Genomic DNA, 113,861 nt, shown 5'->3' on the forward strand with positions numbered 1-113,861 from the left:
GTCATGAAAAACATCAAGTTCAATGTCAAATGTCATTACAAAGTTAGAGTATAGTATGTCATTAAATAACATAATACTACAGTAAAAAAAAAAAAATTATAATAAAATTATACCAGAAAAATATCAGAAAAGGTCATGATACAAGGTCTCAATGCAATATGTCATAAACAATAGTCATAGTATAGTGTGTCAAAGAAAAATGAAATTAGAAATTGTGTCAAAAAAGTGTAATACAAAATCAGAGCCCAGCAATACAGTATTTGGTATGGCTTGTTTGATGATTATTGTGACATACAATATGATGACTTTCTTTTATGACCTCTTCATCACATACCATACAATGGCTTCTTTGACATTTTAGTGACAATCAATTATATCAAACCTTAAACATCCTATTATTGTATTGCCTGACTCTACACTTAGTGATCATGGTGCAGAGGTACATGGGCATCAGGAGGCAACACACATCATACAGAGTTGTCATAGCACTGCTCACATTTCAGCATCCTCATGTCATATCTGGGCTTTGGCTTTTCTCCAACAGCATTTTCATGTTGCAGTGGAAAGAGTGAAGAGTGGTCGCCACTATTCCAGCCTCTCGGACACAAATTCATACCCGCCAACAAACTGCAGATTCATCAGTGTGCATATTGTGGCAGAGCCTCTCATGGCCAGATTAAAATTAAGTGGCTTCAACTCTCTTCATAATGCAAGAAAGTGCTATAAATGATGAGCAACTCCAAATGTTTTATGGCACAAGCTGTACACAGACTGACAACGGCAGCCTCATGCCAGCAAAAGCAAGAACCGCACCAACGTGTGTGGCATGCAGACACGTTGGGGCACGACATGCAGACTAATGGCATCTTTAATTCATCGGGAGTATTTTATAGATAACGTGGCAAGTGGGTTAGTGGATATAGCATGTACATCAGGGAGGAATCCAGCCAAGAAATGTGTATATTTTCTAAACACTTTTCACTTTTTTATCTCCAAATCGCCCTTGTGTTTTTCCTCACGATGCAATGTGGGGGTGGAAAAAGTCTTCCACCATTTCAGTGTCAATACGTTATTCCACCTCCCCGCTGTGCTCCTCTAATGTGGATGTTCCCACAACATCTGGGCACTAAAATCTCGGCTTGCGATGGAAGATTTATCTCAGCGTGTCTCTGCGAACAGTTTTATACGACAACTCTTACTGCGAGCATGCAGAGTGGCACCCCGAATAGTTAACACGAATATTTGTATATCAATATTCAAACCGGATGTACTACTTCCTGCATGCATTTATTGTACTGACATAATGATTTGCAGGCCAAGTCAAAATAGCATTGGTGTATAGATGGTTCCATATTGTTATGCAAAGCACAAGCTATTTGAAATATCCCATTAGGAGAATTGTTTCATGATCTGAACTGCCAAAAATAGATACAATGCAACAGACGCCTAATCCTCTTGAGAGGATTGTGACTTTAAATTCAACTGGTGGTCTGGTAAAAAAAAAACATCACTTTTCTTGGATCCAGTCTCTGCTGTTCCACTTATGCTGATTGTCTCAGCTCTGCTATAAATCCTTGCGTGAGGTTCAGGAAGATTGGTGGGTTCTGTGTCCAATCGATGTCCATGGATGTTCCTTTCACAGGAAGTAGTCCAGCGCAACAGGAACCTTGGAGTAAAGGGAAGTTGATTTTGGGGTTAACAGATGTTTTTTCGGCCATTATTCATCCCTTCAGGGCCTCGTCTGGGTCGCTACTTTCTATAATGCCAAAGAAACCCAAAAGGAAATGAAAAGAGCACAAAAAAGATCAGATTATGGTTGTGTCAAAAAGCCAAACAATAATACCATGTTTCAGTGTTATTTCTCAATAAGACATAAGAGGAGATACTCAGTTCAAAGGTTAATCTCTATGGATAACCGCCTTCATCCAACACAGCGGCTGTGTGTGTCACTCTGTGAGCTTTGCTTCACCTTTTGCTGCCCGTAATGGAAACCAGCAGGGGTCCAGCCTGGATCAGTAACAGCGGCAGTGTTGTTCTATCACGCTGTCACCCCCGGCCATGATGAACTGAAGCAGGAGCAGTCCAGGGGGTGGCAGGAGAGAAGGGGCAGCGAAACCCAGGGAGCCATGTATACATCCACCTTCCACATCAAAGGGGCTTCTGATCAAGATGGAGTGCTTGCAGAATAAACCTACACAGCCCAGTGGGGTGTCCGTGTGTGTGCTTGTGTGCGTGTGTGTGGCGTGTGTGCGTGTGTGGTGTGTGTGTGTGTGTGTGTGTGTGTGTGTGTGTGTGTGTGTGTGCGTGTGTGTGCGTGGGTGTGTGTGTGTGTGTGTGTGTGTGTGTGCGTGGATGTGTGTGTGTGTGTGTGTGTGTGTGTGTGTGCGTGGGTGTGTGTGTTTGTGTGCGTGTGTGTGTGTCCTGTATGGTATATCTTTACAGTGTAATTTCCTGCAAATCAAATGACAGCTGGGTTGTAAATAATAAAATTAAAAATAAAAATCCTTCTGACAGCTAATAGAGCAGAGCCTTAATGAGAGTCCGTGAGAGCGGCCACTGACCAGACTGCATGTTTGGTGTGGAGCTCCTCCCACCGCCTTGCAGAGGACTCCTGCTCCGCCTCAGCTCTCCACCTCTGCACAGAGCAACCGCAGCAGCAGCAGCAGCAGCAGCAGCAGCAGCAGCAGCAGCACCGAGAGAGAGAGAGCGAGAGAGCCGGAGCCAGCCTGCAGCAGCACACGGTCTCCTGGGGCATTAACCTGTCGCTCGTGGGATACCTGAAGACAGCCGGATATCGGCTTCCGGGGGAATTAGAAGAGCGCGCGCGAGCTGCTGTGTTGCTGGCTCTTCTCGTGAAGGGGGCAGAGCACTTGTGTTGCCGGGGGGGGAAGAAGATAAAGTCCAAGCAGGTAAGCAGCCCGGTCAATAGGCACGAGATAACCTTGGCACGGTTATGTTATAGATTTTCCTTTGATACACCTATTTCGTTGGTACGCGATGTAGCTTGAGCCAAGTTGTTGACATTTCGTATTTATGTATCGTATTACGGCGAATAATTCAACAACCCCAAAAAAAAACAGCCATTTTTTTCCACCACATCACTCACTGCACGAGGGAGAATATAAATGATATATTTTTTCTGCTACAATGACCTGCCGTCAACTGGATTTAGCTACAGGGGAAGTGTTTGCCGGAATTTAAATGTATCAAATCAAATAAATCAAATAGAAAAAAGGGAGGCTCAGACCGAGGCACGTGGGGTGTGTTGTCTATGACGAACGTGGATTCGCGAAACATGCGAGGAAAACAGCCAAACCTCAATGTGGAAGTTTTGAGATATTTGCCCAAAGTTTTGGCGGAAATCTCTTCCGAGTATGGAGAAAACAGGTTGTGTGTGTCCCCCCCCCCCCCCCCCCAAATAAATGAATGGGCTGTGTGAGTGAGGCAGGCGTGACAAATGTCACTCGTGAAAGCATTTGTTTAAAGTGAGTGAGACGCTGACGTGACCTGGTTATCGGACCGTAATATGGACTTTAGGTTGTCTAATTATTCTGATGATGAGGAACTGTTATTCTGCATCTCATTCATTGACGTCTCTGGGCTTCTTCTTTTTTTTGGGGGTGGGGGCAAGGCACATCCGGTCAGTAGACAGCTGCCGATAGGATAACGCAGCAAAATAATGATACAGTAACCCTAGAATAATAACCATCAGAGGACCTGACGTTAGACTCCATTAAGGCTGTTCCATCGCATGCTTGTGCTGGTGTGTCTAGGGGGGTCAAATGTGTCTGCAGCTGGTGCCAGCCTGCTTGCAGCTGCAGAAGGATCCAGATAAAGTCCAGTTTTACCAGCTGTTGAGTGGCGATAAGCCCCCTAACCTTTACCTTAATTGCTCCTCTTGATCACCCTGTCTCTGGGCTATTTAAACTGTTGCCACCCAGTCTAGCATTGCACCCTGACTGCATTCCTCTGTGCATCACAGCCTGTTGTCTCTAAGTAAATGCCTAGTATTGTGTTTTCATGGGAAACTGACTTATGAATATAAGATCAAAGTCCCTGAGGACAGGGCAGTAATTTAATGTGTTTTTGAGACATCTAGTGGCCATGCAACTGTGTGATGTACAGGGGTCATGGGTGCACATGGCTTTTGTTTTCAAGGCTATTAGTGTCAGACCTCAAACACTATAAATTCCACACCAGACCACAGCTAACCAGAATAATTTTTCCTTGCACATTTTTGTAACATGCTCTTGAGAGAGTTTTTAAATTTTTGTCTTCTAGTGGTTATGCCCTGTGCATGTGTTTTTACAAGGGGGAAGTGAGAAATATTGGACCTTGAGCTTGAGAAGGTGTGTGGAATGTAGACAGCAGGGTCTATCTCTGTTCAAACAAGCAGGGATGAACGTGTAAAGAATAACTTGAACTGAGGTGCAGTTTGAGGTGGAATTGAAATGAAAGTCCACTTCTGTTGTGTTTCTTTGATTGCCCACAGGGAAAATAGAACAACATAGATTAAATTGTCCCTGTCAGTTTCGTCTTAACTTACTAAACGCAAACGCAGTGCTCTGTCCGTCTATTCGTCAGTATCGCCTGATCGTCCCACGAAACCCCCGATTAGCAGCCAGGCTGTTCTCTACGGCAGTAGGACGTGTAGCCTAATGATCAGTCATCGCTTCGTATGACGCATGCACAATGCCATAAGATGTAAGGCAAGGCTCTGTTTCCCCTGTTAAACAAACAGCGAGCTTGTGGTTGCTTTCCTGCCCAAACTGAGTCACACAAAACAAAGAAAAATGTAAACACGCATTATCTTTACCAACAGGAAATCTCTTAATTTGACTCTTCACATTCATAGATGGCAAGGTTGTAAAACTCAAGCCATGATTTACCAGGAGTCTTAAGAAGTGTTCTGTCAATAAACAATTGTAGAAATCCAGAATCACTTGGGCTTAAAAAATGCCAAAAATAACAGTAACATGCCCTTTTCATTGTTTTAGAGGAGTGAGTGTTCATCCTCTTGCTTCCTCTTATTTATTTTCCGGATAATGAGTCTTGGTGGTGGGCTAATGTCGTTGTGTATCGTTGCAGCACCTGGTTGAGAGGCAATTAAAGCTGTGTAAAGAACATACAGAGGGGCACCCAGATGCAAGGCAACACATGATCTCTCTGAAATGGTGTTGATCTGCTCACTGTCAACCCTGTTTAACAGGACACGCAGAAGTGAGAGAGAAAGGAGGTGTGTGTGTGGGTCAGTTTGTTTGTGCCAGAAGGAGAACACACATGTTGAGTGGGAGGTGTGTGTGTCTGTGGAAGGGGGATGGGGGGGTTGTCGCGGGGTGTGAGATTCACTCTGGTGAGACTTTAGACATTCCTGACATTCCGACCTTCGGGATGCTTGAGGCTCCTCCGTCTTCTTCTAGCATGTCGGGGGCTGCAGAGGATTCTGAAGGGCTTTTATGTCGCTGGGCTCACACCGGCAGTCCCTTTGGTTGAACAGAAACCACATACCCTCTAATTTAGGAGACCATGGGAACAAGTAGCACAGCACACATCAGGTCTTCTTAAGTTACATCAGCAGATGACACTTAAATCCTAACGGGGGTTTCTTGAGCCCTGAGACACTTGTCAGCCTGAACTTCCTCGCCACTGTCTTTAGCATTTCAAGAAATTTCAACTTACTTTCTCTCTTTTTTATGAAAAAAAGCAGGCTTCTTGATTCAGAAAATTATACATCTCAAGTTAAAAAATGAAAGCAACATTCTTTAGATTTACTGATCAAACCTTTTCTGTCCGATTCTAATACCTCAACTAAGTTTGTCACGTGCCGAACTGTTACCCAGCTTTTGTTTTTTTAATTAAAATGTTTAATTTTGGGGGCGAAAAACACTGAATCTAATCTCACATTAGCAAATAAACTGTATTTATTTATTAGGTTGGTCATGTCACAGCCCACTCGTGTGGCGGGTTAACGTGTATTATTAAACAGTTATTATGTAATACAAGCTGTTTAACTGGGTGACAAAGACATGCAGGATTCTGATTCTGATATAATCTAAGGGAAACAAATTGATGTACATCATGACTTAATTCTTTTAACAATGTACGTCATTCTTCTCTCTCCTCTTCTTTTGATGTTGCTACTTTCTGTGGTCCAGCCATGATGGTTCATCCGGCTTCTGCCACATCACTCAACAGCAACTTCTGACCAAACCTGATTTAGCAAACCAAAGATGTCCGCGTGCAGCGACTTTGCAGAACACGTGTGGAAACCTGGCTCTTGCAAGAACTGCTTCCACCCACGTAGTGCACACCACAAGACTGTCGGCCTGGGTGGCAGTGTGCCAGCCGCTTGTTTGAAGAGCTTCCTGGGAGGCGATGAAGAATCTGGAGTAATAGCGCCTTCACCCTACAGCAAGCCAACCATCGCTGTCAAACCCACTATGATGAGCCTTGACACCAACGAGTCAATGACTGACGTCAACATGAACATAGAGCAGGTGACTATCTTAAATGTCTCATTCCTGTAACATACCTTTGAGTTTATTACTGCCCAGAATGATGTACCTGTTCATTAATGTGTGCTCATGTTTATGTGTGACAGGAGAACACAAAGAGCCCAGTTGAGCGTATGGGCTTGAAGAAACTCTTGGACCTGTCGTCTCTTTACATTGACAGTAACGGCTGCAACAAGACCCACAGAGAGGCCGCTATTCAAAGCCCTGAAACCAAGATGGACTACAACAACTGCTTCTCTCTGGCTTCATTATCCCCCAACATCCTGCCTAAAGACTCCATGATCATCAGCAATATCTTTGTCACCCAGGAGGAGGGTAGAGGTTCTCAGAGTTTAAAGAAGAACGCCAATGGAGAGATCTGTAGGGAGCAGAATACAACAACCTCAAGAACCAAAAGCACTTATAATGGAATTAGTGTGACTGCCAGGACAAATTCACAGGAGTCCCACCTGGCATCTGTGGAGATACCTTTTTCTGTGGATATTGTCACTTCCAGTCCAACTACAGTTCATAGCAATGGTATCAGCAGTGGGAATACTGCTGCTGTTACAACTAAGACATCCAGCACTTCTATTACTTTCACAGCCTTGAGTGTGGACACCATTAGCCACAACCCTCCCCCATCTCTCCACTCTCCTCCCGTCCTGTCTGAACAGACCAGTCTATCGGACTCCTCTTGTTCTTACCGAAGTAGTACAGATTCACTTCCTGGGGCAGAGTGGTCCGGAGGAAGACAAGTTAAGTCAGGGAGCCCCCAAAGCCCAACGGCCATGGGTAGCTTCCAGTCAGCTCCCAGCTCTCCGAATGAACAAGAAGACTCAGAACCCATTTATGCACAGAGCACCAAGAAAAAGCGCAGGCCAGAAGGAAATGGGGTGCAATCCCATCTTGTGTCCCCAAACCACATTAAGAACTCATTCAAGGGCTCTGAGCTGTCAGCTGAGAGTCAACGGGCCACCATCACAGTGATGGCCGCTCACACAGAGGAAAACAGGACTTTCTTCCTGAGAAGTCCAGATTCAGCCATCAGCACCCAATGCCACTTCAGCCCGACAGCACGTAAAGACCCCAGCAGCCCGGCTTTCCGCTGGCCCAGCCCCAGCCACAGCCCTAGCCACAGCCACAGCGCACCCTCTTTGGTCCCAGAAGCCAGCCTTACCCCAACTCTCCACCCCAAGCCTCAGTCCAGCCCACCCATTCCCCCGAAAAGGACCACCCGTTCCCCGAAACTGGGCGCCTCCAGCCTTTCACCGTCCATCTGTTCTCCCGTCCCTCTTCCAGATCTCCCGCGACTGGGCACCTCCAGCCTCTCACCGTCCGTCTCTTCTCCCGTCCCTCTACCTGAACTCCCCATGCTCTTTCTCGTCTCTGCTAGAGAGGGCCACTTCAAGGTCCATGCAGAGAACCACAGCGCAGCAGTGTCTGAACGCTGGCCCAAGCCCCACCACCACAATTCTGGCTGGAACTGTCGCATAGAGGAAGAAGAGGAGGAGGACGAGAGAGAGCCAAAAGAGGGACAGAAGAAGAAGTTTGCTGCCAACCCAGGGACAACCTCTCGGGTGGCATGCTTGGTAAATGGTGCTGCTGTCTGGAAGAAAGCCAGGGACTCAAAGGCCCACAGCAGCCCCCCTCCAATGACAGAGCCAGGCACGGCCCCCCCAGCTGCCCTCAACAATGGTGCCTGTCAGGGGGAGACTGAGAGCACCGGTGCAGAGGAGGAGGGCAAGCATAACGGGAGCATGCCGTCCAAGCAACCGTTGCATGGCGGCTCATCAGAGCTGCTGACAGCAGGAAAGGGAGCTGCCAACAATGAGCCCAATCCACCACCTCCCCCGCCCAAGAAACTGCACAGGTAAGAATAACAGAGAACTTTTTGTCTGGCTTTTATGAATTCAATTATTAACCCTTTTAAAGAGGTTCGACCACGACCTACTGTATTCGGGTAGGACTATGTTCCCATCCCAGAAAAAATATATGATTATTTGATTAATTTAAATGTCAGACGGTATGACAACATTAGAAGTTACCGGAGGTTTGAGTCCTTAACCTTGTTGACTCCGTTTGACCAATACATGCAAATCATCAAGGTATTTAGTGTACAATATGAAGCAATGAAAAGTAAGCACTTCTTGATAATTACGCTTTTGGGAATTTCTGACCACTCTTTGATGAGTATTTAATCTAGATAAAGGATTTAGATGATGAAGTCTTTTATTAATCTCACCATCGTCATCAGTCAGTTTTTTTTTTCTCTAGATTCAGCAGCAATCTTTTATGCCATTTATACTTCTCAAAACGTCATTAAGAGCAGCTGAAAAGATTCTGCAGTGCAAAACGCATGTAATTTCCTACGAATTACCTATTTATAATTTCTCATAAAATTCTTAATGCTATTAAATGGCCAAGCACAGTAAATACACTGGCAATCTCAAGAAAGGGTTGATCTTAAATACTGTTTATATAATACGTCAGCTATGTAAAAGAAAAAGTCTAATAGGGGTTTAATTACACATTGGTATACTAAGCCCTTGCTGTAAGATGAATGCTATGCATTTCTCAAACTTGAACTGCCCATTATAGCACATATCTGCGTGCCTATCCTTCAGTCTTACTTTAAACTTGCATGAGAACTAATGGGACTGTAATTAAGCCATGGCACTAAATTCTATAATTTAGCACTTTCAACATGCACTTAGTCTAAATGCATAACTCCACATATCTCTCTGATGGGAATGTATATGTATATAGTGCTGCTGATGGAATATAAGCTACTGTACACATGCGTCTCACTGCAGTCGTCTGTGGGAATCTCCCTGTGCCTTCCCCTTTCATAGCATCATTATTCAGCCTTGAATCAGCCTCCATTCTTGCAGCTCCTGATCATTCAAACTGTTCCGGCACATTCCTCAATGCATGCCTTGTTCTATTCAGGGTAGTAATGTGACTTTTTCAATTCTAATTAACACACAAAATGGGTCTGTTAAATAGTCCCCCGCTCTGTCACATTGCTGTAAATTTGTTTTGGCTGCAGCACAATGACTGTAAAAAAAAAAAGAAAGAAAAAGAAGCAAGCCTTGATATAATAAAGCTGTCATTTGCAGGCGTTCAGATGCATCTTTAGGCACAAAGATAATATCGCATGTGTACTTTCAATTCTTTGATGTTCACATCCTGGTTATTTTTAATGCTTAGTAACAATATTTAATTACATCACTTACAGGAATTGCAGAATCATACATTTTCGCCTTTATTCAAGAGCTGCACCATTGTGACCTACTCGACTCAGGGCTCCAAGCCGACATAGTCATTTATTAGCAGTAACATGTGCACTTGTGCTTTAGTCTGCATGAGGCTAAGAATACACTCTGCTGTCTGAGTCAGCTACACCAAAGCAGAAACAGAGAAGGGGCCTTGTGTTGTTTCAGTTATTAGAGCATCAAATGATCGCCTCAAAATAAAATTGTCTGGGATGACACGATGAGGTGTAACACACGACTGTGACTTCCTCAGGACAAACAGATGTTCTGCCATCTTGAGCGGCTCGAGTCAGCAAAAGCTGAGTGGGAGTGTTTTACTGTCCAAAACACAGATTGCCGATCACATTTCAAGGGCCCTTATGTTTGTGGTAATTCTAGTAAGGACCTATATCTCTTGTTATGGCATTGCAGACATTCTGCACTGATAAAAATACACCTTGTTGTGACACATGTGGGAACACACCTCGAGCCAGACAGCGACAGTTGTGACTTTCCAAGTTTATCGGCAAGGTTTTGTGTATTTAAATCAACAAGTGTGTTATTATAAGAAGTTATTATTGGGACTTGAGAGAATCTTGTGTGTGTCGTGAAGGGAAAATGTAATGGTACCCCGTGAAGCAGCATTTTGATGCGCTGAATCATTTAAAAGCCACAGATGGTTGGAAAAATCTGCCTCCCAGAGCCTTTGATCACAGTGGAAAGCACCAAATGGCCAATCTTTTATTCCTCGTAACCGATCAACCTACATACGACGTGGTGGGTCAGCCTAAGAGGGGTTTGTGCGTGTACCTAAGTTGTGCACGTGTGTCCTTACTCTTTAAGGGAGAAGGCTTGTCCACTCCACTGATCATTGAAGGTTGCCAAAGGGAGGGGCATCAGTGAACAGATTGTTGCCCCTGGCAACTCCCAAACTGTCCCTGTCTGGAAGTCGGTTGCCATCAATAGAAATAGAATTCATAGATCGGCCACGTGGATTCAAGTCCGCTGGGTTTGACTTGGGTTTGAATTGCCTTTCGCTCTCTTAACTATGGTTCCAAGAAGTGCTGCCCCTCCCTCCACAGAGCCGCTCTGATCCCTTCTGTGCCGCAGAACAGATAGCATCTTGTTGCCGCCTGAAGTGAACCGCTAGGTCAATGAGTGAATGCTATATATGATATTTGGGTGTTTAAATTTTGCACATCTAATGGGCGCTGTGGCTTTTCCTGCCGAGAGGGACTTTAAATACACATATGACTCGTGGGGAGCCAGGGTTGTGTTACTACACATGGTGGGGCTTTAGAGAGCCACCAGTCTGATCCAGGGGCTTTTCATGGCAGCCAGCCCCACAAGGACCGTTGCCTGTCCAGCATGAGGTAGGCACCTGATGGCGTTGTTTTCCTCATACGTGTTCTCAGTAGGTATTGACGACGCAGCTATCATTAGACCTGTGAAGAGAAGTGGGTACGTTTTTGGTCGCGCAGTAAAATTGACTCTTGAGTTGTGAGGCTTATTTTCACACCTATCAGGTGCTCGGTAGTCAAAATTCAGAGGTTGCTTTGAGAGGCACAGTGGTAGATGGCATGTGGTCAACTTTTTGTTCATTTCACACCCTGACTTTTGCTCTCCTCATCTCTTCAAATACTTTTCTGCCCAAATGATGTTATTCTTTGAGTCCATGCTGTTAAGACTACAAATGGTTGTAAGATGAAGACGGTTGAAGTTAAAAGGATGCAGGCGGTTGAAATTAAAATGATGCAGAAGTGTGTTACTTTGTGTGATGCGGGGTAAAAAAATGAAAGTGGCTTGTCCTGAATAAGGGAAAGAGATAACTGGCAGGGACAAAGATAACAAGGCTGGAGCAGTTTGCAAAAAAAAAAAACGGATTGTTGTGAACCATTAATGAATCTGTGTTTCAAAGACATGGTTTATATGGCTATATAGCCATGGTAACTATCCGACAATCATGGGACAGAAACACTGCATGTCATTCTTCGCTGCAATGTGTAACATACAAGAGGTTGCAAATGAACACAAAAACAAATGCGCGATATAATGCAATATAGCAGCAATGCAATAAACGACACCTTTTGTCAGTTTGTAGAAAACAAAAGGAACACCGAAGAATGTTTTCCAGTACGACAGCACCACAAATACAGTTCCTCTCCGTCTTGTCAGAATCTACACATGGTGGGCTTCTTAAAGGTTGTGTATGTTGCATGTCTGTAAGGGGATTGGATTACAGGTGTTAATGGTGCCGCCTACACCTGTACACTTTTATACCTGATCCACCTCATTTGAACAAAACCCAGAATTTTTTTTAAACATTAATGTGTTAGCTGTTTTATGAGTTAGTTTTTTTTTCTCGTCATTATTGATGCTGTATAACCATCTTAGATTTGGACTTTCACTAAAATATTATTGTCTTGACATTAAATAGACCTGGAGAATGTGTGGATGTAACGACATACAACACGTTGTCATCATTTTATATAATTACAACAGAGAAAAGATGTGACACAAGTCGCGTGAACGTGATCCACAACAACACTGATGTTTAGTTTGGGTCTCATTTTACACCGTCGCACCGCTATCTGTGGCTAGTTAGCTGTAACCCCAATCCGATCCCTTTTTAAAGAACTCCACACAATCCCTTCACACAGCTTTTATTAATACCACACACACACACATACACGTCAGGGTACCATGTGTGTCATCAGATCCAGTGCGTTCGTAACCCAGATTTAGAGTGTAAACAATCAAGCTCCAGTACGTGTTGTTGTTGTTGCCGGGCTGATTGCAGAATGTGTGACTGGTTCACTGGGAAGATCACCACCGCTCGCGTATGCTTTGTTTTTGCAAAGGAAGTGATGCAATCTATCCTGAGGAAATGAGCAATTAAGATCTTTATTAATAGACATTTAGAAACTGGGCCTTCCCAGGAGAGAGATCCTGATGAATGGCGCTTTTTTTTTTTTTTTTTATGTCGTGACTGCAGGATTTTAGAAAATCCTTTTTCATTTTGATACTGTCTCCATCAGGTTACAGATAAGTGATTTTAGAGCTAAAATGAGTCAATTAGTCCGTCAACAGAAAATGAATTGCAAATATTATGCTAATCGATTCATTAATTCCTTGTCTGACATTACAATAAAGAGAATATATTTGTGTTTTAAACATTTGGGTTATTTGAAGATTTCATCTTGTGCTGGCATATTTCCCTCTTTTCAAAATAATCATATTATATAAAGAAAATAACTGACTAAATGCCTGTCTATTCTTACACGCAGTCCTAATCCGACCCAAGGTCTCTTTTGCGTGCCCTTGCTCAGAGGGCTCATTCATCCGTGCCCATCCTCCCACAGGACATAAGCAATGGCATTCTTTCATCAAGGAAAATCTCTTGTTTTGGATACAAATCCGAGAGATCTGGAAGGAGACTTGCACAGGCGCACACATGCACATGGTTCCAGCGCCCATTACCATTTCCCCTCCTGCCTCAGCGTTTCCACTGCCTTTCGTCACCGTTCTTTTGTCTGTAAAATGATAACGGATTCTTTAACTATAACTGTCCACATACCCAACCCTGTGTCTCTTCCCTGTGCTCCTCTCACCCGCTCTCCTCCTCAGCTGTTTGTTCTGCTGATTTTATGGTGGAATTGAAGTTGTGGGTCCAGCAGATAAATGGATAGAGGAGTATTTTTTGCGATGGAAGAGAGGAAAGGGGGAGATGAAGGGATGGGATGAGAGCCGTTTTTTTCCTGAGCCATTAGTGCGTATAATGAGACAAGCGAATGGCTGTCACTCAGCCTAATTGGTCACCTTGATTAGGAAGTCTGCTCATGCACAGATTTCATTGGTATTATAAGTGGCTATCATGCTCGTCAGGCGAACTGAACGAGAAGAATGCAAAGCTCCTTTCAAGCGCGTGAAAAGAAATCACGCAAGGTTGTGAAAAACTTTTGAAAGTAGAAATAACGCAATCTTTCTACCTAACGCACCCTTACTCAATTCAGTACACTTAGAGGATTCGCTGCTACAGCTTTTTAAATGTTTTTGAGGTCCACTGTGCATTTATCTATAGTCTGTAGTAGAGCGATGACAGGAAACAAAGGGAGAGAGGGATGGGAAATGTGCAATAAAGGTGGCCATCAGGGCACCCTACAGCTTTACCTGGTCTTGTATCGGGGCTATAAACACAGTACACTTTCCAATTTTAACCACCATTAAAACTGTGATTATGTTTTATTACTGCCAGTGTGTTTTCAAAGAGAACGCGCATGCAGCATAACCTGCAGCACAACAACCCGACGCTGACAGGACTCGCAATGAAAACTCAAGCGCTTACAATTTGGTTGGGTGTGTTGGGCTAGTAGTGGCTAATGTAGCTAGCCTTAATCGGAGATTCTAACTACACCCGGATTTTATTTTTATTTTTTAAATGTGTTGATGTCACCTCAAATGACAACACTTGAGACAATTTAACAGCAATCAGAAAGCTGTATACAACCTTGTGTGCTCTCCAAGACCTGTAAACAGACTTTGATGTGTAAAATTGTTGGAGTTTTCCTAGTTTAAAGCAACCGATTCAGGGGAATCTGGGAAAATCAAATGCGCCATTATCCTGCAATTACCACTTGTGGCCACAGTGGTCAATTTTGGAGACTTTGTTGACTGCTGATACAGTACTTGATGCAGTTTACTGTGTTCAAGAAAGGGAACCATTATCAGAAACAAGCCAAACTACTGAGTCTGTCAGACTAATATTGTTTTTAGTAAGGCTTGTTTGTTGCATTTATAAATCAACACAAAACCAAGAAGTGTGCCTCTTAAATTAGGAAGTGAAACAACTCCGGATGGTACGTGTTCGTCATTTAAAAAGAGGCAGTGTGCTCTTCTACGTGTGTGCATGAGTAATGCATAATGCAGAATGGATAACATCAAGGGGAAGTGGAGTGGTTCCACATTTATGAACAGACGCACAAAAAGAAAATGTCATATTTCAGCGGAAAACCTTCTGACTGAACCACCAGTGGACGCTACACTTGGCGAGGCTTCTGTTTGGCAATGATGTCAGCAATGCAGACATGCATTCAAACCAGATTTTTTTTGTAGAATTTGTAATCTTCTTTGGCCCATCGTATTCATTTAACTCATTTCTTCTGTTTTCTCCATCAGAGTTAGTAGTAAGATGAGTGGCAGCAACATGGAGCTGGATCGCTGCAGCCAACAAGGGTCAGCGGGGAGCCCTACTTCCTCTCTTCGGGGCTTGGGCTCCAGCCTCTCCACTGCTTCCACTGACAACCTGACTGGAGACACTGGTAAGTGACACACACACACAGTATTAAATTTTTTTTTTTCAAAAGGTCCCTTTGCTCCAATAGAAACATACACTTGGAGTCCAAGGACCATACATGTGTGAGTGATACAGTATCTGATAAAGCAAAAGATTGTGGTTCATTGAGCAAGTTAGGTGCTTCTTCTACAGCTTTTACAGACGTGTGCTTTGGTTTGTTTGCCTGCGTGTCAGCTGCTTGCAGTTCAGATGCTGTTTCCTGATGTTCGACTATGAAAAATGCTCTTTCTCAAAGTGAAACCTTTGCAACAACAATGAAAAGAGGAAAAGGAGCATTGCAAGGTTTAAAACCAGCAGCCGTCTGTCAGCTTATCTCTTCTCTTCCTCTTTTGTGAAGTACCGTTTTGTTTTGACCCTGGGGGTTGGTTTTTCATGGCGTGAGTTCAATATTTCTACAACCATCAAACCTGAGAAGTGGCTCAGAATCAAGAGTCCTTGATTTTGAAATTCTTGTCAACCTTCACATATCCTCTGTGGCACAGGCACTTGTAATTGTTGTAACTTCCTGGGCAACGTTGTTTGAAGAGATAATTATGGACTCTGATAACGAGGGAAAAAGGGCTTGGCTGCATCCTACAGAGTACTTTTTTTTTTCTTTTTTTTTTTCTTTACAGTCTTTCCCCTCTGTGAAAGCAGTTATTGAAAACTGCACCACACAATTATCTCAGTATCTGTCTCCTCTAGTGTAAGGTGGAGTTCTTACTTTAAGTCTTTAATTGACAAATGGAACATAATTGGATGGAAGATGTTTTGAGTGTCGGCTTGAACCCTGGATTGTGGAGATTTCCAGCTGTTTTGAGGCAACGAGGTATGTGTTTGTGCTAAGGCTAAGCAGTAGGCAGTGACAGAAGCGGTGTCGTAAATACATCACATTTTACAGCCATCGCCCAGGAAAATGAGCATCTGAGTACTGTGAGGTTACAGGAATTTTCACTCACAAGCTCACTAAGAAGTCGAGGATATATTGTGTCAATGAATGGTCATTGGTCGGTATGTGTTTATGTGTGCCTATTTTCCATATCAACATATGTTAGTTAAGACAATTTAGACTGGTTTAGGAATTACACTCATTTGTCTTACTCATATCAACGTCGCTCTCATCTGTTTAAATATGAAGCTACAGCTGGTTAGCTTAGCTTAGCATAAAGGCTAAGAAGAGGGTGAAACGGTTAGCCTGGCTCTGTCCAAAGGTAGCAACGTCTGCCTAACAGCACCTTGACGATTACTAATCAACACCAAAGTTTGTTTTGATCAAACTGGACACAAAAGGTGGTATTTGGGCCAGCGGTTTCTGTGTATTGGTTGTAGCTTCATATTTGGCGTTCAACTCTGAGTAAGAAAGCTTGTAAGCACATTTCCCAAAATTTTGAACTATTCCTTTCGCAATTGATGTATCCTCGAGTTTAAGAAGTTCAAAACGCAAACATCACATTTCATTGTATTCGCATTCTTTTTCCACCTTTCCTTAAATAAGCAGTACAGTGTACTTAATGAGCGAACACTTACTTTAATTTTAAGCAGACCTGCTGATGTAATACATGTTTCTCTTCTCAGGTTATCGGGATGCTACACGGCTCTCTTGTTCCTCTCCATTTTCCAGAAGTCCAGTGGCCTCAGCTCCAGGGTCTCCGCACCAGCCCTCCTTTAACAGCTTCAGTAACCAGCCACCTCCACTCCCAGAGAAGAAAATGGTCAACCGCACCGTGTCGGCCCCCGACAGCGCGACCGGAAGACCCTTTGTCCGAGCCTACCCGCGACTCCCATTCACGGGCTCGGAGAGCAACGTGTGTCGCCCTGCCGATGTCAGCTGCCGCTCCAGTTTACCGTCCAGCCCCGTCGAGCCACGGCCCATGTTCTCCTCCAGCGAGTCTCTGGAGCGTTGCCATGCCCCGCTCAGCCGACCCTCGAGGTCCCGGACACTGGATGAGCCACTGAAGACTCCAGGGCGTCTGGGCGTCCACTGCCGAAGCAGCGTCACCTGCTCCTCTTCCCCCCAACTCAGCGTGCCCTTCTCGTCCTCAGAACCGGGTTCGACACACAATGTGGGCTCTAGCCTGCAGCTCCAGACCCTTCTGAGTAACATAGACAGTAGGGAAGGAGTGTACTCCAAACTGGGGGGCCTGTACGCTGAGTCTCTGCGGCGCTTGGCTCTGAAATGTGAGGATCACTTCACTCGCTCCCAGAGGAACCCACTTAGGTTTGAGGAGAGCAACTGGTCTCTGTTCAGGCTCACCTCCAACAAGCCAAGCTGCAACTCTGGAGATGCTGTGTACTACTCTGCTGCCTGCGCCTCAGACCCCAGCAACTCCTACGCTGTAAAGGTGAATACTCAGCCGGATTTTAGTATTTTATATTTAGTATTTTATATAGGGCATTTGTGAAATATGTGTTTGGTATAACCATGTTCACTTCCAGAACACCTTAATGTTCTAATCTTTAATATGTTGTCGCTGATTCATTTGGCATAACCTTTGGTTACTGGGGGTAACGGCTAATGCAGATTTATACTACAAGTCCCAGAATTCTGAGGGGAGTGAACACTCTTTGAGCTGCTACGGGAAATGCAACAAAAGAGCAACTTTATCTATTTACAGTTGATCCAAATTAACTTATTTAATTTTAAGTAAGATATTGGGCAAAAGTGAGTAGTATTCTATACAACAGCAGGGCAGAGGAACATAATAATAATAATAATAATAATAATCACCTTGCTGATCAACTTTCTAAAAAAAGCCAAGATATCTTTACTTTAGCAAGATCTTAAGTATTGAGTAAGAGAATGATGTCCATATTTTCACATCACCAGTTAGCAGTTACAGTTTTTTGTTGTTGTTTTTTTTACTGGGAATAAATGGTATTATGGAGTTACTGATAATTGAACCTGATCATTAATGACTTTGAACAGAGTAGAAAGTCGTTAAGTATAGGATTGGAAACAAGAGGAGGGTCTGATTTGGCTGTTGGTTGCTGGGAAGGGTTCAGGATCAGAGATCAAAAGAGCAACTCTCAGCCCACTTAAGATCATCTTTACTGTTGTTTAAAGAATAATTTTTAAATTGACCTTTTCAAGCAGAGATTTGATAGTTTGAGGATAGAAGGAGGAGATTGAAATTGGGCGGTGTTTGTTCGTTGACAGCAGATGGGACGTCCCCACCGCAGCACAAACCTTCAGGGCAGTGTAAACAACTAGAAAGAAGGGTGTGGATTCACACTAGTTAACCTTTGTCCCAAAGTCATTAGTGTTGTACAAAGCAGCAGCTGTTAGTACAGTATGTGTTGTGCCACAGTATGGGTGCCTACATTCTTGCTTAATATCTCTAGGCCCAATTAATCTTTACATTCCAGGCAGGATTTACAGAAGAACCTGTTGTCAAGGCCGGCACACAAAGAAATCCAATACACACCATGTAGAACGAGCGCATCCAGCACAAAGACAAATAATCGTGTTGGAAACTGAAATCAGCATTGATTGGGTTCATTCTGAAGTGTAGTGACAGTGTTTGTGTACCTTAAATAATTGTTAGTCGATGTGCTTACCGGTGTGTTGCTGACAGAAAATCCATGAAAATCCATGAAAGTGGGTTTTTGTCCAGTTAATCTCTAAGAAGAGCTTATATTTATAAATCTGACCCCAACACACAAAGAGATTTTTTTTTCTGTTTCAGAATTCAGATTTTAGTGTGTGTCTTATCCCACACACTGCAGGGCCGTGGTAGTTTACTGGAACACACAAGTTTAGTTTTTTTCTCAGCTTTTTAGGGTTTAAAGCTGCACCGTAGACATGCATTTCACTTGAATGAGAGCAGGGACTGCATTGACGTTGACCTTGGAACCTCACTAACAAGAATTCCTTTCTTATGTTTCTTGGCTCAACTCCCTTCCCGTCTCTGTGTGAGGAATTATTCTCTCTACCCCTCCCCCCACCCCCACCCTTGCTTCTCCTTTGCTTAATCCTTTCCTCCCACTGATCTTTGTGTTTATACCTCTCCAGATCTGCAAGAGTCCAGCCATGGAGGCCCAACAGGGCCATCTCTACGGTCTGTCGGTGCAGCAGAGCATGCCTCCCCACTTCAACTTCCAGCAGGACTGTGGCCACTTCCTCGCATGCGTCCCCCAGAGCATGTTGCCTTCTGACGAAGTCTCTCTGCCCAACACCCCTGCTTCATCGCTGCCTCAGCCCTCCGTGTCTGCGCCCGTTCAACAGGTAGAGCGAGAGCGAGTGGTGGTCATCACCTCTGAGATCCCTCGGCAGACGGCCGCTGACTTTGTCCGGGAGTGGGCCGCGTTCCATAAAGCTCAGCCAGAGGTCTACGAGCGCCGCGTGTGTTTCCTCCTCCTGCAGCTCTGCCACGGCCTGGAGCACTTGAAGGAGCACGGGGTCACGCATCGCGACCTCTGCCTCGAAAACCTGCTGTTGGTGCCTCATCTGCGCAGGTCCTCCAAGTTCCCCCAGCAAACCCCCACTGACAATGGCACCAGTAACGGTGCGAGCGGCGGAGACAGTCAGCGTCACCTTCCCCGGCTTCTCATCAGCAACTTTGCAAAGGCCAAGCGTCGCTCCCCCGAAGACGCGGCCTCAACCAGCGTGGACCCTCGCATCAAACGTGACCACGCCAGGTTGGCGCCTGAGATCCTCTCGGCAGCGCAGTATCGTAAATTCGACGAGTTCCAGACGGGCATCTTGATCTATGAGCTCCTCCACCAAGCCAACCCGTTCGAGGTGAGTCCAGCTCTGAAGGAACAAGACTACCGCTGCGAAGAGTTGCCTCCAATCCCTTCCGTCTCCCTTTACTCTGCCGGCCTCCAGAGGCTGGCCCAGCTCCTGCTTCAACCGGACCCCATCAAACGCATTCACATCCAGGAGGCCAAGCGCATACTGCAGAGCCTGCTCTGGGGCCCCAGGAAGGACCTGATGGAGCAGCAGCGGGAGCGTCACGGACACGGGGCCGGCTTTGTCGACGGAGCCCGACACGAGGGCCTCCTGAACTGGCTGGACGTGAAGAGGGCCCTGCTGATGATGAAGTTCGCAGAGCGTTCACTGGAACCCGAGAGGAACGCCGAGCTCGAGGACTGGTTGTGCTGTCAGTACTTTTCCTCGGCTCACCCTCTGTCTCTCTGCCACACCGCTGAGCTGCTCTACGCGCTGAAGTGACAGCTTCCTTTTTAGGGTTAAACATTCGCATAGGTGGAGCTGAAGTTCTGAGCGAACGAGTGAACGAGAGAGACCAATAATTTCAGTTAATGTCGAGACACTATGGATGGGAGATACTGTGAACCTAGACCCACCTGTTTTGCGCTGTTGCTGCTTGCATGAGAGCCGTGCACCAACCTAACCGTCCACTCTCGGCCTTTCACACAGTATCCTGCTACAGACTGTCGACTGGGCAAATAAATGACCTGTAAAAATGCAGCTGTTTCTAGATGTTCTTGTGACCGTCTCACACACTTGTGAAACGAGTAATTTACCAACTGGAAACGCGTTGTGCCAGTGATGCACACCTCTGTAAAAGAAGGAAGAATATGAACAGTATTCATACTCCTATAACACACTTACCAAAGTTTCATGTATGACACACTATTGTGTGTGTTTATTAAAAATCAATTAGGACATTTTACCCACTGAGAACAGGCTAATTACTTCATAAGCATATTCTGTTAGCTTTGGAAATAATACAGCGTCGCATCCACGTTAATGTGCAGCTAACTTTTCATTTCACTAGCAGATTTACACTTTTGCACCTTTTTCCGGCATGTTTATTCATGAGCTCATAGTGCCGTACTGTATACTTTGTAAACAACGCAAATTCCAATTTTCTTGAACCAGTCCACAGGTATTACGTAATAATGCCGATTCCTCAGCAAATACTGGTGTATTAGTTGCACAATCCCACTCACAGTTCTTGTGCAACACCATTGCATAATAAAGACGTATGGACTATATGAATTAATCATAAGCCATACTGTCTAACAACTCAATATTAAATGGATTGACAAAACAAGTGGCAACGTGAGAGATTGCTTCTACTGAATGGATGCCCAGTTTTTCCTTATGCTTATTTTTTAGTATATATTTAAATGTTTTTACATTTGTAACAGTGCCTTTTGTTCTTTGTATTTGTTACAGTGACACAGAAGCCAAATGTAAATATTACTGATCATTCGTCCTTTGTGAAACTGGCCTTTCACCGAATGTTCTAGAAACACCTTTGTACAGTAATTTGTATGATATCCGAAGAAAAATGAGCCCAAGCAGGTCTTAAAAAGCCATGAATATGAGCAGGAGTTAAAAAATATTTATGATACAATCTGCTATCCTGTAGTAGCCACTGGAATTTCTCTGTTTATTTTCATATGTGGATTACCAAGTTGTTGTTTTTTCTTGTTTTTTCTTGTTTTTTCAGCGCAGCAGCAGCTGAGCCTGTTTGTTTTGCTTCCCGTAAGCTTCAAATTTATGAGGATTTTGTCTCTAACAAAGGAATTCTTAAAGTCAAGAATTCAACAGCCGTCACCAGGTCTTAGTCCATGACTGACTAATGTTTCTAATGTTGCAGAGGGGGAAAAAAAACATGGTCAGATCTCACCACTATACATTATTCATTTCTTTTATGTTGTGTGTGTGCCTCACCTATTTGCAACTATCAATAAACTGTGCATATATTTTCTCACAGTATTAGCTGGTGTTTGGGTCTTTTTTGGATGGATCACCTTTTTATTTATTAGGCCATAAAGGGCTATATAGTTATGTTTGCATTACCAGCTGCCCACTAAACTAATGAATCGAAGTAAAAGAAAAAAGAAAGTATTTTATTTGCTAAACTAAACATTCAACAGGAAATGAGGGCTCGATTGGATTAAATTACATACAAAATAACGTATTGTTTATGTTTCTTATCACATAATTATTTTACAATTTAGAATTAGCTTTTGCGCCACGGTACTTTATGGACGGCAGCGCCGCGTTCATTGTGATTTCAGACTGAAACGGGCACAAAAGTAACGACAGAGAAGAAACTCGTCCGCTGAAAGCCGTTGACGGGGTGACACACAGTGCCTTGCACGGAGCAACACAACAGGTGGTACGTGGAGTTGCATCTCAATTTGAGTTTGGAGCCTCGGGCCCAAACTAGACCCCAGACTTCCAATCCCTCCCCATGAAGCTTTCTGCTTCACAGCACTCCTTCAAAACCACTGGCTGCTCCCTTGTCATAGGTGGAACTATGTTGCTATGGTGCTTTGACCAATGGAATGGCATTTCCAGGAACGCAGTCAGTCTCTGTCTCTGCCTCCGTCTTCCCCCCCCCTCCACACACACACACACACACACACACACACACACACACACACACACAGTAAAGCAGCCTGTTGAGCAAGAATCAATCCAAATAACCCCCTGGTAACAACAGCAAGGCTCCCTCCTTTGTTTGTCCAGTGAACACTGGTCAGGAGGTTGCATACTTTATTTGAGCAAACATGCATCCCTGCACACTGTCTTCACCACCGGACCTGAGAAGACAAATAAACACAACATACCCAAAACGTCCCACAACTAGAGAATGAATATGGTGTAAACGCTTCTGCCGTGGAGCATACAGAGTTAAAGATCAAAGCTAACTTCTAAGTTATTAGTGCCATACCTGCTTGCCATTGCTCCTTTTTCCCAGGGATGTATGGCCAATCATAGACGAAGACATATAATGTAAAGACATCTTAAGTACACAAACGTAATGATAGTGCCCCCACCCCACCAAAAAACTCACTATTTTGAATTCAGACATAATTAATAGTCATTATAATGACTATTACATCTATCCTACAATGTATATTGCCGTCTCCTGCTAGTGCATCTATCCAAATAAGTGCACCGTAAATAACTGTAATGGCGCTAAAACTGGAAGAACACATTTAACCTCTACTTATCTATTCACCCCGCTTACAGTTTGAATATTGTGAGCCGGCTCAGCTGGCCTGAGGAAAGCTACCTCGAAAAGTTAGCAGTCAGGCCATTTCCATTCGCATAATTAAAAGCCCAACCGTCGGCAGTAGCCTGCAGTGCTACTGCTCCGTCAGTTTAACATAACTAGCTGTTAGTGGGCTCACTTAACACTGGGGACATTTTCCAGATGAAGGTCGATGGAGATGTCGGGAAGCCGGCATTGTCCCCCGTGTGTTTCCTAGCTGTGCTGGTGCCATGTTTGACCTCATAGCCTGTTGGTTCCTGCTCAATGCTGTTTGCAACAATGTGCCCTCTCAGGTGAAGCACTTACTACTGCCGCGCCCCCTGACTTCTACTGTATGTTTAGACCATGGGTTCGTCCCTATACCACAAAATAAAGCTCAAAAGCTAAAGCCTTAGGCCTTTTTCACAAAAGATATTTTTTGACATGACACAATAATGACATGAATAATGGCTAAATGTCATTTAGCTGCTACAGTGTCTGTATTGTCCACGCTGGCTCACTGCTGCACTTAAACATCACAGAGTGCTTCAGGGATGACGCATTTATGCAGACCAACCCTTAAAGTTAGCATTGCGCTAATTCCCTTGACAAAAGGCCAATGGGATTTTTCCATTGGGGTTTTCTTACACAATTTGCTCAGTACCATAATCTTCACAATTGAGCACCACTTTTATTTACGGATGTTTTTCATATTGTAGAGTAAAACATTTAAATCTGTTAAACTTGTGTTAACCACAAACTTTATTTCAGCCATCTAACCAAAGAACCTAACTTTGAGATTAGGGAATCAATGCAAACTCATGTCTGGATTTTAAGACTTATTCCTGCAGCATTCTGTTGTTAATGTTATTCAATTCAGTTTATTTTGTATAGCCCAATATCACAAATTATTATGAGTTATGATTGACACCTCTTCTTTACCTACAAGTTAAAGCCTCTGATGTCAAACGGGCTGGTTAGCAAAACAAAGAGTAAACATCACAGCGTTGCTTTCCAATTAAAGATAAAAGTGATGTGTTTCCCAGCAGCCCATGGGACTATTTTCCCAATACAAGCAGACAATGTAAATTCACAACTGCGTGGTTTTTCAGATTTTGGTAATCCCTTGTATTAATGACCACATTGATTTACAGAGGTGCCAAGGGGCACCACAGGGTCTTATTTTACCAATCCAGGGTTTGCACTGCAGGGCTCGATAGTCGCCAATCAGGAACAGACGACTTGATGGTTTGCACTTCTTGACCTCTGTATGCCCTTCTTTCAATCTCTCTTCTGTTTTTACTTTGTTTATTAATCAGTCCATGTATACACTTCCCCTTACCATGTTGCAACAATGAGTCCATTAATCTTTAATAAAACAGAAGTACTAGTAGTAGAAGTAAGTCATTCTTGATTCAATATACCCATGGTGGAAGAACGCCCCGCTTCACTTAGGCTGTTATTTTAGTGTTTGAAGGGTGCTGGCATGTCTCACAGTTCATTTGTTATTTCAATGCATCTCTGCAAAAAGTTCCTAAATTCTTAACGGACACTAATAGTTTTAAACATTTTAAATTACAGGGCAATTTGTAATTTTTGAAAGTGTTTAAAATAAAAATGTTAACGTATGTACCATGTTAAAATATTTACATTAAGCAGCCACTTGGCCCACAAGTCTAACTACAACACAGAGGTCATGGTGCAGTAATTCAGTATTTGGACAGTGGAACAGGCCCAAAGTATTGTTGGTAGTATTGTGACATCTAGTGGATCGATTCAATACTACATTCACATTCAGGTTATTTTCTCCCAACAAGTAAAGTGATCCTAATTAAGTTTTGATTGAATAATGTGGTGTGGTTTCTAAAATTCCTGCCATAGTACAAAACCCATGAAGGAATGTATTTCTCAGAAGTGTTCTACATTAAAAACTGGTTGTGATACAATTAGTGCCTTTAATCATCATGAAACATAGAATTCTTTGCCAGCGTTTGCAAATAATACCAGAGTTTTATGACAGCTTCAATGTCAGCTTGAATTATACTTTAAAAAAAAGGATTGTTGGTGTGGCTACAAATGCACACCCAGAAAGGTCATGACCTGCTAAACTTTATTTTATTTTTTTTTACATCAAAACAAAGAACAGTATTAAAAACATTTCAACACTGTTATGACATCCACCCACTGTCTCAAGTGTGTGAAAAAGATGCAATCAAGCACTTTTGGCTTAACATCATGCTGAGAATTAACATGAGTCAAACTAAGTTTGTTTGGCCATGAAAAATAATTTGATAGTAGTTTACATTACTATCAAAAAGTTGAATTGATCATGCCAAAGCAAACATAGGTGATAAGAAGATTCACAGAACTTCAAGCTTGTGACGTTCAATCATTCATTTGATAATGTGGTCAAGAAACAGTTTCAGTATGCAGCCTGTAATGCAGTGGAGCACCCGGTCCTCAGGCAGGACACCGGTGAGATCAGCCCAGGTAGAGGGAGGAAGGGAGGAGAGTTGTTGAGGGTTCTTGGAAGTAGGGGGTTGGGAAAGGGTTCAGGTTTCAGAAACAGGGAAAGATGGGACTTGGGAGGGCTGATTTCGAGGCTTTGTTTTCATTTCTTCTTGGATTTTTCCTCCAAGGGTAGGCCAATATCCTTCCCACGCAGTTTCAGCCCTGTTCATGAGAGAAGATGAGAAAGTTATGTATTGCAACACCAGATTCTATGAGTGTCGGCGTAGCCCTCTAGGAGCAAGCAATGTAGTCTATGCCCCACGGACACACCAAGGTCCACAAGCACACATTAAACAAACAAAAAAGCACACAAAACGTGCAATCGCCACGCGTAATACGGCTGGGAGGCACCGACTGCCACGGTTTACAGTGAACTGTACCCGAGGGGATGGCGGTGTGGGTCACGCTTGCTGGCATTATAAAGTCTCTCAGATCTGGTGCCTAGTAGTTCCTGAAACAGTGCCTTAGCGGCAGGCAAATGATGCGAGAGAGGACAAGATTGCCGCTGGGACAGAGGAGGCCGAGAATGTGGAGCCGTGTATCATTCATCCTCATCAGCCTCTACTAAACCCAAAGGGGAGGGGGAGAGCCAGGTAAAGAACCCGCGATGGCGGGGATGAGCCAGCAGACACATGCCCGTCACAGCGCTCCTCATCAGGGGGCGTATGTGAAGTAGAAGATGGAGATGCTCATTTGTCTGGAAGGTATCATGGCGGTCAGACCAGCTGCCGTCACCTTCAACAGACTGATTCTTCAGTTGTTGAATGCTTAATGCTGGAAAAAAAATGGAAGCAGTACTATGGCCGCACAGCTGCCGCATGTTGTAAATGCGAACATTTAAGAGGGTGACCATATATTACAGAGAGCATATGTTATACAACTGGCATTTGAGACATGATTATCAATTGTATCGAAGCATATTCTTACCGATCACTCTTTCTATCTTGCCCATGACCTGGTTGTTGGGAATCGCTTTCCCACACTCGTAGTCTGCAATGACCTGAGGCTTCTCATTAATTTTCTGAGGAAAAGATTTGCAATAAATAATTTAGAATTTTGTTATAACACAAGCCAGAAAACCTAGTCAAGCATGCACAACACTTCCTGTTGCTGGATATATAACTGCAATTGTTTACACAATAGCATAAAACTGACACCAACATGTTTTAAATGACTGCCATTGTTGTACCTGTCCTCGCTAAGATACTGTATTCATGAGAGGCAGCGTCTCACAGATCTCACAGCCAGGCATCTGGCTGTTTACTTCCTACGTTGTTGGCATTACACACTTGATGGTGTTATGCTGAATGTGGTTAAGTTATCACAATATAAGAGTACGCATTTATCTGTTATTGATTAGCTTCATCTTAATTTCCTGCTTTTAGGTTTATTATACTCTATGTTTATCCCTTTGTGCAAGCAAACTTCAGATTCATACATAAAAAAGGTAAACAAGGTTGTTCAAATCCTGACCAAAGCATCTTTTCAAGCAGTTATGCCAACTAATAAATGTTGCACGTCAATACAGGATAACTGTATACTCACAGTGGCCAGGTCTTTCTGGGTCAGACCTCTTTCCTGTCTGCCTTGCTGAATGTACTTTCCCACCTCATGGGGAACCCTGTCGTGGTGTAGCTCCTCTGTCTCACGGTCCAGTTTGGATGTGTTCTTTGTCACGAGATGCTGTTTGTTCTGCCCTGCAGACCCTGTGTGAGGAGCAGCGGATCAAAGTAATGTAGGGACATCTTCCAGGGTGGGAGACGTGGAATATCATCGCAATCACAGCACATGCACAAGCAGAGGTTCTTCCTCCAGAGTTACTAATTGGGCAATTACAAATGTGTACAGAAAGTATGAATTTACATTTTTTGGATGTCTCAACGTCGTCCCCACGTCTCTGAGCAGAGGCGATTGCCTAGAGAAAAGATGGACATGATCAAAATCTTAAATTTCAAAACATACTCCAGATTCATTGACCGTAGGTTGCATTATGACCAGGCTGTATTCAGCTTTTGGCTTATTATTATGAATCATGAAACTAACTGTTATTTAATAAGTAACGAATCTGCGTCTCTGGGTATGACGCATGAATCAAACCGAAGATTGCCTTGAACACAACAACGACAACTTTACAACCAATGAGGTTGTTGCTCGTCTTTCCCAGGACTAACCGGAATCAAATAGGTTAATACCATATACAGATGTTACATTAGAACAACTATTAAAGTAAAGTGGGGTGTATGATGATTTATCTGTAACCTTTCTGGGTATTTACAGCCGAATATTAGCTTAGGTGTTCAACTGACGTTAAGAACCAGACATAACCTAAGCTATAACGTTATATATACACATAGGGCATGGCGTCATATCACATATAAGAGCATACATGTGTTTCTGGTGTGGTGGTAGTTATGAGCAACGTTAGGTACAGCCACGGATATTTCCAGGTTAGCTTGCTAACGCTAGCTAGCTACTTAGCTAGTGGCTATTTTGGTCACCGTCAACTATAAAAACAGTAACGTTAACATCGCTAACTAACTTGGCGTCATCCCCCGACTTGGGTAACGTTCATCAGGCCTGTGTGAAGTTTAGTTTAGCCGAAGAGACTCTTAAGTGAATGATAATAATGTGTATAACGCTACATGTGCACTGTTGTTATTGTTCCGAGCTAAAAGTAAACCACGACGCATGAGGGACGTGTGTCGAGTGAGCCCCATAACACCACGTGTAGAAGGTAGCTCTTTAACAAATGCACTCTGCACGAGCCGTTTACTCGGGTGTTCCCTGTGACCTGAAACCAGGATAGTTCAGAGGATGCACCGTTGAGGGTTTGCTCGGAAACAAGTTGCAAACACACAGACAAAGTGGGGCGCTCGTGCTAACCTGCTTGGATTTGGCCTGAGAAGCAGTCGGCCCCTTCTTCCTCAAGACAGTCACGGTGTCCCAGTCACTTTCTGCCATGTTGCGACTCGTTACACAAAATATGTTATATAGATACACAAAAATAAGTACAACTCGGTGTGTTCAAAAGTATCCTTTTTTTTAGAGTAGGTAGTGGTGCTACAGCTAGTGGTGCTACAGCTAATCGGACGCTCCTTCCAGAACGATCCTACACGCGATCTGCTAAAGCTTTATTTACAACAGACAGACGAACAGTAACACAATGGAGGAGATTCAGCAGCGACCTGCTCTGGTGGAGCGTGCTCACCTGCGTCCGCATAACAGGTTTCCTGCTTTTTTAAATATACATGACATGACAAGACGAGAAACAATGCCTCGTATCCCACGGTTAGAACCGATTATGTACACGAACTTACAAAGTTAATGCTTAAATAATATAACTAATAGTAGCACATTGTCATTAGGAATTAGTTTACACATTCAGAATAATGTATTGATAAGTGCACTAATTGTATGTTATGCTTGTGATGTTATGTGTGTAAGCTAAATGAAAAAATAACAGTTTAGGGAATTTCACTAACTTTACACAAAAGGTATAGCATGGAGATCAAAATCGACACACTGATCCGATAGGATTATCCATGTTTTTTAAATTTTTATTTTAAAATCTTGTGTGTTCAACTCACGCAGGGGGTAGAACAATGTTAAGTATTACACTGCACGTACAACTTTGAAATTAACCAATAAAAATCATCAATTTGGTGGAAGTGAGCTATACAATATTGTGCACCGACTGCAAAATGAGTTGATCCACAGTCGAGCAGATCACCAGTTACACGACATTTCAGAGGCAGCGTCGCTGTTTCGTCTTGTGCGGATGGGGGACCAGCCGAACTCTGACTGAGCGGCGTCCGCCTGGAGCAGACGTCCTAAGCGGTAGCCATGTTTGAAACTCTGTTTCCCTCCTGCCCATGCGCGAGACTTGGGATTCATCTGGAAATAGATGAAGCAGAGATGAGTGAAGGGCAATGGATATTATTTCTGTACTATATGCTCTGCTTTGCTAGTACACGTCCATGTAGGTCATTTTCATCCCAGATTCAATCTCTCAAACATTTAATAAGACGTCCTAAAATAAGTGTGCTCCTGTGTCATGACCCACAAACAATGCTTATTACCAGCTATGCAAAGTGGGCAACTGCCATCTATTGTTTGTCTGGCAATTGCTTTGTGGTAATTTGATTAAAACTTTAAAGTTAGTTTGATAATATACACAACTGGATGCCAATAACTGAAATGGCAAGCACCCTAAGGTGGCTACTGTATTTGTTGCCCATGAATGCTGAGGACCCTTCCTTATGTTTGAAGGATCTATATAAATCATATTTTAATACCATTCCCATTACTGTTGATATTATGCTTGCATTGTGCATATCCTTAATTTGTGTTTATGACCCATTTTGATTATTATTATGGCATAACATTCTAGAACATTCACGGTGCTGATTAAAAAAAATATATTGGGCATATATATATATATATATATATATATATATATATATGCCCAATATATTTTTATATCGCAGAGGATTACTGCCATTCTTTTCTTTGTACATTACCCAGATGCCATCTGAAACTATTCAGTTTCTCACCTGAACAAAAACAGATGTGTTCATATGAAGAGTCTCCACTCGCTCCGACAAGTGATTCAACCATTCCAGGTGGTCGGCGATGGACTGAGTCAGATCGCTGTTGCTCTGTTTTAGAACAAAATAAATGTCAAAATAGGAGAGCGCGCTCAAGGGAAACTGGTTTTGATGAAACAGTTATTATTATTGCATGCCGGACCTAACCCCGGACAAGTTGTCTTTCAGTTCAACAGCCCTGAGGCGAACATGCTCCAGTTTGTCGATCTGCTCTTTCAGTCGGTCGTCGAGCTCCTGCATCATCATCAGGCCTTCATCGGACCTGAAGCCCCCCTTGGTCGCCATCCTGCATGGTTCACAGAAAAAAAACACCTGTTATTCTAGTACACTGAAACAAACTGGCTCGTGGGGCCTTTTGGAATCAGAAATTAAAACGTCTTTTTGAACAAAATCCTGGTACTTTGAGCTCAACTTATTAGTTTTACTTGCAAGATGATTCAAGGATTTCGTCACTGACTTTTAGGTGCAACCACCAGAGGGAGACACCGCTTTGTCAACACGTACATCCTCTTTTCAGACGTCCTACATGGAACCCTTCTGTACTGCAGTGCAACAACCCTGCTGCAGTCTTTTCAGACACATTTTACAATGATCAGCATTTAAAAAGCTCCCCGGTGTCTGAACCACGTCACCGATCATGAGAAATGAAAAAGGCAAATTGTGTTTTTGCCAGGATCCCAATAACACTCGCAACTGGATCAGAACATCGACGTTGGACAAATCTGGATTACATGTTCAACTTGGAAACACTCTCTCTCACACACAGTGTTTTCAGGACATTACATTGACTTGCATTCATTTCAAGGCGACTTCCAGCCTAATCCTACCATAACCAAACCTTTAAAACAAGTCTTCACCCCGAAATGTAAAATATTACATTGTTCTCACCGTGTACTCAAGAGTTATGTCCCCATAACACGGGTAAAACAAGACCAACCCACTTTCAGCTGAAATCTGATTTAAAGAGACATTGCAGACTAGGTCAATAATAATTTAGCCACACGTTAAAAAAAACCAAATCTTTTCTGCTTCGCGGTGTGGCAACATCAGATGTGGCACATCGCCTACAGTCAACTTTCATCCCCGCTAGAAGCAAAGCACCGGGTCCTTTTAAGGTTAGGCCCTCACAATTATTTTTTTACGTTAACAAAAACAGAACGTGTCGACATTTAAATGTTCAGACGGCGTCGTGAACGTCACTTTGCAAACGACACCGAAGCCACGACAGTGAATGTTAAACATCAAAGAGTATCGTGCAACACACACGCGAGACAACCAACGTCCCTGCTGTTGTCAGACTAGCAGTCCCCGGGGGGGGGGCTGCAGAAAAACTTTCTTTTTTTTTAAACTTCAAAAAAACAAAAACAGAATTGACGTTACCTTATTTATCTGACGTAGAAACACCCAAAATGCTCGGAGGTAAAACGCCGTGTGTCGGGAGGCGAAGCACGAGACTTCCTCCCTCCGCAGCTTCAGACGGGAAACTGTCTTCGTCCAGACAAGCCTCTTTGTCCTGCAGCAATCCAAGGAATTTGACATTTATGACGTCACACAGATCATTATTTTTGAAAAAATGTTTTTTTACAGGTGCGTTATTATTGTGGCATTATGGTCATTGCTATTAATGAGATAGTGACTGAGCGTTGGAGCGCAGATATAAATGGTAATAATAACCTAACTTTATTATAAGCTCACTCAAGTGTTGAGACAATCTAGCACCCATTCTTAACATACACAATGTGTTGCTAATATTTAGTTTCTACATTAAGAGCAGTACTTTCCCAACCTTTTAAAATCCTAACCCACTCAAAATGGTAGTGTCCATCCCACATTACAGGCCATTAGTGTACACGAGTTACACACATTTAAAATAAAAAAACAAAACAATTTGAATGCCAAACCAAATTTTTTAAAATAATTTTGAAGTATAAAAGCCACTTGAGGTGTAACGAAAGTTCAACTGGTCTGCTTCATATGCTAAAACCACATAGCCGAAAATTATTTCCCCAAAATGTCTGCTTTCACAAGAATTTGATGCATGGTTTTAATATGACAAAGTGAGAATACAGAATCAACAGTACATTTATGAAATCACAACTGCTTTATTTCTTTTCTTTCAATAAGCTTCTTTTTTTTTAACAAGGGAGAGTAATGACCAAATATCTGAAAGGATACAGATCAGGTAGGATAAATAGAATGCTGGATCAGCTGTAAAAGCACTGGTCCTTTTGACAAAATGAAATATGCATCTTAAAAGTAAAAAAAAAGTCAGGACAACATTTTGGTGCAGGTACAGTGATGAGAAGCATCAGGATCTTTTGCGGGAAGGGATGAGGCAAAAAAAAAAACAACAAAAAAAACACTCCAAGCCCGATAAACCTAACAAGTGAAAGCCGTCCGTTCTGAGAACAGTGACCTTTTCAACGTTAAATCCTTTATAGTGCCACAATATCTAAAATGAAATGTGGGTTTAAGCCTCCCCTCGCTGACGAGGCTCGACTGTACAGTAAAATATGCATATACATATAAACCAGTGAAACACTGTCAAAGATAAATCGCAACATTTTTGTAGTGTCATGGAGCGTTATGATAAGCGGTAACATTTAACCAGTTTGGTTTGGCATTGTGAGTTTCAAAATGAGTGTCCAATACAAAAACCTAAACAAATGATGATTCCAACAGCTTCACATTTTCAAATAGAACAAACACTTTAAAAGTCCTTCGTAGTCCTCTGGAACTGCAGCGCTCACAAATAAAGCTTAAGCAAACTGTATGTTAATTCAACAAGCGATGCTATACGCCCCGTCATTTGTGATCCGTTAGCTTCAAACAGGGGGAAAAAAAGTTTTTTGGACCCTGATTGTGATTATAGTTAGGCTGCACTTATTGCTCGAGCCAACTCAGAGACCAGATGCTGAATAATCAAATGGGGATGAATCCGTTCCTTCACAAGTCTCCATAGTACTGTTAAATGGGATTTTAACGGAATTAGAGAAAAGTCTTTTAAGAGCTTTTAAAGAAGAAAGCTAAACGCCCCAGACTGAGGGATGTAAAATTCATCACATGTTCATTAACAGATTCGATTAATTACAACCCAAACACAGCAATAAGAAAGCAAACATTTCAATCAGCTATTTTTTGGGGGGAGTGGGGGTCCTTTCCAGCAATTGCTAATGCAGCCCCCTCCCTCCACACAAAAACTTCACAATGAGCCAAAAAAAATAAAATAATAATAATTGTTGCCAGCTTAGTTGAGCAAAATCCACACAGTCGATGGCAGCACTGTGAATGCTGAGTTCAGGTACAGTCTTTGTGAAATGTTGCTCTGTTGTCCCGCAAGTTTACACACGTTCGGCACGTCACATGCACACGCTGAATCAATGCCGGTGAAGTTTCATGGAAGCAACATGATTTTGGTAAAAATGTCCACCTTTTAATTTTAAATTTACATACAGAAGAGTGAGCAAAAGAATGTAAAAGAAAAGAACTGAGTTTCACCACAGTTCATGGGCTGGCTTAAGGACCCCAGAAGATGCATCTCTAGGGCGATGCACTCGACTTTTGCCATGTTGACATGCAATGATGGCCACAAATTGGAGGATTTCTTTTCCCATGGGTTAATAAAATAAGTCATTTAACAATAGCATAAATGGGTGATCTTTACAATTACCAGCAAAAATGCTAATGTAAAATGACAAAAACAGCATTTCAAATTGTTTAAAAAAAAAGAAAAAAGACTTTGCTTCTCATAGTTGTATCAAGAGTCTGCCTGGTCTTAACGGCTCTAGTCCATAAAGAGGGAGTAAATAGTTTGGCAAAATGGTATGAAAAATGAACCATCTGTCTGAGTTGGCCATTTTCCTTTCTCCACTTTGGAGAGAAACACAAAAAAAAAAGAAAAAAAGAAATATCTTTTCTCTTTACCAATCTCTTAAAAGTGACTAATAATAAATTAAAGAGGACCTTGAAGAGATCTGTTTAAAAGACTGTGTTTGTCTATGTATATATTTATATATATATTTATATATCTCTATACGCGGTGTGAAATAATAGTGTCCAGTTCTGAGAGTTCATTATGATGTCTGCATGTATGCCCGTTGCCACGGGATAAGGTGGGTCTTGGAAGGCTCAGACATTGGTCAAGGGGCTTGTGTTGGCAGGCTGAGTGGTGTTGAGGATTTTAAAGTCCATTGTTATGCCTCGCCTCCTCTACTTTGACAGCCTGGGGTTTGATGGCTCCCGAGCGTGCTGGTTTGGCTTGCCCCGTGGAGGGTAGGGGCTCCTGGAGTTTGCTGGTCATGCCCCCAGATGGTGTCTTGCCCTCACCCACTGCCTTGCGCAATTCTCGCATGGTTTTATTCTGCGCAAAGAAAAGGCAGAGTTACCGAAACCGACAGCAGCACATTGAAAAAACACATTTATGCACCAACACTGATAGCTCGAGGCTGATACTCCGCTATTGGGTAAAAAAAAAAATGTTTAGATACCAAACAGTGACAATTTTATTCATCTGCATACTTTGAGAATTTCAGCAGTTACTTTTCCAATTCATAGTTTGTCTGGAAAAGCATTGTTTTACAGGGTTTTACAGTGTCATGAAGCAGCTATCCATCCCATACTTCTACCTCATTTCCCTTAAATGTGAATGCACTATGAACACCATCAACTCTTCAGAGATGATGATTTAGTCTCATCTGACCCCATTTTTAAGCCACTCTAACATAAACACAATAACCACAACTACTTTTCACTCATAAGATGTTACTGCCTCAGACTATTCAATAATGTGTACACATTTATTCATATTTGATTATATACACAGGATTACAAGTTATTACTGTTACCACATGGATTAAAAATGCTACAATTATTATTTTAGATAACTATTTGTGAAACATTTTAATAGTACAGTTTACTCTAAAAACACATGCATATTATTATTAACAGTACAGATTTACACTATGGTAGATAAGTCTTACAGCACTACAAATGCATCCTATAAAAGTTACAATATGTTAACTATAAATCTCTGCCTAAAAGGCAAAGGCGCACACTAACAAAATACAACACAAGTAATGCAAATAGAGAAAAAGAAAATTGATGAAATTAAATTACCTATATTTATAGTGGGTGGCTCACCTTCATGCCATCCTCTGGCCCTTTATTAGGGGGCTCGGGGACCGAGGGAGGGGTGGAGTGGGAAAGGTCACGGCCAGGATTGGGGTAAGGGGGGGGGCGGATGAGGACAGGCTTGTTGAGCTGCATGACTGGTCTCTGAATGGGGTTGGGGAAAGGGCCAGTGGGGGGTGGGCGCATGTGCATCACCATGCTGCCCTGAACAGTTGGGACCTATTGGTGCCGGGTAAGGAGGGGGGGTAGATAAGGAGGGGGGAAGATAAGGAGTGGGAAATAAATGAAAACACAAATAATTAGCATGCCAGTATTGAATTTGTTTGTGAATTCTTTGTTTTGTTTCTTCAAACGCATCTCATCAGTTCTTTTAAAAATGTAAGTGTATATATAATATAAAATAACATAATATATACTGTAATCCAACGGCAAATTATGGCAGGTGAGGAAAATGAGGGTGGTTTAATCAATCATGTTATTCAATTTGAATTCTTAAAAGTAACCCTGTGCAAACATTGAGATGCAGGATATACACAAACATTTAAAAGAAAAAAGAAAATACCTGCTGAGCATAATGTGGAGGCAATGGGCCTACAGGCCCCCCAGGACCAGAGGGCTTCCCAATGGGACTGGCAGACCCAGGCCTGATGAGGGGAGGGGGGAAGAAAGTTAAAGAAAGCGTTATTTCCAGGAATTTTCATAAATGTGCCTTTGTGATACACCATCTGTCACTTGTTGATGGAGCAAAGCTTCATGTTTGACAGTTGTCTTTCATTATGTCTTCACCTGTAGGGTCCAGACATGCCTTGGGAATGATTGGGCTTCTCAGCAAACTGATAGCCTTTCATTTCCATCTGTGAGCCCTGAGAATAGAGCAATGAGAAAGACATAGAGAAAGACATATTGTCAATGCACATAAACAATATTGCCTTGTTATCGAAAAGAGATATGAAGAATTATACAGATTTGTCTACACGTTTTTGTGTGATAAAATGGAGTCTGACATCCATTTTTGCACTAAACAAACAAGTATATTTGTTGAGCATCATAAGATCATTAAGTCACACCTCTCGACTGCCAGTCATGACCGCAGGCTGGGAACCAGGTGGCATCATTCGGCGGGGGCCACCAACTGACAGGTTCTGACCCTGCTGCAGCTGGATCGACTGTGGGAGGATGAGATGCTGCTGAGCAGAGCCATAGCGCAGCTGAGAGCCAGGTAGGGGCATGGTCACCTAGTGAAAACAAGGATTCACATGTAAACGTTGTTCTCCAATGATGGTCCGATCATGCCACGAAGACTTATACTTGGGGAGCTGACAGGTTATTTAGTAGCATCAAGAGGAATACAGTATCTTCAGCAGTTATGAAACTGAGCTTCAGCAATCCACTAACCTGGATGAGCTGAGAGTCCATTAGCTGGGAAGAACCCATACCAGGCCCTTGGTTCATCTGGCCGTCATAGACTAGCTGCTGGCTGCCATTCATGGGCTGATAGTGGGAGCCTGACTGTGTCTTGACCATGTCTGAGGGCTGCATGCCAGGGAAAGCTGAGTAGGGCCCCTTGAGAGGGGCTCCGCCTGACAGCACCATGGGGCTGGGCTGAGACAGGTTGGGGTGCATGTAAACCTGGGACCTGAAAAGGAACAAGACACAGCAGGGCAGCAGAATGAGTGAAAGGAAAACAAGAAACCTAAATGGTGGTGCTACATACATGAAACAGATAATATGACTAAAGTGAAGCAAATTAATGGGACCAGTGGAAATTCCATGATAGATTGAGGTGGCAGTACCTGAAGGAGGAAATAGAGTTGAACATCTCTTGGGACTGAGAGACGGGTAGACCTCCCCGAAGCCCCAACTGAGCCTGAGCCTGAAGAGACGTGTGTAAAGAGATGGGAATCTGCTGGGCTGCAGCTGCCTGAATAGATGATAGATCAAATGCAACATGATAACGATTCTGCTAAAACACAAACAAGACTGTCTGTGTGTGTGTGTGTCTGTCTCGCTACCTGTTGGTAGGTCTGCTGCTGGCTCATGCTGGGAGGTACAAGGCGGGTCTGGCTAGGAAAAACATGAGCATCCAGATACAACGGGGGAATATGACTACCTAGAAAAGAGAACAGGCTTTCGGTTTAGTTCCACTCAAAGATTAAAGCCCTCATCAAATAGAGAACATTAAATGCTGTTTTACCTTGCATGGACATGGAAGGTGCTACTGATGCCACAGGCATTGGAGGCATTGAAACCCCTCCAAAAGAACTGTAGCTAACACCACTGGAGGAGCCAATGCTGCATGGGGGCTGAATACCGGAAGCAACGCCGCCGGGAGAGCCCTGTTCGGGTAGAGACTGGGAGTTCTCCCACGCTTTGCGTGCGGATTCCATCTGAAGAAAAATAAACATTAACGGATTTCAGTTTTGCCCTAATGTTTCCAATTTTACAATGAATGGTTTGCATAAATAGACTAACATTTTCCTTAGTTGTTATATGTATGAACATATATTGTTTGGTGTAAATTGGATTGTAATTCAAATACCTTGAGAGTGAGGTCAGCACTGGGGAAGGACATGGGGTTGAGGTTCATGCCAGGCTGCAGGTGGTTGGAACGCAGCATGGGGATACCCTGGTTGAGAGCAGTCTGTTTAAAGACAAACAGCTGTTTAGGATAAATCAGTTGCAAGTCAGTATCTCTTGTTTTCAAAGCAAAAAAGGCCACTGTTCCATAATCAAAACAAACTTTGAAGCATTGTATTGCCACTTCCTGTGGCTATTGTCACATACATACATCTTTAATGCATTTGGATTACCACTGGTTATTGCATTTAAAAAGACACCAAAAAAAGTACAGATATAGTCACTCACATTGGTAATAAGTGCATCCTGAAGCTTGTGTACAGGATTGGACAGGGGAACTGGGGTGGAGCCCGGCTGTAGGCTGAAATCAGAGTCCTTGGCACTGACACCAAACTCAATAGGAGGCACAGGCAGCGCAGTGTCCACATGGAGGTCCACGCCATTGACTGGCGTTATCGGGCCACCTTCCAGCCGATCAACACCTTCTGATCCCTTGCGGTGCTTTAGGGAGCGTTCATTTCCAATGGGCCCTGGCTTGTGCTGTTCTTTACTCTGCTCTGGACCAGCATCAGAGTCCTGGCCAAGAACAAGACAAAGCAGTAATTGGTTGACATTTCGCAATGTTGTAGCCAACTTGGCAAAACAAACAAAACCAGGATTCAGAAATATATTTTAACGGCAGCTAACAAAGCCGATACAGAATGTATGCAGTGTAAGTTCCAATGAGCAACTGCATTGTACTACCTCAGAGTTGGGCTCGCTCCCAGTGTAAGACACCTGCTTAGTCCACGAGTCTCCCCCTGAGGACTGTACTGAAAGAGCTAAAGAGATACATGAATGACATTAGTAAAGAATGAGATACATCTTTCGGGTTTAGCACAATTTCCATTTCCCAAAATGTCTACTATCTATGAAATTAATAAATATAGTTGTGCCTTGAAAAACAAAACATTTCATTCCTATCATTTCAATAGTTGAGGAGACATATTATGTGCTCTAAATGTGGTTACTGCTTGATAGCACTGACAAAAGCATCAAAAACAAAGCATCGGTCTTCTACCGGAGCTGTTGGTCTCCCAGATTTCGGTTCCCAGGTTGTTGGAAGACAGCGCCTCCTCAGGTTGTTCAATGCTCATGCTTCCCTGCTTTTTTGCAAAGCGTGGTGGTATCTTGGATGCAATTGTCCTGTTCTTCACTGGAACCTTACAAAGATTTAAAAAAATTTGTAAAAAAACTTTAGAAACTACCCTTTATGTTTATCCCAGGCATGATTACAGAGCATATGTAAACTTACAGCAGATCCCTGCTCCTTCCTCCTCCTATCATCCTCCTGTGGGCGTCTTTGCTTTTTGGACAAGGCATCCTGGTATCCATCTGGATTTGAAACTGGTCCCCCTGAATCCCCCTCAACTACAAAACAGACAGGTGGTGAATGCAAACATATCTGCAGATAGGTGGGAACTGCAGGTGTGAACATTATCTGTACGTTTAAAAATGTGTGAGTCAGCAATGCAACATGCATCATCAGTTTGTTTTTTAGCTAAAATTAGAGCAGTATCCATCTTAGAAAATAGAAATGTAGCAGCACCAATTTAAAAAAAATTATATATATATATATATATATATATATATATATATATATATACAGTTCATATACATATACATATATACAGTTCTACCTTCAGAATTGTTCAATTAATTTCTATCAACATGAAGCAATTCAACAAAATTGGACTCACTTGGGTAGCCGCTGAGCTCATATTGGGACAGAGGTTCAGTTATGTCCGTCCTGATAGATCCTTGTTTCAGTTCCTTATCAAATTTCTTCCCTGAGGGTTCATTGGGCTCCCGCTCCTCTGGTTGCTCTATGCTGTAGACTGGGCCCGACTCATCTGGGTTTCTGCTGAAAAACAGGAAAAGGAGACAAAAGGGGTTGTAATTGGGGATTCTGACATACAAATAACAGTGGAAAAATAACCCAATAAAATCTGAGAAAGTCGTGGTCAAATGAGTCAAATATTTCAGTTCGCAAATGAAGGTCAGCAAAAGCTACAGGGGCAGCTGATGCAACAAGAAAAAGAAACGAGATGACTTGAGAATCTAGTTTTGGTAGCCGATCCTCACGTCAAGCACAGATGACTTTCCCAAATTCATCTAGCCGATGAAACTGAGCTACAGCCTCATCTGGGACAGACGGATGGTGAGAAGTGCTTTTCCCTCAGGCTTTGCTTAATAGCAGGAACAAACTACAAGCTATGAATCACATTTTTAGAAGAAGATTGTCAAAAACCGGTGTTCAGTCCCATCACTGAGTGTCAGTCAGAGTATATTCAGGTAAAAAAAATATAGGAGACACCCTGTGTTGTTGGTTTCCAAGTAACTATAACTACCAGACCGTAGGCAAGCAACTAGAGCATAAATATAATTCACCAGCACATATTGCGGATGCTTCATTCTCAATAATACATATGGGGACAGTATAAAGACAATGACTTAAACTGTAAGTTTTTCCATTATTAACCTCACCTTTTACAAGAAGTCCCTCCATTCTGCCAACTGTCACTCCTGTTGGAGGAGGAGGCGGGATTATCAGGAGTACGTCCCATCTTGCTCACTTCTAGCAGTGATGGCTCTCCTTTCCTGTTCTGCCGTTCCACCAATGGTCTCTGGCTAGAGAAGCTTCTCTTGCAAAGTTCCCTCTTCTCGCCAGAGCCTGGCTCACTATGGCCAGGGTCTGAGGGAACATCACCATGTCCTTGTGGAGCTGCGGCTCCACTTCCACCTCGCTTCTCCCTCCAGTCAAAGTCGCTGTTCTCTGATCCAGTCTCCCATTCCTCTGCCTGACCAGGCTGGCTTGGGCGTCCACCAGGGTAGTGGCCACTGGGCCAGTTGTCTTCCCCACTGCCTTTAGGGCGACCAGGCCAGGGGTTAGCCAAGTCTCCATTTATGTACTCATCACTTGTCCACTGGTTTGAGCCAGGTTCAGGTTGTTGTAGACGACGGAAGCGTGGAGGCTTGTCTTGACGGGGTGGACGCCGTCTTCGTAACATCTGCCTATCGGGGTTGTCATTGTCAAAGTAGTATTCTCCTTCCTCTGTGCCATTTTCCATGAAGGAGCCAGTGAATTTAGGTGGGTACTTAAGAGTCTCACGTTCAACAGGAGGGGGTCTGCGGGAGTAAGTCGTCTCAGCTCCAGGAACATAACCATTTTCTTGCATGGAGCCACCAGTGCTACTAAACTGGGGCCCACGGCCTCTCCATGTAGAAATGTCCCTGGGACCTCCAAAGCCTCGACTGTAACTTCCAGGGGTGTTCAGCCTGGGAGGGAGCATGCGACCTCCGAAACCCCGGCTGGCCTTGGTCTTTTCTCTGGAATCTGCGGCTGTCTGGTCATCGGTGTACACCTTGTTGGATCTCCAAGAGTCTCTATCAGCCTTACGGACTTCTCCAGACTCTGTGTAACCGTCTCCATTTTCAGATCCCTTCTCTCGGCGCCTCTTGGGCAGTTCCTCATACTCAGAGGTTTCACTTAAGGTCTCACTGACATTGCGCCTGCGAGGCTTGCCCCTCTGGAACTCCTCCACCTTGACAAGGTCCCTAGATGCTCTGCCTCTGCCGGTCCGCTGAGCACCACTGCTGTTGTTATTGTTGTTATAAGCCCCCCTGAGATTGTCTCCAACTCGGCCACCACGGGTTCCACCTCTTGAGCTAAATTCCCTAAATCCTCGACTGCGGCCTCTACCTGTTCCCCTGACTGCACCAAAGGCCTGTTCTTCATCAATGAAGATCCAGTTATTGCGCCGTGGTGCTTGAGGCTCCTGAATTTCCTGGCTTTCTCTAGGTGACTGGTTCTTGCCAATGTCCCATGCGCTCTCTTTGGGAGAGTCATCACTATGGGTGCTCAGAGGCCTGTCGATTTTGGTGGGAGCTGGTGACTGCCGCTGCCTCTCTTCATGCTGTTTCTCAACAATGGGTGATGCTGAACGCCGGTTGCTGGCAGGCTGGCTATCTTTCTTCAAGTCGTAAACATTAGTCAGGACTTCTTTCTCCAAGCGGTAAGGGACAGGCTTCTCCTCGGGCTCAGGTTTAGGCTTCTCATTCTCTTTATCTTCGACTTTGAGAGCCTTGAGTACTGGTTTCTTGATGGGACCAGTTCTGCGAGTCAAGGTGCGCCCAGTGCTCTCAGATGGCTGGCTAATATTACTACTGGAACTGGAAGTAGGCTCGGACCACTGGCTTTGGACATTGTTGAGTCCTCCATCTTGTTTCTGGCCTCCATCTCTTTTCCAATTGTCCTTTGAGCCATCTGAGGTCTCATCGTGAGTTTCACTGCCGTCTTTCTGATTCTTGTCTCTACAGTCTTGTTTTGGGTAATCACTATCTGCATGAATCAACGAGTGGTTCTGCGCAGTGGTCAGCAAGCCTTGGTCATGGTGTTGGTGTTCTCTGTCTGGGCCTCGACTCTGGTAAGTATGATGGGGGATATCATCTCGGGGGTGGCTCAAGCACTCAGTGGCCCTCTCTTCATAGGAGTCCTGTTGGGTGCAGGCCATATCATTTCTGTGGACAAAAGATGAAGAATGAAAAAATGGAGGCCTATGTCACAGTTTTACGTGGTAATAATGTTTTGTGAGGCCAGTTCCAATGAAAGCATGCCCTAATCTCAGAACTGCAAAATTCACACAATCTAATATCTTAAACACAATATCTGACCTGTCATCGGGCTGACCACTGTCTGAGCTTTCATGCGGTCTCTGGTAAGGTGGAGTGAAGCTGCGCAAGGGGTAGCCATCTTGGTTCCACATAGGGTAAGGCTCAGTGGAAGGGGCTCTCCTCTCCTGGTGCAGGTTTGAATGGCATCCCTCATCGGAACCAGGGCTGTTCAGGTGGTCTTGATGCATCATGGGTTTCATCATTCCTGCTGAAAACAACCAATGTTTTAATTTCATAGCTTTTCCATGATAAAAAATAAAATCAGAGGAAAGGGTGATTACAGATGTGAATGTATCTGCTCCTTTTAGTGAATTGTTGCTCACCTGAAGAGTGGACAGCACTGGGGTAGTAGTCAACAGGAGATCGTCCTTGGGTCATACGGGGATCCATGAAAGGAGGCATCATCATCCAGCGGGGATCGAACCCGAGGACATGTGGGGGATAGTAGCCCCGCTGGCTGTGGCTTGAGCCAGATGGGGCAGGGTGACCCGACTGCTGCCAGTGCTGCATCTTGTAGACTTGTTCCTGTAAAATGTATGTAACAAATACACTTCTAAGAGGTTGTGCGACATTTCTTTTAAATGCCTTCTAACATTCAGCTAAAGCGAGACTTTAGAGTAATCCGTCAAAAAAACATATCTTAAAATATCAGTCTTCTTTGTATAGAGCCCCGACTGTTTATGATAATGTGAACCAATCCTTTTACTCCACATTCACAATTGAACACACAAGAATCTTTCAGCAAAGAATCAATAACTTACACTATAAACAAAACAATGAAAGATTAATATCATGAAAATTAAGACTACACATCTGTGTTTCACTCCTCATGCATGACGGTCGTCATCATAGCAGCTGTGGCCAAATAATCTAGTAATCAGCCTTTTTCACAGCAGATATTTTGACTCTCATAGGTGGAAAGGTTCTGTTCTTTTCATGTGTCCCAGTAAGCCATGGCAGTGAGAGTGAGCCAGAGCAGTTACGTATGTTTTCACATAAAAGGAATTTGTCAAGGCGGGTGGTGCAACAATAGAAGAAGAATTAGGTGATGTGAAGAATTAAGTGTTAATTGATGTGCAGGGGAGTGACCGGAAGGAAATGGTCCTGGGGATGACAGAGTCAGTCAGTGTGCAATATCAACATTTCTTTTGTTAAAATGCCTTTGAACACTTAATCAACTCTCTTGATGTGCACTGAAATGTGCGAAACTTTGAAATATTGTAAAGTGTATGCATCTACTTTACTACTTAAGAGTCCATTTCCTGTTCTTCTTGCATGAGATAACCAAAAGACATTAGCTCCACAATAACTAACAATCCAATCAAAGACAAATAGGTTAACAACCTTAGCAAGGTTGTTTGCATGCAATGACAGAGGGAGCTACTGCCATGAACTCTTGAGAGCCCTCTTCTCACAAAGCAGTCACTAATACATTGACGCATGAGTCTGGGATTAAGAATGTATTGGTTAGAAGTAGCATCAGCTGGTGCTTACCTGCTGTTGATGGTGCTGTGGCTGCTGTGGCTGCTGTGGCTGCTGTGGCTGCTGTGGCTGCTTTTGAAAGCGGGGTGGGATGGGTTTGGAGGGATGACGTCCACCGTAGTCTCCGGAGGGGGAGATGGGCTCCTGGACATCATCCTCACTGGCACGGTAGTTAGAGAAAGCAGGTTCCTCGCGATAACTCTGGCCAGGAGAGTGGTCTTGGGGACACTCACTTCCATCTGGAAATCATTTGATCACAGAACAGGCTTAGCATTTGCCACTGCAGTAAGTAGACAAAGCAGTTCTTTTTTTTTTATAAATACCTTTTGTGCTGTACTGCCAGTTCTCAATGTGGCCTTTACTCTGTTCCCTATCTGGGGAAAGTGGAACCTCTTTGCCATCTCCCTCTATCTGGCACTCCTCTGTTCTTGATGTCTGCCTTTCAGTCTTCCCAAACTTCTCATCCAGCTTTTTAAGTTTTTCAGCACAGGCAGCCAGCCGTTCCTCACGGGCACGCCTCTCCTCCTCGTCCCGGCGTCTGCGAGCTCTCTCAACAGCCTCCAGCAGCTCAGGTGACACGTACTTTGCCCTTGCTGGAGCCTGAGACTGGCGATCATCTTGGTCAGCCAGTGGCTCACCTTGGATTTTCTGCTGGACCTAGAGATGGAACAGAGGCATACACAAAATATCTATATTATCTCCTACGAAATAAGAAATATTTCACTCTGGGTTACCAAAAATATTTAATTATTTAAAAAGTGTTCATGCTTGAAGGTGGTTATTTGTTTACCTCTAACATTGACAATTTTAGCTAACAAAACGGAGTCCATTTCTTAAAAAAAAATTACCCTGATGGTTCAATTCTAATTTAACTTTCAGGGAAAGTGTTAGAAAGATGTAGCAGTCATATCAATTGTAAAAACATCGGAAGGACGACAAGCAACGTATGCACCATAAACCACTGAGCCTTAAGGACATCCTAAATTACACTGTCTGCCAAGCCCATCCACTCACATTGACAACTTAAGCCTCAAAGACTTGTTTAATGAAAGAAAATATCAAATATGTACCTCAAATGGGCAACTCTACTTGGTTATTTTAGGGATGGATCTTTTCACATTGAAACTGGCCAAAGAAACTGATTGCATACTCTGCATTTTAATTATGTCTGCCACATCGTTTTCAGTTGCCAAACAGGAGGCATGGCAAGGGAAATATAGTCAGACACATATCTCTATGGTTACTGCAAGGTCATTACTCCCAATTCAAAAGGACAGTCTCACTTGAGGGCGTATGAAGGCACACTGGTATTCATATGCTCTGCAGTGTTGCCTTAACCTCCACAGTCGCAGAGGGATTAAAGAACAAGATGTGCGTTATAACTGTGAATAACATCATAATAAGTTAATCTTAGGCAAGTCATCTCAGTGGAGAAGGATTAGTGGAAACACAACAGTGTGTTGTTACCAGTGCGTCCGTAGGGAGATATCTGCTGTTGGTCTTCCTGGGCTGCTCTGGATGGTGGTGTTGGTAGGAATAGCTCTCCTCAGGGCCCTCCTGAGGGTAGGACACCTCACCTGAACTTAGGGAGGATATGCAGTCACGCTGGAGCTCTCTCTCCCTCTCCTTCTCCCATTCAGTCCTAAAAAGTAACGCATTCAAATTGAACATGGAACCCTGTAAAAAAAGTATAATTTTATTTGGAACATCAATGAGCCATCAGGAAAGAGATCTCACCACATCCTTTTCTTTTCACCGGAGGGGTCATCTTCGTCATCACTGAACTTAAGCTTCTCACTATAGTCAACTTCCTCATGGAGTCCTAGACAAACAACAAACTAGCAGTCAGCGGCAGTAATGTAGGATGGGATGTAGAGCATTGGGAACAGGCATTGGTATCCTATCGGCAGATGTGGGAGTTCCTGCATGTAAACAGAGCTCCATTGCATTCATACAGCCAGTGATTGCAATCCAAAACTGGACTTTAGTATTGATAGCGAGTGGAGTTAAATAAGCACTACATACGAGCAGTCAATCTCTACTGAGAAAGCTCAGGTGCCTTAATACATGAATATAACACTACATTTAAAAAGAGTAATGTTAGCACCATGTATCTGGCCGAATGAAAACCACAAGAGAGTAAGTCAACTAGCTGTGTCCTGAGCAGGTACGCTAGCACATCCTACTTTTATATTAACAGTCACACACAATTTCTAAAAAGTAATTTTTCTACACAAGCTAATGTTGTAGATGCGGCTAGATCGGATCAACAACTGTCAGAAATGTGTTATCCTTTATCTAACCCACCTTGACTTATTTTGGTACATGCGTGAAGAGTAACCCTCTAAACCATAGCAAATTCACTCATTATCATCTTGTGGCTTTCTTATAATCTTGGATGGACGCAGGCTATGGAGATGAGAGGGATGAAGGAAATTCACATGTGTCTAAGAAATACTGACCTGCCCACCCATCCTCACAGTCATGGTCGAGTTCATCCAGATCCTTCAGGTCCTCTGCATTAATGATGGCTGGACGTTGCGGTCTGTCACCAGGCCTGCGGATGGGCTGAGAAGAGGGTCGAGGTGGAGCGCGAACAAAGCGGTTCTCTCTTCTCACATCACCACTGCAATCAGAGATGGTAGAAAGACAAATTAGCCAATGTCGGAACCCTCTGGCTTTCGGTCTGATGACAAATAAGCCTCTGGGGGCAAGGGGCTATATTTCTGTGCTTCCGTTGTAGCCAGCAGATATCCGGGCTAAGACTTTATTTTCCGTGCACTAATCATTTTTTGTACAGCTCGATTAGCATTAAGCCGCAAGACTGGAGTAGGATTTGAGGTGACGTTTACAATCAGTGTGTTTCACAAGTAGCCAGTTTACTAATCTAAATCATTGACACACGACAGCCGATGGGTTCTGGGATGCATTTCTGCCTCTTTTGCTTGCCACACATTCGGTTTACATGCATTCAATCAAAGCCTGCTCGAACATGATTGGTCAACACTACAAAATGTAAATACTTTAGTACGAGTAACACGTTTAATGCCAAAATATTGTCTAGTTGCCTTCAGATTTTACATGTTAATCCTCAAACGACGCAAACATTTTGGTCAAACTAATAAATGAATGGAGCAATGCTCTCGAATTGTGACTGTACTTACTTGACAAGCTCAGGTTTGGCATAGCCCTGTCTAAAAGTAGGTTTGTTGTCAAATCGGGCTGGAGCTGCTACAGTGGCAGGAACGTGGTCTGTACCTGGGGCTTCACGTGTCTCTCTGGAGCACATCTAAAAACAGCAGGTTGAAACAACGAGTGTTTATAGCAGAAGAAAAATGAGGATTTGTTTTTTTTTCTGACCTTTTCCCAACAGCAAATTGTTCACAGGTAAAATCAGCATACAGTTTTTTTTCTACACACAAACAATGACCTAAAGGATAGTACTTACAAATGCAGGCAACATGTCATGGTAGACAGCATTCGAAGTGTGATTAAGCTGATACTGCAGAGCAGTAGGGATGGTTGTTCTGCGGACAGGCTGGGCGGGTCTCAGCGAAGGCTCCTTGGGGTCAAGGACTGGTGACTGAGCCGTCACTACACTAGAAGAGGTTGTCACGGTGGCAGATGGGGGGTGAGATGAGGCGGGAGGGGTGCCATTCTCACCCAGGGCAGTGAGCTTACCCTCAGGATCTGCTGGCAAGCCGAGGGTCAGGGACGAGGGCTGAAGGTTCCTGCCACCACCTTCCCTCCAGCTCGTCACATCTTAAAGTGCGGAGAGTTACATTTCAGAAACGCTAACAGCTAATCATCCCAAATTGTCCGTATAAACTTTTTAAAAAAGACACCCATTCTCCTCTTTGCCTCTTTGTTATTTTAACGATAAAGCCGTTAAATGTGTTTTACAGCATCATTAACACTCAAATCTTGCTGCCAATTTAATAATTTGCCTTCCAGCAGACGTCATTCTATCTACGAGAAGGCCAGAAAAGTTGAGCGAAGACTTACTCTGGGGGCGGAGGCTTGGTCCGGGCCCATACGACGGATCGAAGCCGCTTCTTTCCTTGCCAGCCCTGTCCTGTTCTCCAGCTGCCTTCAGCGTGGGAAATTCCTCGTGAGAGAAGGGCTGAAGTCGGTTTAAGGCCCTTGAACCTGATGTTATCATTGAAAGAAGTTGCATTTAGAAAATCATTTCTCTGCCATATTGAAACAGTGGAATGTTGTACTTATTGCCAAGTACTATATAATATAATATAATTCACCATTAGCCAGTCATTTGATTTTAAACACGCCTCACGCTCAATTAATCTAAGGTGACTCACCATCTTTTTCTACTGCCTTTCCATTTAGCTGGGCCCATTGCTTTGGTCCACCTGTGTTTGTGTTCTGTGGAAATAAAGGAAACTCAAGTCAGAGTCTAATATCCACTCACTCTTTGATCTTTGAGAGGTAATACTTGTCTTTTTTTTCCTGATAAATTGTGGTTTAAAGCAGTCACGTACATCTTGACTCTTGCGTTAGCTAGATCAAAACAGAACAGACACACTGCGATAGAAAAGAAGACTAGGTATCCTCCTCTGTATCTTAAAAGAAAAAAAATGTATGTCCACTTATCAGCAACGTCTGCTTTCAAACACTGAGAATATATGGTACTTGCCAACAAGGGCACCAAGTCCAGTTTTCTTTTCAAAATATATTTAATCTGTATCAAGGAGTGCTTCTCCAAAATCAAATTAGACAGAAGTTACTCTTCATGATTTAAAAGGAGGAGAAAAAAAAAGCAGTACAAAATATCCCACGTTGTACATAACCATAGCAACACATACACACCTCTTGGTTGGCTACCAGTGAGGGCTTCTGAAGATTGGAGACAGATTTCTGTGAAGCCAGCTGTGGCTGCAACTCCGGCAGCTGTGGTATTGATGCAATAGAACTACAAATAAGAAAAAAAAAAGTGTTGTTAGATTTTGTCAGAGTGGGCCACAGGTACAATGACTTGACAAAAGACAGCTGACTTTTACAAAGCTTTATTGAAATGTTTCCCGACATTGCCTTCTGAGAAGGATAAAAGTGTTTTAAGATGATACTGGTCTCTTAGAAGCTTTTCATTGTACCCAGTATAGTTAACTTGTTTTCTTTCATTGCGCCACAGCATATATCTTTATGACTGAAAACCATAAAAAGAACAACAATATATTTGCATCTTAAAATAAACTATAAAATAATTACTTAAAGCGCAGTGGATTTAGCTGAATGTTGATACAATAATTATATAAGTGGGAGGTAAAGAGTGTTTTAACCGTTCCTCTTTTAACTTACCTCTTTTGATCGGGTTGCTCCTGCTTGTTCGCCCATCCTGTACCGTCTTTCGGCACAATAATCACGTTGGGATCGTTTCCTTTGTTTTCAGACTTCAAGCTCGGCAGGTGAGCAGGCGGGGGCATGCGCCGGGCTGCGGCCACTTTGCCAAGACTCTGCAAGCCATGTCGCGGAACTACTGGGAGAGAAAACATGGATAGATAAAGTAAGGGGACCGAGATTCACAATGGGATTGACACGTGGTAACAATGTAACAAAGTATTGAGGAGACAAACTTATCAAACTCACCTGCGTTTTTCTGATTTTCAGTTGATTTTCCCTTGTACTTGTCAAATAGGCTAAGTGAGGAATACTTGCTTTTCCCATCCTTGGACTTGGTTATTTGCCCCAAACGATCGGACATTGCGATGTAATGTCATCGAGTATGGAAATTTTTTGTAGCGCCTCTTCCCAGTGTCTTCTGATTCTACAAAGACAGGAACAAAAGAAATGACAACCATAAGTACAAACTTTACTGCGATAAAAAGAATATTTAACCTTCGAGGTGGAGGAAGTTCATCTTCAGGGCTCCAGACTGCGACCATTATTTACGAGTGTGCAAGTTACAATTTCACGTAGTCGCATTGGACATCAGCCAGTCCATTTCATCTCCACCTCCAAAGTCTTTGGAGCGTAAGAGTCTACAAAACAGTCCATTTAGCTGGTACCATGTTCTCAAAAGGAAGCGGCCTATCGCTGAAGGAGGCTGGTGGGAAGGTGACGACAACGATAGATTCCAACTTAAGACACCATTGATGATAAAAGTGCAGGCAGGGAGAGACTGACTCATACATAAATGTAGTGAAGTAAAAAGTTCAATACTTCCTTCCAAAGTAGCACCAACATGTAATTAAAGTACAGTACTTGTAAATGTGTCCAGTTATTGCCATCACTGAATAACACCACGCTGTGCCAAAACAAGGGTGGGACCAAATCCTGTGCTGGCTGATATTAGGCTGTGACTTTGGTAGCAGTTTGACCACCAAACCAAGCCATTTGGCTTACATGGCCAACAAGTGGTTATAGTTTTAGCTCAATGTGTAGCACTGATGAGTATGATATAGGTGGTTGTGGCCATAATGCATGAATTTGCAGGGGATTAGAAAGAGCTTTACTTTTCATCTTTTAAGCCCAACACGATTACAATTTTTATTTGAACATGATCTGGGTCAGAAATCTATCTGTCTAGAGTCTGCACAGTCAATGAGAGGGGTGCTGTGCATAGCTTTTGAAATGTATTAATATTCAACTTTTAACAAAAGATGTGAGCTAATGAAGTATTAGTCACCTTTTGTTAGTGCTAATTCTTTGGTGTGTAAGGGCACTTGGCCACACATTGATCAGAAACATTTCAACATATCAGAGTTGTGCAGAAAACTGCACGTGCCATATTGGCTCTGATCACAGTTGACACAGTTTGGAACAGGTATCGTAACGCCCAAAAAAATACCTTTTGTACTCAGGTAAACAAGGATGTGATAATTTTTTTAGAATTATTATTTCAAAAGCATGCACTTGCCTGAAATGCACATTTGATTTTAAAATGTGAATATGTGATTAACTCCATGTTGACATGGACTGCTATGGAACTTTACTTCAGTTTTTGTTTGTTTCCCATCTTGACCTGAGGGCAGAAACACAAACAAGTCAAACTTGTCTGTGACATACTGCCTAAATGGCAAGGTTCATTCACACCTTAAAACCACTCAGCGTTTCTGTGATCAAACCCAATGCTGCTCTACATGTCAATAGTAATGGTACGCAGATTTGAATGAGACCAAATTACTCTGTTCACTGTTCAACTACAACCAGACACCAATCAATCTGAGTATCACCATTATCCCCACCTTTTTTTATGTATGATATAACCGCTCATGTGTGTGGATTATCCAGAGTAAAAGGTGAACATTGTTTCTATTGCTTCTGGGTATTTCAAAAATATTTGTTCTATGCTTTGATGCTTTGTCACATTAACGATCAGTTTGGCTTCATACAACCAATAGTAAGAGGGATTTTTGAAGCCTTTTGATGGAAATGTCTTTTGAAAATGATTCATCATCTGATTTACTACTTTACGCAAACATAAACTAACTAATAACGTGTTTGCAGAAAAGCATTGCATTGTGGCACATATGTTGAAGTTAGAACCAGGTTATGCTTATACAGTAATGTGCATATTCATGTTTAACATCTGACAAAATCCTGAAGTTACATACTTGAATAACGTGAAATTGTTAGCTCAAACACACTTTGTTACCACAGCAACTTAACATATATCCAAGATTATGCAACAACATACAGCATGTACTACTGTAATGGCACTAACTACAGAAGTACACAACAGCATATAGATAAACACAATTATGCAAGACACTTTAATTACTAAATTGAAATATAACAATTCAGTCATTCATTTGGTTTACCAGTTGAGCTCTTATTTAAAGTTGCAGGATAACAAGATTCTTTAATCCAGGACTGGATGAAATATTTCAAAATTTAGAGGGAATTTATTTGATATCTTTAAAACACACTTGAAATTTGCCACACTAGTCAAGTGGTTGGAAACATAAACTACAGCAATATCAGTCAAACAAGAGCTACCAACTTGTTATGCATACGATTAAGTTCACAACCCCAAATGTGTTTCGAGTAAAATGTTGCGATACGTGGACAAACATGTTCTTGAATAAACATTTGTATGATAGCTAACGTTAAGTTGCGCTGACATTTCGAGGCGATATCAAAATACACTAACACAACGCAGATGGAGACACAAGGCTTCAATAATCTGGGCTAAATGCTCGTGTTTCTTGATTATATAACTCTCGTTACGGCAATAAAACAAACAGTTTATGTTTTAAATATATACTAAAGCATCTGCAAATAATTATGGTCGCTTCAGCCGAATACCAGACGACCCCATAACGTAACTTAGGTTATGGAAGGCCGCTCCTTTGCAGCTCCGCATAGGCGTTTTTACCGGGATTTACCAGGAAAAATATCCGCCCATCAAGGTCGATTTAACGGAGTATTAAAACAGATATCGCCATTCTATTAAACTTTCATTTCAGATAAAACTCTAGAATTTCGATAAGGATCACCAAAATAACAAAACTCGCGTTAGTTGACATTTGGTTAGAAATGGAAGCTAACATTATGACAGCGAATGTGAGAAATAACTTGACGTCGTTTGTATTTTTATACGGTCATTTCAATATCAGACAATCAACAGAAAACTAAACAAGAACTAACGCTACATATGAATGTGCAAGCTGTACGTATAGCATGCTTTGCACGGCACGAAAAATAGCGTTTGACCTCCTTCGCGTTAGCTGGAGATGTCGTTACCTCATTGGAAGCTAATGCTAATTCCGGCACATGACACAAGACAGCAGCCAAATCGCTGCACAAAAACAAAAACACAATGTGTGCCAAATTACGTTGTTAATATATAAAAAAATAAAACAGCCGAAAAACAGTCGAAACGAATATTAACGTCAAAGTCCCTTGAATAGAAACGTCAAAACACAAACGTCAAAAAAGGACCGTTGCTAGCCATCACTGGTAGAATAAGCTAGCTAGAGACTGGATTCAGCGGCTATGTAAACATGGCCAACAGTGGAGCGGTGTATCATGTCGTATTTTATCACGTATTAGGCTGTGCCCATACGGACACAGGTATAATGTTCCGTATACCAAAGCTAGCTTGTAGATCTAACAACACACAGACACTTGTTCTTATTCACATTTGCTAGCTTCGCCAGTCGTAGGTTTTTCGAAAACTGGCGACACAGTAATGCCGTTTAACTTCAAGTCTAGCTAGTGTTTCAAAAACAACCCCAGCAGGCCGGAAGTTTGCAGAGCGTTTGCATTTGTGCACGGCAATAATAAAACACAGTGGTTTTAAGAGGAAATCGCTGTAAAAACACTCAGACCGACATTACCATTTTTCAACCGTTCGGTTTTTTTTTTCTTCCAACAGAACGATCTCACGACAGCGATGGGGATGTAGGGCAAGGCGATTAAAAATGGCTGCTGCCCAGAACAAAGCAACAATAAAACTGGGCAGCGGAGAAGACAAGCAAAAAAAGGAGATTTCACACAACCACCTGCCTCCAAAACTCACCAACTCAACGACTTAGTGTATCTTCTGATCAGTGACAGTGATATATTTCCACAAAATGCTGTCTATGCAAAGGATGGATGGAGATTGAAAAGCCCAATCTTCATAGGTTGAACCGATTTCAGCGGTGTTGCTGGGGTTCTACCCGGCCTGGAAATGAACAAGGCTGTGTGTAGGCTGGCTCCGCTCCGCCGAAACGTCATACGTCACCAAACGTCGTTGACACACCACAACAGGCGCCTCTGCTGGTTGATTTTAGCACCTGCAGAAACGCCATATTAATTTTGAGCAATGGTTCAATCGTTTTTTTATGAATACATATGATCTTACAAGCTGCTGTAAATGCCATTGCAGGCATATTAACATTTAATTGAAATAATAATATGAGATCAAATAGGGAGCACCCAGTGATTAGTTGATGAGACAACTGCAGGGTAGGTCAACTCCATACTTTTAACTTTGATGTATCTATAAATATATGAGAGTAGGCTATTCAGAGATTATGTGTCTGTTGCACATACAAAGTAACTACAACAAATAACATACCCTCTCCAGTTGAACTACATCACCATTAGATTGATGGGGATGGCTTGGACTGCATTTATATATCGCTTTTATTTAATGGACTGTATCATTTGTCTCTCATTCATCCATTCACAACTACATTTATGTAGCCATACAGCAATACTGTAATTTAAAAGATGTGTGAGGAAGTTGCTCGTTTTGTGGAGCGGGCACCTCGTGTACCGGGGCCATGGCCCTTTCTACATTTCTACCCCTGTCTCCCCCATCCTGATCACCTTCGAATAAAAATAATCTTTATAAAATATAATAATAATCAAAAAAGATTTGTGTAGAACACAGTAAAATATCATACTGTATGTTCAATATATATGTATTGAAATTAACTCTGAAATATGTTTGAGTCGTATTATGGCTTTGATCTTATTCCTAGTGCGAGTGACTCGTTTTACTGGCTGATCTCTGATCTACTGGCTTTTTATTGAGTTGAAATATTTCCATTTAAAAAAAGAAAAGTTAAGACAATACATTCTGTATTCTTTTAATTTCTGTACTCATTCACTCACGCACAGTATGACACATGACAGTAGGATACATTATTAAAGGTACACAGAGATGCAGAACATTAAAATATAGAGCAACAGATTCAATGTTCACATTTCATTTCAATGGAATAGTATGATTTTCTCTTTGTTTTCTGCCTTTTTACTTGACTGGTTGATATTCAAAGGTCAGGGTCTGTTATAGGTGTTTGCTACTTTGAATCCTTAAGAAAATTAAAAACAATATTTGTCCTGAGCATTATCAGTGCTCATAATAGTCAAGACGAGCAGAACCCTCTAGAGGGAGCACTTGTCTTACCTTTCATCAACCATTCCTTTCAAATGGCTGTAAATATCACCCACTGATCCACTTGTCTACTGTATGCTTTTATTAATAAAAGAAAATGCAGTAATATTGTGTTTGTTCTTGCAGCTATTTTAATAAGCCTGTAATGCTTTCAATGGCCACAGTAGTTGGCTTATCCTAATGAAGAAATCTTTCTGAAAATACAGAAAATCAAACATCACTGACAATCACCAGAATGCCTGTTTTGGCATTAAAACACGCTCAGAGCACAAAGGTCAGTGGCGCCTGGCCAGTTGTGGAGTCTAAATGTTTCCCCAGAGCAGGACACAAACAGAGCATCAAGAAACAACAGTAGGAAATGGGGCATCTGTTGAGTCAGTGCATATGAACCCTGCAGAAACAGGCCTGTCAGCACTATCAGCTCTTTTTTGGATACATGCAGGGTTGTAGAGGCCTTGTATACTGAGACAACTTTCAATCAGTAATGTTTTTTTTAATTACATTTTTTAGGCAGGTATTGTCATTGAGTTCCTTAAAATACATTTGAAAGAAAGGCTTTCATTATTTGGGAAGCCTTGATATTTGTAGGTGGTCACAATCTCAATAGGGGAACCTCCTGAAGATGTGATGCCGGTGAGAACTGCTGGCACCTTTGTTTGTTTTTTGTGATGAAAGAACATGGCCTTGGTTTTGTTTACCTTTAACACGTGTAATTGAGGTAGAACAGGTGTGACTGAATAGTGTCAAAAACAGACGGCAGATGTTTAAAGGTCAGGGCAAAATTGCTTGCACAACAATATACAATGCTATCAACAGCATAAAGATGGACTTTAATGCATCAACATTTTGCTCATTTACATAATTAGTGAAAAGGGTGGGTCCTAAAACTAAATGTTGTGGCACATCTTTGGTGACATTTGGAAAACCGGAGGACAAAGAACTGAACTGTACACATCTTTGATTAATGCATGGTCAGAGAAAGAGTCCTCCTTTCAGAGCACACACCATTGGCCTTGTTTCCTGTCTCTCTTCTGTGGCAAGAGTTGCGTGACAGGAAACTAGTGTGTAAGGCTGTTTAGACACACAGACTGAATTACCTTCTTTTTTTGTAGTAAGAAATATGCATTTTCCCCTTCAAGAAATGTATAATGGCCATGTCAGAGCTGTCTCGTGACTTATAGGGTTTCCCACTGTTTTATTCTTTTGTGATACTTAACAGTCTATCTGATTATTGAAGCAATCATAACAATTTGTTGCAGAAAGCAGCCTAATAAATAGGCAGTTAAGCTTCCGATAGCCTTTTGCAGATTCATTAACATTTATCAAATTATGTTTTCCTCATTCAACTTCAGACACAAATTTCAATTTAAGACATTTGTTGCAGATTAACAGATGCAAAACAACACCTCACACCCACACCATTCACCCTGAAAATGAACATTAAAACAAACAATGTACCTCTTCTTATGTTAAAAAAAAAAAACACAAAGACATCCACGTTTTACTGACAGCCCGCCTCATTTTTATTAATGCTGGAAAAAAACAAAGTACAAACATGGCATACAGATCCCTGTACAGAACTATGAAAACTAATGTAGGCGACAACAAACTGTATTTACACATCAAACCACAAAAAAAAGCTTGCAACAAAAAACCCAGAAGTTGTTAATCAAAGGTCCATAAAAAAAATGTGAAAATAAAATATTATTTGTTCAATCGGATATTTCTAACTGATATTTTTTACTTTGTATGCCAATATTCCCGCACGCACTCACGCACACACACACGCACACACACACACACACACACACACACACACACACACACACACACACACACACACACACACACACACACACACGCTTCAGTTGTTTTTTGGGGCACACAATCAGCATTGACCATAAATAAGCATCTGTTAGGCTGATGTGCTGACTACAGCAGCATGAATTGAAAGAGCTGAAGAGAAATATCTGCTATAAAAAAACCCATTAAATTCATTAAAGCATAAATGGCACGTTATAAGGAAATGATACTTTACCCCCATAAGAAAAATATTAAATTTTTTCGTGAGTGTGACATTTCTTTTACACAAGCAGCTAAATTCAGTGTCATCAAAAAAGGTTCATATTTGATAAACATTCGGTAAGAAGAACAGAATCCCCTCAGAGATATACAAACATAATAGTCATGCCAAAGAAGGAACAATGTGGGATGTCCAAACAACAATCATTTTGTATATTTTAGTAGTACATCCAATATTATAGCCTTCCACCATGTAGTTGAAGTATATCAGCATTCCAAATAAGAAAAACACAAATATTCAAAACAAAAGAGAAAAGAGGAAGAGGTAGCAGGGAAGGAGGACGTAAAAGGAAGTAAGATGGCAAAGAGGAAGAGGCACACAGACTCAAGAGATCATTTGTTGAATAGTTCAGTTATGGATAAATGGCGCCAGCTTTCATACTGTATAATCATCACAAATCGAAAAAACAACAACGAAAAACAATCTTTCAAAATCCTACATTTACATTGTCACCAAATTATGAGCTTGCAGTAGTCTTAGTTCTCCTTTTATCATTAGTACTTAATTGGGAGCCAGGAGCAGTAGAGGCGTGTTTTAGTACTAGCTACTAGGATTCGTGAAGCATTATGAATGTTTCGGGATGTCTTGTGACCTGCCTGTCTTAGATGCTACATGCAAATCCAGCATCGGATTCCTAAATATGAATGCTTCTCTGTTGACACCCTGCAATAAGAACTTCAAACCCTTACAAAAATAACTTCATCAGACCTAAGTCCTTGACATTGTGAGGTTAGTGTATCAAATAAGCCTTGTGTGCGAGCATAGCCTCATATCAAAAGCTCAGAAAAAGGGGCTCCAGCTGAGCGTGCTGATGGAAATAAGATTCTGACAGGTGCTTGATGTGAGCCACACCGACTCCATCAAGCTAAAGTGGAGCATGCCCAGCGCAAAGCCACACACCATATCAGTTAGGTGGTGTTTCCCCAGCAGCACCCGGGACATGCCCACCAGGAGGGCCCACAGCACCAACAGGATGCGTAGCGGCACAGCCAGGACCAGGTGAGACAGCAAGAACTTGGAGACCATGGCGGCCCGGCTGGCGTGAGCAGCAGGGAAGGAGTAGATGTCCATCGCGACGCAGTCCATGAAGCCCGGCGCCATCTCCCACGGTCCTCTGCGCTTCACCAGCCTCTGGAGTCCAGCCACCGTCAGGATGTCAAGAATGAGGGCTGTGGAAAAACGGCAGTTATTATAAAGGCAAAAAATCATTTCTGAAAGGCTATAAGCTAGACAATACCAGTGGTGGAGGATTAAGACTTAGTTTTGATAAATCAGTCAACAATACAGGAAAGAACAATCGTGATAAGAGTATTATACAGATAATTAACATCTAAGAGTAACACACTTCCTCAGTGGACAGCATTTTATATAATACAGCGAATCTTCAAATAAAGCATGAAAAAACTATAGTACATGTCCAAACAGATATCGTGGTGACCAAGAATAACCAATCAGGCATACAATACTGTCTAGCATTTGCTTTGAGTCCACATACCGGACATTTGCAGAAGCCTTTTATAGCTCCATGGCCGTCCCAAAAATATCCCTCCCATTGCTGTCTTTAACTTCTGTTCAACGCTGCCATCTCTATACACACTCAACCAGCCACGCGCTAAATCACTGTCAGTTGTCTGACAAATTGATTATGCTGGCCTAATTCTCATTCCAGTCCTCCACTGGCTGTCGTAACAGGGCCATTGCTTTTTCACTTCTATTCCAGTTCCTTAAAGACAGGCCAGTGAGGAGGAAGAGACATCTACATGCCAAAGGAAGAGGTGAAGGGACAAAAGAGCGGTGGGCAGACAAGTTTAAGAAGTAAAAAGTGTTCAGGACATAAGCGAAGCAGACTAGGGAACTGATGAGATGCGAGTGAGGACTTTGCCGCAGGGCCCAGGTGAGGTGAGCCAAGCAATAATAATGAATGTTATCAGCTGTAAATCCAAGCCTGTTTGCGGTGCCCCTTCAACTGACTGATTATAGAAGGGATTATTGTGCAGAAATCTGTTTTTTTGCTTTTTGATGTTTTTTGGCCACGAAAGGTCCTGATCAAGATGGTTGTCCTGGTGGTGTTAAAAGAAAAGTGTAGAAAAGTTGTACTGACATTTTAGCAAATTAAAAATCAATATGGTGAACTTTAAATGTGTATTTACACATCCAGCACAAATGGAGCAACATGATCAATCAATTGGAGTCTTGTTTGTGTCTTTCTGATGGAAGTAAATTCCCTCTCTTTTTAGCTTTGTTTTGGTCTCCACCAACTCCTGTGCACATAATCTGTCTCTTTAGCTGCTAAATGCTCCACGTGTTCCCCAGCTAGTCACACACTTTATTGGTTTGCCGGTGGGTGATCGACAGGCAGCACACGGAAAGGTTTTTAGAGCTTTTGCACTGAAGAAAGTTGCCTCCTGTGGTTAAAAAGAGAAGACAAGAGTAGTGAGAGTGATCCAAAATGAGACAACGATACTGATTGGCTGATAGTTCTCTGCTTTGTCACCACAAGTGTTTCCTTTCACATTCAAGTAGTAATAATACAATAATAATATTGATTATAGCCACTTCAATTATTGCTGGATTCTTTTGCTAATAGAAAGTTTGGAACTGCACACAGGTAAGAAACTCTAAATATATAATGATGACCTATCTGTTTCATCATGCATAATGAAAAGGGAATTAAAGACAACAGCCGTGTGATGTCATGTCTGTTTGTTACTGTCATCATCCACGCAGGCCTCAAATCCAGGACAAGGAGTATTCAGAGGACTCTCGGTATTGACTCACTTATCTGATCTCATGTGGAGAAGCGACGGTAGTGATGATATTGTTGCAATCACTTCTGCATACCTGAAGCATCTACTAGTTGGCTAAATGTTTCCTTTTTCAACGAATATATATTTGGAAAAACTGAGTTACAAAGAAGAAGAAGAGGAAACCAGAAAACACCAAACAGAGCTGCACCTCGGTTGATACGGATGAGGACATCCTCTGCAGAGTCTCGGACATGTTCAGTAGTCTTGGAGACAGTCATTTCAAAACACTACATGGGAAATATTTCTGCACTGCACAGTTTATACGCTGATGGCAGTAGACTGAATTAAACCAAATCTGTCCAGACAGTCCAGTCTGAGCTGATTACTTTCCTGTTGGGTGAAAACAAAACTGAATTTCAGTCAGTTAAATATGAATTATCCCCCACTGTTCAGCATGTTAGTAGATTTTCTCCTGACAGAACGCAATAGACTATAAATTATCCTGGACCGACAAATAATCAACAAGCATTCGGGGCTGAACAATGTCCCAAACACAATGCAACACAATTTAGTGTCCTAAATCCAGAGACTTACTGGCTTCCAATCAGAGCTTCATGTAGCCACAGCCAGGAGATTTGTACTGCTCTTTTGTCATTAATCTGTGTTTTGGTCTGTGTGTGTGTGTGTGTGTGTGTGTGTACACTTGTCTGCAACTCAGCAGAAAATACTACCTTTAGATATATTTGTCATTTGGAGGCAGTACTTTGTGCATTGCATCTATGGTTACATTACATAATCGTAAGGTGTAACGCATAATAAGAAGTTGCATCAACACCATGAAAAACACATGATAAAAACCCTCCCTTTAATACAACATATTGACTTTACTGAACAAAAGTGACACATGTGGACATTCTGTCTTTTACAAAATCTGAATTTGCTGATTTTCTCTTTTTCTCTGTTGCTGAGGGACAATTAGCACAATGTGTGTAATGTGACAATCAGAACAATGATTAAGGATTAGGGACCATTTGGTATCATTAAGTTATCAGTTTTAAAACACAAACTGGTACCACTTTCTAACAAGCCATACCTTATATTTAAAGTTTTACCTATAATGGTTTTATAATGTTAAATAAATAATTCATCAATACTTTATAGAGCACTAATAAATCAGCCATAAGTTCAATCTTTAGGTGGTCATGTTGTGGAGACCTGTTTAGCATCCCAGGATCTATGAGGTGTGTACAAAAGATGTATTCATAATTGAAAATACAACTTAAACCCTCATTAAAAATGTATGTGATTGTATGGCAGGAGCATTGTTTGCAGTTACAACACAGTGGAGAATGACACGGCTGGATTTCATCAGCCAACCTTTACAAGTGTTACCAAGACAGGATGTGAATATGAGAATTCTCAGCCGGAAAAGGGAAAGCAGATTGTGAACGCATGTCATTTCTAGTGACTCGCTCCTCCTGTGCGGTGCATTCTGGGTACCGAACTGCTACTCAAGTTGTTAGAGAGATTTTAGATGGTGAGTGTGGGTGTGGCATTTACCAAGCAGCAGGTTGACCAGCACCTCTTGCCCTGCCAGAGTGTTACTCCTCGCGAGACACACGATAGTGCCAATGATCCACGTGATGCCGTGCCCCGTGAGCGCTAACAGGGCCACCATGGAGCGGCAGCCTCCCCAGGGGGAGGACGTGTTGGCGCACACCCCCATGCGCTTGGACATGCAGATGTCAATGGCGAACAGGGAGTTCATCGCTATCCCCTTGAATGAAGGGTTCAGCAGCATGCAGTCTTCCTCCGGCATTTTGCCCGGCTCTCTCTTGTCCTTACTGCCACTGTCGGTCGGTTCTTCACTCGGCAGGCTGGTTTGGTGCTTGATCGGACCCGGTCGCCTCGCGCCGCCTCGGCTCTCCGAGGGGCCGCCGACGCCACTGCCATTTCCGCCGCCGCCGCGGAGAGGCTGGTTCAGGGATACGAACTCGGGTCTCGTCAGGACGTTGTTTCTCTCCCGAGCCCTCGATCTCACATTGTAACTCGAGGGCATGTTTTGGATGGGGCCAAGTTCTCCTCAAACCGATTTCCAATCTCCGGAAGATAATTCAAGTGGTGCGAGTTCACCACGACAGTGAAACCTCCCAGGATAAACGACACAAGTCCTCCCCCCTCCTGTGGCCTTAATAGATATATTTAGACCCAGTGGAATGTGCGATGGCCATGCTGTTTATACCGCAACCCCATGCACGCTGGGAGAGTCTCTTGAATGGCATCTCGCCTCGGCCAATCCAGTGAAACCCGATCTACAGCATGGAGATAAAATAACAACATGAGCATCTCGTTACGCCACAGCATGGCGCAACCACACGGCGAACAGGTGCTTTTCGCTGCGCGTATCGCTGACAACACAGGCTCGGTGTCGGAAATGTGCACGAAAATACGCAATACACGGTGTCATCTTACCAAGCGGATGATGAATATGAAGCACAACGCATCGCTCTAAATCATAACACCTCTGATATCCAGGCAGCGAGGACACGGGGGGTGGGGCGGGGGGATGGGGGGATCCAGCACAGAGCGACTCAGGCAAAACATGAAACGGTTAACCGTCGGCCGACATCATCAACAAAGGGCGAAGACGAGGCAGCCCAGCCAGTGCAGCACTCGGCACTTCCGTGCGGATTTGACGTAGTTTACGCATAAACCCGATTCCACCTCTGCAGTGCGCTCTGCTGAGGAGCGGAGTTCTCCAAGGTGCTTAAACAGACAGGAGCAGGACAGAGGAGCACCCTGTTATGACGTCAGCTTTATTGAGACAGGGGGGGAGGGTTGCCAACGGGCTGCAATGCTCCTGAACACACACAGCTAATAAAAAGATCAAATCACACCACATGATCAAAACACGATAGAACAATAGAACATATTGATTCTTTTTGTCATTTTTTTTTTGGACAACATAGATATCCAGACCTGCATCTTAATTGGCATGAATGTTGAGGGCAATTACAGTTGAATATTAGCCATCTTATAATAGGACTATACGTATAAACAAACATACAGGTAAATAAAATACACGAATAAGTTCATAATATTATTTATTTATCCCCAAGTTAATTATTTAAACGAATGTGATCAAGTCAGTAATTCACTGCTACACAAAGACTATAGCCTTTGATAAGGCTATAATACATTATTATAATTATTATAACGTGCACATGTGTAAAGGGACATACGTCAAAGGACAACGTATCCTTTTCGACATCCAGAGGCTCGCAGCCTAGAAAGTGGTTTGAGGTGAACTCCTAAAATGTGTATAATGTTATCCTCTTGTTGGCGCCTACATTTCCCAGCATGCCTGCAGCTCAGAGCGGAAGTGTCGCCTCAGAGATACTTATAAAGCTTGCTTCCCAGGCAGCTGAAATAGACCAATACGGAGCGGGGTGAACCTGCCGTGGCAGCGATGGGACGAGCACGGAGAAATGACAGCTTGGGCAGGAATTTGGGCTGAACTGCATCCCATCACAGACAGGGCTGCAACTGTCCGCTCGGTCCAACTATGTGACAGCTGGCATTTTCTCCCTTCCGAGGCATTATAGTCTGCTTTTAAAAAATAATAATTTAAATCTAAGAATGGATTCCGTTGAAATTGGTGCTAAAGTTGACCCGGCGGTGTCCTTTGGATGTTGCAGTGCTCCGTCTGAAACTGGACTATATTTCAGTGCTTGTGGAAGTGCTGCCTCTCTCCGTGTGGGACGGTGAAATAATTTGCATCTGTAATGACGGGAGCGAGTGTGAAGGAGATACCGGAATCACCTCTCGGACCGACGAACTGTGTGCGCCGCCGTTCACTCTGAATTTCTCCAGGATTTCACCCTGCTGCTACAGACACTGGATACTTTCCAGTGCACTGTTTTATAGGTAGACTTTTTTTTTATTTTATTTTATTTTTGCATGTTGTTTTTTGTCCGCCCAAAATAGACCATAGCCGGTAATCCACACGTGTATTACAATCGTTCAGTATAACGCGCTTAAATCGTCAAATTACACTTTTTGTTGTATTGTGTGGAAGTGGGGCTATTGCGGATTAAATGGACATAAGGCTGCTCCACATAATATGAACGTCCCCTCTGAGCTGCCATTAGTCCTCTATAACTGTCCGCGTGCACTGGTCCAGCACAACATTTTTGATTATGACTCTTGTCACCAGCTGGGCAGAGAGCATTCACCTTTGAATAGCTGGTAATGAATGACATAAAGAATCACACAAAAGATAATATGACGCCAAGATGTAACATTAGTAGTATTTGTTAATTATTTAGCTCATAATTAACCGGAGCCTTTTACGCGCACCTCTCCAATGGATGCATGTCGCCAAAAGGTCAAGTCCTTATGTGATAAAAGCGCATTAAGGAGGCGATGACTTGTAACTTGACCGCATGAAAACATCATTGCACGGATAAAGGAAAGTTATTGTAGCTGTACTTGTTTGATGAAGTTGCGTTTACGCACCGGAAAGCATGCGCTCAACAAATAGGAAGATCTTCTAGGCCTGGCTTCTACTTCTTTTCTGAAAGTAGTTTTGCATCAAAGATGCATGGCTTTTTTCCCTTTTTTTTTTTTTTTAACGAGACCGTCTGCTATGAATAAGCACTTTTTAATCTGGTAAGCTTTTCTTTCTGCAAAACATGATGTGGATCCACCTGGTGTGATTTTCTTGCTGTTTCCATGCGTCTTTCTTCTTCTCCAGACCTCTGGACGTTGTTGTGGATTGTGTTGCTATTTAATGCAATGGGCTGTATCCAGAGTATCAGGTGTAAGCCCAAGAGTTTCCGAGACAGTATCATCGTCCTGGAGGTGAACACTTCCATCGACCCCAACCCCACCAGCATCGACGAGTCATCCAGCGTGGTCCTGCGCTACCGGACACCGCACTTCCGAGCTTATGCCCGGGTCCTTGTGCCGCCAGTCGCCAGTAAAGAGACATGGACCATTGGCTGGATTCAAGCCTGTAACCACATGGAGTTCTACAATACGTATGGAAACAAAGGGATGTGAGTATCGTGGGCTCTTCTCTTGTTTGTTTGTTTTTTTGTTTGTTTTTGACTGTGTTCAACATCATTAGGTGATGGGCAGACTCAATAACAAGGCATTAATGAGAAATATATATATATTTTTAAATGAACATAGTTCACAGTTATAATAATTACAACTGGTGAATAAAGTATTTAAAGCTTGGTTCGGTTTATTTGCTGTAACTGCCACTCCTGCCACAATTCAGAACTTCTTCTATTAATCAGTTAATTGTTTGTTCTATGAAATGGAGAAATGGCAGTCAAGACGTCTCAGCGCCATGGGGACATCTTCAAATGTACTCATATTATCATAACAAAGAGCATGCAGCAACTCATGCTGGACGCTGAGAATGAGCACAACTTTTTACTTTTAAATGACTGAAATAATAAATCTGTTATCAAAATAGTTTCAAAATAATTTTCTCTTGATCGACTAATCAATTAATGAATTTACAATTGAAGCTATAGTTAATGAGTTAATAGAACTACACAGATCATTTCAAGTTTGTTCATCACACAGATCATACGTCTGTATTCATAAATGGAAAAAAATGGAAAAGTAAAATAAATTGAACTGTCTGTAAGTGAACTTTAATGTTCACTCAGTAGCTGAGCTATCTTCAGTTTGTGGGCTTGTGGCTGCAGGCCACTTCAAAACCTGACAGATATGAGAGCAGGACATTGTGATGGAAAATAATTGCTATGACCTTTCAGATCCCTCCACTTGTCAATACACAGTTATCTTGCACCAGCGGTGACAATCATGGGCAAAACAATCTTTAAGAAAAGATGCGTATGACACAGATAATAGGCCTCGTTCTCATTCTTTGTCCCTTTCTTTTTCCAATGAGTGTGTATGTGTGTGAGTGCCATATTGGTACACACGTTAGAAAAGTAGCATTCTTATATCCTGCAGCAGGCAACCACAAGCTGAAATGTACCCATAATACGTGTTATCTGTAGACATTGCAGCTGCACGTCTAAGATTAGTGACGCAGTCCCCTCCCCAACACCCCAAACCCAGTGTACATAGTCCTATGTGTGTGTGTGTGTGTGTGTGTGTGTGAGAGAGAGAGAGAGAAACAGAGAGAGAGAGAGAGAGAGAGAGAGAGAGAGAGAGAGAGAGAGAGAAAGTCCTCCATTACTTTCCAAAAGTCCAATATAATCAATGACTTTTGTAAACTGCATTTGTATTTCTTTTTTTCTTTATCCAAGCTTTAATATTTACTCTTTTATCTTGTATTACCATGCTCTTTTGTTAAGGTTTGTTAGTGATGTATTGTTCCTATGAAAGGAACATAGACTCATTCAAAAACGTCTAATTTTGAAACACACTATAGAGAAGAAATAGACTTTGACGCCCAAAACATAACATTCGAGACAGTTACTAATACCCAGTGTTCTGTCGGCTACTTGGACTCACACTGTAGCTTCTCTCATCTTTCAAGGTGTAACAGAGTCCTTTTGAGATGTATTACCTACACAACCAACGGGACGCAGCGTAGCGTGTACTCTGTGAAACCGCTGGCACAGGAGCAGTTCATTTGAGGTTAAATGTAACTTTTTCAGAACAATCTTTCCGATAGTAATCATGCAATTTCACATATGATAGATACATGCTTAGAAACAAAGCTCCAAACGCAGGAAATACATCAGATATACATCAAACTTATCACAAGCCGAAAATAACCATCATCTATGTTCTACTCCACTTAAAATACGTACTTTCAATATCATCGTATACCCCAGTATTAAAGTCCACATTAAGGCCACTTTTGAAGCCGCTCTTAGGATGCGAGAGACGATTCTGCTCCCACTGCTGAGACTCTCATACTAAGTAGTTTCTTTGATGGCAATAAAGCTTCAGCGTGCTGTAATTGGACAAAATGTCTGAAGACGGGAATGTGGATGATTTCTCTGTTGGCTCTGGATGATCTGGATTCTGGACACATTCATCACCTCTCCTCCCTGTGTGTTGGAGCCCGTCCTTTTTAGAATGGTTTTACTGTGGTACAGCTTTGTATGGTTGAGCAGGATGTGTGTATTTATCAACTGGCATGTGTGGATTACACGAGGCGTCTTGTGTTGCCCTAAAAATGTCACGCTGCTAAAAATAGGAGCCGTGGCAGAAGTGAAACAAAAAGATTAATGAATATCGGTTGTTACAGTTTGATACAATTTGCAATCGCAGTAATGTTTCTTAAAATGAACGTGAAGGCTCGACGTGTAAATTAATATTACAGACTTGGTAGTCTACACACAAGACATACACGTGGTGAGGCTTAAACACGCTGTAATTGATTCATTAATTGCATTGGCACCCTCTTTCTTCCCTTCTACTCCTACAAAGTTGATCCAATCGTCGCCATCTGTTATTACGCCTCATCAACAGAGGTCTGATCCTCTAAAGTCTTAAACTGTTTGCCTGCAACATGCAAACGAATGTGTCGGCAAAGTTGCAGAAACAGGAAATGAGCGTTGTTTCCATGTCGCCCCATTTCTCAATGAAACCATTTGTACAATGTAACATGATCCAGAAGTGTTTATTTGATTTTAAACTGGTTGTTATTTAACACCATGAACTATGTAAAAAAAAAAGGGAATATTGTTAAAAATATATATATTTTATACAATTGAACTTTCAGTGTTTCATTTAGTCCGGTCAAGTTTACAATGAATCAATCATATATATATTTGGTTGGTTGATTCATTATATATATATATATATATATATATATATATATATATATATATATATATATATATATATATATATATATATATATATATTTGGGACTCATAACACTGATGTCAGATGATTACATTTGAACTTTCAGTGTTTCATTTAGTCTAGTCAAGTTTACAATGAATCAACCATGTGTCCATTATTTAGTAAACTATTTCAACCACAATATGTGAAACTAACCCTTTAAACATATTTTATATATATATATATCTCTATCTGGGGTTCACTCACAACACTGATGTCAGACCATTTTGATGTGACAAAGCAGGCAGTGAAGACAAAAACAGGAAGTGAGCCGTATCGCTGCAATGCCTTCTCCACTCATGAGTAAAGTTTCTCAGCGGTGTGCAGTCGGCTCTGCTTCACGTGCTCACCGTTAAAATATCGTCTGAGTTCCTGACAAAATGGAGAATTTCTACAAAATTGTTTTGTCAGTTTAGAGGATTAGGTGAATTTTTTTTCAGAACAGAACTGTACACACACACACACACACACACACACACACACACACACACACACACACACACACACACACACACACACACACACACACACACACACACACACACACACACACACACACACACACACAAGGGCCAGCCATTATCATGCATGACATGCTAATCTCACCCCCTGGGTGAATACATAAATCAGAATGTGAGACCAGGCCAAGCAGGCAGGAAGTCACGTGGCGGGGGATCTCACTGTTATCTCGTCCTCAGTGAATGAAAGGTAATCTCATTCCTGCTGTGGGCAGAACATCCACAGACAGACAGTCCAGAGGTGCCGGGTCACTTGAGCTGTTCAGTGCCGCCTGCTGTGTGTGTGTGTGTCACAGTATTTTATTTGTCGTATTCTATTTTTTTTCTGCGGTTATGAAATTGGCCGGAAGATCCAACTGTGAGGCTTTGAGTCATTTCCTTGTGTCTGTCACGTGTTGTTGGTAATGACACCAAGAAGGAGACTTGTCAAACTATTAAGTTGCAATTTCTCCGCTATTATACAAAGAGGATGAGACTGGAGAGCTTTTTACGCGAGGAATCCAGAGACACATTTAAAAGATGGTTTATTACAACTTGGGTCTTATTTTTCTACTTTTTGGCCATGATTCATATCAGTGATGAAAATGATAAAATGACATCAGATTGAAATGAGTTTTTGACAAAATAACCATCCATGTCAGTTTACAATTTCCTGGTTTAAACCTTGGCTCACTGCACTTGTGTGTGCATAAAGTTCAACTGCAATTACGCAATATCATACATTTCACAAAAACAGCTTGATTGTTGTTCGCTATCATAACTGCTAAAAAATGATGACCAAAAGTATAAATAGACCAAATGTGTAACACAATGTTATTAGCCTTTAATCTCTACAGCCACTAAATGTCTATAAGCGCCATTTCTGGGTAAATTCTCATCTGTGACTTTCAACTTCCAGGTCAAGTTGGGAGCTCCCCGACCTGCGTGATGGCAAAATCCAGGCCATCAGCGACTCGGATGGAGTGAACTACCCGTGGTACGGCAACACAACGGAGACCTGCACCGTGGTGGGCCCCACCAAGAAGGACAGCAAGTTCACCGTTAGTATGAATGACAATTTCTACCCCAGCGTGACCTGGGGTGTGCCCGTCAGCGACAGCAACGTGCCTCAGCTTAGCAGCATCCGCCGCGACCAGAGCTTCACGACGTGGCTGGTGGCCATTAACCCGGCCACCTCAGAGACACTCGTGCTGCAGACGATCCGCTGGAGGATGCGGCTTCACATCCACGTGGACCCAGAGAAGCCTCTGGGTGACAGGGCTGCGCTGAACGAGCCCGTGACCCAGGAACAACCCCAGATCCTGGGCAAGAATGAGCCCATCTCCTCGAACGCCATGGTCAAGCCCAACGCCAATGACGCCCAGGTGCTGATGTGGCGGCCAAAGAACGGTGACCCCATGGTGGTCATCCCACCTAAATACTGACCTGCTTCACTGACCAGACTGGCCTTGGATACCTTAATCGTATCATCTCTTATTTCGTCTCTTTCTTTTGTTCCTGCTCGTCACCAGCTCTCACTGCTTTAACCCTTTCCCTTTTTTTTGCCTCTATATTCTTCTCTCTTGTGTTAAACAACAACAACAAAAAAGAAATAGAGAAAAACTGGCAAACGAAACCACCTCTGAGTAAGCTCTGACCAGGTGTGGTGGGAGGGGAGGGGTGAGGTGGAAGGGGCTTGAACACACTTTTGAGACTGGAGTGAACAAACTGCAACCATTCTACCTTCAAACTGGGTCGGGTCGCACTGTGCTAAATGAAATCTTTTTATTATTTTTATTTCAGTTTTATATTTTGGCTGTTTCGGGCCAAGTGATATGGCGTTTGGGTGGATCTAAGTATTTACATGTGCACAAACCTCGTGTATGAATACCAGTTGTGTTTTTATTTATGGGCTGGGAAGAGTGCATTTAATTTTGTTTGTTGTTGCATTGGGTGACATACTAGATTTTAGGACTTTTAAAAAAAACAAAAAAAAACAACAACAACAACATGCAAGACATTCAATCCATGCTGCCTTAAGTTTACATCGCTTTTCATTGCAAACTTTTTTGCCTTAAACACAGTGCAATGCAGTATTTTTGCTCAAATCGTCCAGTCTCTTCCAGACACGCTGGTGCTGGACTGTGTGGGTTTGAGAACACGGACACGATACCACAGAAGAAGAACCCCGGGTCTGAAAGGCTTTTATGTGCAGTTGCATTTACACGACAGATGTATTGTCTCACGAGTTCAACCAGCATTACGCGTAAACACAGTTACACAACCAGTTGTGTTTCCAGTGCGTTATGCAACAGACGTGATGCTCTGTACTGATACAGAGAACACCGGTAAAGCCAACCCTCGTCCGTAGCACTCGACACAATGACGTGCGAGAGCAACTTGAGCACATCGTACTCAACAGCACTCGTCAGCTAACCTCGTTTCATTCACCTTATTCTGTTTGGAGGCATTGCCTTCAACATCAGAACACGTGTTTTCCTTCCTCTGCATCGCTTCCATCTCAGGGCCCCTTTTTCCCTTCCGTCCCGTCTCTCGTTGCATCAATCCTGTCCGACGGACTCTTTTCTCGCCACAGTGAGTAACTGTGTTTGCACCGCTCACGTCGATACTTTGATTAATACGCAGCCACACAGACAGGAGAAATAACCGGATGCTTAATAACTGGAGGATGACAGCGGCAGGATATTTGCTGCTGCGCTGTCAATCTGGACAATCCTCGACATATTTCTATTTATAATTGTGGCCTTCCTTTAAATCAATAACACCCCTTTTTCTCTCTGTAAAACCAACATCAAAACGTGTCTCTCGTGCTGACGGTAGTCATGTCCCTCATCCTCCGTCACCTGTAGTCTTCATCTGCCCCAGCAGAGCAGAGCAGGAGGCACGCATGTTTGATCCCGGCTGCTCGGTCGGCATATAGATGACCCACTTCTCTGCCCATGTGGGGGTTTGTCTCCCTTTATTTTACCGCCAGCAAATATAAGACACAAACACGCATACACAAACAGCTCTGGTCAGCTCGATATCAACATTAAATGAGATGATGCCTGCTTAATCTTTAAAAAAAAAAAAAAAGAAGAAAAAAAAAAGTGCTTCAGCTGCAAACTCCAAACACTTAAAAGCACAGAGAGAGAGAGAGATGCTGATTTTGGCATCGCGGGAAGTAAAAAGTTATTTATGCACACATTCTCTTTTAAAAATCTCTTAATGAGCTCGGTAAGTTTGTTCTGTTAAAGGCCAGTTTTTCACTTTCAGATGTTCCAAACATCTTGCTAGCTCAGTGCTCTCACCAGGTTCCCGTGTTTTGCCTCAAACCAAAGACATAATGTACGTGCAAATCTGACCTGCTCATGTATTTTACTGATCAGTAAGCTGCTGCTATTTCAGTTCATCAGCATCTCCTCACTAGCGACTGTACAACGCAAATATCCATCAACTCATTCAGCAAGTACTATTTCTACCAAGACTGAAAGGAAGAATTTGACATTTTGGGAAATATGCCTATTCCCTTCTCTTAATACCATTCTCATGCGTGTAAGCTAAGTATGAAGCTTCAGCCGACAGTTTGCTCAATTTAACGAGACTGGAAAAAGGTAGAATCAGCGGGCGTTTCAATGCTTTATGTGAAGCTAAGCGTCTCCTGGCTCTCGCTTCATATTTAACATGCAGTCACACAAGAGCTAAGCTGAACCAGAGCTCAAACATCTACCCGTCGTGTCCATCCGATGCCACAAACTGAGCTGCTTTGTATATAGACACTCCTGCTCGGCTCGTTTCACGCCTTCGCCGCGATAGCCTTCGCTCCAGGCCGGGTCGCAGGGCGAAGGGAGAAGAGGAGGAGGAGGAGGCTATTGGGGGACTGCTGTCATAATTAGATCGGCAGTGACACACTTGCATGTCCTAGATGGGCAGAACTGTGCTGAGTCTGTGTCACGCAACGCGAGAGTCGTGGTTGAGGTTTAAGTGAGGTCAAACGGCAACGGCCAAGGTCAAAGTGTTTTTTGGCTGAGGCGAGCTGTCAAAGTCATCCAACGCACTGCAGACTGTCGAGCGGCGGGTATGAAGGGTGGCAAAATTAAATCCATTTCGACATAATAGCCGGCCTAAAATAACTGTGACATTTAACAAGCCCAACTTGGATGTCAAGCACAAGTTATTTTGATGTGTGGCTTGTTTTGAACGCTCCGGCTCATGTTATAAACCAAACCCAGTCAACCTTTCACCTCAAGTCGTAGCCGTACCGGCCTCGCAGTGTCTTGCAATGACCCACGGACATCGTGGACGGTACTTGAGCTGGACTACATTTAATGACATTAAACCTTGGCACGCAGATGCGTAGCGCACTCACAACATGTGACAAATCCCATTTGAGGGATTTAGGTAGAATGAGGAGTTCCACTGATGTGGTTCTGCTGTTGTTGAGTCATGATTCTCTCTCTCTCACAAACACGGTGCAGGAAAGGTTACGTCCTTGTCATAAAACAGGGACAGAGCACACACACACACACACACACACACACACTCACACACATGTACACCCACACACCCTGGGGGGAAAGCAGCAGGCCTGGTGTGGTATCTGATTGTCACAGCAGTACATTGGCAGCGAGAACTCATTTATCTGCACGTGGACCGTCCGAACACGTGCACATGCTACAAAGCCATATGCACAAACACACCGGTTTTTACTAATAATCAGGAAGTGATACATGTTTTAATGTGAAAGAGAAATGGAAGTATTGAGGTCATCGAGCGGGTGCCTGTCAACTATCAACAGCATATATTGTAGGATTAGGGCACGGATTGTCTTCTGCGCGTCTGTGTGTGTGTGAGTGCTTGTGTGTGTGTGCGTGTGTGTGTGTGTGCGTGTGTGTGTCTGAATCTGTTGAGATGTGTTAATGATGTGTATTTTATGTTAACATAACAGAAGCACTTCATAAATGCTTTATGTGCTTCCTTTAATAAGCCACAGAAAAACAAAATGGCACATTGTTTGTTGTATGGAGGGCCAAAGATGCCAAAATTGGACAAAGCCAAAACTATGCACTCGTATATAGTTACATTGTTAGTAACTCATGAACTCCTGACATTTAATAACGGGCCTGTTTTCAGTTGTTTTTCATCATTAAATGCATCGTGCATATTTGTATTTCCAGAGAAACATTAACAATGCAAAAATTTAGCCATGTGGAAGATTCTTTGTTGTCGTTGGTTCTGCTTGTCGGGCTGAGCCGAGTGGATGAAAGTGAGGGCTGCTACCTTCACTTCTGATTATTATGTAGTTATTGAACTACCACGAAATCAGTGGATCAACACCCCTTTATTTAAATCCCACGTTCACACTCGGGATCGCCTGCCTGCCTTCATTTCTTGACTTTGACTTCTATCCCATGAAATATAAAAAGGTTAATCTTGCCGTCGTCCCTCCAAAAAGAAATCAACACAGCCCCATGTTTATTAACCCTAAATGTAGCACAGACGATAAAGTGAGCAACTTTGTGTGTTTCTCATTTTGTTTGTTTTGTTTTCCGCAGCACTGAAATAGTTAAAGCAGTTTGTGTACTTTTGTTTAGCTTTGACTTTTACACCAATACTTGAAAATGGGTCAGTTCTGGCATATATTTAAAACTGTGAAAATGCACAACATTGGGGAAACAAACCCGGAAAAAAATAGATCTAAAAAAAAAAGAAGAAAAAAAAAGAAGGTATTTTTCATGAATGAATAAAACGAACAAACTTGATCTGTTGACTTTCCTGTTTTTTTCTCAGCTTGAATATGGAGATGTATTTCTCCACTGTGACATTCAAACCGACACAAACAATGAGGCTCCTTATCCGTCCACGTCGCCTTCTTTAATGACTAATTACACTGAATGAATCTACTAGTTTCATCCAAACATGTGTCACTTCAGGGGAGTTTTCCTTTCCAAACATGTTGGTCTGCATTTTAATTCACTGCATAAATCAAAGAACCAGACAGCTTCTGAGACATAACAGAAAGAAATGGCTGAAACCCCGAGGCTACACATCCATGGCTGAGCACATGATGTACTTCTACAGCGTTGGAAAGGATGTTACTGCTCTATAGACTCTTTTTGTTATCAGCTGTGGTTAAAAGCAATGAAAGAAGATATAGACTACAGAAAGGGCATATAATAGAGTGAATGAACGAGGGGGGGGGGGGGGGGGGGGGGAATCAAAGGAGAATATAGAAAAGCTTTCAGGACTATGTTGATTTGACACACATACAGTGGACAAATAAAATAAAAAAATAAGGGAAAACCTGACTCAATGAGAGATCTTTAAATGTTAAGTATCTGTATATTGCAAACAATTACAAATAATTTAAATTCCCATTTGACATATAAACCTCAAAACTGTGACGACTTTAGAATTTATCTGCATCACCACGTATTTCCTGGGTGTCTGGGTGTCCGTGTGTGTGTGTCTGTGTGTGTGTGTGTGTGTCTGCCTCTCGGTTCAAAGATATTGACATATCACAGACGGGTGAAATAATACTCCAGTGTCCGTGCGGAGAATGTCGACTCCTCTTTTGTTATCTCTCCTCCATCTCTCATTATTGAATCATTCACAGGTATTTTCAGTCTTATTCTTTGACAGTTTTCTGGATTATATTTAAAAGATAAAACTGGCAATTTATTATATTTTTCTCATTGTCTGTTAATCCCATTAAAAGACCGATACTGACTTACCTCCCCATTGTCTGTGGCAAGTAAATCTTTTCAAATGTTAAATTGTATGAATCTGAATTAAGTCATTATTGGCATGCAATCATATGCTGAACTACAACAAGAGCAGATGAGTTATTTCCCCCCTTTCTGCCCGGCACCTCCGTTATAACTGTTTAACGAGTCCTCAAAGGATTGCAAAGTGCTCTCTTGGGTTGCTTCATGTTCAATTCATCACTTGGTATATAATATTACCACATTAAGCACGTACAGGTAAGGGCTGAAAGATAATCTTTAGTCTACAGCGTAAGCAGGGAGCTGATGGCGTCCCTTTCCGTACAGGCTCAGAGAATCACTGCAGACACGGAGGACAGGGACTCGCACACCTTGAGATGACTTTGGGATTTAGCCACGGGGTTAACAGTGATGTAGAGAAGACAGAGGTAAACTGATGGTTTACTGGTTTACTACAAATGAAGTCACATGATGTCCCAGCAGCAGCAGCAGCAGCAGCAGTCTGTGCTATCCTGGTCACATTCCTGAGCTTTACATTCACAGCTATATTTACTCGACTCGGAGTCTGTGGGTATGTTGCTGTGTCTCCCGACGTACATCCACCTGTCCCTACTTGTAATACCAAATAATTGCTGTGCCACTGTATCTCCTGGCATCAGACGTTGCTATTAATACTCGCATGCCGCAAATGTTAGAGGTGAAATAGCTCCCCATCATTCTTTGTGATCTTTGGGACAATATTTGGATTTATTAGCCACACCGATCAACAGAAATGAACCGGCTCGGCTATTTTGGTCTGAAGAGACCTCCTCCGTCTTTAGCCGGATTGACCTCCATGTCACTTTGTAGTTTGGAGGACTTAGTTTACACTTAATATCATATCTCACCTCCAATGTTATAGGACTAGCAAACATGGAAGTATAATGCCTTTAAGTCACCTTTATATTTTAGTCAAATAGATTAGAATATTTGGCATATTTGTGAGGATCTAATAATATTGGCAAATATCTAATCATTAGTGAAAAATGGGAAAATAAGTCTGATGGAAATTACAGCTTCTGATTATTTTCTGAAGATATATACTGTATATATATGTTTTTTAAAAATATTTAGTGTTGATAAAGACCAGGAAAGACTATGCTGCACATGTCTGTTATGAAGTGATCAGAGGCGGATGAACCGCGTTTGGTTCGCTGTGCTTTCGATGATGTCATATCCTGTTTGGCCTGTCGGCCTGTCGGTCAACGCAAACAGAACAAATTAACGGAGGCAGAAAGATGGAAAGATTTAAATTAAGCAACATACTTTTCATCGCAACATTTGATATCACTTTTGATAATGTCACTCACAGGGTTATAGTTATCAAATGTAAGACTTAAGTCCTCAGTAGTTTCCAGCATTATATCACAATAATAAATGTATACAACCTGGGCTAATATAACTGTCAGAAAATGGATGAATTTATTAATCAATGAAGTTTTTCTAAATTGACATTTGTCCATTATGGGATGATGAGGTTCCTGGCAACTGTCATTAAGAGTAGCAACAGTGTTTGCTTTATGGAAACTCTGATAATACAAAGTAATGTCTCACCAATCCCACTTTCAGTTGCTACACAAACATATTTTTAACAGATATTACTGCTATGGCATACAAGAAAAAAGTAAGACTTTTATGAATTCAATTTAAAACGTTTTTTAGGGAATGGAATTTGATGCGTTTACCTTTGTTTAGGGCCTACAGACAATATTATGTAATATTTCATTTAAATGTGAAGCTGCATTAAAGAATATAAAGCATTGTTGCGCTTAAGTTATGCACTCACAATGCTAGAGTTACATAAGATTGTTTTTTTAAAAAAAACAACAAGTACATCTGGACTACATCTGGACAGACTAAGCCTTAAATAAGAAAAACAACTGCTTACTATACAGTATGCTGTAATTTCCATTTAAATTAATGATAGCCATTAAACAGTGAACATCCCACAAGCGGGGGACAAGGGTACTTATAAGCAAACTTTAATTGCCATCAGTGTAATTGCAGCATGTGATGTTGGCTCCTACACCTCCCACTCGCGGCCAAGGCTTTTGTAATAAACGCAGGCATCACAATCAGCTCCCGAGGGAACGCATCATTTACGCAATTATAAGCTCAACTACTTCATGAGAAGTCAAAGTGAACACCTCATCTGTGAACACCTCATCTGACCTGTGCCTGCTTTATCCATAATTAAATTCTGTGAATATTAATACCGTCACTCGCATGAATAAAACATAAGATTTGGTCTCCTTTCATTTCATAGTTGGTTTAATTTCCCTGTAGAGTTTAAAGCATCTTACAAAAGGTCGGATGAGGTCGGAAATAGGTAAGAAAAAGCAACAGTTTTGGAAAATGTTCAATTTACAGACACATTTCTTTAAAGAGAACATCCCTCACACCGCTATAGTGTCGGTTCACGCGTCTTGGCTGATGAACCTCCTCACTCTGTAATCTCTCACGTGGTTTTCTGACTGTTGAGAAAGGTAAACAAAACATCAAAACATTTCATTTGGATGGACAGCAGTCGGGACAGAGTGCGACACACAAAGCACCGGGGTGGACTGACCAGAACATAAATGCACTGAATTAACTTGGTACCGCTTTATTAATGGTCAATAAGTAATGTTCCATGTTTGTTAGATTAGTTGCAAGCCATTAATAACAGATTTTGGGTTGCCACAATCCTAATGGTATTTAGCCTCTCTCTCTTTTTTAATAATGCCATTGTATCATCACTTCTGCGGGTATGCATTTTAATAAGTCGTTAATAGTGGATTTTAAACATCAAGTCTATATAATGTATTAACAAGTAATAAAGTAATTAGTTATATAACTAATACTATACTTATGACACCTTTATAATGGTGGCTTAATTCAAATTGTTCAGCCTACAAAACATCACTTTACATAAAAGAATGTAGCTAAATTCACTTTATTTCTGTATTATTGATATACAATTTCAATATAGGCATAGAGCAAATAATAATTTCTTAATCCTGCGTCAGATCGCTCAAATATGCTATAAATAGAAAAAATACCTTATCTGTAGGTGTTTTTTTTATTTTTAGAAAAGACATATTGGCTCAGGACCCACATTGACTGGCACACTCAATCAAACGTGGATGTAATTAATGTAAAAGCTCAGCGAGGACATTGATGCTTATCCTCTTTGACCAATCAGAAAATAAAGCCATTGGCGACTGCGAGTTTGGCCACCTACATATAATAAAGAGAGTGACATGTTATTGGAGCAGACCAGAAGAAAAGGTCAAAGCTAATACCGTTTGTGCTGAATCATTTGCAATGTCTCATCAGCAGCAGACCGTTATGTATTTATTGATGACCAACAACTGGATATGGATTCAGCTGATTTATGTACCCTAAATCTGAGCAACACATCTGCTGACACCAGCAGTGTTTAACATGAGATGCTTGCCGAGTGAAAAGAGGGGAAAAGTCCCCGATTCAGCAAATGATTGAATTAACGACAGTGAGTGTTGACTGAGATTCAAGAGCTCAAACTGAAAGAGTCTCAGAGGGATGTCGACTAAATGCAAGTCGAAACAGATTCTGGATGATATCACAAACACTGCGATCAAATTACACGTGACTTGAGTGATGACTTGGACCACGAGCTCAAGCTGAATGCCAGCGCTGTAGAAACAGGGAATGCTCACCTGAGTGGGACATTCAGAGGCGATGCTGGGAAGCCAGCTGTGGCTCAGCTCTCACACACACACACACACACACACACACACACACACACTTGGACATGATAACTGCAAGCCGTGCACTCCGACAGGTCGTTTTTTTTTTTATTGTCTCATTTCAGATGTTTACGTCTACAACGATGGAAAAGGAAACAGTGTGGAGAAGCTCTCAAAGCCCCTCTCTCCCCCCCCCACACACGACATCTGTGATAATGCTGGATATCCACGATCAAGTCCGTTAAACTCATTCTCAGTAATCCAAGTGTGGAAATTTCCGTCTGCACATGTTTTTCTGGTGTCGCAAAGTAAATGGAGAGAGAGAGAGGGGTGAAAGACGAAATGGAGTTTGATTTGAATTAAAACTCTCAGTACAAAGCTGCTTTGAAGTATCAGGATAAGTAATGACACTGAACTGCGTAATCCCCGTGGGTCGGTTAAAGACAGAGAGGGAAAGAGGAGGAACCGAGGCAGGTGGGTAATTAGAGGTTGGGATGGATTTACTGGTATCGCTCAGGTTCTTCATCACGCACGGTGCTGGTACCAGTGCTGCTATAATGGCACGCAAAGTCATCATGTCCTTACATTGTGCATCGTGATAGGACCAGTGGACAGTGGGTCCTATTACACTGGCACACACTTCTTTTTAGCAGCGGGCCAAAGCTAATCGTGGAAAAGGAATACATCCAATTAACGTTACCATGTGTGGATTAAGAGAAGTCCGTATTGGTGTGCAGATTTAGGTCATTATATGGCAGGCATAAAAAAAAAAATCTAAATTGGCCACAGAAAAAGATGTTGAACAAGACTAAGAGTCGACAGTCATGCTAGCAGCTAAATGCTAACGTCAGCACACTAACATTCTCACAATGATAACATGCTGTTATGTTAAAAAAAGTGTTAGAACATTAGCTATTTGGCCATAAACAAGTGCAGCTGAGGCTGATGGGAATGTCGGTAGTTTTGCATTGGTCATAAACCAATAAGAATAGGGGACATTTTAGACCTGATAATGGCGCTGGGTGAAAATATATTAATTATGAGGGGAACATGAATGCCTGGAACTAATTTCATGGTAATCCATCAAACAATGGTCATAATATTTCAGTCTGGAACCAAGTGGCAGACCGACGGACAAGTGGTCTGAATCCTATTTCGTTGCTCTGCAGAGTAAGAAAAATTGACACAAACATTTGCCTTCCTGAATATTTTTCTTATTGTAATCTTTCAACCTTTTCGCAACATTGTGACCACCGGCTTCGTGAAGGTGCCATTACCGCCATAGGGCGGTGGAGGCCTTTGATCTGCAGTGTCAGCGTAGTGTCACAGGGGGGCGCGGCCCTCGTCTGTTAGTGGATTATTGGATTTGGATTATCTGGGCAGATAAAATTACCCATTAGGGGAAATTGTAGCACGCTCTTTCAGAGGAGCTGATGGTCACCCCACAGCATGGCGGGAGCATGTGTGGGAGACACCCGAGTGACCCGAATCAGTGGCATTCATCGCTGTTCATAGGAATGCCTCAAGACCCAAAAGATGCTCCCACTGGGGAGCGAAGAGGAGCATAGACAGATGATGAGTCAGCAAAGCAAAGCAGGATGTGCTCAAGAGCTGCTAATCATCACTCACTTGGTGGAAGTGTGCGTTTGTGTGTGTGTGTAGGGGGGGCACAGAGAATGAAGGTGTGGTTGGGGGAGGGGTGGGAGCTGGTTTTGACTAAGCTATTTTTATCTGGATTCCACGAAGACAGCTGCCATCCTCCAGAGTGTTGGTGAGACTTTCCATCACCGAGAACAGAGCCACAAGAAAGAAAGAGTATTTCTGTTATATTTCGTTGAAAAACAACGCTGTCATTAATGGCGTTCAGAGGCCAGTTGTGTGGATTGGGTGCTGAAAATCTCATAAGCTCATCCGCTTTAGCTGAAAGCATTACAGACTTTGGGCTCTGTAACTGCCCGTGTGCCTCTGTAATCCGCCAGTGTGTCCAACTGTAACTCTTTACCTGAGACATCAAATGGAGCGGACGCTGATCAAACGTCATCGTGATAACGCCGCCTGTGTGTCTTCAAACAAACAAAAAAACACAATTTATTTGCAGCCAATTATATTTCACATCTGCAAAGCCAACGGCTCCGTGCAGGCAGTGTACCGTTTTTATATTTTAAAAGACTATCGGGGAATGCACATCCCCCCCCGTGCCACTTCAGAGCGACCAGGACCCCGTGCCACCCGTCCGGCGAGAGAACCCAAGATAAGGATGGACAGTGTGACAGTGACATGCTAGTAAGCCGGGGATGTAATTCCGTCGATGTTGTGGCCAAATGTCACAACATGGAGTCTCCGACACGGCGCCATGGATCCCAATCAGCATTCTCCCTCAGCCACATTTAGCTCTGTATGCGAGTCAATGAATTCCTCACTGGAGATGGAGGAAGGAGCTGCATAGCAAAAGGATTTAACATTAATTAGTGAACCGTGGTCACATGGCCTCAGGGCTTGCTTGCATGCTATTCTTCATGTCACCTCGAATTAAACAGAATTCTGTTTAGTATGACCATCCTTCAGATTGGATTTTCCTCAGTATGAAAGAAATACTAAGAAGCACAGCCATGCTCTGTTTTTTATCTGTGAAATGATGTCACACTATCTGTAAAGATGTTTTGCTAAACATTAAACTCAAACGGTATAAAACCAAAGTATCATTATCACGCAACATAATGTATCTGAGCATCACGCTGAAGGCACTTCACTGCTTCAAAGAATGTAAAGAGACACGACATTGGACACACACGTTTGTTTTTGTTCCGTTTCATAATTACTCGAGCAAAAACATAATAAATGAGCGATTAACATGACTGCGTAAAGAAATACAATTTTGAATAGACAAATATTTTGAGAAAATTCCATTTATTTCCACACTTTCATGTAAAAATATATCAAGCGGGGTATTACTGCAAAAGTCATCTGAAAAGGAATATATAACTTTTTTCACCATTGATCACAATTCTTTGTATTACATTAGCATGTTGGGCATGGGTGTATGCCACATTTGACATTAATTCACAACTGTACTGACAGATACGACTGGACTGAATATTAATTTGTACAGCCATGCAAAGGACACAATTTCCCATCATTCAATTAATGACTGAATGCTTTTGCAAGAACAAAAACTCACAAATGCTAGACACAAAAATGAACTAGAAGCAAAAATGTCCCTGCAGTATGAATGCTGTGACAACAAAGAATGACAAGTCTGTAAACTGCAACAACGTACTACATGTTCTCAAGGTCATGGACCCGTTTACAAAAAGATGATTTTGAGTTTTAAGATTTTTAAAAACCTCCATGTTCCATACTTAATTATCCCTTATCCCATGTCCTAAGAAAATACTAAGATCGGGCAGAAACATCCCAAATTAATATATATATGTAAATATAAATTGCAAACTGAAAAACTTTTTCTAAAATATACAAAACTTTTTTAGGAGAAGAAAATGCACGTATATCTTCTAATTCACTTTTCTTTATTTAGCCCAAATGCAACACGACCTTCGCCCTCTTCCCTTCCCCCATTATGTGGCACGAAGAGCTTGATTGCAGAAAGTACTGTAGCAGTGACGTGGAAGTTTACTAAAACTAGCTTCTCCAACTGGCAAATGTTTGTGGACTTGATCTGGAAGAAGAAATGACAAACAAAGCAGAAAGGGAGAGATTATTGAGAAGAGTTTCAATGCTGGAAAACGGCACCAAGTGTAGTATTATTATTAGTTTAATCACAAGTTCTGTACAATTTCCGATTTAAAGTTATCGTGCTGTTATTAAGCTATTGCATATTGGATTTAAATATGTTGGTCAGCATAAGATGGATACAGCTTCAATAAAGTGTTGGAACAACAGGACCGATGTCAAGTGATGCTGAGGAGCTATGTTCATTTAAAAAAAAAAGAAAAAAGGACAAACAGCAGAACTTGATAATATATAATATGTAATGTTAGCGTTAAAGAGGAAAAACAAACATGCAGTAGAGCTGGACAGCTTTGTATTAAAAATAAGAACACAAATGTCTTGTGTAATTTATCAAATATCACTGGATTTGAAACAGTGGCTTTAGGATGATTTCTATTAATTCGTTATTTCATTTTGATGAGTTTTTTGTTCACGAGCATGAAATTGCGGTTTCAGTCAAAAATCATAGAGGCTTGTTTTGCATATTAACACAAACATAATAATAATGCAATGAATGAGTACAGTTTAGCAAAGGAGCATTGCTATGAATGTACTATGCAGGGAAGTCACAAAAGAACAACTAAAAAACAACAGAGAGGAGGATTATTATTATTAATAATAATGTTAATAACCCTCGTCTCGCAACACTCCCCCGCACTTCGGAGTGCATTGCACTGGAACGCACCCCGGGGAACTATGGCTGCCATGTGACACGCAGCAGCAAATGGAGGGAGAAGCAACATAAATGAAGAAGAGGTAGGAAGTGCGACTAAGGAGAATAAGTAATATGGGAATTAAATTATAAATCACAAATGGGGCAATTAGTAGGGAAGTGCTAGGAGAGCTTTCATCCACCGACTACTCATTTATGGAGCATCGACTTTCCCTGTGGGGTCAGAATAATGTATATTTAGCATGAGCGGCATTGTACTGTAAATTTGATTGTATCATCTATTGGACAATTTCTAAGCCAGTTACAGTAAAATAGCAACAAAGCTCAGTTTGAATCTAAATGAATAAAGAGAAGCGAAAAAAGGCAAATAAAAGGAAACCGATGAGGTGGTTTTAAATCTGAAAGGTTCTGCGGGGAATTGTGTTGAAATTGTGTGAAAGAGGAGAGCTTCACCACAGGCACAACACACTGCTGCCGGAGAAAAACAGGGGATTGTGGGTCTGTCCATTCATTGGTTCACACACACACAAAAAGACAAACATCAAAATGAAATGTGTTGACCACACTTACTGGTTTGTAGATCCAAAGGCGTTTCCAGAGAATCCTACCAAATGAAAGAAAAAAGTGATTAATTGGGTGATTCTAGCAATAAAACGCTATGACTGAAAAAATATGAAAAACAATTATTAATAGTTATCTATAACATAACGTAACATGTGCGTAACAGAACCGGACTCAGGCAGAGCGTTGCCACCCAGGGCTCAAGGATAGAGACAGAAGGTTTGGAAATATACATGAATGAAAGGAGCAATTGGAAGGTCTGATGTACATATATGTATATGGTTTATGACAAAGCCATTAAAGGAGACGCAAATGTGACAAATGTGAAATTAAGTGGAAAATGTGAAATAAAACCATAAAGGTAAATTGGAGGAAGATGGCAAGAGAAGTCTAATCTGCTGGAGAACTCAGAGACATGCATGTTGATAGGAAACATTGCTATTTTTATTGTATGATCATTTCCTGTATTTAATCATAATAATAATAATAATAATAATGTTGTTGTTGTTGTTATTATTATTATTATTATTATAATTACTATTTTAATAGTCAATCATTCGCATTTGCATTTCAAGGCATCCCAAAATTACCTACAGATAAATCCCTACATACTGGGTGAAAAATTACAACCGTTTCTATAAATGTATAGGATGAAAAATACCGGCCTGGTCTATTAATAATGTACTGATGAAGAAGTGCATACTGACTCCACTTGAGCTTCCACCATTTAACTAAGTGCTGGTAAGCAAGAGGACACTTAAAGATGATGAGGGAAGAAAAGAAGTAGGAGTCTCACCTCCCGCCTGGGGCTGTTGTGCAAAGCCTGAGAAGCTGCTGGGTTGATTTACAAACCCAGGGCCTTGTTGGGCCAGGCCCCCGAACGATGGAGCGCTCTGATTGGCTAGAGCACCGAAGGACGGGCCGCTGGGCGGTGACGCAAACCTGAAAACGGAAGCAGACACAGAAGGCTTGATGTGGTTAACAGTAACAAAGAGGTACAACTATTACGACGACGAGTGGATTGAAAATAAATATCTGGTACTGAGCGTGGGGGGGGGGGGGGGGGAGACGCACTACTATATTACTACTATATGTACATATTCCTTGTTTAGCTGCTATGAACTAAACATGATACAAGGCAGAAGGTATCAGCTAGGGTGTGTCTGTGTGTGTGTGTGTGTGTGTGTGTGTGTGTGTGTGTGTGCGTGCAAGTGTGTGTGTAAGTGTGTGTGAGAGAGGATTGCGAGACGGGGGTTTAAGAGGTAATCCCACCGAGGGAGAGAATGGGGGGAATAAGCCAAACAGAGGGGAGAGAGGGCGAGCAGGCCAGTTTAATCTGCAGGCAGCATGACCCTGAAGTGAGATTATCTGAGGGGAATAATCTAGTCCGGCACAGTGCTCCAAAGTTTTGGGCTCATAGCCATGCTCACTGTAACAAAACACACAGATATGATCGACACACAATGTTGCTAAAGCTGGAGATGACAGGAAAAACATTTGTTTTCAGTAGTTTAATTAAAACTCAATTTGGAATAAGTCTGACCTGCTGGGGCTGTAAGGAATTTCCCATTTCTTAAAAATATTTCGGTCAAATTCAAAACTCATTAAGTGGACAGGCTTCTAAAATGTTCTCCATTTGGTTGATTTTATCACGTCATCACTATAATGTTAATAGAGGGTTTAACAATGTGTTGAATGGTGCTCTTCAGTTGCTTTATGTTTAGTGATGGCGCGGTGAGCGAGAGAGAAAGCAGATGTTCTAAGTTTCAAAAAAGCTGCTCCACCCTGCTCGGCTCGGCCCTCTGAATTGCCGTCACTCTCCAAGTAAACCGTACGAACATGGAGAAAAATAATAATATCGAGTGACCAATTTGAATTTACAATTAAGTCAATAAGCACAACAGGTATTTCAAGTTAGTTTGCATTTTTGTATATTTTAATCAGCTTGATGAATTGCATTCCCTAGTGACCCCATCATTGAACTAAGACAATTCAAACCAGGAACACAGACCAGGAAATTGGATCATTTTGATTGGATAACTTTGATCTCGAAACATCTGACAAGAACTGAGTGGTTTGAATGAATTCAAACAAATGATGTGTTTGGTCAGATTTGTTCAAACGTAATTTTATTTTTTAAACCTTTCACAAGAACATATTAAGTTTCTTACCCAAATCCTCCCATACTGGAAGCCGTCGTTCCCTCTCCAAACACTTTACCAGCTGAGGGAACCATGTTGTTGGGGAAGGAAGGGCTCGAGCCAAATGCTGCTCCAGCACCAAATGCCTGGGAACTACCAAAGGAAGGAGCATTCCCAAACACCGGAGCGCTGCCAAAAGCACCTGCAGAGGTAAATAGAAAAAGGTTTAGTAACAGAAACCAGCAGACTAAAAAGAAGGAGTTGCATGGTCCTCAGCACTCTTTCTACAAAAGAGAAAAGGTCAGTGATGATGCTTTTTCTGTGGCCTTTGAAAATAAGCTATACGCATGCGTATTCAAAGGATATTCCCACTATGTCAAGGGTATACAGTTATACTTTGACTCCTGTGTAAATATATAAAATAATAACTACACATACATTCGACATGTGCTCTACCAAGATGAGGACACAAGTAAATACATATAAAAAAGAGTATTTGTAATCATATCTGTTGTACCTATTATATTTCACAAGAAGATGTCTGTACAGTCACAACAATGTGTGTTGTTATGTACAGGACATGCTTGGCAACAACACCCTGTGACAGCTCAAAAGACAGGACGAATACTTCACACTGACTCAAAGCCACGGCGGTGGGAGTGGCAGGGGGGGAAAGGGTGGACTGAAATTACAGCCTGGCGACCAGCATGCCCCAGTAAATAATTGATTCGGCTAATGTAACAAGATTAAATTCCCCGTACGTAGGCCAGTGACAGGGCATTAGTGTGCCGAGTGGTACCAGTGTCCCAGTGGAGCTAAGAAATAGCTGGGATGGCTTCCACACTGACCAAGATTTATTTATTTATTTTTTTTACCAGGAATTAAAAAAGAAAGAAAGACAGAAGCCCAATTTAAATCTTGAAAACCGAGGATTCTATTTAGGAGGGAATTTAGTTAATTCCCATTAAACTCTACGACTAATTTAAGAAGTGTTTTAATTTATCGACTAAATAGTCTTGATGCCTGGGTGAATAAGAGCATCGTGGTTAGTTTAAACCATGTGAAAAATATTCAAGTTAGAAATTGCTTACAGTTTTTAAATAATAATGCATCTTAAAAAACTAATTTAAAGCTTTTGGGTATCAAATTTTATGTCCCATTTTACACTGACTTGTTGAGAGGTATCACTGCATTAGCAGGCAATGACATATCACGACTACCTCACTTTCTGCTCTGCTGGGGTGAGGAGATAAGAGACCTTGCTGGAGCTCAGGTGATAAAGGAGAACGCAATGTCAGCCGATATGCAAAATGTCATTATGTGTAGATGCCAAGGATTGCCATAATAGCCTTCCCATTATCACTGAACCAGACCCCAAAGAAATGTCAAGCAGAGAATATCAAACATCTCTAGTACAAGCCATATCAGGTTAATTAATGTGTGTGAGCGTGGATTTATAATATTGTGTAATTGCTCCACTATTTGCATTTGCTTGGCCTTTAGCGCAGTTCTAATGATATAATTAATTATTAATTTCCTCAGGACGTAGCACAGAACATGGAAACAAGTCTGGTCTGAAAATGTCATCACTATGAATGATCTGGTCAAATGTTAACTGCAAAGTTCAAGCAAGCATCAATTTCATAGAGTGGATGTGGAGTAGGGTGAGCCAATAAGGACTGAGGGACCAAAGTACTATTAGAATAAAAGGAGTTCGGGGAAGTACCTGCTTTTGTCGGACTAGCGAAGGAGCCAAATCCCTGGGCTGCGACACTCCCTGCACCAGTGGTGAAGGTCCCACTAGCTTTCTGCTCAGCAAAGGAGGGCTGTCCAAAGCCAAATCCCTTGGCACCGGTACTCCCAAACAGACTGTTGGTACCTAGAGGAGATTAAAGTTGTCTTTATATGTGCTATGCAAAAAGGCTCTTTAACTCAATGTTAAAGTTACAAGTTCGTTGCAGTATTCTCCAAAACGCCAGAAGGCGTAGAAACAAAATATACTGCGAGGAAGCAAGAAGCCAACGAGTGGTAGCGGGAAAAAAACGCCATGAACTAAACTCCTCAATGCCGAGGAGGAATTGTAACCGACTGTAAACTCGTATCTTGGATTCATGGAGATACTTTATCACAAGCCCTGTAAAGAATGGCGTCAAGAGCTAAATGCATTATAATGAAACAGAGGTTGAACGTGCTGTAAACGTGTTGATTTGGCCGTCTTTCTAAAACGAGACATTTTTATAGGGCTTTTATGAATAAACCGACCAGGACGCCACGACATCTCCGTGCAAGTGGAGATTAGTTTCTGGTGCGCACTCCTCGGACCAGCTTCACTCGGTCAAGCATAAACCATGATGCAGATAAATGCACCTTTCAAGGACAGTAAACTGGGAAGTTGTTTCCGCTTCAGTTTCCAGTTGGCTTCCAATATGATAAAGCTGTGACACTCACTCAACAATATGTCAAATTAAAATATATTAGCAAGATGAATGATTGCTCTACAGATTGCGTTAGCGTACCTGTCTGAGCAGGCTGCCCAAACCCTCCGGTGGGGGCATTGGTGCCGAATGGGTTCTTGTTGGCAGCTTCTTCGCTCGGTTTTCCTCCAAGGCCGGTGAAGAACCCTCCGCCGGCAGGAGAGCCCGCTGGATTGGCTGGATTTAAGCCAAACAGAGTCCCACCAGATGATGGCTGCTGCTGCTGGAAAAGAATTGTTAGTTAAACAATGTGTCCAGAAGAATGGAATTGGTTGCTCTGTCATTCAATAAAAATAAAAAAATCAGTGTGTGGCACCTGTCCAAATACACTTCCAGTGCCGGCTTGTTGGCCAAACGCAGGTGGCGGAAGAGGAGCGGAAGAGCCAAATGCTGTAATAAGAAGGAAAAGAAGAATCAAGACCGAGACATCCTCAGCGCTACTTGATGTCAGGAAGAATTACTGTAGTAGGCACTATAATAAATAAATAAATATTCCTTTTCTTCCCCCAATATCATAAAACAGAACAATTTAACTCTGAGCTCCCTTACAATGTGTAAATAATACACATTATATATTACAGGAAGGGCTGCGTCTTACTGCTGAGCTGATACATTAACATCAGCTGTCCACAGAGACATTACCATATTATGCGAGGCATTTAGAGAATCTTTGGGAATGCGACAACTCCCCTCATGTCACCGTCTTTACTCAGACCACCACCACCACCCCCCCCCCAATCCACTCAGGCAGGCAGTATACCACAGACACAATAGGATGTCTTCTCAGCTGCAAGATGATGGCTTTTCATCCAGAAGAAGTGTCACATTTGACTTCAATCACCACAAAATGTGCAGGCTGGCTGGTCACTTCAATGAGTGCTTCACTGCCCTTAACAGACATAATACAATTTAGAGGTTGTCAGACACAACCTACCCATTTGTAGCTGTGTGGTTCTGATTAATAAATATAACAGCACTTTTGAGTGACAACTCGAGCAGCTCAACGTCTCCAGCTGACTTGTTCTTACAGCTGACTGCTTTGAAATTGAGAACCTTGCACACTCAATGCCTTTGAAAGCCTGCAGGGGTCACTTTCCTTAATTATAAATAACCACAACATTCCAATATAATGTTGGTCTTGTAATGTGTGTGAAATAATGTAATGACTTGAGATGGTCAGGTTCAGTGTAGCGTTAGTGGCATTGAAACTATAATTTGCACATCCCACATTAGAACATGAAAGCTAAAAAAAGGAGAATTGCATGACAAAAAGAATGCAACTCTCGCCCAAATAACAATTGTGAGAAGGGCAGAAAAGCAATCAAGGTAAAAAAAATAAATAAATGAAGCCAATCCAAAATTGATCATTTCTATACTGTTCTCTGCTCTCCAGCTCAGCCTGTCACTGTTGGTTGGTGTGTGTGCTCTCAGTAAGTTGGTGCGTGTACTTAGCCAAAAATCATTTGTGAGGGAAGAAGCTTCTGAGTATTTATGTAGTTATTACAAATCCAGCAGTGATATATATTCTTTCTAGCTGATCATGCCGGGATTAAACTTATTTATATCAATAGTATAAGCTCATGAATCGAATACATTTGAACCAGAATCTCAAGTATTTGTATCCTGGTAGAAATTATTAAAGATTAGCTATGCCAACAATAGTAGCTACAACTATTTGTTCAATGTATCAAGATACATATACAAGAATTAAGTGCATATAAATATTAGATCAGACTTTGTATTGGCAGATATTCAATGTTAGAGACCCTGATCAGGATCAGGCCCAAAGAAACGTAATCAGGAGTCTGGACATCTCAAATCTGTATAGCTAGACAAAATAAATAACACAGTTAGCTACAAATTATTACCATATTTTAAGAATGAGTAGTAAGAAATCACAGACTCACACTCACCGGACGGCTGTCCAAAGCTGAATCCTGTAGATGAGGACGTGGTGGTGTTACTCCCGAACACAGACCCTTGCCCAAATCCTGAGCTCTGGCCAAATGCTGGTGCTGTGGTTTGACCAAACAGTCCTGTGCCAGTGCTGCTGGCTGTGTTGGCACTGCTTGTGCCAAAGGAGAAGGAACTGGCATTGGTAGCAGTAGCAGCACCAAAAGCACCTCCTACAGTATTCGCACTGTTGGAACCAGCTCCAAAGGCTGATTGGCCAAAAGAAAAGCCACTGGATGGTTCGGTGTTGCTGGCAGGCTGACCAAAGCCACTCACCTGGCCAAACACAGATTTGCCAAAACCAGTTCCAGTCGATGCACCAAAGGCAGTTGAGCCAAAACCTGTGGATGCCGGATCTGAGGGGGGTGCTGGGGCTGGAGAAGCAACAAGTTGTCCAAACACAGTGCCTCCAGCTGTAGTTGCTGTACCGTAAACCTCAGTGGTGGGAGTGGTGGCTGTAGCGGCAACTGTGCTGACGACTGGTATAATGCCAAGGGAACTGCTGTCTGTTGTTGCAGGAGCAGGTTGAGTAAAAATGGAACCTGGTTTGTCAAAACTGGGCACCTGGAACGCTATTGGAGCTACCTGGGAGACAGGTGCTACAGCAGGGGTGGCCACAGCGGGAGTGGGCACAGGAGCAATGGAGGTGGTGCCGTCTGGGGTGGCTTCTATTGTGGGAGCTGCACTGGCTGGTGCTGGAGTGGTTGCTTCAGTTGGTGCATTGACGGAGGGGGAAAAGTTTGCGGTAGGGGCTGTTGTGGTCAAAAGAGGTACAGGTGTTGGTGCTGGAACTGTGACTGCTGTGATTCGTGCTGCAGGCTCAGATACTACAAGGGGACTGGCGCTCTCTACAACTGGTCCAGTAGCAGGTTTGTTTTCAAGGGGTGGTGGGGGTTCTGAAGGTTGTGGGGAAACTTTTGGTTCCTCTGAGGAGTCTGGAGAAGCTGCAAGGAGACTACCGAAGGACGTAGGCGAAGCTGAGGCAATAGAACTGGACTGCGGAACAGAGAAGGCCTGCTTGGGGCTCGGTTCAGGAGGCTTGAACAAACTGCCGGACACTGCCCCCTTGGACAAGTCTGCTGCTGGAGAATCTTCTGCAGACTTTTGGAGACCTGAAGCAAAGCTAAACTGTGCTACTCCCTTGCCTCCATTAAGTGCAGTTTCCCCAAAACTAAATGAGCCAGAAGCAGGTTTGGTGTCTGAATCTTTAGCCTCTTCTCCGTGGCCCACACGTAGTCCAGAGAAACTGCCCAGAGTCTCTCCTCCAATTGTCTTAAGCGGCTGTGGCTCTATCCTGGGGGCCGATGTGGAAGAGGCAAGTTTATCACTTGATGAGTTTGAAGGCTGAGTGGGAGACCCTGTGCCAAGAGCAGGGGAGGTGGATATTGGGGTGAGGGCGAAAGACTCTTCTCCAGTCTGGGTAAACATAATCTTGCTAGTTCCACCGAAGGAGAATTTATTCACATCTTTCACTGTAAAGATATAAGAAGAAAATTATGAGTGAATATACATTTGACATTATCCTAAAAGGGCCAGTCACACCGTGGCAGGTGTTCCACTCTTTAGACGCTTTTTTCAGGCTTTTTAAAAACTTGCATAAAAGATAATGTTTCTGCACCTGGCACGGAGTCACACCGCTTGTCAATGTCACAATTGGCCGAGGCAACCAATCAAATCAAGCAAGAGGCAGGCTTTATTACTTTCCTACTGACGTCCTACCTCTGCCGGTAGATATCGTTGAAACGGACATTGATATTAGCAATAGGTAATTACGATGATACATATAATTTACCCCTCATCCTCATCTAACAGCACACACACTACCGTTCAAAAGTTTGGGGTCACTTAGAAATGTCCTTATTTTTCAAAGAAAAGCACTGTTTTTTTTTAATGAAGATAACATTAAATTAATCAGAAATACACTATACATTGTTAATGTGGTAAATGACTATTCTAGGTGGAAACGTCTGGATTTTAATGAAATATCTACATAGGTGTATAGAGGTGTGTTTGCTAATCGCCTTAAAAGACTAATGGATGATTAGAAAACCCTTGAAAACCCTTGTGCAATTATGTTAGCATAGCTGAAAACAGTTATGCTAGTGAGATAAGCTATAAAACTGGCCTTCCTTTGAGCTAGTTGAGTATCTGGAGCATCACATTTGTGGGTTAGATTATACTCTCAAAATGGCTTTCATATGAAACTCGCCAGTCTATTCTTGTTCTTAGAAATGAAGGCTATTCCATGCGAGAAATTGCAAAGAAACTGAAAGTTTCCGACAACGGTGTGCACTACTCCCTTCAGAGAACAGCACAAACGGGCTCTAACCAGAGTAGAAAGAGAAGTGGGAGGCCCCGGTGCAGAACTCAGCAAGAAGACAAGCATATTAGAGTCTCTAGTTTGAGAAATAGACGCCTCACAGGCCCTCAACTGGCAGCTTCTTTAAATGGTAGCAGCAAAACGCCTACAAACATCTACAAAGAGGCGACTCCGGGATGCTGGCCTTCTAGGCAGAGTGGCAAAGAAAAAGCCATATCTGACACTGACCAATACAAAGAAAAGATTGAAATGAGCAAAATAACACAAACATTGGACAGAGGAAGACTGGAAAAAAGTGTTATGGACAGACGAATCAAAGTTTGAGGTGTTTGGATCACGCAGAAGAACATTTGTGAGATGCAGAACAGGTGAAAAGATGCTGGAAGAGTGCCTGATGCCATCTGTCAAGCATGGTGGAGGTAATGTGATGGTCTGGGGCTGCTTTGGTGCTGGTAAAGTCGGAGATTTGTACAAGGTAAAAGGGATTATAAATAAGGAAGGCTACCACTCCATTTTGCAACGCCATGCCATACCCTGTGGACACCGCTTGATTGGAGCCAACTTCCTCCTACAACAGGACAATGACCCAAAGCACACCTCCAAATTATGCAAGAACTATTTAGGGAAGAAGCAGGCAGCTGGTATGCTGTCTGTAATGGAGTGGCCAGCGCAGTCACCAGATCTCAAGCCCATTGAGCTGTTGTGGGAGCAGCTTGACCGTATGGTATGCAAGAAGTTTTGATAAATTTGATAAATAAAAGTGTGAGTTATATATATATATATATATATATATATATATATATATATATATATATATATATATATATATGATAGCAAGTTGCTGTATTATCTTACCTTGTGACATTCCAACTCCCTGAGTAACAGAAGCAAAACTGAAGCCTCCAGACCTGCAAGAAAATAATGAAGTCACAATAAACCAAGTGCATCTTTAGCTTCTGGAATACCACACACTTCAAAGGGAAACTGAATACATGGGCAGAAAATGTCGAGAGATTTGATAAAATCGCCGCGGTATCTGGAGAATCACAACATAAAGGAGCTGTAGCTGTTCACCTCCACACACGCCTCCCTCCCCTGTGTGGTTGGATTAGGGGCAAAGGGCGATATTCATATTTTAGACCTTCAAAACACTCCTTTGGAAAAAGAGTCAAAGAGCCAAATGCAACCAATGGCTACTGCCACCCACAAGCTGATGGTCAAGTGCATTTTTTAATTATGGAAGGTGTTGTCACATTTGCTTGGATTAATACATTGATGATTATGAACATATAATATGAAAAACATTAGGCAGTCTTTATATCTAATAAAGCTTCTTTAAGTTACATAATTGACTCACCCTGATGCAAAGGAGAAACCTTTGCTGGTGCTTTGGTCTGCGGAGAAAGCAGGAGCCACTGATGCATCCGTTTTGGGCGATTGACCTGAAAGACAGACGTTTATGGCCTAATCCTCCATTTCCATCTTCAGTCTGACATCGCCTCCACTCTAATCAATTTATAATCATTGGAGATCAACATATACATACACATATATACATACACATACATACATACACACACACATACATACATAAATATATACACACATATATATATATATATATACACACATATGTATATATATACACATACATACATATATATACATACATACACATATATATACATACACATATATACATACACATATATATACATACATATATATACACATACATACATATACATACATACATACATACATATATACATACATATACATATACATATATATACATATATATGTATGCATACATACATACATACATATATACATATACACATACATATGTATACATACATATATATACATACATATATACATACACATACATATATATATATACATACATACATACATATATACATACATATATATATACACATATATATATATATATACATACACATACATATATATACATATATATACATATACATACATACATACATACATACATACATACATACATACATACATACATATATATATATATATATATATATATATAACATGGGTGTGTAAATCAAGCGGGTCATATATTCAAAACTATTATTCAGCAGCCCAAAGATAAAGGAGAGGCCATTAAGGGAACGATTAAGAGATGTCGGGGGAAATTCTCCCGTATAGACAGTCTATAGCGAGAGGATTTGAGTAAATGTTTTAAATGATTTGTCAGGGCTGGAGCTTCACAATGTATTGTAAAGAGGTGGCAGTCGGAGCTTAACTTAACGACACAAGTGAGTAAGGCAAGAGAAGAGAACGCATGATATGCCAACAAAGACGCCACAGAAAAGAAGCCATGCCAGAGTCTCAACCCGGCATCTTGTAGCAGTACGACGGAGGTAAAGAATACATTTTCTTCACAGACTTCTAAGCAGAGTGCTGTTCGGGGTTCAAAGATATCAGTTACTTTAATCGATTTAGAACAGCCTCAATAGCAGCATCAGTGTTATCATTATTACTCCCCAGATCCAGTGTAGAGAAGTGAATCAAAATCTAATATATTAGGTGTTACCTTGCAAAATAAAAGTTAGGATTTTGCACGCCTATCGTAAAGAATCATAAGCAATGTTCTTGGTTGGAGGAAACCGTGTATGCACCTAGTTCTAACTGAGTGCTTACCAAACACGAAGCCCGTTTGTGGGTTGGTTGTGCTTTCTGTGGACATCTTCTGGAAACCTTGGGTAGGATTCTGTACAGACAGTGGCAACAGGCATTGGCTGTTAGAGTTTAATATATCCATTGTGTATGATTAAAACAATCATTGTGCAGGTTCCTTTGAACACACTGCGATACCGGCTGCAATCTCAAGGCAGATGCAGAGCAAAAGCAAATGTTTATCTGCACACATGTGGCTAGAGATCAGTATGCTTTGGGTCACTCCCATTATATTGAACAGTGACGAAGATTTGTGCAAGGAGTTCCCATGTCACCAAACTGCAATTTGTAACATGAACATGGGAGGGAGCTGGGGCATTTCTCACCCATGTAGTTAGTGGTCTGTCTTCGCATGTAAAACTGTCAGCAATCTGTGAATTATCACAAGTTGAACCATCTTTAAAATTACAGGGAGAGGGATACCAATACTGAACATGCTTGATCTTAAGTAACTTGGAAACATCAACCACTGCAGGTCAAAATGTCAGACAATGCTGCTATTTTTATACATGTTTCAAAACGTTTATTAATTCTTTAAAAGATATATATCTCTCTCTGATGGATAGATGTAGTACTTACTCGTTTGGCCTGGTTGGAAGAAACAGTTGCAAAGACCGGGGCTGCTGGATCTGGTATTGATGAGCTGGGAAAGAGAGCAGAACAAAGAACGGAGAGAGTGTTCAGGGTTTCGTTTTTTTTTCATTCTGTCCACATGGACCAATACAACTCAGACCTTAAAATTGAGTGAGCTGAGGCGTGTATGCCTAAATGAAGTATGCACAACCAAAAACCTGGTCTCTGCTACCAAGTATTTCTATTGTGTAGAACTGGACAAAAATGTGAATATTACAGTTCATGATCTCTCTTTATAATAATGTTGTGGGACAATGTTCATACTGATCCCTTCGTTCACAGTCTGAATTAATAGGAGTTAAAATCATCACCAAATCTTTAACAATGTGGATTTTGAAATACTTGGGAGGATGTTTTGGTAAAACTAAATATATCTAGCTGGGAATCATTTGAAGAAATGTCTGAACCATTACACTACTGCGAGAGAAACGAGGAGGTTGGAATCGGGGAAAAGCCCACATTCATAATCGTCTTACTCTCACAATGCCTTGCTTTGCTTGTTTGTTATTGTGAGCAGGCTTTATTTGGGAAAAGCCGCAAGGACGGATGGCTTGCCGAAATATCAAGCACAAAAGTGGAGCACAGCCCAGTGAGGCAGAAAGAGGAAGGTGCAGGAGACTGGAAGGGGATGAACGAGAGTGTGTGAGTCATGCAGTGAATTAAGAATCAACCGAAAGACATGAAAAAATGAAAGTGAAAAGGATAATGGTATTAAAAGAGACAATTAGACACTGTGCATACAGTGCAGTCACACAGTTTTGTTTTGGCTCCATTCTACAGCATACTGTTTCGTATTGCTTCATAGTCACTGTTTCATTTAAAATCCAGTGTGCTGGAGTAGAGTCATGACATACAAATACAGATCAGTTATAATATTGAACAGGCTACATCGGATTTGGAAAAGACAGGATCATACACAATTTATTAGAATAAGGGAGAAACTAAAAGGAAATGGTAATAGAATTAAAAAGGTAAGACTTAATACAAAGTGATATTTTGTGTACAATTATATGGAAGAGATGGAATACTTGAGGAAACAAGCTAGAATACAAAGGTGGCTGGACGGGGCATCGGCTAAGATTAGGTGGAGTCAGTGACCTAATAAATCTATGCCGAGGAGACGCATTCAAAACAACCATCGTACCCCTGGAGGACTCATAGTGACAGACTGTCTACTCACTGTACCAGAAATAGATCCATGTGGATACAGGCATGATATATATATTATATACCATGTTTCATATTAGACAATATATAAATAGATAGGACAGATAAGATGGATAGATAAAACAAATTTAAAATGTTTTTATTAAACCCAATGAAAAAAAAAAAGTATCTTTCTTGTTAATTAAAATGTGACAATACGACTATTTCAATTCAAAGTGGAATGAATGAAAACCAGTTGGGACATATCTACTTTTAAGTACTTTTGTAAGAACCAAACATTCAGTGGCAAAACAGCTCAAATGTGTCATCAGTAGGTGCCCATAAACTAAACATATTGTGCGATTGTTTACCGTTATTCTGTAAGACAAATACATAGCATTGTCTGTTTGGTTATATCATTGTCACTGTATCTTAAGAGCCATACCCAGACATGACATTTTGAGCATACATCACAGAACTTTGGACCTATTCGGTAAACTTATTAATGTGGTTGTCATATTACTTTTGTTGTCAAGGATGGTCACTCTAGATTTGCCAAAAAGTTTAAATACTCTCGCATAAGTTGCCTGACAACTTACCCTAAATGTAACCATTCAAGGCAAATACTACATATATTCAAAACAACCCTTACCTTAACACAACTAACTGTCAAAACTTAACTCAAAAGAAATCTTTATAGATTTTTATTTTTACCTCATATTGGAAACCGGCATTGGAGGCCCTTTGTCCTTAAGCTCCTGGACATTGACCACCTGAGGAACCGTCTTCAAATTGGACTCCGTCATGGAAGTACCGACCACAGCTGGAACACACAGAAATGTATACGTGACCAATTCACATGCAGACAAGGAAAGGCAATGTTTATAATAAAAAACGAAAATACCAGGCAGGTGTATTTCAATTAATTTAATGTACCCATGGTGATTCAAGCCTGGTTTGAACTGAAACAGTTTAGTAAGTGCTTCTAAGATATGATAAGCACTGTGCTTGGACATTAAGCTACCAGGTTCATATTATTTGGTATGGAAGTCTGTCTCCCCCTGGTGAATTACAGTTGGCACAGCAATACAATAGGATACAAAGAGCTTCTTAGACACACAGTGTTGCCCATAAGAAATGAATACATCTACCATTACCATTTAAAAATCAACAAATTAATAAATATTTTCAATTGCAGTCAAAGTCATGCTCCCCCTACCCGTCTTCTGATTGGCCATCTGCCTTCGTAGAGCAGCGGTGGCTGCAGCCTGCTGGGCTGGGATGGTGACAGGGATGGCCCTCTCATTTGGTGGGGCTCCATGTTTTACTGTTTTTGTGGCAAGAGCAGTGCTTTCAGCCCCGCAGAGGTTGATCTTATTGGTTGGAACTGAAATGTCAACACAGTGAGCAACAGTTATAAAAACAAAGCATGCCTACTAGTGTTTGGCAGCTGTACTCGGTGTCATGTGACATTTAAAAGCAGTCATCTCCTGGCTTTGAATGCCAAACAATTTTAAAGCAATAGTTATTTCGATTTACTCACCAGGGCTGGCAATAGGGCTGAGTCCAAAGCCCATACCCTGTACCGAGTGAATTTTTGGGGTTGACTGGATGGCCCCGAAGCCAGGATGGATAGAGGGGGTCCTCACAACTGTGGAGTGGCGGGGGTTGGATAATGCTGGAGGGATGGCCATAAGGGGAATGGGTTCTGGCAGAAGTTCCTCCTCCTCTTCCTCCTCCAAGTCAGCTGGGCGAGGCTCCAGGGACTGGGACAGGGAGGACGTAGAGCTCACATCATCCAAGTCCTCGTAGTATTTAGGTGAGAGGAAGGCCGAGCGAGACAGGTTGGCTGCAAGAAAATAGATGATGAACATCTAGATCACCAATAACGGTGGTATAGCTAAATTATGGTAATATCTTTAAACCATTATCAATGTTAACATTTCAACATTAAGCTCGACAATGCAGAATTTTGACAAGATATTTGAAGTTCTGATAAAATGAATATGAACACCAACTCCTGACAATAATAGAGCGCTGGCCAAAGTTCCCTCTAGAGAATTATTAAATATCATTAACAGTTTGATGGTTGGTTAGTTATGGAGTACAAAGCCGCTCTAGGACAATCAAATGCACCATGGTGGCATCGTTTCATGACGTGTTGACCCCTTGGCAAGAATATTCACTAAAATGCAACACGCATTTGTTTAAATGAAGGCGTTTTCCAGTCCATTTGAGTTTTTTTGTTAAAGCTAAACTACATTTATAAACTTTTATGGAACAACGAATTTATAGTCAGTAGACCAAATTTACACAAGAAAAAGTACTTGTAAACCTGGCTAAGAATCAGTTTGAGCAGGATGTGTGTACCTGGTGCAGTTGAGCGGACAGGAGGCATCTGTCCCTTTGAGAGGAAGTTACGCAGCTGGGACTGTTTCACTGGTGAGATCTTGACGGCTGGAAAAACATTTATATATATTGAAAACAATACATTAGATATCCTTCATTATGTTTATATAAAAGATATATAAAGATTAATACCTGGAGACTTTGATTTGGTTTTAAGCGGGGTGGTGTCCAGCCTGGCTTTCAGGAGTGCGACCCTTAAACTCTCAAGCTCGCTTTCCAAACTGTCATAAAACACAGATACAAGTTGTTTAGGCTGCGAACACATTTTACAAGAGCTGTTTGCCGATAATTAGAAATCAATGTTAATGTCCCATTCCACACTGAAAGAAATAAGTGCAATCTGTTATTCTAGGACAACTGTGATTATTTACCTAGCTATTATACCATACGGTTATGAAAACAAATTACTTTAATTTATTTAGCTGTAATTATCTAAAAAGAAATTCTAGATTCAAATTGCAGCCCATTTAAGTCGAGTTTAACTCAAAATGTGAATCATCTTATTCTCAAAGCTACTCCCCAGTCTACCAAATGCAATACTAATTTCTCCCAGAGATCTTCACATTCCTCCATCTCTTTGCCAGCTCCTACCCAGCAGATGTTTCAGTAGCAGTGCTGTGGTTTATCGTTGGAGGGGTAGTCTTGTTGTAGAGGCGCAGTGAAGTGAGTTGCTTAATCAACTGGTCCAATTTGTTCTTCTGTTGGTTGATAATGTACAGGTTGTTGGCCAGTGTGGTGAACAGACCCTCACGTCCCGGCACGGCCATGTGTCTGTGAAGAAGATCATTATTTCATAATAAATTAGAATTAGCCCCCAAGCTTTTCAGTATCCGATACTCAAATAGCAGGTATGTGTGCTTACTTCTGCTTTTTCTTCTTCTCAAGGTGTTTCTCCCATTCCACATCCAACACGTCATTGACATCTTCCACAGCAAACGTAACATACTGATAGAGCCTGCGAATCTCCTAAATAAGGAAGAAGAAAAAAAGAAAACATTTAATAAAATAGAAGAAATGCTGGGAGTGTGTCAGTGATGCATTTAAGGGTTTTACGAAGAGTATCGATTCATGCAAACACTTCACCTTGAGCTGATCCTCGCTGCGGGGGTCCAGAGATTTTTTGTACAGCAGCTGTCTGTAATTTTTGTCTCTGCTCAGCTCACTCTGGGCCTTGGCTTCTTCTGCCCCAGCAAAGCCCTCCAGTAAGGTGGTCTTCAGTGTCCCAATGTCCCCATGGAGAGACTGTGAATAAGAAAATAATAACCCTAATTCAACAAGGAGACACTAGGTACTAAACTAAAACAGCAAAACCACTAAATTATTTATTGTTTTTGTCAATATTCACTTGAAAACAAATTTTGTGCTGAACATAATATTGTTGGTGTTCTTTTAAAACATCAAAAGTTAAAGAAAGAAAAGAGGCTATATACATGGCTTTAAAAAATGTCTTGTTGATGCACTAGCCAAAATAATAATACCCAAATACCAAAATGGTATGCATCGTCTCCCCCAGTCACAAGAGGAGAAGGTTGTACACATGATGGTGTTTATATTTATCATACCACAGCAAAGGAACGACAGTGACTGCAGGACCGTTGCATTCTGAGTAGGAGTCAGTTGTTGGGTGTAGGATTAAGCTGGCGAGTGTGATTTAGCAAACAAGGTTTTTATCGGACTATGTTTTGGTTTTCTACCCATGGTCTTACCTCTGTTGTTTCCTTGATCTCCAGAGTGAAAATATGGAGGTCCTCCGACTCCTTCCTTAATGCCTTCATCTCTTCAATGGTGCCAACCTTGAAGTCAGCTCTCGCGCTTCGTGCTTTAAGATCATCCAACTCCTTCTGAAAATGTGCAATCTGATAACAAGACACGTTTAGTTACCGAAGCATATCAACTTAAAAAACTAACCCTTTTTAGGAGGTCAAATAATACATCCAACTTAACTGGCAGTCCTTTTGGCAGTGTAAGCATGACTTTGCTTGATGTGGTTTTCAGAGTTGTAGTATTTATGCAGTTCAGGAAATACTCAATGATGTTAAACTCATTTGGCCAGTATGACGTCATAAGCATAATGTATTTTGTGTGAACCAGTTTACAACATTATTAAAATTGGATTTTGATGAAGTGTCAGGCCACATATGTCGATAACATTCAATGAATGATCTCTTTTAATCTACATTCTCAACGGGTCATATAAAACAAGAAAACATCCGTTCTGTAAGGCTAGCTAACCTAGCTCAGTTAGCTTACAATATCTAGCTAGCGGTGTACTGGTAAGTTTTGGGCCTCCGAGGAAAAGTGGTGCATGGCACTTTAGTGTGTACAGGATGATAAGTCTCACCTCTTCCAGTATACCAGCCATAATGGGATCAGAGTCTTTCTTTTGCTGGAACTGCTTCTCCATGGTCTTCACACCAACAGCTGCCTGCTTTGAGAAGTAATGAAGTACATTCAAACCTACACTTAAGTCTCATACAGCCAGTTTTCTCACACACACACACACACACACACACACACACACACACACACACACACACACACACACACACACACACACACACACACACACACACACACACACACACACACACACACACACACACACACACACACACACACACACACACACACACACACACACACACACACACACACACACACACACACACACACACACACACACACACACACACACACCTCCTCTGACTTGCTTACAGTGCCGTCTTATTGTCACTGTCTCATTCTGCTGTTGTCTGCTACTAGCCGAGAAAATAAGTAATTGTTGTCATATTATAGCTGTGTTATATGTATTATTTTAATTAGATATTTTATGCTTTTCAATGTTTTTATCGATTTCCAAATTCCAGGATTGTGACCACTCTTTCTGCCATAGCCGTTTTGTGATAAATGTTGCTCTGGCTCTTTAAATACTAGGGGGAGTGTACTAATGGAGGTGCCTTCAGCTTGTCCATACCATAGAAATAAAATAGCCACAAATCAGTGGAACACCCTGCTTGACGTGGTGAAGAGCTGCAGCTCTATCGGCACTTTTAAAATAAACAATTTAAGAAATCAGTTGAAAGCTGGTCAGCGCTGTACTCATTGAGCAAAATTCTTATGGTTTGTATTACTTACTTTTAATGTTTTTTATTATTTACTTTTAATGGTTTGTATTACTTACTTTTAATGTGCTGTACTGTAGCTTCGTATTGTGTGTTCTTCTTACCACATATACTGTTGTATTGTGTCTTATCCTGTACTGATTGCTATTGTTTTATGTTTGTTATGGTCTGTCAAGGGACTACATATGCAAATTAGCTGTAGCTACAATCTGGTACAGTGTATGAAATGGTGACATTTATGTTTCAACTGTACATGGTTTGTGTTAAATAAAGATTAAAAAAATAAGAAAAAAAGATGCAAGAGGTGAGGTGTTGCAGTAATTACTCAAACCAGCCGTAGTTATGTTACAAAGTGACGAGAGGCAGAGTAAATTAGTCAAATCCAACAATTGAATGTTTCATCCATGTACGCACTCTCTAGTGTACCATTTTCTTTTGTACTTGTCAAATGACCATGGAAAGTGGTTCAATGTCCGTTCTAATCCTATTAAATTTCTATGGTAGATTTATTTATCTTTTGAGCAAAAAAATCAACAAATAATAAAAGGTCTAGTTAATGTGTGAAAATAAAATAAATCCTTCATAATAAACAGATAAGACCTGTGGAGTTTGGACACGACCCTGGGCAGCATGAGCAGGTTTCTGGACGACTGTGGCTGGTGTGCTGGTTTGAACTGGACGCACTGGGGCTGAGACAAACAACAACATTAGAATCACAACACCATGAACACATTAGGATTTAAAGAATTAATTAATAAAATATGTAATTTTTTTTTTTTTTTTTTAAATGACACGCTTGTGCAAAGAATAAAAGTGAAGGTTAAGTTTACCCAATACAGCAGGTGGCTTAGTGGCTGAGAGTGGAGGGGCCGTCAAACCACTAGGAGCAACTGTTTTGGACAGCGAGGAATTGAAGGAGAAAGACTGTGGGGATGGTGCTGGGGTCTCCAGTGCTGAAAACCTAGGGAAAGAGCAGACAGATATATTTTGTATGTATACAAACGTCAATGTCATTATTGGAAAGCCGTAATAAATGGTAAGCACAAAATGATTTACCTCTCATTTAGATTAAGTTTTACTGTTGATGGGGAGGCAGTGGCAACGCTCTGGGGTGTTGGAGCTGGAACTGGGGCTGCCACCGCAGATGGTTTGATCGAAGGGGTAAAAGAAAACGCTGAAGGAGTGTCAGAGGGAGGAGGTTTGGAGGCAAAGGAAAAGCCAAGGGACCCTGAGCCAAAAGGTGTGGGCACCGCCATGGAGAACGGTGGAGGAGCAGAGGTGGCGCATGTAGTTGGGACCGAGAAACTGAAGCCCGATGATGATGCCATGGACGTCGCAGGAGCTGTGGGAACCATGCTGAATGGGGCAGCAGAGGAAGATGCAGCAGGGGCTAGAGGGGTGGAAGCCACTGCCGAAGTAAAACCGAGGTTTGGGAATGTTGCTAGGGCAGATGGGAAGGTGGCAGCAAGTTTGGGTGGTTGGGGTGCCAAAGAACCTGTGAACAGAAAATAAATTAGCTCTCATTTGATCTCATCATATACTGGGAAAGTATATGATGATATAAAGTCTACAAGCAGAGGTTGCACATTTTAGAAGTAACTGGATAAGCCCTCGAGACAGGACCAAGTTCACATTTGTCATGGTTCTTTCTTTGGCACAAACTATGTTGAGCCTTGAGGACTAAAAGGAAGCACTTCAGTCTAGTCAAAGATCCCTGCATAACAAAAAACAACTGGAGTCATTCTACAAAGGCAAGTGGATACAAACAACGGAAAACAAGAAATTATTAGATTAAAAAAACCTTCGAGTTTTCAATCGAGCGACAGAAGGAAAAAAACATTAAAAGTATGCTCAGCATTCATAGCCAAAGCAGATGGACCATGTTTTCGCCATGTTGAATTTTTTAATGCGAAGATGTCAGCCTTATTTTCTGCCCAGAGAATTATTTTTGTTGCTGCTGTTATAATTTTTTTGCGACAGGAATGTACTCTTTTTTTGTTTTTGTTTCTCATGTGTTTGTCGTGTTACAAATGGGCTACAAATTAAGTTCGCTGTGCATCCCTGGGTTGTATAATGACAATAAATTATCCATGAATTAAAGCTGGAGTGCAGAACATTTGTCTGAACCCTAGTGATGGAGCATCAGCTACGTATGGCAGACAATCCTAAGGAGCGGTGAAAAAGAAGTTTCACGGGATAATGCTTTAGATTTAAAAAGAACTCTGCATTTAGAGTAACAATTACAAGGGGGCTGAGGAGTTGGGCTGTGGGGAAGTGCCAGCCCAGTAAAGTCGCCACAGACACAAGACAAATCCGTGATACTGCGAAATACAGAGAGCTTTCCCTGGAGGCGATAGGCTTAATTGGCATTGTGTGCCCTTGTTTGCCAAGGGCTTGAATCAAAGAGGCCTTCATGTATGTGTGAAAGTCATGCACACCGGTTTTATGTTTAAGAACTAAAACGTTATGCTAAATTAAAGCCTTGTTCCTTTAAGACATTAAGATAAGCTTAATATATTTGGACGTGCGTTTGCTTGATTGACGGGTCTCTCAGGCTGCGAGACCAAACTCCAGTTGAAAATGCCCCTTTAATAAACCAATGGATGGCCAGCACTGACTGCAAAGACTGCAGTAGATGATTATCTCTTCAGGAAGTTAATCACTGCAATGTGCCATACAAAAGATTGTGCAGAACAAGAACATTTTTAACTGTCGCTGGCTCTCTTACCTGGCTTGGGCAGTCTCTCCCCCTCCAAGGAGAGTACAGTGGGAGCTGAGATCAGTTGCTTAACCCCCGGATTGAGGTTGAGCAGAGCAAAGGGGCAGAGTATTCCCTCTGTGGAAAGCATCAGCATCGTGGGTGCTGGAGGCAAGGTCTTCTCCTCAGCTTTGAGAGGGTGGAGAAATGGGATACAGACATTCAGACAGAGAACTACTTGCACAGGGAAATAATTAACAGCAAGTGCTTCATGCTCGCTGTCCTTGCAGTGTTCAGAATGCCGTTTGTCTCTTTCATCATGGTTGTCTGTAAAGGCTGTATGTTAGTGCTATACTAGACTGCATGGCTCATTTTGCATTCTGCCCCCCTAGTAGTTAAAAGGTACCCAGTTCAGTGCTTCAGTTAAAATACGACACGTAACCGTGTGCAGAGACAACCGTCCTAAGATGCCTTATTTGGTAAAAGAGTCCATCGCATTCCCCCAAACTCTTTCCTGCCCTTTACACCCACTTCCCTGTACTTTCCAAAAACCATAGTGGGCTGAAGAATGGCAAAACCAGCTTAAACCAACATGTAGGATGACTCTTGAGCGTTCACACTCCAAATTAAAGATACATCAGACAAAGTTGAAACAAGTCATTGCAGACGAACAACATAAAAGTACGCATTGTCCTCTATACATATCTCATATCTAAAACTATTCCAAAAGCATAACTTTCACCGTCATCTGCGGATGACAGCAGTAGCTGCTCTTCCGAAGTACATTTCAGCGTCCGATTAATTACCACTGACTCACCTCTCTGACTAGTATCCTATACTTGACATATTCAATATGCAATTAAATATTCATGCAAACACAAAATGCTTCACGAAATCCACAAAATAAGCACACAATGCAGAAAAAAAAAAGAATAGCATCTTGTGTTCAGTTCATGTTATATTACAGTTATGAAACTAAAGTTGAAAGTTAATGAGAAGTAAAACTGGTGACAGCGAGTGAACAGAAGGGAGAGGCACATGGTGAACCTCATCAGCATTCTGCAACAGGATTGTCTGCGCTTTGTTGTTTGTTGTGGTCCTCTAGCATGCCTGAGCCATTTTAATGAGGCCATTTTTTTTCTTCTCCACAGATAACTCTTGTTTCTCTCCCTTTTCTTTCCCTATCTAATGTCTCACTTTGGATAAAGGTTTTGTCAAAAATATTGCTCCAATTGCAGGGTTTTTGTTGCTGGGGAGGGACTTCTTGGAGTGATGGGGCTAGACAGCAGCAGCAGCAGCAGCTCTACGTGAGTGTCTGGCAGACTAAGCCATTTAAGATTAAACAGCGTACCGAGACGGTAGCTTATCTATATTCTTTACACACGCTGCAATACAGCACTGCAGTGGAGGCTGTATGCACAAAGAAACCTGACAGATTTCAGCTTCATCTGATCATAGGGGAGTATTAAACATAATACGTTGTGGAGCTTAAACAAAGGAATGCTGTTCAAGACACAACACCAACTATCATGAAATTAAAGTCAACTTTAATGACAGGAACCTTCATGATTGTTGAATGCCTATAAACAAACTTATATCAAAACATCATTAGACAAACGGAGAAAGCTGCATTGCTATGAAGTATGAAAGAAACTACAGTGAATCGCATATCTTGTTTGGCTACAGTATGGAATACTAAAAGCTTACGGGGTGGGTGGTATAGCTGGAAAAACTATTACACACAACACATCAAACTATTAAAATCCCATTAGAATCCACACAGTTCCTTAAAAAGAAAGTATAGCCTAAATTAAATGTTTTTGAAAAGTGCTAAAACAGAACTTACTGGGCTCCAAAATTGGCCAAATGACAACAATCTTTGAGTAACGGCTTTGTTGAAGAGATTTAAAGGCAAACATTGGGGAAAGTGTAATCGCATTGTATAGCAAATCTGGTTCGACAAGTGAAGAGAGGGAATAAACAGAAAGCCAAATTCACTTACTGATGTGGATCTCATGCTGGCTGGTGTAGTCTATGGCTAAGCCAAGGGGCAGAGTGTCTTCATTTGTCTCAGTCACTGGAAGCTCAGCCCTACTCGCATCTTCCAGGATCCAGAGCTCCCAGATCTAAAAGGACAACGATCTGTCATGGTCATCACAGTCTACAGAGATTCAAGATGTGTTTTCCTCACACCAGCAGTAAGCATTCAAACTATTAAAGCTGAAATGAAATGATCTGAATAAAGTTGTAAAGGTTAAACAAGACGTAACAGCAGAATTCCATGTAATCATTCGTAGCTTTGAACAGACCCAAGATAACATTATTTGTTTTGGAGTTCAGTAATTGGAAAAAGCTCAGCATATCTGCAAGCTGGTCTTACTATCTTTAATAGGGCTAGTTAAGCAATTGGAATTGAGTTTGTAGACTCTAGGTGGGGGATCTCTGCTAGCATGAATTATTTAAAAGGGTTTTTGGTGAGAAGAACTTTGTGGAACAGTTATGTAACTCTGCTGCTTTGGAGCATCTCATAATTCATGGCTCAAGACTAATGGCTTACATTAAGGCGCATCAGACTTGCCTTATTGTGCCGCAATACCACATTTAAAAGCGCCTATGTGCACATAACGCCTTTTTTCTGGCAGATAAGTGTCCACATGGCACTGGAAGCACTTTGAACCCAGACTTTCAACAAAAAACCTGTTCTGAACGCCTTTTTTCTAATGTTTTCTATGACAACGTATCACCACTCTAACCACCGTTGTAAGATCGACCAGCATTGCCAATATAATTGTATTATCTATTTTACTATCTAATTGTTTTTTCTCCATGAGCACCAAGCAGAGGATGTCTGCACCAAGCAGAGGATGTCTGCACCATACTTTGTCACCACTTAATCTGACAGCCGTAACATTTGAGCAAAGCAAGACAAGGCCAACGGTAATAAAAGCACAAAACTCACCAGCAACATTCAGTGTGAGCCTGGACTATCTGCTCCCACAAACAGGCGTTTCGGTTGTTATGATTGAGCATGTCCGAAATAATAATAATAATAATAATAATAATAATAATAAATTCTTCTCTGCATTTGACCCATCCATCGTTATTAGGGAGCAGTGGGCTGCAGTGAAGCGCCCGGGGAGCAACTGGGGATTCAGCGTCTTGCTCAAGGCCACTTCCATATGTAACTAATGGGGAGAGCGGGGATCGAAACTGGGTACCTTGTGGTTACGGGACGACCACTCTCCTCATGAGCTACAGCCGAATCCAAAATAAAGTTTAGACAGACGCGGCCAAAACAAGCTTTACTACAGTGACGTCACCACTTTTGTCAACTTGAAGCACTCTCCTGTTATTATATGTCTAATGTCACACATATTTTGCGCCTTCTGAAATGAATCTTGCCACCTCTGACCAGGGTTGAGGAAAAACAATTGATAGCTCTTTTCATTTTGTATTACCGATATGTTTCAAGGTTGTGATGTTGCTCAAGGAAGAGTACAGGGCGCGGTTTCACGCATACACGCACACACAGAGATAGTCCTGCCGAAGGAGCACCGGTGCAACAAATGAAAATGTTTCTTGACCCTGTAATGTCACATTTTTCGTTAAAATGTATACGGATCTCAATTTACTTCACTCGTGGAATTTAAATGGGAATCCATCAAAGTGAAATACACCTTTCATTTCTAATTATATTTAAAACAGCGTGTCACTTAATCTTGTGATTTCAATAACATCTCCAGTTTTTCACTCAATTAGGTACCTTGTCCTCTTGTCTGGCGGCTATTACACTGACTTCAATGGAAGCCGCTGATGCAGCAAACACAAGGTCCCTGGATGAAATAAATAGATGAAGCATTACACCAATTTAACATGACATTGAAATAAATCAAACTTAAGAGTTTGCACTGATAAACAACACATTTATCATGCTTTTGGGTGCCTCCTAAACCATCAATGCCTGTAAATTGTGATTATTCTTACCAGTCTTCTACGTGGTTCAGAAAGTAGTGGTGTTGTCGCTCAGTGCAGCTGCCATATACCGTGTCACTAAAGTTCAGATACTTTGTCTCCACCCTCTCATCCTTCTTCTACAAAAAAAGATAAACAAATCACACTTTAACACATTTGTTTAATGTACATTCACAAGCTGGAACAACAGATGAAATGTCTGTATGGTGGAAGCATATTAAATAGCTAAATCAATTTTAGCAGAAAGAATGACACTACATATACTGAGAAGTAAATGCTATTCATTGACATCCAACTGGTATCTAAAAAGTGATATTTAGTGAGACAGTTGAAATGAACATGGATTTGATAAGTCGTGACCTCAGTAGCTCTATGAAACCAACAACAGTCTTATACTGTAGGGCAGGGCCAATGTTCTTCTTCACCTTGTTGTTAAAAATATCTTACTGTAGAAAATATCTTCAATCAAACACATTTAATTAAATATATGGTCAAACTTAGCTTCATTGCCTCTCCATTGAACACTGGAGGGGTGAAACCTGACAATAATACAAATGTGATGAGGTGAATTAAATGGACTATGGATGAAGGGCGTACTCACAGGAAGGGAGATCAACACTAGCTCAGGAGGGGTCTCAAGGGACCCATCTGCAGCAGCATATACCACTGCAAACACAAAGGTTCTCAGCCACAGCACATCCAGAACTGTGAGAGACAACGGGGAAAGAGAGGCGTTAGTCGCAAATGGGATTTAAACAGTAATGAAAGTAAAACTAAAATGACATTCCATGTGCTGTATTGGTTACAAATGAAGTCTGTCTTATATGCATTTCAGAATCAAACTCAGTTTATGAGTGTACAACAGAGATGTTGATACATTTTCATTGGTACAGGATTCATCTTACCTTTCACAGGTTGGTCAGAGGTGTAGAAGTGTGGACACGGAATAATCTTTTTCTCTTCCAGTGCCTTTTCAACAGAGGAGAACATCAGTTATCCATCTGGTGAGTCATTGAATGCTGCAGCTCTGATGGAGCAATAAGTGCTTAATTTTCAATTACGGTGATTGAGGTTGACTTACTGGTGTATACTGACTGACTGAGGAATTCATTTTTCCTGCAGCGACTTGTTTTCCTTTTGGACTCCAGCATACTGTGTGAAACAAAGTACATTAACTAAAATTGAGCCACAACAAATATATGGCGAACAAGTGAACTCAACTATTATTCACACTATTACTCACTACATGTGATGCCACTTGAAGCTGGTAGCTCAGCGTAAACTTTGACACTGTCAGTAACATCCAAAATCATCATCCGGCCGTCAGACAGACAGACCGCCAAAACGGATGCATGACCAGGATTCCACTTCAGGTCTTGCACTACAGTGCCAGGGGGTACTGCTGGCAGCAATGATGCAAAAGGTAGCTTCTGTGGTCTTGACTGGAAAGGCAAAAAGAAAAGTTGAATTAATTAACATCGGGGAAGGAGAAATAGTCCATTAAAACTGAAATGTGTAAATCTGGAAATTGATTTAATTTTCATTAAATAATGTCATAGACTATGCCCATCTGTTTACAAACTGTGTATTTATCAAGGTCAACATTAAAAGTTAAAATAATAATTTGACGACATTATAAATTTAATTAGAAAGGATAAATAATGATTGAACTCAAACTAACTGCTGAATGTCTATGTTTTGTTAATATTAGTGGCATCTGCCAGTCTGCTGCTGTTCATAATGGATAGCGCTGCATAATTCAGTCAGCTTAAAGAGTTCACCAAATTTACTTTTCTGTGAAGATTGTTCATTTCAGTAAGTCATCTGCATCGGACAAATATTTACTGGAGGATTGTGGTGATCCCGAGACCTGCAGTACTGCACAACTAGCAAATCTATAAACCATCTGTTTATGTTCGAAAGGAAAACAAAATCAAAATCCTGAAATAAGCATGATACATTTTTAAGACACTCGCACATAAAGTACACTGACTAACGTAGTCACCTTGTTCACGAAGATGCGGACATCATAGAACGTGAGGAACAAACCCGCCCCCTCGGACATGCCACATACTGACAAGGTAAGTTCATCACTACTGAGAGCCAAGTGGTGCAGTGCCAGATCCACAGTCACCTCCGCCAATGCTGCGATCCCCTCCACTAGAACAAAGAGGAACATTTTCATTGCATTGTGAGAAAGAGGCACGAATGGGAATTAAGATGAAGATGTATTGTGAGTAACGATAATTAACACAACAATGTAGTGACACCTAGATGGGATGAATATTCCAAATTTGAACCTGCGCGGTCACGTGCATACCTATTTCGTTGGCTTTGCCGTCGAATGTATCCGCAGACAGAATGTCTTGAGTTTGGTAAACTTTGAATGTTCTGTCGAGCCCGACAAAAGTTAAACCAAATTTGTTTGAGATGGTGAGCAGACTACTTCTTTCTCTTGGCAAATCTTCAGCAGGGTCAAAGACTCTTGTTTTCTTCATCTGACGAAACTGAAAATCCTGAAAAAGAAAAACAAAGTGCTGATTGTTACTTTGGGGTGAACAGTGAGGGGTCTTTAACATATGTGGATCCAGGTGGACCTCCCTCTGGGATGAGAAGCAATACTGTGAAGTAAACATGCTTGACAAGCCTGACAGACAGTTATTTAACTTGAATGCGGCATACTTTTCTTTTAAACAACATGACTGGTTTGTGCACATCTCAGGTCACGTTAAGTTACGCAAAGTTCACCATTAAAGTGTAGCTAAATATTGGTTGCTGAGCGGTCACGTTAGCTAATGATGCTACGCTGCGTCGGCAACTTTACAGTTATATGTACAGGAGACGAGCATTTCATGTCTTAAATTTCACAAACAGGAGATTGTTAATTCACATGTCACGTGAACATTCAACTCTCAAACAGGAAAACGTCACAAGATGTATCGGACGTGCTAATAGCTAACGTGTTAGCATAGGTAGCTACAAAGTCAGAAGACAAAAGTAGTTTTTATCTTGGCTTTTAAGCTGTTACCGACGTCTCTAACTGTTATTTGTGTTTACGTTATTACTTTTAACACTGTGTGCTTGGTGGTACAGTTAGCTAAACAGAACACATAAACCAGGCCAGAACCATAGAAAACCAACTGCCTCAGTGCGAGCAAACGTTAGCTTGCACATGCTAACTTGTCAACACAGCTTGTGGTTAACAGCATACCTTCATTTCCCTCTCGGGGGGGGAGTCCGTGTCGTCACTCATTCTGAGGGACAGACGCGGTTGCTTCTCCTTGAAATAATGCTGTATTAGTTTATTCTTCCCTTGTCTGTATCCGTGACAATCTTCCGATTCAACATGAGTCTGTCAGCGCAGCTGAGCACACGGCGCGCGATTTTGCCATAGAAAACGTCACAGCCACGCAGGATGACTAATAGATGCCAGAGTGTCCTGAATGCACGTGAGCTCGTACACTGATCCCGAATACACTTGTGTTACACAATGGGGACAATTTCGGACATATTTAGGAATTATGTAGAGTAAAAATTGTAGATAAAGCTTCAATGCCAAATTTAAAAAAAGAAAATAAATACAATTTACAATTTCGCCCCCAAAACACTATAACCAAGCCATTACTCTACCTTTCTGTGCTGTAAGGATTAGGTCAATAACAATCTAATAAACACTTTATGATCAAATAATATTTTTTTTCTTATAGGTTATAGTTTGATAATGGGTTTGAGTAAATTAAGTAGGCTGAATTAATATGGTAGAAGTTGGCAATGTTTATGCCTCAGGTGAAATAATTCTGAATTCTTGTTGTGGCTTTTACTAAAAAACGTTTGAAATTGTTAAAGTGCCAACCTTGAATATTTTCATTTAAATTGATGTTGATGAATCTGTTAGGTCAAATGGAAGTATAATGGTGATTGAGCCAATGGGATAATGGTGATTGAGCCAATGGTCCACTGATGCAAGTATTGCACCATTTATCTATTTGCACTGTTGCAAACTTGTTATCTGAGCGACATACATTAAATACACACAGCAAATGGAACTATGCACATTGCTCAGAAAAATAGGACACAGTTCAAGACTCCAGACTGCAAAACCTTAAGCACAATGTGATTGTTTTCACTCAAATAAAATTCAACCAGGACTAAAATCTTAAGGATTGTGATTTACAAACTTCTGGCAAAATGAATGCCATCTGTTTCCTTGAAAATGTCCTGCTATACTTTATGTGAATTAAAATGTAATGCATTTCAATAATACATCACAACTTCAAAACACTTTTCAAACAAGGTTAATGAGATCCTCGTTTGTAAATGCTATTTGGGAGTCAGTATTGGTCACATCCCTGAAGGTACACAGCTTTCCTATATAAATAACCAGATAGCATACAAACAGATACAAAAGAAAGAGGAGGGCAGGATATGGTGAAGTAAGGACTTTTATTAGAAAGCAGAGTTTTCTGTATTGCATTTAAAGAAATCAGGTACTCTTGGACTATACATAACTGAAACTGGTGATGGAAAATACCATGATGGGAATGAAAGGTAGATTCTTACGCAACATCAAAAGTGGCAACTTGCATTTCTGTTGTATATATTATTGATGCTCGAGTCAGAAGGCGCATACACATTTTAACATTAATCATTTGAAACATAAAGCAGTATCAACACTGAAATTGTCCCATCCCAGTTTGCCTGGTCCAAGCCCTGTTGATAGTGAAGAACGTTACCACAATCAAAGTGT

The 113,861-nt window shown here is 41.8% G+C and overlaps 6 protein-coding genes across 20 annotated transcripts; 2 read left to right on the forward strand and 4 right to left on the reverse strand.

Annotated features, from left to right (window-relative positions):
• The first annotated feature begins 2,631 nt into the window (after positions 1 to 2,631).
• Positions 2,632 to 21,774, forward strand: LOC117740173 (inactive tyrosine-protein kinase PRAG1). The gene is made up of 6 exons (XM_034546390.1): positions 2,632 to 2,909; positions 6,156 to 6,497; positions 6,602 to 8,367; positions 14,927 to 15,069; positions 16,659 to 17,425; positions 19,096 to 21,774. The coding sequence occupies exons 2-6, from the start codon at positions 6,231 to 6,233 to the stop codon at positions 20,254 to 20,256; spliced, it is 4,104 nt and encodes a 1,367-aa protein (XP_034402281.1). The 5' UTR covers positions 2,632 to 2,909; positions 6,156 to 6,230; the 3' UTR covers positions 20,257 to 21,774.
• Positions 21,775 to 24,982: 3,208 nt separating this feature from the next.
• edf1 (endothelial differentiation-related factor 1) lies at positions 24,983 to 28,697 on the reverse strand. Its single transcript, XM_034547192.1, has 5 exons — positions 28,436 to 28,697; positions 27,416 to 27,467; positions 27,098 to 27,258; positions 26,480 to 26,573; positions 24,983 to 25,714 (listed from the first exon to the last, which is right to left on the reverse strand). Exons 1-5 carry the CDS (start codon positions 28,511 to 28,513, stop codon positions 25,653 to 25,655), a joined length of 447 nt encoding a protein of 148 aa, XP_034403083.1. The 5' UTR covers positions 28,514 to 28,697; the 3' UTR covers positions 24,983 to 25,652.
• A 3,540-nt stretch (positions 28,698 to 32,237) lies between these two features.
• On the reverse strand, positions 32,238 to 53,726 carry prrc2b (proline-rich coiled-coil 2B). Of its 7 annotated transcripts, none has more exons than XM_034546254.1 (31): positions 53,543 to 53,726; positions 49,666 to 49,843; positions 49,378 to 49,552; positions 48,889 to 48,991; positions 48,381 to 48,444; positions 48,067 to 48,210; positions 47,510 to 47,823; positions 47,226 to 47,350; positions 46,524 to 46,687; positions 45,799 to 45,883; positions 45,529 to 45,703; positions 44,385 to 44,718; positions 44,074 to 44,300; positions 42,903 to 43,104; positions 42,580 to 42,787; positions 40,393 to 42,426; positions 39,606 to 39,769; positions 39,161 to 39,276; positions 38,927 to 39,068; positions 38,611 to 38,687; positions 38,155 to 38,442; positions 37,829 to 37,948; positions 37,484 to 37,676; positions 37,302 to 37,399; positions 37,083 to 37,210; positions 36,685 to 36,925; positions 36,357 to 36,524; positions 36,076 to 36,152; positions 35,852 to 35,933; positions 35,299 to 35,508; positions 32,238 to 34,519 (listed from the first exon to the last, which is right to left on the reverse strand). In XM_034546254.1, the coding sequence occupies exons 2-31, from the start codon at positions 49,778 to 49,780 to the stop codon at positions 34,340 to 34,342; spliced, it is 6,753 nt and encodes a 2,250-aa protein (XP_034402145.1). In that variant the 5' UTR covers positions 49,781 to 49,843; positions 53,543 to 53,726; the 3' UTR covers positions 32,238 to 34,339. The 7 variants fall into 7 exon arrangements, with proteins under 7 accessions (XP_034402145.1, XP_034402148.1, XP_034402144.1 ...); XM_034546257.1 differs by having other exon boundaries at positions 37,829 to 37,930; positions 42,580 to 42,784; positions 49,378 to 49,555; XM_034546253.1 differs by having other exon boundaries at positions 42,580 to 42,784; positions 49,378 to 49,555.
• A 2,679-nt stretch (positions 53,727 to 56,405) lies between these two features.
• On the reverse strand, positions 56,406 to 62,546 carry LOC117740083 (inactive phospholipid phosphatase 7). Its single transcript, XM_034546247.1, has 3 exons — positions 62,213 to 62,546; positions 61,301 to 62,052; positions 56,406 to 58,162 (listed from the first exon to the last, which is right to left on the reverse strand). The coding sequence occupies exons 2-3, from the start codon at positions 61,797 to 61,799 to the stop codon at positions 57,774 to 57,776; spliced, it is 888 nt and encodes a 295-aa protein (XP_034402138.1). The 5' UTR covers positions 61,800 to 62,052; positions 62,213 to 62,546; the 3' UTR covers positions 56,406 to 57,773.
• A 567-nt stretch (positions 62,547 to 63,113) lies between these two features.
• On the forward strand, positions 63,114 to 71,214 carry fam78ab (family with sequence similarity 78 member Ab). 3 transcript variants are annotated; one of them, XM_034546248.1, is made up of 3 exons: positions 63,114 to 64,411; positions 64,497 to 64,800; positions 69,008 to 71,214. In XM_034546248.1, the coding sequence occupies exons 2-3, from the start codon at positions 64,538 to 64,540 to the stop codon at positions 69,531 to 69,533; spliced, it is 789 nt and encodes a 262-aa protein (XP_034402139.1). In that variant the 5' UTR covers positions 63,114 to 64,411; positions 64,497 to 64,537; the 3' UTR covers positions 69,534 to 71,214. The 3 variants fall into 3 exon arrangements, with proteins under 3 accessions (XP_034402139.1, XP_034402141.1, XP_034402140.1); XM_034546250.1 differs by having other exon boundaries at positions 63,150 to 63,667; XM_034546249.1 differs by having other exon boundaries at positions 63,150 to 64,800.
• A 10,236-nt stretch (positions 71,215 to 81,450) lies between these two features.
• Positions 81,451 to 112,506, reverse strand: nup214 (nucleoporin 214). Of its 7 annotated transcripts, none has more exons than XM_034546463.1 (37): positions 112,326 to 112,506; positions 111,435 to 111,630; positions 111,120 to 111,274; positions 110,358 to 110,556; positions 110,196 to 110,266; positions 110,020 to 110,083; positions 109,716 to 109,819; positions 109,127 to 109,233; positions 108,906 to 108,975; positions 107,145 to 107,268; positions 105,173 to 105,331; positions 103,501 to 103,939; positions 103,275 to 103,405; positions 103,045 to 103,133; positions 101,664 to 101,747; positions 101,029 to 101,178; positions 100,406 to 100,564; positions 100,185 to 100,288; positions 99,914 to 100,093; positions 99,455 to 99,543; positions 99,284 to 99,370; positions 98,457 to 98,762; positions 98,133 to 98,300; positions 97,628 to 97,736; positions 95,714 to 95,777; positions 95,461 to 95,505; positions 95,099 to 95,168; positions 93,771 to 93,855; positions 93,269 to 93,321; positions 90,048 to 91,565; positions 88,457 to 88,530; positions 88,183 to 88,363; positions 87,393 to 87,545; positions 85,697 to 85,868; positions 84,322 to 84,467; positions 83,535 to 83,568; positions 81,451 to 82,238 (listed from the first exon to the last, which is right to left on the reverse strand). In XM_034546463.1, exons 1-37 carry the CDS (start codon positions 112,365 to 112,367, stop codon positions 82,202 to 82,204), a joined length of 6,018 nt encoding a protein of 2,005 aa, XP_034402354.1. In that variant the 5' UTR covers positions 112,368 to 112,506; the 3' UTR covers positions 81,451 to 82,201. The 7 variants fall into 7 exon arrangements, with proteins under 7 accessions (XP_034402354.1, XP_034402357.1, XP_034402356.1 ...); XM_034546466.1 differs by having other exon boundaries at positions 88,183 to 88,360; positions 90,054 to 91,565; positions 101,664 to 101,750; XM_034546465.1 differs by having other exon boundaries at positions 90,054 to 91,565; positions 101,664 to 101,750.
• Positions 112,507 to 113,861: the final 1,355 nt, after the last annotated feature.

The sequence above is a fragment of the Cyclopterus lumpus genome, chromosome 12 (assembly GCF_009769545.1).
Source record: "Cyclopterus lumpus isolate fCycLum1 chromosome 12, fCycLum1.pri, whole genome shotgun sequence".
Taxonomy (NCBI): Eukaryota; Metazoa; Chordata; class Actinopteri; order Perciformes; family Cyclopteridae; genus Cyclopterus; species Cyclopterus lumpus.

Bases quoted from the DNA above. Each gene is read 5' to 3' on its own strand.
- fam78ab (XM_034546249.1), top strand. From the start codon at position 64,475: ATGCGTCTTTCTTCTTCTCCAGACCTCTGGACGTTGTTGTGGATTGTG. The intron at 64,801-69,007 runs GTGAGTATCGTG...TTCAACTTCCAG, and splicing joins ACGTATGGAAACAAAGGGAT to GTCAAGTTGGGAGCTCCCCG.
- edf1 (XM_034547192.1), bottom strand. From the start codon at position 28,513: ATGGCAGAAAGTGACTGGGACACCGTGACTGTCTTGAGGAAGAAGGGG. The intron at 27,259-27,415 runs GTAAATTCATAC...CTCCTCACACAG, and splicing joins CGTTGAGACATCCAAAAAAT to GGTCTGCAGGGCAGAACAAA. The intron at 26,574-27,097 runs GTGAGTATACAG...TCTTTTCCTCAG, and splicing joins CCCAGAAAGACCTGGCCACT to AAAATTAATGAGAAGCCTCA.
- prrc2b (XM_034546251.1), bottom strand. From the start codon at position 49,780: ATGTCCGATCGTTTGGGGCAAATAACCAAGTCCAAGGATGGGAAAAGC. The intron at 39,069-39,160 runs GTAAGTTTACAT...AATCTTTGTAAG, and splicing joins GGAAGGAGCAGGGATCTGCT to GTTCCAGTGAAGAACAGGAC. The intron at 38,688-38,926 runs GTAGAAGACCGA...GTATCTCTTTAG, and splicing joins CTGGGAGACCAACAGCTCCG to CTCTTTCAGTACAGTCCTCA.
- LOC117740173 (XM_034546390.1), top strand. From the start codon at position 6,231: ATGTCCGCGTGCAGCGACTTTGCAGAACACGTGTGGAAACCTGGCTCT. The intron at 15,070-16,658 runs GTAAGTGACACA...TTCTCTTCTCAG, and splicing joins CAACCTGACTGGAGACACTG to GTTATCGGGATGCTACACGG. The intron at 17,426-19,095 runs GTGAATACTCAG...ATACCTCTCCAG, and splicing joins GCAACTCCTACGCTGTAAAG to ATCTGCAAGAGTCCAGCCAT.
- LOC117740083 (XM_034546247.1), bottom strand. From the start codon at position 61,799: ATGCCCTCGAGTTACAATGTGAGATCGAGGGCTCGGGAGAGAAACAAC. The intron at 58,163-61,300 runs GTAAATGCCACA...GTTTTTCCACAG, and splicing joins GCTGGTCAACCTGCTGCTTG to CCCTCATTCTTGACATCCTG.
- nup214 (XM_034546462.1), bottom strand. From the start codon at position 112,367: ATGAGTGACGACACGGACTCCCCCCCCGAGAGGGAAATGAAG. The intron at 107,269-108,905 runs GTACCTAATTGA...TTGTCCTTTTAG, and splicing joins CCGCCAGACAAGAGGACAAG to ATCTGGGAGCTCTGGATCCT. The intron at 101,179-101,663 runs GTGAGACTTATC...TCTTGTTATCAG, and splicing joins TGGCTGGTATACTGGAAGAG to ATTGCACATTTTCAGAAGGA.